The following is a 144179-nucleotide window of genomic DNA, read 5'->3' as shown; positions in this document are numbered from 1 at the left end:
GAACCCCGGGACCACCCATACACAAAAAAAAAAAATGTATGCACGCATGACTGTAAGTCGCTTTGGATAAAAGCGTCTGCTAAATGGCATATTATTATTATTATTATAGATCTATTGGGATGTGGGCCTAATCACTCAACACTTGAGATACAAGGTTTTTCAATGTGTTTCAATGTACACCATGGTGTTTCAATGTACTCTCTTATGAAGCATATTATTGACAAAAAATATATAGATTAACCATATGCAATTTTAGTTTCTGAGTATCTTAAAAGGCCCGGTGTACTCAAAAACGTGATTTTCCTGTGTTTTATACACTGAACAAAAATATAAACACAACATGCAACAATTTCAAAGATTTTACTGAGTTACAGTTCATATACAGTGAGGGAAAAAAGTATTTGATCCTCTGCTGATTTTGTACGTTTGCCCACTGACAAAGAAATGATCAGTCTATAATTTTAATGGTAGGTTTATTTGAACAGTGAGAGACAGAATAACAACAAAAAAATCCAGAAAAACGCATGTCAAAAATGTTATAAATTGATTTGCATTTTAATGAGGGAAATAAGTATTTGACCCCTCTGCAAAACATGACTTAGTACTTGGTGACAAAACCCTTGTTGGCAATCACAGAGGTCAGACGTTTCTTGTAGTTGGCCACCAGGTTTGCACACATCTCAGGAGGGATTTTGGCCCACTCCTCTTTGCAGATCTTCTCCAAGTCATTAAGGTTTCGAGGCTGACGTTTGGCAACTCAAACCTTCAGCTCCCTCCACAGATTTTCTATGGGATTAAGGTCTGGAGACTGGCTAGGCCACTCCAGGACCTTAATGTGCTTCTTCTTGAGCCACTCCTTTGTTGCCTTGGCCGTGTGTTTTGGGTCATTGTCATGCTGGAAAACCCATCCACAACCCATTTTCAATGCACTGGCTGAGGGAAGGAGGTTCTCACCCTTTGATGCGGTGAAGTTGTCCTGTCCCCTTAGCAGAAAAACACCCCCAAAGCATAATGTTTCCACCTCCATGTTTGACGGTGGGGATGGTGTTCTTGGGGTCATAGGCAGTATTCCTCCTCCTCCAAACACGGCGAGTTGAGTTGATGCCAAAGAGCTTGATTTTGGTCTCATCTGACCACAACACTTTCACCCAGTTCTCCTCTGAATCATTCAGATGTTCATTGGCAATCTTCAGACGGGCATGTATATGTGCTTTCTTGAGCAGGGGGACCTTGCGGGTGCTGCAGGATTACAGTCCTACACGGCGTAGTGTGTTACTAATTGTTTTCTTGGTGACTATGGTCCCAGCTGCCTTGAGATCATTGACAAGATCCTCCTGTGTAGTTCTGGGCTGATTCCTCACCGTTCTCATGATCATTGCAACTCCACGAGGTGAGATCTTGCATGGAGCCACAGGCAGAGGGAGATTGACAGTTCTTTTATGTTTCTTCCATTTGCGAATAATCGCACCAACTGTTGTCACCTTCTCACCAAGCTGACTGGCGATGGTCTTGTAGCCCATTCCAGCCTTGTGTAGGTCTACAATCTTGTCCCTGACATCCTTGGAGAGCTCTTTGGTCTTGGCCATGGTGGAAAGTTTGGAATCTGATTGATTGCTTCTGTGGACAGGTGTCTTTTATACAGGTAACAAGCTGAGATTAGGAGCACTCCCTTTAAGAGTGTGCTCCTAATCTCAGCTCGTTACCTGTATAAAAGACACCTGGGAGCCAGAAATCTTTCTGATTGAGAGGGGGTCAAATACCTATTTCCCTCATTAAAATGCAAATCAATGTATAACATTTTTGACATGCGTTTTTCTAGATTATTTTGTTGTTATTCTGTCTCTCACTGTTCAAATAAACCTACCATTAAAATTATAGACTGATCATTTCTTTGTCAGTGGGCAAACGTACAAAATCAGCAGGGGATCAAATACTTTTTTCCCTCACTGTAAGGAAATCAGTCAATTGAAATAAATTAGGCCGTAATCTATAGATTTCACATGACTGGGAATACCGATATGCATCTGTTGTTCACAGATACCTTTTTAAAAAACCAGTCAGTATCTGGTGTGACCACCATTTGCCTCATGCAGCGCGACACATCTCCTTTGCATAGAGTTGATCTGGCTCTTCAATGGCTGTTGCTGGATATTGGCAGGAACTGGAACACGCTATCGTACAGTCGATCCAAAGCATCCCAAACATGCTCAACGGGTAACATGTCTGGTGAGTGTGCAGGCCACGGAAGAACTGGGACATTTATTCATGCTGAAACATGAGGTGATGGCGGCAGATGAATGGCACGATAATGGGCCCCAGGATCTTGTCATGGTATCTCTGTGCATTCAAATTTCCATCAATAAAATTAAATTGTGTTCGTTGTCCGTAGCTTATTCCTGCACATACTATAACCCCACCGCCACCATGGGGCACTCTGTTCACAACGTTGACATCAGCAACACCGCTCGCCCACACAACGCCATCTGCCCGGTACAGCTGAAACCGTAATTCATCCATGAAGAGCACACTTCTCCAGCGTGCCAGTGGCCATCGAAGGTGAGCATTTTCACACTGAAGTCAGTTACGACGCCAAACTGCAGTCAGGTCAAGACCCTGGTGAGGATGACGAGCACGCAGATGAGCTTGCCTGGGCTGTTTTCTGACAGTTTGTGCCTGAAATTCTTCGGTTGTGCAAACACACAGTTTCATCAGCTGTCCGGGTGACTGGTCTCAGACGATTCCACTGGTGAAGAAGCTGTATGTGGAGGTCCTGGGCTGGCGTGGTTACATGTGGTCTGCGGTTGTGAGGCACGTACTGCTAAATTCTCTAAAATGACGTTGGAGGCGGCTTATGGTAGAGAAATGAACATGGTGGATATTCCTGCAGTCAGCATGCCAATTGCACACTCCCTCAAAACGTGAGACAACTGTGGCATTGAGACAACTGTGGCATTGTGTTGTGTGACAAAACTGCACATTTTAGAGTGGCCTTTTACAATCCCCAGCACAAGGTGCACCTGTGTAATTATCATGCTGTTTAATCAACTTCTTGATTTGCCACACCTCTCAGTTGGATGGATGGATTATCTTGGCAAAGGAGAAATGCTCACTAACAGTGATGAAAACAAATTTGTCCACAACATTTGAGAGAAATAAGCTTTTTGTGCGGATCTGGGATTCTGGGATCTTTTATTTCAGCTCATGAAACATGGGACCACTTTACATGTTGCATTTATATTTTTGTTCAGTGTATGTACAAAACATCTGAAGTAAAATTTTGTTTTTAAGGATTATAAGTCTAGTGGTTTAACATAACTGTTTACTATGGGCTTTTTACTGAGTGATTTCTTGAAAATGTCTGTTCTAGAGCTTCTATAAATACATTTTTCCGATGGTTTTTCAAAAGTGTCACACTTGAATGGACTTGTGGTGTACAATATCAGTTGTATTGTTTAATTTTTTTATATATATATATACAGTATATATTTTATTTTCATTATTATATTTTTTATAATTGTCTTTCTTTTATTTATTTGTTCTTTTCTTTTGTTTAATTTTTTTAGGGGGTAGATCAGCTTTAATATTGCAGATAGATTGTAACTTCCATCAATGTAATTGTTTGCATCACTTCCATTTCCCCATATGTTATTTTTCTACGCAAATACATATAGAAATATATACAGTGCCTTGCAAAAGTATTCATCCCCCTTAGCGTTTTTCCTATTTTGTTGCATTACAACCTGTAATTTAAATTGATTTTTATTTGGATTTCATGTTATCGACAAAATAGTTAAAACTGGTGAAGTGAAATGAAAAAAATAACTTATTTCAAATAATTCAAAAAATTATATAACGGAAAAGTGGTGCGTGCATATTAGGGGTGTAACGATTCGTTTTAACAATGATTCGATTTGTATCACGATTCGTGGTTGTCGATACGATTCAAGGACGATATTGGTTCATTTAGAACGATACGATCCGAAACGATTCAGTGACTTGAAATCGATTCAGTAACCTTTTAGCCAAAAATTCAACCAGTGTGACTGAAATAAATACCTGGATACTGGACAGTGCAGGTGAAGTTTCCTAGATTCCTGTTTCTTGTAAGGACCGCAATGGTGGCTTGATAATTTCTCGCTCGTCGGCTTCTCCTCTGTCGTCCGCCATGCTATGTTTTGTTGTCTTGGCGCCTTTGCGCTGCTGTTGGCGCGATGACGTCACGGATAGGCAGACTGAATCGAGTAATGTTTAAAGCCTTTATCATTAAAAGTGCTAAGAAAAAACATCCATATAAAGTCTGACGTGCTTAAATCCAATGGGTTATTTCCTAGTATCGATACAATCGATTTATTACATTTTAAAACTATGTTAGATCGATATATGTTGTCCAAAAGGACAACTCGCCGAGCACAGATCGATGTAGTTGGATCATAGGAATATAAATCGATACATCGATGTAGTAGATGGATCGTTACACCCCTAGTGCATATGTATTCACCCCCTTTGCTATGATGCCCCTAAATAAGATCTGGTGCAACCAATTACCTTCAGAAGTCACATAATTAGTTAAATAAAGTCCACCTGTGTGCAATCTAAGTGTCACATGATCTCAGTATATATACACCTGTTCTGAAAGGCCCCAGAGTCTGCAACACCACTAAGCAAGGGGCACCACCAAGCAAGCGGCACCATGAATACCAAGGAGCTCTCCAAACAGGTCAGGGACAAAGTTGTGGAGAAGTACAGATCAGGGTTGGGTTATAAAAAAATATCCGAAACTTTGAACATCCCACGGAGCACCATTAAATCCATTATAAAAAATGGAAAGAATATGGCACCACAACAAACCTGCCAAGAGAGGGCCGCCAACCAAAACTCACGGACCAGGCAAGGAGGACATTAATCAGAGGCAACAAAGAGACCAAAGATAACCCTGAAGGAGCTGCAAAGCTCCACAGCGGAGATTGGTGTATCTGTCCATAGGACCACTTTAAGCCATACACTCCACAGAGCTGGGCTTTACGGAAGAGTGGCCAGAAAAAAGCCATTGCTTAAAGAAAAAAAGAAGCCGTTTTTGGTGTTCGCCAAAAGCCATGTGGGAGACTCCCCAAACATATGGAAGAAGGTACTCTGGTCAGATGAGACTAAAATTGAGCTTTTTGGCCATCAAAGAAAACACTATGTCTGGCGCAAACCCAACACCTCATCACCCCGAGAACACATTTTACATTTACATTTTAGTCATTTAGCAGACGCTCTTATCCAGAGCGACTTACAGTTAGTGAGTGCATACATTATTATTATTTATTTATTTATACCCCCCGTGGGAAAGGACCCCACAACCCTGGCGTTGCAAACGCCATGCTCTACCAACTGAGCTACATCCCTGCCGGCCATTCCCTCCCCTACCCTGGACGACGCTGGGCCAATTGTGCGCCGCCCCATGGGTCTCCCGGTCGCGGCCGGCTATGACAGAGCCTGGATTCGAACCAGGATCTCTAGTGGCACAGCTAGCACTGTGATGCAGTGCCTTAGACCACTGCGCCACTCGGGAGGCCACTATCCCCACAGTGAAGCATGGTGGTGGCAGCAACATGCTGTGGGAATGTTTTTCATCGGCAGGGACTGGGAAACTGGTCAGAATTGAAGGAATGATGGATGACGCTAAATACAGGGAAATTCTTGAGGGAAACCTGTTTCAGTCTTCCAGAGATTTGAGACTGGGACGGAGGTTCACCTTCCAGCAGGACAATGACCCTAAGCATACTGCTAAAGCAACACTTGAGTGGTTTAAGGGGAAACATTTAAATGTCTTGGAATGGCCTAGTCAAAGCCCAGACCTCAATCCAATTGAGAATCTGTGGTATGACTTAAAGATTGCTGTACACCAGGGGAACCCATCCAACTTGAAGGAGCTGGAGCAGTTTTGCCTTGAAGAATGGGCAAAAATCCCAGCGGCTAGATGTGCCAAGCTTATAGAGACATAGCCCTAGAGACTTGCAGCTGTAATTGCTGCAAAAGGTGGCTCTACAAAGTATTGACTTTGGGGAAGGGGGGTGAATAATTATGCACGCTCAAGTTTTCTGTTTTTTTGTATTATTTCTTGTTTGTTTCACAATAAAAAATATGTTTAATCTTCAAAGTGGTAGGCATGTTGTGTAAATCAAATGATACAAACCCCCCCCAAAAATAATTTTAATTCCAGGTTGTAAGGCAACAAAATAGGAAAAATGCCAAGGGGGGTGAATACTTTCGCAAGCCACTATACATACAGTGGGGAAAAAAAGTATTTAGTCAGCCACCAATTGTGCAAGTTCTCCCAAAAAAAAAAGATGAGAGAGGCCTGTAATTTTCATCATAGGTACATGTCAACTATGACAGACAAATTGAGATTTTTTTTCTCCAGAAAATCAATTTGTAGGATTTTTAAGGAATTTATTTGCAAATTATGGTGGAAAATAAGTATTTGGTCACCTACAAACAAGCAAGATTTCTGGCTCTCACAGACCTGTAACTTCTTCTTTAAGAGGCTCCTCTGTCCTCCACTCGTTACCTGTATTAATGGCACCTGGTTGAACTTGTTATCAGTATAAAAGACACCTGTCCACAACCTCAAACAGTCACACTCCAAACTCCACTATGGCCAAAACCAAAGAGCTGTCAAAGGACACCAGAAACAAAATTGTAGACCTGCACCAGGCTGGGAAGACTGAATCTGCAATAGGTAAGCAGCTTGGTTTGAAGAAATCAACTGTGGGAGCAATTATTAGGAAATGGAAGACATACAAGACCACTGATAATCTCCCTCGATCTGGGGCTCCACGCAAGATCTCACCCCGTGGGGTCAAAATGATCACAAGAACGGTGAGCAAAAATCCCAGAACCACATGGGGGGACCTAGTGAATGACCTGCAGAGAGCTGGGACCAAAGTAACAAAGCCTACCATCAGTAACACACTACGCCGCCAGGGACTCAAATCCTGCAGTGCCAGACGTGTCCCCCTGCTTAAGCCAGTACATGTCCAGGCCCGTCTGAAGTTTGCTAGAGTGCATTTGGATGATCCAGAAGAGGATTGGGGAGAATGTCATATGGTCAGATGAAACCAAAATAGAACTTTTTGGTAAAAACTCAACTCGTCGTGTTTGGAGGACAAAGAATGCTGAGTTGCATCCAAAGAACACCATACCTACTGTGAAGCATGGGGGTGGAAACATCATGCTTTGGGGCTGTTTTTCTGCAAAGGGACCAGGACGACTGATCCGTGTAAAGGAAAGAATGAATGGGGCCATGTATCGTGAGATTTTGAGTGAAAACCTCCTTCCATCAGCAAGGGCATTGAAGATGAAACGTGGCTGGGTCTTTCAGCATGACAATGATCCCAAACACACCGCCCGGGCAACAAAGGAGTGGCTTCGTAAGAAGCATTTCAAGGTCCTGGAGTGGCCTAGCCAGTCTCCAGATCTCAACCCCATAGAAAATCTTTGGAGGGAGTTGAAAGTCTGTGTTGCCCAGCGACAGCCCCAAAACATCACTGCTCTACAAGAGATCTGCATGGAGGAATGGGCCAAAATACCAGCAACAGTGTGTGAAAACCTTGTGAAGACTTACAGAAAACGTTTGACCTGTGTCATTGCCAACAAAGGGTATATAACAAAGTATTGAGAAACTTTTGTTATTGACCAAATACTTATTTTCCACCATAATTTGCAAATAAATTCATTAAAAATCCTACAATGTGATTTTCTGAATTTTTTTCTTCTCATTTTGTCTGTCATAGTTGACGTGTACCTATGATGAAAATCACAGGCCTCTCATCTTTTTAAGTGGGAGAACTTGCACAATTGGTGGCTGACTAAATACTTTTTTTCCCACTGTATATATACATACACATACATACATATACACATACAAAATATACATATATACACATATCCTTTTTTAAAATAGATTTTCCTTTATTACTTTCCAACCCCACCACCCCTCCCCTAATTGGAGTAAACTAGCTACTACAAACTATGTACGATTTATGGACACAGTCAATTTTACAATAATTCTATTTTGTTTGATTTTACTCCTGAACTTCCGCTACCCTCAACCTCTCCGATAATTTTCATGACGTCCATCCGGTTTGCCTCTACATGCCATATCCCCCAAACTGTGCTCTTTTTCACAAAAGTTCTCAACCTATTTACTTATTATGGACACAGTATGTATTACATTAGTTACTTTGTTGTTATTAGTTGTTATCAGTCCCAACCTTCAGCTCCATTCAACCCCTCCCATCTACAGTGGGGAAAAAAAGTATTTAGTCAGCCACCAATTGTGCAAGTTCTCCCACTTAAAAAGATGAGAGAGGCCTGTAATTTTCATCATAGGTACACGTCAACTATGACAGACAAATTGAGAAAAAAAATCCAGAAAATCACATTGTAGGATTTTTTATGAATTTATTTGCAAATGATGGTGGAAAATAAGTATTTGGTCACCTACAAACAAGCAAGATTTCTGGCTCTCACAGACCTGTAACTTCTTCTTTAAGAGGCTCCTCTGTCCTCCACTCGTTACCTGTATTAATGGCACCTGTTTGAACTTGTTATCAGTATAAAAGACACCTGTCCACAACCTCAAACAGTCACACTCCAAACTCCACTATGACCAAGACCAAAGAGCTGTCAAAGGACACCAGAAACAAAATTGTAGACCTGCACCAGGCTGGGAAGACTGAATCTGCAATAGGTAAGCAGCTTGGTTTGAAGAAATCAACGGTGGGAGCAATTATTAGGAAATGGAAGACATACAAGACCACTGATAATCTCCCTCGATCTGGGGCTCCACGCAAGTTCTCACCCCGTGGGGTCAAAATGATCACAAGAATGGTGAGCAAAAATCCCAGAACCACACGGGGGGACCTAGTGAATGACCTGCAGAGAGCTGGGACCAAAGTAACAAAGCCTACCATCAGTAACACACTACGCCGCCAGGGACTCAAATCCTGCAGTGCAAGACGTGTCCCCCTGCTTAAGCCAGTACATGTCCAGGCCCGTCTGAAGTTTGCTAGAGTGCATTTGGATGATCCAGAAGAGGATTGGGAGAATGTCATATGGTCAGATGAAACCAAAATAGAACTTTTAGGTAAAAACTCAACTCGTCGTGTTTGGAGGACAAAGAATGCTGAGTTGCACCATACCTACTGTGAAGCATGGGGGTGGAAACATCATGCTTTGGGGCTGTTTTTCTGCAAAGGGACCAGGACGACTGATCCGTGTAAAGGAAAGAATGAATGGGGCCATGTATCGTGAGATTTGGAGTGAAAACCTCCTTCCATCAGCAAGGGCATTGAAGATGAAACGTGGCTGGGACTTTCAGCATGACAATGATCCCAAACACACCGCCCGGGCAACGAAGGAGTGGCTTCGTAAGAAGCATTTCAAGGTCCTGGAGTGGCCTAGCCAGTCTCCAGATCTCAACCCCATAGAAAATCTTTGGAGGGAGTTGAAAGTCCGTGTTGCCCAGCGACAGCCCCAAAACATCACTGCTCTAGAGGAGATCTGCATGGAGGAATGAGCCAAAATACCAGCAACAGTGTGTGAAAACCTTGTGAAGACTTACAGAAAACGTTTGACCTGTGTCATTGCCAACAAAGGGTATATAAAAAAGTATTGAGAAACTTTTGTTATTGACCAAATACTTATTTTCCACCATAATTTGCAAATAGATTCATTAAAAATCCTACTATGTGATTTTCTGGAATTTTATTTCTCATTTTGTCTGTCATAGTTGACGTGTACCTATGATGAAAATTACAGGCCTCTCTCATCTTTTTAAGTGGGAGAACTTGCACAATTGGTGGCTGACTAAATACTTTTTTTCCCCACTGTATCTCTTAACACCATCCATATTGGATTTCTACTTGCCATATATTTCTCAACTGTACTGTGATGTTTCACAAACGTTCTGAACCCTTCTATTCTCATTATTTCTACAGATTGTAAATTGAAAATAAACATTTTTGCTAAAAGTATTATTATAATATTGATCGATTGACTAGGACTTTTCAGATCACCCAGTAGTGCTATCTGCAGGGTTAGCTCCAGGTAAATATTGCAATCCTTCAGCCATTCCTGGACCTGTGACCAAAAACAAGCTACAAATGGACAGTACCAAAACAAATGATCCAATGATTCTGTCTCTTTGCAGCAAAATCTGCAGAGCTGGGAAGATTGTATCCCCCATACAAATAACATTCTACTGGTTGCAAGAATTTTGTATAATAATTTAAATTGAACAATTCTACGTTTTGAATCCGGCGTCATTTTGCGTATCAGTTCATAAACCATTTGCCATGGAATCGGTATGTCAAAATCTCATCCCAACTATTTTGCAATCTAAATGGGACAGCTGTCAATCCTTTGGTCATTAAATGAAACTGGTATACTTTTTTATTTATCACAATTTTCATTAACCAATTATGGTCTTTAATGCAGGGCCAACAGACAAGTTCCTTACTTTTTCCCCCTTCCACTTTCCTCTTCCATTTTTGCGGTAATGCTGCAATTATTTATGTTGTAATTTTGGGTAGAGCAGACATTTACCTATGTTTCTGTTATGTGCAACATAACTCCACCAGTTCTACCTATGATATCATTTACGAAGAGTGTACCTTTAATAAACATTCTTTCAAAAAACAATGTTTTTTATTATCAATTAGTATATTTGAGTTTAACCACAATATTTGTTGCATTATTTGTTCTGTCGTTTCTGGAGGAATCAATTTAAATTGCAACCAACTTTCTATGGCTTGTTTTAGAAATAGTGATATTTGGGAGATGATTTCCTTTTCAAATAACTGAAAGTGAGAGGTTGTAATCTGAATAACGGGAAAAAGGCCATTCTTGAACATGGGGTGAGACAATCTTACTAATTTGCTAGAGAACCAGTTTGGATTTAAGTATAACTTTTGTATGACTGAAGCTTTTAGTGATAGGTCTAATGCTTTAATATTTAATCATTTCTGTCCTCCGAATTCATATTCATTATATAAATAGGCCCGTTTAATTTTGTCTGGCTTGCCATTCCAAATAAAATTGGATATTTTTTTCTCATATAATTTAAAACACTGTTCGCTAGGCATATTGGGATATGTATTCCGAGTATATCCACATCACCATTTCAGTTGTATATTAATGTTACAGATCTATTAATCTCTCGTTGACAAACTTTGTCTTTCCAACATTTTAATCAATTTCAGTGGTGATTGGATTTAGTGTCCAAATAATTACCCAGAAAACACTTTACACTTTACTGTAAATCGATCATATTCTATACCTTTTCACTTGACATCCTCAACAAGACACACAGATACCCATTCAAGTAATATCATTGAGACAGGTCAAATAACCTCCTGGACCAAGTCTAACAAAACCTACACAGGTCAAAGGCCATAACCATTAGGTTTTACAAGTCAATGATTGAGGCATTACCGTTGCAACACTTTAGTTTTAATTGGACAGCCCATCATGCTGAGTGTTTTATGGCCGGAGATTGGTGAAATTTTACAGCCTTAGATTGGTTGAACTTGTCTGCTCATTAGCTAAGATCCAATGACCCATGTGTTTGCCTCAGTAAGCCGCTCGTAGAACAGAGGGGTACTTACCCTCAGATGTGTGTCTCTTTGTGCAGGTGTTGGTCCATTTGTGTGGACTGGATGTTAATTGTGTAAGCTCTTGTTCTTCAGTTAAGAGTGAATTTGAATTTGAAATTATCTCGGGAACAAGCAAATACAGTACCAGTCAAAAGTTTGGACACACCTACTCATTAAAGTGTTTTTCTTTATTTCTTTAATACTGAAGACATCAAAACTATGAAATAACACATATGGAATCATGTAGTAACCAGAAACGTGTTCAACAAATCAAATTATATTTTATATTTGAGATTCTTCAAAGTAGCCACAATTTGCCTTGATGACAGCTCTGCACACTCTTGGCATTCTCTCAACCAGTTTCATGAGGTAGTCAACTGGAATGCATTTCAATTAACAGGTGTGCCTTGTTAAAAGTTAATTTGTGGAATTTCTTTCCTTCTTAATGTGTTTGTGCCAATCAGTTGTTTTGTGACAAGGTAGGGGTGGTATACAGAAGATAGCCCTATTTGGTAAAAGAACCAAGTCCATATTATGGCAAGAACAGCTCAAATAAGCAAAGAGAAACAACAGTCCATCATTACTTTAAGACATGAAGGTCAGTCAATACGGAACATTTCAAGAACTTTTAAGGTTTCTTCAAGTGCAGTCGCAAAAACCATCAAGCTCTAGGATGAAACTGGCTCTCATGAGGACCGCCACAGGAATGGAAGAGCCAGAGTTACCTCTGCTGCAGAGGATAAGTTCATTAGAGTTAACTGCACATCAGAAATTGCAGCCCAAATAAATGCTTCACAGGGTTCAAGTAACTGTCACGAGTTACAAAGCCAGAACCCAGAAGCAGACCAGGACAAGGTAAGTTGAAACGAAGGTGAGTGTTTATTTACAAAGTCAAGTGTGATGCTGAATAATCCAGGGAACAGAGCGGGCGGCGTGGATTAGTTGTTGGGGGTGCAGTGGTTGATCCAATCATGGCTCGGCAGCCGCCGACCACCAGGCAGAGGTTGGATGAAGGTTCCGGACGAGTGATGTTCATGGCTAACGATCCGGCAGGGACTGGATGTTAGGCCAGAGCCTAAGAAGGGTGATGATCAGGACCAGGTGTGCAGATTGCTGATGGGATGCAGGTGCGGACATCAAGAGAGCTCCCCGGAGCGTTCCAGAACCCTCGGGAAACTGGAGATCACGAGCAGAAAAACTAGTCCACAGACAGGACCCGACTCAGACTGCCGGGATCGTTACAGTACCCCCCCTCCGACGAACGCCACCGGGCGGACTCCCCGGAGCGCCAGGATGGAGGCGGTAGAAGTCACGGATGAGGTCAGCATCTAGGATCTGTCGCCGCGGAATCCAACTCCTCTCTTCAGGACCATACCCCTCCCAGTCCACGAGATACTGGAAACCCCGGCCCCGCCGTCTGGAATCCATGATGCGTCGCACCGTGTAGGCAGGACCACCTCCGATCATCCGAGGAGGAGGAGGAGGAGGCGGAGGAGGCAACAGAGGACTGAGGAAAACAGGCTTGAGGCAGGAGACATGAAAGGTGGGATGGACTCTGAGCGTCCTCGGGAGTTTGAGTCGAACTGCCACCGGATTGATCACCTTCTCCACCACAAACGGACCAATGAACTTCGGTAACAACTTCCTAGACTCAGTCCGTAAAGGAAGATCCCGTGTGGCCAACCAGACCCTATCTCCGATGGTATAGGTGGGAGCGGGGATCCGGCGACGATTCGCCTGGAGCTGATACCGGTCCGAAACTCTAAGGAGTGCCTTTCTGGCCCGATGCCAGGTCCGGTGGCAACGACGAATATGGGCCTGAACAGAAGGCACTGAGAGCTCCTTCTCCTGAGAAGGGAACAAGGGAGGTTGGTAGCCATACAGGCACTGGAAGGGAGACATCCCAGTGGCAGATGTAGGGAGAGTATTGTGGGCATACTCAACCCAAGGCAACTGAGAGACCCAGGAGGTGGGGTTGGAAGAGGCCAGGCAGCGTAGCGTGGATTCCATCTTCTGGTTGGCTCTCTCCGCCTGACCATTAGATTGGGGGTGAAAACCAGATGTGAGACTGACTGTAGCTCCAATGGCCAAACAGAAGGACTTCCAGACAGCAGAGGTAAACTGAGGGCCACGGTCGGAAACGATATCACTGGGCAAACCGTGGACCCTGAAAACCTCCCTAACCAGGATCTCGGACGTCTCCGAGGCAGAGGGAAGCTTGGCAATTGGCACAAAGTGGGCGAACTTGCTGAATCTGTCCACGATAGTCAGAACGACCGTGTTCCCCTCAGAAGCCGGGCAACCCAGTGACAAAGTCCAGGGCCAGATGCGACCATGGTCGCCGGGGAATAGGAAGGGGGTGAAGTAGTCCAGAGCTGGGCCGATTGGTACTCTTATTCTGCGCACACACTGGACAGGCAGCAACATAACCCCCGAGTATCCTCGGCCATGGCAGGCCACCAAAAACGTCTGCGAAGAAGCGCCATCGTCCGAGCCACGCCAGGGTGACAAGCCATCTTGCTGGCGTGGGACCATTTGAGGACCGCAGGATGAACCGACTCAGGCACAAACAACCGACCGGGTGGACCGTTACGGGACCGGGCTGCGTCCGAAGGGCCGCCATCACCTCCTCCTCAATCTTCCACCTAACAGCTCCCACGACGCAGTTCCGGGGGAGAATTGTCTCGGTCTTGGACCCACTCTCCTCCGTCTTGGAGAACATCCGAGACAAGGCGTCCCGCTTGCCGTTCTTAGATCCAGGTCGGAACGTCAGGGAAAAAATTGAATCGTCCGAAAAACAACGACCACCTGGCCTGACGGGAGTTGAGACGTCTAGCCGATTGCACGTAAGCAAGATTATTGTGGTCAGTCCAGACAATAAACGGTTGCTCCGCCCCCTCCAACCAGTGGCGCCACTCCTCCAAGGCAAGTTTCACCGCGAGAAGCTCCCGGTTACCCACATCGTAATTCCTCTCCGCAGGCGAAAGGCGACGAGAGTAGTAGGCGCAGGGATGGAGTTTACTGTCCGTGGAGCATCGCTGCGACAGGATGGCGCCAACTCCCACATCAGACGCGTCCACTTCAACGACGAACTGACGGGCCGTGTCCGGTTGAGAGAGAATCGGTGCGTTGGTGAATCGCCTCTTCAAATCCAGAAACGCTCGATCCGCCTCCGGATTCCACCTGAAGCTCCTGATACTGGAAGTCAAGGCAGTTAACGGAGCGGCCACACGGCTGTAATCCCGGATGAATCTGCGGTAGAAATTCGCAAACCCCAAAAATCTCTGGAGCTGCAATCTCGTACCGGGCTGGGCCCATTCCAGAACCGCTCTAACCTTCTCCTGGTCCATCCTAATCTCTCCCCTGGAGATGATGTACCCGAGAAAGGATGTCGTGTGGGCGTGAAACTCGCACTTCTCGGCCTTCACGAACAGGCGATTCTCCAACAATCGCTGCAGAACCTGCCGGACATGCTGGACGTGGTCGGAAGGTTCCTTCGAGAAGATCAGAATGTCATCCAGATAAACAAACACAAAGAGACCGATCATATCTCTCAGGACGTCGTTCACCATACTCTGGAATACCGCTGGAGCATTGGTCAGTCCAAACGGCATCACCTGATACTCAAGTGACCCATCGGGCGTATTGAAACCCGTCAACCACTCGTCTCCCTCTCTGATCCGGACCATGTGATACGCATTGCGTAGGTCTAGCTTGGTGAACACCGTAGCACCCTGTAAGGAGTCGAAGGCAGAACTCATCAAGGGCAGGGGATACTTGTTCTTGACCGTGATGTCATTCAACCCCCGATAATCAATACACGGTCGAAGAGAGCCATCCTTCTTACCCACAAAGAAGAATCCTGCCCCCCAGGGGTGAGGACGAGGGACGAACGAGACCAGCAGCTAGGGACTCCTTGATGTAGGTCTCCAAAGCCTCACGTTCAGGGCGGGAGATACTGTATAACCTTCCCTTGGGGTAGACAGCTCCAGGGAACAGGTTGATGGCACAATCATATGGTCGGTGGGGAGGGAGTGACAGAGCCTTCTGCTTACTGAACACTTCCCCCAAATCGTGATATGTCTCGGGAACCAGGGACAAATCTGGGGGTTTAGCCTCAATCACCTGACTGGGAACCGAATGGGGACAGGCAGTCTTGAGACAGTTAGCATGACAATCAAGGCTCCAACTCGTTACCTTGCCCGTCACCCAATCGAACGTGGGATTGTGTTCCTTCAGCCAGGGGTATCCAAGGACCAGAGGAACATGGGAAGACGGCAGAATGAAGAATGAAATCATCTCCGAATGATTCCCCGACAACAGCATCTTAACCGGTTCAGTCCTCATCGTGATACGTGCCAGCCTACTGCCGTTCAGAGTGGTCGCTTCAATGGCTTCCGGCAATTGCTCCTTGGAAAGCCCCAGCTGTTCCACCAACTCGGCATCAAGAAAGCTTCCATCGGCACCTGAATCGATAAAAGCGTTAATCGCTAAGCTCTGATTCCTGTTCACAAGGGTAGCCGGGAAACGGGGTCTGACAGAGGTATTGAGAGGTCGAAACTGGCTCGCTAAAAGTCCTCCCAACTTTAGCGAGCCGCGCAGTTTGACGACCGCCGGGAACAGGTGGCGAGGTAATGTCCCGAACCACCACAGTAGAGGCAACAGTTAGTCCCTACGTCTGAGTTGGCGTTCCTCCTTGGTTAACCCGTGCCGCCCTACTTGCATTGGTTCCGAATCGGGAGACAGGACCTCTCCACTAATCCTGTGTGGTGGACGATGATCGACGTATTCTGGTCCAATCCCGACCCGACTGGAACCTGAGAAGCTGATCGATTGGACGGACCCCATTGCTTCTCCCTCCTTCGCTCTCGGACTCGATTATCCACCCGAATAGACAAGGCTACCAAGCTGTCCAGGTCACTAGGCTCCGGATAGGAGATCAACTCATCCTTGAGCTGCTCCGACAGACCCTGGTAAAAGGCCGCTTGTAGAGACTCCTCATTCCACCCACTCTCCACAGCCAACGTCTTGAACTCGATCACGAAGTCGGCCACGCTGCGAGTTCCTTGGTGAAGCGAAATCAGGCGCCTAGCTGCGTCCCTCCCTCGGACGGAATGATCGAAAAGCTTCCTCAGCTCGGCCGTGAACCCCGGGTATGAAGCCATGCAGGGGTCTTGTCGTTCCCAAACGGCTGAAGCCCACTCCAGCGCTCGACCACGCAGCAACTCAATCACAAAGGCTATCCTAGCCTTGTCTGTGGCATAAGAGTAGGGCTGTAGATCGAACACTAACCCACACTGCATAAGGAAAGAACGGCATCTTCCCAGCTCCCCCTCATATTTATCCGGCGTCGGAACCTTGGGCTCACGGAAGGACACCGCTCCAGACGCGGCAGGCGAGATGGGTGAAACCGGTAGTGGATCCTCCACCGAAACTCGCGCTGGTTCTGGACCTCCGTCAGACCGGTAGAAAGGTTCCGAACTGCCAACGCGATCTCCTGTAGCTCCGTGCTATGATGGCCCAACATCTTCTCCTGATGGGTAATGGCATGGCGAACAGAGTCCAGGTCCGCTGGGTTCATTACTGGCCGGATCGTTCTGTCACGAGTTACAAAGCCAGAACCCAGAAGCAGACCAGGACAAGGTAAGTTGAAACGAAGGTGAGTGTTTATTTACAAAGTCAAGTGTGATGCTGAATAATCCAGGGAACAGAGCGGGCGGCGTGGATTAGTTGTTGGGGGTGCAGTGGTTGATCCAATCATGGCTCGGCAGCCGCCGACCACCAGGCAGAGGTTGGATGAAGGTTCCGGACGAGTGATGTTCATGGCTAACGATCCGGCAGGGACTGGATGTTAGGCCAGAGCCTAAGAAGGGTGATGATCAGGCCCAGGTGTGCAGATTGCTGATGGGATGCAGGTGCGGACATCAAGAGAGCTCCCCGGAGCGTTCCAGAACCCTCGGGAAACTGGAGATCACGAGCAGAAAAACTAGTCCACAGACAGGACCCGACTCAGACTGCCGGGATCGTTACAGTAACAGACAAATCTCAACATCAAATGTTCAGAGGAGACTGCGTGAATCAGGCCTTCATGGTCGAATTGCTGCAAAGAAACCACTACTAAAGGACACCAATAAGAAGAAGAGACTTGCTTGGGCCAAGAAACACAAGCAATGGACATTAGACCGGTGGAAATCTGTCCTTCGGTCTGATGAGTCCAAATGTGAGATTTTTGGTTCCAACCGCCGTGTCTTTGTGAGACGCAGAGTAGGTGAACGGATGATCTCCGCATGTGTGGTTCCCACCATGAAGCATGGAGGAGGAGGTGTGATGGTTTGCTGGTGACACTGTCTGTGATTTATTTAGAATTCAAGGCACACTTAACCAGCCTGGCTACCACAGCATTCTGCAGCGATACACCATCCTATCTGGTTTGTGCTTAGTGGGACTATCATTTGTTTTTCAACAGGACAATGACCCAACACACCTCCAGGCTGTTTAAGGGCTATTTGACCAATAAGGAGAGTGATGGAGTGCTGTATCAGATGACCTGGCCTCCAGAATCACCTGACCTCAACCCAATTGAGATGGTTTGGGATGAGATGGACCGCAGAGTGAAGGAAAAGCAGCCAACAAGTGCTCAGCATATGTGGGAACTCCTTCAAGACTGTTGGAAAAGCATTCCAGGTGAAGCTGGTTGAGAGAATGCCAAGAGTGTGCAAAGCTGTCGTCAAGGCAAAGGGTCGCTACTTTGAAGAATCTCAAATATAAAATGTATTTTGATTTGTTTATCACTTTTTTGGTTACTACAGGATTCCATTTGTGTTATTTCATAGTTGTGATGTCTTCACTATTATTCTACAATGTAGAAAATAGTAAAAATAAAGAAAAACCCTTGAATAAGTAGGTGTGTCCAAACTTTTGACTGGTACTGTATATAGGCATATTTACTACATGTTTTGTTTTCAGAGGAGAGTAAAATACAGAAAACATACTGTAGCAACAGTATAAGGTAGAATACCTTTTATGTTTCCCAATTCATTCTCTTTGCTAATAAGCAGTGGACCCTATACAGCATATTCCTCAACTTCACTTGTGAGGGGAGAAATATGAATTGTAAGCGGAGAAATATGACAACACCAGTAAAAGTGATACTAGCCATTGTTATACACATTGTTATACACAAGTTATATATTGTTGTACGGGGCGGCAGGTAGCCTAGTGGTTTAGAACGTTGGGTTCGAATCCCTGAGCTGGCAAGGTGGAAAAATCTGCTGTTCTGCCCTTGAGCATGGCAGTTAACCCCCAACAACAACTGTTGTTGGGCACAGATGTTGGGCACAACTGTTGTTGGGCACAGATGATGTGGACGTCAATTAAGGCAGAACTCACCTCTCTGATTCATTTCAGTTGAATGCATTCAGTTGTGGAACTGACTAGGTATCCCCTTTCCTACCTTGGAGCATAACAAGGTGACATAATTTGAAAGGGAAAAATCACTGTATCATTGATGGAGGGTGGAATTCCTAGTTTTGATTTACATATGGTGGAGTTGTCAACTAACATGAAATCAACAACAAATGTCACCATGTCATTGGATTTATGTTAAAAGTTGGGTGGGAAAAAAATATTAAATGTCCTTACGTTGATGACTTTTGAAAATCCAATCAGTTTTCCACGTTGATTCAATGTCATCACATTGATATTTTTGGTTGAAATTATGTGGAAACAACGTTGATTCAACAAGTTTTTGAAATAACACATGATTGGTTCCCTCTCGTCTGATACTGACAAAAGTGACAGCAAGAATAATCATCGACATGGGGGCAAGTAAACCAGAAATACCGGCACATACACATCTAAAAAATTAGATTTTTCCATTTGGCCCATTTTATTTTCTTTGCGGCAGGGATTCATGTACTTGTTTTTCTTGCAAAAGTTAACTTCACTTTAAAGGGCAGATTACGTCAGTGACTGGAGCAGCTGCACAGAAAATGTAATTAGTAAGAGATGAACACCACCCTGAGAAGCGCTGTGTATTTCCGAGAAGCTTTTTGGAAACAAATGTATCACAGCTCAAAACCCTTTCCATTATGACCTCATGCAGCCTATTGACTATGGTTTTGAAGACCTAAAGTGCACCTTATGTGGCACATTCAATTCTCCAATAGGAGGTTGAGGAGACAGAACAAGGAAGTAGTGAAATAAATGGAAATACTTAAAGGTCCAATGCAGCCGTTCTTATCTCAATATCAAATCATTTCTGGGTAACAATGAAGTACCTTACTGTGATTGTTTTCAACTAAAATGGTCAAAAAGAGCTTCTTAGCAAATAGCAATTTTTCAAGCAAGAATTTTGCTACAACTGTCTGGGAGTGGGGGAGGGAAAACAGAAAACTAGCTGTTGTTGGCAAGAGGTTTGGAACTCAATTTCTTATGGATCTATTAACTCATTTAACTACAGTATTTGAACACAGCTCAGCCTAGATCAGTTTCCAGCCACCATAGTGATGTCATATTCCGGCGTTTCACATCTCCCAGAGGGGATAGAGGCATGTTAACGTTCAATACAGCATTCGTTTGGCCCAGATGTGCTCCATGACATAACATGTTGTGCCAAATTAAATCACACAATCAATTGAATGTGTTCCCAAGCGGCTTTCCTGCCAAATAACATGCAATGTGGCTAGGACAAACCTCAAAGAGTGACTTAGGGGGTGGTGCATTGGTTTGGGTGGTGCTTCCTATACTGCTAATTCAATTAGCGATGCGGCTCTGGATAACTGAAATCATTCCTAACTTTTTTTCAAGGGGAGGAAAGAAAATGCATGTTCTACTAAACGCACCAATCCACCACTAGGTTGATTTCGTAAGGGACTGTCTCTCTCTGTTTTGAATGAAGGCTTGCACACTTCTAGAACTAGATTTAAAGATCTAAAAATGAATGTCAGTAAACTATGTCAAATTACAGGAAGGAAGGAAAGAACAAAGGAAGGAAATAAAGGAAGGAAGGAAGTGAAGGAAGGAAGGAAGGAAGGAAGGAAGGAAGGAAGGAAGGAAGGAAGGAAGGAAGGAAGGAAGGAAGGAAGGAAGGAAGGAAGGAAGGAAGGAAGGAAGGAAGGAAGGAAGGAAGGAAGGAAGGAAGGAAGGAAGGAAGTACAAGGCCATTGAGTGATGTCTGGGATTTAGGGATCTGTGTCTTTTTTGAAAAATGGGATGAACTAGAGAGGAATGTGGTCTGTGGGGATTTGGGGCTATACCTGCCTGCCACAGTGGAAACCGATGGAATTATGTTGAAATAAGGCCTTCACTGAGTGGCTTAGTTTCATTCTGTGTAGGCTGTATACTAGTGGCACCAAAATGCTAAAAAGTATTTTACATTTAGCAGTTGCTCTTATCCAGAGCAATTAGGGTTACGTGCCTGACTCAAGGGCACATCAACAGATTTTTCACCCTGTCGTCTCAGGGGAAACTAACCAGAAACCTTTCACTTACTAGCCCAACCACTAGGCTACAGTTAGATTTACATTTTAATCATTTAGCAGACGCTCTTATCCAGAGCGACTTACAGTTAGTGAGTGCATACATTATTTTTATTTTTTTTCATACCCCCCGTGGGAATCGAACCCACAACCCTGGCGTTGCAAACACCATGCTCTACCAACTGAGCTACATCCCTGCCGGCCATTCCCTCCCCTACCCTAGACGACGCTGGGCCAATTGTGCGCCACCCCATGGGTCTCCCGGTCACGGCCGGCTACGACAGAGCCTGTATTCGAACTAGGATCTCTAGTGGCACAGCTAGCACGACGATGCCTTAGACCACTGCACCACTCGGGAGGCCAATGGCACAAATACATCAGCACCGAACCATCCAGATTTCACAAGAGCACTCTTGACATAGTATTCTCAATATGTTAAGAATTTGTTGTACTTAAGATCCCAGATTGCAACTTTAAATACAGTGACAGACATTCATGATGTTAATAGAATGTGAATGACATCCACAAAGTATAATATGGCTAATGATACTGAGAGAGAGAGAGAGAGAGAGAGAGAGAGAGAGACAGAGAGAGAGAGGAGAGAGAAACAGAGAGAGAGAAAGAGACAGAGGGAGAGAAAGAGAGAGAGAGAAAGACAGAGCGAGACAGAGAGAGAAGAGAGAGAGACAGAGAGAGAGAGAGACGAGAGAGTAGAGAAAAGAGAGAGAGAGAAAGAGAGAGAGAAGCGAGAGAGACAGAGGGAGAGAGAAGAGAGAGAAGAGAGAGAGGAGAGAGAGGAGAGAAGAGAGAGAGCAGAGAAGAGAGAGAGAGACAGAGAGAGAGAGAAGAGAGAGAGAAGCGAGAGAGAAGCGAGAGAGACAGAGAGAGAGAAAGAGAGAGAGAGAGACGAGAGAGTAGAGAAAAGAGAGAGAGAAAGAGAGAGAAAGAGAGAGAAGCGAGAGAGACAGAGAGAGAGGAGAGAAGAGAGAGAAGAGAGAGAAGAGAGAGAGGAGAGAAGAGAGAGAGAGAGAGAGAGAGAAAGAGAGAGAGAGAAGAGAGAGAGAAGCGAGAGAGACAGAGAGAGAGAAAGAGAGAGTGAGTCAATATGTTAAGAATTTGTTGTGCTTAAGATCCCAGATTGCAACTTTAAATATAGTGACAGGCATTCATGATGTAAAGAGAATGTGAATGAAATCCACAAAGTATAATACGACTAATGATACTGAGAGAGAGACAGAGAGAGAGAGACAGAGAGAGAGAAAGAGAGAGAAGAGAGAGAAACAAAGAGAGAGAAAGATAGAGCGAGAGAGAGAAAGAGACAGAGTTAGACAGAGAGAGAAGAGAAAGAGAGAGAGAGAGAAGAGAAGAGAGAGAGACAGAGAGAGAGAAAGAGAGAGTGAGAGAGCACGCGTGCCTGTGTGTGTGTGTGTGAAAAGTATAATTACATTTACATTTACGTCATTTAGCAGACGCTCTTATCCAGAGCGACTTACAAATTGGTGCATTCACCTTATAGCCAGTGGAATAACCACTTTACAATATGTTTAATTTATTTATTTATTTTTTGGGGGGTGGGGTAAGGGGGGGTAGAAGGATTACGTTATCCTATCCCAGGTATTCCTTAAAGAGGTGGGGTTTCAAGTGTCTCCGGAATGTGGTGAGTGACTCCGCTGTCCTGGCGTCGTGAGGGAGCTTGTTCCACCATAGGGGTGCCAGAGCAGCGAACAGTTTTGACTGGGCTGAGCGGGAACTGTGCTTCCGCAGAGGTAGGGGGGCCAGCAGGCCAGAGGTGGATGAACGCAATGCCCTCGTTTGGGTGTAGGGACTGATCAGAGCCTGAAGGTACGGAGGTGTCGTTCTCCTCACAGCTCCGTAGGCAAGCACCATGGTCTTGTAGCAGATGCGAGCTTCAACTGGAAGCCAGTGGAGTGTGCGGAGGATCGGGGTGACGTGAGAGAACTTGGGAAGGTTGAACAGACGGGCTGCGGCATTCTGGATGAGTTGTAGGGGTTTAATGGCACAGGCAGGGAGCCCAGCCAACAGCGAGTTGCAGTAATCCAGACAGGAGATGACAAGTGCCTGGATTAGGACCTGTGCCGCTTCCTGTGTAAGGCAGGGTCATACTCTCCGAATGTTGTAGAGCATGAACCTACAGGATCGGGTCACCGCCTTGATGTTAGCGGAGAACGACAGGGTGTTGTCCAGGGTCACGCCAAGGCTCTTTGTACTCTGGGAGGAGGACAAAACGGAGTTGTCAACCGTGATGGCGAGATCATGGAACGGGCCGTCCTTCCCCTGGAGGAAGAGCAGCTCTGTCTTGCCGAGGTTCAGCTTGAGGTGGTAATCCGTCATCCACACTGATATGTCTGTCAGACATGCAGAGATGCGATTCGCCACCTGGTTATCAGAAGGGGGAAAGGAGAAGATTAGTTGTGTGTCGTCTGCGTAGCAATGATATGAGAGGCCATGTGAGGATATGACAGAGCCAAGTCACTTGGTGTATAGCGAGAATAGGAGAGGGCCTAGAACTGAGCCCTGGGGGACACCAGTGGTGAGAGCATGTGGTGCGGAGACAGATTCTCGCCACGCCACTTGGTAGGAGCGACCTGTCAGATAGGACGCAATCCAAGAGTGAGCCGCGCCGGAGATGCCCAACTCGGAGAGGGTGGAGAGGAGGATCTGATGGTTCACAGTATCAAAGGCAGCAGACAGGTCTAGAAGGACAAGAGCAGAGGAGAGAGAGTTAGCTTTAGCAGTGCGGAGAGCCTCCGTGACACAGAGAAGAGCAGTCTCAGTTGAATGACCAGTCTTGAAACCTGACTGGTTTGGATCAAGAAGGTCATTCTGAGAGAGATAGCAAGAGAGTTGGCTAAAGACGGCACGCTCAAGAGTTTTGGAGAGAAAAGAAAGAAGGGATACTGGTCTGTAGTTGTTGACATCGGAGGGATCGAGTGTAGGTTTTTTGAGAAGGGGTGCAACTCTCGCTCTCTTGAAGACGGAAGGGACATAGCCAGCGGTCAAGGATGAGTTGATGAGCGAGGTGAGGTAAGGGAGAAGGGCTCCGGAAATGGTCTGGAGAAGAGAGGAGGGGATAGGGTCAAGCGGGCAGGTTGTTGGGCGGCCGGCAATCACAAGTCGCAAGATTTCATCTGGAGAGAGAGGGGAGAAAGAAGTCAAAGCATAGGGTAGGGCAGTGTGAGCAGGACCAGCAGTGTCATTTGACTTAACAAACGAGGATCGGATGTCGTCAACATTCTTTTCAAAATGGTTGACCAAGTCATCCACAGAGAGGGAGGAGGGGGGGAGGATTCAGCAGGGAGGAGAAGGTGGCAAAGAGCTTCCTAGGGTACCTCTGCAACAGTAGTACCTCAAATCATCCCAAAACAACTGAACACCACACATTGAGGTATTGCTCCATGTCCTTCCAGTGCACTTTAGGAGGCTTTTTTTTTTTACCCCTTTCATTGATTTGTTGTATGTCTCCTCTCCCTCGAGGAAGCTGACTACAGACCTTTGGTCAACAAGATAACTAATTAAATGCAATTACAGAGCGGTTGGAGCAGCCTAGGCTGGGTGCTCTGTCCTAGCACATTATAGGAACTTAAGCCACTAGCTAACATGCTCCACTGCCTTCAATCCCTACAGGCAAATAGCTAAGGTTAATGTCTAAACAGTCCACCAATGCACTAAACTGAGGACAGTTCTGTGCGACGAGGTCATTTGCACCAATGGTCATTCATTAGCAATAAAGCCCCATGTGCATGTGGAGTATTTCAATCAACCCTCCATAGGGACTGACTGGCCTAGCTTGTTATCACTGAATGACGTGTTTAGTAGGCTAAGTCAAATAGTGGCTTTTATTTCTATACATTTGCTGAGTACAATAAACATGTTTTTTGATAGAAAGTCACAGTTAGCTCTGTTTGATATAGCTTCAATTAAACCAAACAAATAAAATGTATGTTTACAAAACTGCAGAATACACATAGGCCTACTTTATCCTGAAAACGGAATGATCTACCTGACTGTGATGGGGAGTCAACCTCTATCTCTATCATGCTGCTCGTGCAAATTGCTATCAGGCCTTATTGAGGCCTGGGTTAGGCTAGTGCTCTGACTTACAGTATGTTGCTCTTCGTCCTGTTTATTATTTTGTAAATATTGTAAGTATTTGGTGCCAGTTTATTTGCACTTTGCAAAATAAAAGCCCTCACCTTGGGCAGAAAAACAGTACTATCCTTGTGTGCCTCCTCACTGCTACAATACATTCACTGTGACAGCCTACCTCACAGACCAACACACACACAAATGGTTTATATGCTAGGCCCACTGCGTTATAAGGCAATGCTGTTTTGAATTGATCCCATTCTAATTAAAGGGCTATAATAGCCTAGGCTTCTTCTCGGTCTGTCCTCTCGATGCCCTTTAAAGAAAATGTCATATCACAGTGTAAAAAGAAAAGTTTCCCAGCAGTCAGGAAATACAATTTGCACATTGGAGATAGGGAAATGATCCCAGGATATTAGTCAGTCCAGTTTCACACTGGGCCTGGTCTTTCAATTAACAGCTATTTCCTTTCTCCAGATTAGAAAACCACATGGTGTACAAAATCGATATAACTCATTATCTTGGAAGATATGAACCTGTATGAATCTGCTCTGGACATCACATAACGTTAATGGTATTTATTAATTCATATTTTTCTCCTTGAATATGGTCAATTTTATGTTTATTCTTCTTACGTGTTTATTTTATTTTAATTTACCTTTATGTAACTAGGCTAGTTAAATGTACGTGTAACATGTATGCATGGATACAGTGCAATGACACTTTCCCTAGGCTACTTGAGGTGAAAAATTCATTTTTAGGAGGCATATAGGAGTTCAGATACAGTACATATGCATGTACGGCTCTGGATGCATTGTAATACTGCAGCACTGTGAGGCACATAGCATCCTCTTACTCATAATGCAATCCAGATATGCACCAATAGATTTGCATAGTTCAATTAGACATGTTGCAGAACACAATCTGATCATAAATAATGAGTGTAAATGCGTGGGCTGCAATTTTGGGAATAAATAGGCACGAGGTTCAGGCACGACATTCGAAGGCATCATTGCATAAACATCATTTATTTGCATTCTTCAACGTTAGAAGAGCTATAATGTCACCTCTTAGTACGTTTCAAGCTGCAAAATAACCATCATTGTGTGTGCTAAAAGGGGTCAGGATCAGGCCTCCCACTAGTGACTGCTAAACAAATGGGGTTAAAGCATGAATAAATGGCTGCACACAAGTACTCTTACAGCGCAGGCACAGAAGAGTGTATGTTCCTAATGGAGCACCAGCACTCAATCACAGAGATTATGTTGCAGATTTCAGCTGATTTCCCTGATAAGTGTGTTTCACATTGTCATGGCACTGATATAATCATGCTACACATTGTCTGCCACCAGCCGTTTCTATGATTCATGGTCTGTAGACTGGCCTGCGTTTAGTAAATGGTTAAACAAAAACATACATAGAAGAAAATGTTCATGGTTTGATTAAACCTGCACTGTGTAACTATGTTTGTACCGCTGTTTTTGGAGACCCCTCTGGCAAGAATGTAGTCTTTTTTCTAGATTTGAACACGATATCCCAGAAACCCCAGCTTTCATTGGTAGTTGCCGCTAGGATGATGTAGCATCAACATCCGATCTGATACTTTGTGGCTGCAGTATCTAGTGGAAACCCAGTGTAGACAGTTTTTACTTTGTGGCTGTGGTAACTAGTGACAACCCAACAGAGTCGGGAAATTTGAGACTGTCGATGACGATGCGATAACAGTTATGTACAAGATTGAAGATAACCCGATTCCATTTGAGCAACAACATCTTCCGAACAGGTACTAAAAAATGTTATAATATTTACGTTGTCAGCCAGAAAGGTAGCTAACGTTAGTAATTTCAAGGTAGCTGGTTGATAATAGCTACCTTGAATTTTCCTGACTGGTACAAGATAGCAATATGACGATAGCTTTAGTACATTAGTTATCACACTTGCGTACAAAAAGCAGTGTCAAATAATGACTTTTGACTATCATAGCTCTGCATTCATGGAAAATAACCTTGGCTTTGGCGAGTCCTTTGCCCTTCTCTGACCCCAATACTAGCTAGCTAATAACGTTACTGGGATGGCCCCTTGATTCTCAAGAGCTATGGCTATGAAGATGTTGTGCATGGATTGTAGAAGTGTTATACTCGACTCTTCTGTATGAAAATCCTTCTTGGTTATACACAAAAGACCATGGCACAGGCAGGGCTGCAGAAAGAATTGGACAGGAAGACCTTGAAAGGGCTGCCCGACTGCAAGAAGAGAGACTGGCCAAGATGAAGGTTAGTAAAAATCGTTCACCTGTGGTACTGTTTATCCATTTCACAACATTATAATCATATCACACAATATTTGGCTTCATTCTGTAATTTCATGTTGCTTTTCTTCTTATCATTAGAGGCTAAATTGCAAGAGCTGTCCTTTGAAGAAAGGGGAGAGGTGCTGGAGCTGGCCTCTTCCCTCTACCTGGAGTGATTCTTTACATCACGGAGTACCGGAAAGCTATCCCATGGTCTCCGGACAACCTCGCTGGTGCACCTGTACAACTGATGCAACTTATACTCTGTAAGTTACCTCGTTGACCCTCCGGAGGACCTTGAACGGCCCCACAAACCAGGGACTCAGCTTCTTACAGGGCAGGCGGCGCGGGAGGTTCCTGGTGGAGAGCCAGACGCAATCAACAGGATGGAACACAGTAGCCTCACTGCAGTGGCGATCCGCCTGCTCTTTCTGTGGCGGACGGCACGCTGGAGTCTCACGTGGGCATCATTCCATACCTCTTCTGCGTGCCTGAACCACTCGTCCACCGCAGGAGCTTCGGTCTGGCTCGGAGTCCACGGAGCCAGGGCCGGCTGATAACCCAGAACACACTGGAAGGGAGTCAGCCCGGTGGAAGAGTGTCGCAATTAATTCTGGGCGTATTCAGTCCAAGGAAGGAATCGGGCCCACTCACCCTGCCGGTCCTGGCAGTGACTCCTCAGGAACCTCCCCAGCTCCTGGTTCATCCTCTCTACCTGCCCGTTAGATTGAGGCCGGTAGCTAAAAGTGAGGCTTACCATGACCACCAGCTTCTCCATGAAAGCCTTCCATACACGTGATGTGAATTGGGGGCCACGATCAGAGACGATATTCTCCGGAAGGCCATAGTGCCAGAAGACCTGCTGGAACAGTGCCTCAGAGACCTGGAGAGTGGTAGGGAGGCCAGATAGAGGGATGAAATGGAAGGATCTTGAGAATCTGTCCACAACCACCAAAATGGTGGTGAAACAATCAGAGGAGGGGAGATCAGTGACGAAATCAATGGACAGATGAGACCAGGGATGCTGAGGCACGGCGAAGGGGAAGGAGTTTACTTGCTGGAGCGTGCCGGGGAGATTTAGATTGAGGACATACTGAACATGAGTTAACATAGTGTGCAACGTCCTGCGCCAAAGTGGGCCATCAGTATTTCTCAGAAAGGGATTGAGTGTTGCGGGTGATACCTGGGTGTCCAGCGGCGAGGGATGTGTGTGCCCAGGTCAGCAACCGATCTCTGACCCCCATGGGGATGTAGATTCACTCCGGAGGGCAGGTGGCAGGAGCGGGTTCCCTCTCCAGAGCCTGGCGGATGTCCACATCTACGTCCCAAAACACGGGGCCAACAATGCGGGAGGACCGGTTGATGGGCTGGCGGACACTCACAGGACCCTCCACCGACATGGAACCACAGGGTGCGGGAAAGCAGGTCCTCCGACATCCTGGTCCCCAGGTGGTAATCCTCCTCTCTGACCAGGAGATGGTGGGATTATGGAGTTGGAGCCACGGGAGGCCAGGGATGACTTTGTGCACGGGTGCAGAGGTGATGAGAAAGGGAAGGCTTTCCTGGTGCTTGTGTCCCATGGTGAGGGAGGGTGGAGCTGTGACATGCGTAATAGTGCCAGATCCCAATAGTCACATATCCAACGCATGGACCGGAAATGGAGGGGAGAGCAGGTATGAGGTGATGTGCAGGGAGGAGGCAAGGGACTGGTCAATAAAATTCCCTGCGGCACCGGAATCCACTAGAGCTGTAGAAACAATAGATGAGGGACAGCCATCTAGCGAAATCGATACTAAAAAAGGTTTGGCGAAAAGTGATGATGATGGATTACTCAAGCCTAACCCAGGAGACGGATGATCACAGGGCCGTCCCTCTGCTCTAGTGGATTCCGGGTTGGGATGTATCGGACACAGTTGAAGCTGGTGCCCCTCCTGGCCACAATAGGGACAGAGACCCAACTGTCTCCGACGCCGTCACTCAGCCGCAGGGAGGCGTGTGGACCCTACCTCCGTGGGTTCAGGCTCTGACTCAGAACGGTCAATGAAAGAGGGAGAGAGGCGATGGGGGTGTCGACGCTCCCGAGAAGGTTATCCAGACGGATGGCCATCGCGTTCAAGGTTAGATTATATTCTCGGCACGCGAACTCCGTCTGGACCTCTTCGCGCAATCCTATTCTGAATAGGGTGCAGAGTGCCGGCTCATTCCATCCGCTGGATGCTGCCACTGTCCAAAAGGTGAGCACGTACTCCGCTGTGGTCTGGCCATCCTGCCGTGGTTGGAGTAGACGCTCACCCCCCTCTCTGCCCTCTGGTGGATGGTCGAAGACCCTGCTGAACATAGCCATGAACCCCTCATAGGAACCCAGCTCCTCCTCTCCTCTCTCCCAGACGGCCGTAGCCCACTCCAACGCCCGTCCGTTCAGCAGGGAAATAACTGTGCCAACCTTGGACCTCTCAGTGGTGGGGGCTCCCATCTAATTAGTGAAATAGAGGGAGCACTGGAGGAGGAAGCCACAGCATTTGGATGGAGACCCGTCATATTTGTCCGGGAGGGACAAACGGGCATCGCTGACCTGGGCGGACTGTTGGATGGGCTGGGGTGCTGGCTGGGGTGCTGTGGTAGAGAATCCTCTGCTTGTTGGAGGTGATGACCATTCGGGGAATGTCGAGACGTTGAAAAACGCAGAGGACCTCATCCATAGCCGTCCCCAGTTGTGCCTGCTGGTCATGGTGTTGGAGAAGTAGGTGTCCCTGTTCGCTGACCATCTGGGAGATGTCCTGATTAACTGCTGCTTCCATTTGTAGAGGCAGTATTCTGTAACGTCGAAGCAGGTGCAGTTAGTGAGTTTAATAATAATTAATGTAGAACGATACAAACCAAGAGAACCGTCTGACAAGGAAACATAACCAATACTGCCTGAAGAGTGATGCTAGGGAGTGCTAGATAAAGGGTGAGTAATCAGGGTAGTGATGGAGTCCAGGTGTGCCTCATGATGGGGCACAGGTGTGCGTAATGAGGGTTGCCAGGTGTGCGTAATGATGGTTGCCAGGTGTGCGTAATGAGGGTTGCCAGGTGTGCGTAATGAGGGTTGCCAGGTGTGCGTAATGATGGGCTGCCAGGACCGGTGGGTAGTAGACCGGCGACGTCGAGCACCAGAGAGGGGGACGTGACAGTTACAGAGACTACCTTGTATTCTTGTTTATCTCTCTAATAAAACTATTTGGCCTGATCTGTCTAATCGGACTGACTGTTTTGTACTGTATTTACACCAGGGTAGTCCATCCGTCTTTCTGGATATCTACCCACCTGTAGGGCTGCTAATTTGAAGTGTAAACCGTCAAGAGCATAGATATCCAGGAAAAGATAACAGTTTAGTAAATCATTCTAAAACCATTCCAAAAGTACAATAATGATGACTATATTCTAGATTAAAAATGCACAAGTATTGTTTCTCACACAAGTTTATTGTTGCCCACACAAACTTCCCTTATTTATATGATTTATACAGAATGTTTGGTTGTAGGCTCACCTCTTTCAACAACAATTCGGAGTACTCTGTAGGTTTTCACACTTCCCGCGAACCACCAAGTCTGACAAGAGGGAAGGATCCGGTCCTTACTGCACCCTGTGTTGCATGGCATTGTCTCCTCGAAGTTGTAGCAGCTCGGCAATTAATGGTGGTTGCACTTCAGGTAGGCTTGGGTCATCTAGTCTCAGGATCATTCTCCTTGGTAGCCCCAATTGAGAGCCCAGTCTTCTCAACAATGCTCTCTGAAGTTCTGGGATGTCGGTGTAGTCCTTTGCAGTTTTCATTGCATAGACACTTCACCTTCGAGACTTGTTATTGTAGAGGCTCCTTTAGCTGAAAGATAGAATAATATTTGGTGAGTATTTTGTCTATAGAATTAACTATCACACCTGATTAAACTCATTGCATTCTAAACTGAAGACCACCATTAGTTGATTATTGGAGTCATGTATTAGCTGGGGCTGGGGCAATATTGTGTCGCCAATCAAGCCCCTGAGGACTGGAGTTGACCATCCCTGACCTAGATCAGGGATAAAACTAGCTGACTAAAGACGGGGCATTCAGATCAAGAACACGATATGTGCAGTTGGGAAGGTTTCCACGATAACGGTGCCGCTTTAAAATTCCATGATGAAACTTTTAAACAAAGTTGCCACTTGTTATAGCAAACGTGTGTCATGAAATACATTAACCAGAAACAGGGTACAGTTTTTGACTGGTCAAAAACGTCAGCAAGCCAGGCTAGCTATGTACAGCAGAATAGCAAGCTAGCTCTCTGCTTGGATAGCCAGCTAGCTGCTAAACTGAATACAGAATGTTAGCACACTGTTCTTTGAATGGCTAAATGGATCCGTCTCGTTGCAAGACTTTGGCTAAAGTTGACATGTTGAATCTTGAAAACTCCAGCCAACAACATGAGACGTTTTAAAACTAGACTGTTTAGATCAAACAAACCGTTGTGTTGTGTCTCATCTTATGTATGTGAACTGGCCTTTGTGGCTATTCCGTGCCAGTACACTTGTGTAAACTGAAGTAGCTAGCTAGCCAATATCAATGTGGTTTTCAGACCACATACATCAGAAATGTAACACAAGGTCAAGTAATGTTATACACCAAATTTAGGAAGTTACGACTAACCAGTGAAGCAACATTTTATGTTCAAATTAAACAAACCAATGTCGCAGTCTGCTAACAAGCCACTAGCTAATGTTAGCTAGCTAGCTAATACGACAAATTGGACACGTGGCTTGAAAACAATCAAAACAAGTAATCCAAAATATTACTTGAATACATATTTACAACTAAAAAGCAACATTTAACTTTATATCTAGCAAGATCCAGGTCCAAGATCAGGTCCAAGATGGCGTAGTAGTGCAGTTCTGTTTTTGTCGTGTGTCTGTAAATAGCCTGTAAATACCCTGTTTTTTTGTATTTTTCGTACATATTTCCCTATCAGACTTTTCATCCTTCTACAAAATATACTTTCCTGCAACCCGCCTCACTCAATGTGGAACGGATTCTATTATTGACTTACCTTTATCTAGAATCTCCAGTTGAAACTAGCTAGCCAGCTAACTAGCTACTTGCTATTAGCCACAGCTAGCGGTATTTCACCCAGAACATTTTATTTAATTTTTTTTTTTCTGCGGGATTAATTTAATCACTGGACATTAATCACCGGATATTCGGCCAGTCTGCACAGCGCGTTATCGACCCAGAACATATCAATTTTTCCGCCGGAATCACTGAATCACTGGACCTTTAACTCCGGATTCATCGCTAACAGCTAGCTGCAACAAAATGGACGCTGTGGTCTGGCTAATCATCCTGAGCTAGGCCCATCTCCCGGCTATCTACCTCTCTGTCAGCCGGACGGGACCACCTAGTGTTGACACGGAGCCCCGCCGATCCTACACGACTGGTCTGCCGTCGAAATCGTCTGATGTGGTTACGACGTTAACCACGAAGATTCCATCTGCTAGCCCCGGCCCGCTAGCACACGCTAGCCGTGGCCTCTTACTCGCTAGTGCTTTAGCAGCCTCCGAACTATCCTATTGCTGTTCACCGGACCTTATGATAACTCAGCTATACAGCTGATGTCTGCTGGACTGTTCCTTTTTACGGTACTACATCCTGTTTATGTTTAGCCTCAGCCCAAACATGGTTAGCTTATTGTTGTTTCGGTTATTTCTAATTGTACTATTTCACTGTAGACCCCCAGCCCAGCTAAACCTGCCTTAGATAGCTCCTTTGTCCCACCCCCCCATACACGCGGAGACCGACTCAATTGATGCCTCCAGCGATGCTATCTCTTTCATTGTTACCCAACGCTTAGGTTTACCTCCACTTTACTCATATCCTTCCATATCCTTGTCTGTACATAATGCCCTGAATCTTTTCTATAACACCCGGAAATCTGCCCCTTTATTCTATGTACCCAACGCACTAGAAGACCAGTTCTTAAAGCCTTTAGCCGTATCCTTATTCTAGTCCTCCTCTGTTCCTCTGGTGATGTAGAGGCTAACCCAGGCCCTGCAGCCCTCAGTATCACTCCTACTCCCCAGGCGCTATCATTTGCTGACTTCTGTAATCGCAAAAGTCTTGGTTTCTTGCACATAAATATCAGAAGTCTACTTCCTAAGTTTGAGTTATTCACTGCGTTAGCACACTCCGCCAACCCTGATGTTCTAGCAGTGTCTGAATCCTGGCTCAGGAAGGCCACCAAAAATTCTGAAATTTCCATCCCCAACTATAACATTTTCCGTGTAGATAGAACTGCCAAAGGGGGTGGAGTTGCAATCTACTGTAGAGATAGCCTGCAGAGCTCTATCATACTATCCAGGTCTGTGCCCAAACAGTTTGAGCTTCTACTTCTAAAAATCCACCTTTCCAGAAATAAGTCTCTCACTGTTGCCGCTTGCTACAGACCCCCTCAGCCCCCAGCTGTGCCCTGGACACCATATGTGAATTGATTGCCCCCATTTATCCTCAGAGTTCGTACTGCTTGGTGACCTAAATTGGGATATGCTTAATACCCCAGCCATCCTACAATCCAAACTAGATGCCCTCAACCTCACGCAAATTATCAACGAACCTACCAGGTACAACCCTAAATCCGTAAACATGGGTACCCTCATAGATATCATCCTGACTAACATACCCTCTAAATACACCTCAGCTGTCTTCAACCAGGATCTCAGCGATCACTGCCTTATTGCCTGCGTCCGTAATCGGGTCCGCGGTCAAACGACCACCCCTCATCACTGTCAAAACGCTCCCTAAAACACTTTAGCGAGCAGGCCTTCCCTAATTGACCTGGCCCAGGTATCCTGGATGGATATAGATCTCATTCCGTCAGTAGAGGATGCCTGGTTGTTCCTTAAAAGTAATTTCCTCTCAATCTTAAATAAACATGCCCCATTCAAAAATACAGAACTAAGAACCGATATAGCCCCTGGTTCTCCTCAGACTTGACTGCCCTTGACCAGCACAAAAACATCCTGTGGCGTACAGCATTAGCATCAAATAGCCCCCGCGATATGCAGCTTTTCAGGGAAGTTAGGAACCAATATACACAAGCAGTCAGGAAAGCAAAGGCTAACTTTTTCAAACAGAAATTTGCATCCTGTAGCACTAACTCCAAAAAAGTTTTGGGACACTGTAAAGTCCATGGAGAATAAGAGCACTTCCTCCCAGCTGCCCACTGCACTGAGGCTAGGAAACACTATCACCACCGATAAATCTACAATAATCGAGAATTTCAACAAGCATTTTGCTACAGCTGGCCATGCTTTCCATCTGGCTACCACTACCCCGGCCACCAACTCTGCACCCTCCGCTGCAACTTGCCCATGCCCCCCGCTTCTCCTTCACACAAATTCAGACAGCTGATGTTTTGAAAGCGCTGCAAAATCTGGACCCCTACAAATCAGCTGGGCTAGACAATCTGGACCCTTTCTTTCTAAAACTAGCCGCTAAATTGTCGCAACCCCTATTACTAGTCTGTTCAACCTCTCTTTCATAACGCCTGAGATCCCCAGAGATTGGAAAGCTGCCGCGGTCATCCCCCCTCTTCAAAGGGGGTGACACTCTAGATCCAAACTGCTACAGACCTATATCCATCCTGCCCTGCCTTTCGAAAGTATTTGAAAGCCAAGTTAACAAACAGATCACCGACCATTTCGAATACCACCGTACCTTCTCCGCTATGCAATCCGGTTTCCGAGCTGGTCATGGGTGCACTTCAGCCACGCTCAAGGTCCTAAACGATATTATAACCGCGATTGATAATAGACAGTACTGTGCAGCCGTCTTCATCGACCTGGCCAAGGCTTTCGACTCTGTCAACCACCGCATTCTTATTGGCAGACTAAATAGCCTTGGTTTTTTTTTCTGTTGTATTTTTGACTTTGTTTTGTTTTACCCCATATGTAACTCTGTGTTGTTGTTTTTATCGCAGTGCTTTGCTTTATCTTGGCCAGGTCGCAGTTGTAAATGAGAACTTGTTCTCAACTGGCTTACCTGGTTAAATAAAGGTTAAATAAAAAAAAAGGATTTTATTTTTATTTTTTATGATAAGATACATACCCATACCAAAATCATAAGTACAGTCGTGGTCAAAAGTTTTGAGAATGACACAAATATTACTTTTCACAAAGTCTGCTGCCTCAGTTTTAATGATGGCAGTTTGCATATACTCCAGAATGTTATGAAGAGTGATCAGATGAATTGCAATTTATTGCAAAGTCCCTCTTTGCCATGAAAATGAACTTAATCCCAAAAAAACATTTCCACTGCATTTCATTCCTGCCACAAAAGGACCCGCTGACATCATGTGACATCAGTGATTCTCTCATTAACACAGGTGAGAGTGTTGACGAGGACAAGGCTGGAGATCACTCTGTCATGCTGATTGAGTTAGAGTAATAGACTGGAAGCTTTAAAAGGAAGGTGGTGCTTGAAATCATTGTTCTTCCTCTGTTAACCATGCTTACCTGCAAGGAAACACGTGCCGTCATCATTGCTTTGCACAAAAAGGGCTTCACAGGCAAGGATAATGCTGCTAGTAAGATTGCACCTAAATCAACCATTTATTGGATCATCAAGAACTTCAAGGAGAGAGGTTCAATTGTTGTGAAGAAGGCTTCAGGGCGCCCAAGAAAGTCCAGCAAGCGCCAGGACCATCTCCTAAAGTTGATTCAGCTGCGGGATCGGGGCACCACCAGTGCAGAGCTTGCTCAGCAATTGCAGCAGGCAGGTGTGAGTGCATCTGCACGCACAGTGAGGCAAAGACTTTTGGAGGATGGCCTGGTGTCAAGAAGGGCAGCGAGGAAGCCACTTCAGGGACAAAACATCAGGGACAGATTGATATTCTGCAAAAGGTACAGGGATTGGACTGCTGAGGACTGGGGTAAAGACATTTTCTCTGATGAATCCCCTTTCTGATTGTTTGGGGCATCCGGAAAAAAGCTTGTCCGGAGAAGACAAGGTGAGCGCTACCATCAGTCCTGTGTCATGCCAACAGTAAAGCATCCTGAGACCATTCATGTGTGGGGTTGCTTCTCAGCCAAGGGAGTGGGCTCACTCACAATAATAATAATAATAATATGCCATTTAGCAGACGCTTTTATCCAAAGCGACTTACAGTCACAACTTCTCCCAACCATCCAAGAACAGTTTGGTGACGAACAATACCTTTTCCAGCATGATGGAGCACCTTGCCATAAGGCAAAAGTGATAACTAAGTGGCTCGGGGAACAAACATCGAAATGTTGGGTCCATGGCCAGGAAACTCCCCAGACCTTAATCCCATTGAGAACTTGTGGTCAATCCTCAAGAGGCAGGTGGACAAACAAAAACCCACAAATTCTGACAAACTCCAAGCATTGATTATCCAAGAATGGGCTGCCATCAGTCAGGATGTGGCACAGAAGTTAATTGACAGCATGCCAGGGCGGATTGCAGAGGTCTTGAAAAAGAAGGGTCAACACTGCAAATATTGACTCTTTGCATAAACTTAATGTAATTGTCAATAAAAGCCTTTGACACTTATGGAATGCTTGTAATTATACTTCAGTATACCATAGTAACATCTGACAAAAATATCTAAAAACACTGAAGCAGCAAACTTTGTGAAGACCAATACTTGACCAGACTGTAGAGTACATTTAACCAATGTAATCCACATCATATCAAGAATGTGTAGCAATTTGCGTTTGAATTATAAGAAGTAAGAATACTGTAGGCCTATTCTGGACAATCTATGGATGTGTTTCATTGTTGTTACATAAGAACTGCATAATTATTTACATTTACATTTACGTCATTTAGCAGACGCTCTTATCCAGAGCGACTTACAAATTGGTGCATTCACCTTATAGCCAGTAGTATTATGATGGCCAGAGCTAATTATAGGGTTCCAAAATTCCTGGAACTTTCAATAAATTACCTGGTTTTCCCGAAATCCTGGCTGGAGGGCTCCGGATTTAATGCTTAGTCACTCCTGACTCCAGAAATACTCCAACCAGGATTTCGGGAAAACCAGGGAATGTATTGAACTTTCCAGGAATTTTGCAACCTTGGGAGTAATATAGCCCACTGCTTTGTGTCTTTGAGGTAAAAGCAGTATCACCCCCTACTAATACACTCATGTAAAACACCTACCTTTTACATACCTGAAGTTTCCAAGGTTTCTACAGGTTTGATCTTAAGGTTAACATGCTCCTACTGTACTGATAATCATTACTCTCGTTTTGGTTACATTTTGGTTGCCTGATACTATAAATTCAGGGACATATGATTGCAGTGTATCCAGGTAAATATTATACGTTGTAATAAATAAATAAAAATCACAATCCCTGTTGAAACTGAGGGGACAATATTTGGGATACAATTCTACAATACACTGAAATTATGCAAATCCGGGGAATTTGGCCATAAATGCCCCCTCAAAATGTTTTTCACTGCAAAGTGTTTCACTGATATTAGACCTACAAATGCTTGTTGTTTCATTATGATATGTACATGTTTTGACACAGTGCCTTTCATTGAGTACGTTTACATGCACACTAATAATTCGATATTAATAAATTGATTATGGCAGTAGGCCGAGTATGGCATTAGTCATGTAAACACTTTACTCTTCTTATCTTAATCCGTGTAAACTCATAATCGAAGTAAGCATACGCTGATTAAAACACCTGGTTTTCTGAGCAATCTTTCGAATTATTAGGACATGTAAAGGACTTAATCAGAGTTAGAGTGGTCTATTTAATATTCGCACGAGCAGCGCGAGTTTCCCTCTTTTGCGCAAGTGAAATTAGTTCAGAGAAACTGAGAGTATGCATCATAGAAATAGTTTTCACATACAAACCACATTATGTCCGAACTCAGAACAAAATAGGCATCACAAAAATAACATGGTCGGTGTGGTACGTTTATTTTGATTGCCAATTTTCTGCTAAAGGTAGCCTGATTTGAGATGAAGTTGATGCAAACAGGATTATTAGGGAAATCATTCTTCTTGCAAAGCATGTGAACGTTTAAATCTACCTATTACTATTCACAATAATCTATTATTGTATGCATGTAATCGCACTAATTGTATTATTTCCTTAGGATAAATTAGACACTAATTATAAAACACATTATAGATACCATATATGCTATAGAATATGTTGTTAATTCAGTTTATAATAGCAATTTAATATGGTTTTATTTACAAGGGATTCCACTGTGGGCGTTGTATTCCAAACAAATAATGACATGTGTAGGCCTATAGGTAGCTTTTATTTTCTTGTGTGAGATTAACGTAAATGTATGCAAATGTATGTTGAGAAGTGGGTGTCGCTGTGCATGCTGGTCCTAGAGCAACAGAATAACCGGGTTTCCACTGGTTACCACAGCCACAAAGTGATAATTGGCTATATCATAAAAATTAATGAAATGCTAAAATTACTTAAGGTTAGGGTTAGGCATAAGGTTAGCAGTGTGTTTAAAGTTAGGGTTGAGGTTAGGGTAAGATTTGAAAATCTGATTTTAAGAAGATAAATTGTAATAATGGGCGGGGTTTATGATTCTGTGGCTGTGGTAACTAGTGACGACCGAACAACAGTGTAGAGAGGGAAGACTATTCGAATGCTGCTTACTTTGCTAAGAAGCGAACAGTTCTTCTGCACGAGCTGAGAGTACAGTGTCTGTCGGCGTAGCAGGGTTCAAAGTTGCATTTGATCCGCAGTTTTGGATTTTTGCCAACTCGGATTGAGCTTGCTATGTGAAAGCGGGAGAGATACAATGTATCCAAGCCTGAACTCTCATTGCTCTGTGGTCCTCTGACGAGATAAAACCCCACTGTCTATGGAGGGACAAACCAAGAGCGCAACGCTCAGGTACCAAGTACCCCCATTTCGGTTATCTGGGAGATGGTAACAAATGAACGGCACTGGAGGGATCATGGTTGAGAGGACCAGCAAATTTTTGTTGATCGTCGTCGGATCCGTCTTCTTCATGCTGATTTTATATCAGTACGTGGCTCCTGGAGTGATGAACTTCGGGTCTCCACTGGGGTACCTCGCCGAGGACAACATGGATATTTTCCCTACTCCTGATCCCCATTATGTGAAAAAGTACTACTTCCCTGTCAGAGACTTGGAACGCACCGTTGATTTCGAGATCAAGGGTGAAGACGTGATAGTGTTTCTTCACATACAGAAAACTGGCGGAACCACTTTTGGCAGGCATCTGGTGCAAAATGTTAGACTAGAAGTCCCGTGTGATTGCAGACCAGGGCAGAAAAAGTGTACATGCTACCGTCCCAACAGAAAGGAGACCTGGCTGTTTTCGAGGTTCTCCACTGGCTGGAGTTGCGGGTTACATGCAGATTGGACCGAGCTCACAAACTGCGTTCCTGGAGTGCTCAACAAGAAGGAAAACAAATCGAAAAAACTGAGGTATGTGCGAAATGTTTTGACATTCCATTTGCCATCTCATCAGTGGTGCCATAGGCTATATTAGAATAAAGAGCCACACAACCACAGCCTATGGTGTTGCCCCAATGCCCCACTCTCAAACCAGCGGGCGGTGTAAACACGGGCAATCTGCTCCTAACTGTGAAGTGAAAGTGGAAAATTACTGCGTTATCAACAGCTCTTGTAAACACCGATGGGATTCCTGTTCTGATTTAATTGATTGCAATATCACACCAGAGTACATGTTCACATCTGTGTTCTCTGGAGTAGAAAGTACACTTTTGCCACCTTTTATCATGACATTATAGGCTACTTAAATGTGTCTATTTCTATGACTACATTATTTAGCACACTGAACAATACAATGACTCTCTATGATTTTATCACATTGCAGTAGCCTACCTCATGAATTCACTTTACTTTTATCCTTTGTTGTTCATGGAGTGCTGCAAAATAGCACTCACATACCATTCATTCACACAGTCTGGGTTTGGACCAGATAGGGCCCTCCCCATGCTTAATAAATGCCAGTATTCACCTCAAAGTGTTGTTGAGATGTGTCTACAGGCTGGGCTGCAGTGCAAACTTTGCAGGGTTTTCTTTGGAGGCTTTGTTACACTCTAGCAACTTCCAATGCTATTTTGACAACCTAGACAACAGAGATCCTCTGCGGAATTCTTCCCATTCATTTGGGTGGTGCAAGGGTTTCCATCTTTGAGACGGGGATCCTGGCACATGGTACCATAGTAAACCAGGATCTTCACACTTGACTAGTTCTATCAACAGCATCATCAGCTCTGCATTAAGTCACTTCAGTGTGATGACATCACAGAGATTGCAATCTTTGCCACCTCATACAGTGCCTTCGGAAAGTATTCAGACCCCTTGACATTTTCCTCATTTTGTTACGTTACTGCCTTATTCTAAAATGGATTAAAAATAATAAAAAATCCACAGCAATCTACACACAATACCCCAGAATGACAGTGAAAACAGGTTTTTAGACATTTTTGCAAATGTATTAAAAATAAAAAACAGAAATACCTTATTTACATAAGTATTAAGACCCTTTGCTATGAGACTCGAAATTGAGCTCAGGTGCATCCTGTTTCCACTGATCATCCTTGAGATGTTTATACAACTTGATTGGAGTCCACCTGTGGTAAATTAAATTGATTGGACGTGATTTGGAAAGGCACACACCTGTCTATATAAGGTCCCACAGTTGACAGTACATGTCAGAGCAAAAACCAAGCAATGAGGTTGAAGGAATTGTCCGTAGAGCTCCGAGACAGGATTGTGTCGAGGCACAGATCTGGAGAAGTGTACCAAAAAATGTCTGCAGCCTTGAAGGTCCCCAAGAACACAGTGGCCTCCATCATTCTTAAATGGAAGAAGTTTGGAACCACCAAGACTCTTCCTAGAGCTGGCCGCCCAGCCAAACTGAGCAATCGGGGGAGAAGGGCCTTGGTCAGGAAGTTGACCAAGAACCCGATTGTCACTCTGACAGAGCTCTAGAGTTCCTCTGTGGAGATGGGAGAATCTTCCAGAAGGACAACCATCTCTGCAGCATTTCACCAATCAGGCCTTATGGTAGAGTGGCCAGATGGAAGCCACTCCTCAGTAAAAGGCACATGACAGCCCACTTGGAGTTTGCCAAAAGGCACCTAAAGACTCTCAGACCATGAGAAACAAGATTCTCTGGTCTGATGAAACCAAGATTGAACTCTTTGGCCTGAATGCCAAGCATCACTTCTGGAGGAAACCTGGCACCCTCCCAACGGTGAAGCATGGTGGTGCCAGAATCATGCTGTGGGGATGTTTTTCAGCGGCAGGGACTGGGAGACTAGTCGTGATCGAGGCAAAGATGAGCGGAGCAAAGTACAGAGAGATCCTTGATGAAAACCTGCTCCAGAGCGCTCAAGACCTCAGACTGGGGCGAAGGTTCACCTTCCAACAGGACAACGACCCTAAGCACACAGCCAAGACAATGCAGGAGTGGCTTCGGGACAAGTCTCTGAATGTCCTTGAGTGGCCCAGCCAGAGCCCGGACTTGAACCTGATCGAACATCTCTGGAGAGACCTGAAAATAGCTGTGCAGCGATGCTCCCCATCCAACCTGACAGAGCTTGAGAGGAACCGCAGAGAAGAATGGGAGAAACTCCCCAAATACAGGTGTGCCAAGCTTGTAGCGTCATACCCAAGAAGACTTGATGCTTGCTGTACTGGCTGCCAAAGGTGCTTCAACAAAGTACTGAGTAAAGGGTCTGAATACTTATGTAAATGTCATATTTCATATAATTTAAAAAAAAATTAGCAACAAGTTCTAAAAACCTGTTTTTGCTTTGTCATTATGGGCTATTGTGTGTAGATTGATGAGAAGTCAAGGGGTCTGAATACTTTCCGAAGGCACTGTATATCATAATAAGACATTTTTTATTTATTTTATTTATTTCACCTTTATTTAACCAGGTAAGCCAGTTGAGAACATTGCATCACTCCATCTCACAGTCACAATCCCGCTTGGTACAAGCAGGGGGAAATTTCAACAATCAGCATGCTCCCTAGCTGTGGACCACACCATTATGGGTGTAGTTTCACCTATTACTATGCTTCTAGGTGCAGTGTGTCACTCACCCCTGGTCTAGGGACATCTTTGTTTTACTCATCCCCTATTTAGTTTTAATGGCCAGAGAGTCCCAGTGCTGGTTTCTTTTAGCCTAGTGAGAACCAAGTTCCACATTGGGGCTTAACAACCACTAATAAACCACCTGTCCGTTATGTTACTATCGAAATCATCATACCAAACTTTACATCTGCGCTGTTCTTCAAGTAAATGTGTTTTTGTTAACTTTAAGTGGAAATAAAAAATTGTCCTTGTGCATAGAGTTGTATGGTTTGTTTAAAGAATTCCTCCAGCGATTGTTGAACTTTTACTATTGAAAAGCGATATCCCAAGTATAAATACAGTACACACACTAAAGGGTAAAACAAAAATAGTTTTTAGCAAAATAGTGTTTTTTAGACACAACTGCAAACTTCTAGGAGTAGGGCATTCAAGGAGTTGGTCTAATGGTAATACGTGATGTCATCGGCCTTCCCCCTATAGAGAACAAAAGAGGAAAGCCCCCCCACTTGTGCCATGTCATGACTTATCTGGACCACCTATTGAGATGTGCCTTGTGTTAAGTAAATCAGGTGTTAAATGAGGTGAAAAGGAGGCTGGAGCCACTTTAACTTTGCAATCATTAGTTTTTGTTTGGCATACCTACATTTTAAAGTGAAAATTCGAAGTCTCAGCAACACTATGTTACCGTGAAATTGCCCTCATACGATATTATGGAAGTTGGGCCACTGTTTCAGGAGAGCAGTGGTTTGGAACAGAATTGTGTCTGGGGTAATCTTTCAGAAGGCATGCCGCATACATGTTGCATACCTGAGCATGATGCATACCTCAGTGTTTCCATGGCCAGTGTTAGTTGGCCTGATCCAAGGTCTCCTGACATGCTGTCAAATATGCATGGCTGCTGAACAATCATTCATTTGGTTAGTTTTATTTTGTAGTGGCAGACGGAGCCAACATCTGAGGTTGGTTTTATGAGGTTTATATGGGTTGACTGTTTTTTCTACGTACATTTCCATGTATATTGAGACATTCATATGTTAGAAATGCTTATTATGTGTGTATTTCAAACATTTTTGGAGCTCTATTTCCTGGGGGTGTTTTCATCTGTACCGTTGACCATTCATTGTGAGTGATTTGCCTCTTTCCCTTATTTGAGCTCTGGATACCACTGGCTGTTGTTGTTCTATTCTCTGATGTGCCTGTATCACGGAAGCATTTTAATAACGACTATATCCCTCCATTCCCAACCACCCTGAAAAACAAAGCCCTGGATTGGGAGCGCCCCAAAAGACACGGAAAGGGGCCTTTTAGAATGCGGCACAATGGCCGACCATCACGGATGGTCCACCACAGGCTATACTGATGGAAATTGGGCATTTCATGGATGATTATGTCCAATCACTGGCTGAGAAGGGGGTAGAAATACAAGCCCAAGTGGTCTAATGCTGCACACTGCTGGCTGAGCGCGTCAATTATGTCTTGAAGCGCGGGTCTAATCTGGCTCTGCTGCCAGCAAATCCTCCTAGTTATTACAGATGTGCATCACAACCTGCAGCTCTGACCGATAGATCCACGACAACAAGTAGCCCTCCCCCTCTGTTTTTAACAACATGGATTGTGTGAGTGAGTTGGCTTACCCTTTACCACATTTAAAAAACCTGATTACGGTCCCCTCCAGCAACTCATATTTTGTATTATAGTCTACACAGCATGACATGGCATCTGTCTGACAATGACTATGCTAGATGCACATTAAATTGCGGTTCGACATAGATACGATTATCTGTGTGATAATGTGAAGTAAACATGAACATGATGTTTAGGTACCTCAACCTCATGATTGCTGGGTTTGAGGGACTGGGCACAGCCAGGGCATGATGGCCATGTGTTTGAGTTTGCACATGCAATTCAGAACCTCTGGAAAAGTAATGCAAATACTTCAATCAAATAGCTGATAAGAGTGATGACATCAATGTAATTTAAATTATGTGTATTTTAAAGGAAAGAAATGTCCTAATGACTTCATACAGGGCATTCAAAACCTGTCTGTCTTTTTTATCACTATAATTGCCCTTTTTGCAGTTTTGAAAGTGGCTCCAGGAGTCTGTATATGTCTCTGATTAGTCTCCCTTGTTAGTTATATGTGGGTAATGTGGTCATATGATACTGGTGTAATTCAGTGCAGAGCTCAGACTTTTTTAATATCCGCCTTTAATGGATTTCATGGAGGGGGCAGTAACTCATTATGGCTATCATAAAGTCCACAGTAAAGGCTCATTATCTGCATTTCCCCTGTGGAACTTCTTAATGACATCGGCCTATACCAGGGTTCCCCAATAGGCGGCCCGCTGGTGATTTCACATGCTCCCCCCCCCCACGTTTCTTGAGCAAAAGCAAAACCCTTTTTTTTTTTGTTGGTCATAAGACTGTAAAATCACCAGGACATCACCTCAAAGCGATTTTAAATTAGGAAATCTGTTCCCAAGTATTCCCGCGCATAAATAGAGGCATATGTGATCGTAATGTAATCAAGGTTTGACATTTTTCCGGTTTTGTCAAATACTATAACGCTTTGGGATTCTAGCGGTCAATTTGCAGTGTACAAATCCACTCAAGGAAAAATCGGCTCACGGCTGAATGTAATTGGGGACTATATATTATCACACACACTCACGCATATATTACATACACACATATACTGTACACACACGTGACGGGGGGGAAGAAGGTGATGAATGAGTGCTTTGGAGTTAATCTCCCTTGATGAACAACAGTCTGTTGCATTAAGGCCTGGAAGGCTCGAAAAGAAAACATGAAAAAAGATGCCTGAGTGTGTTCTCACAGCAAAACCTCTCTGGGGAATAGGATTCTCAGGGTACTCATGAAATATCGAAAGTGCTTCCCTCAAAAGTATTGGTGTCTTTTTCCTGAAGTCAAGCTTCATCACTGTCGTGGCGATAAAAGCTGCAGTGAATGAGGTGTTGTGAGCCAACAAGTACCTCAAACTAACTGAGGCATGGACCATCACCCTATCTCGTCACATAAGTATGCTCATATCACCCATGTTCATCTCTTCCATATATCATGGGTCATTCCACCTCAAAAAGCACAAGAAATAGTATTTTGACACCCACCATCTCGGATTGTTCTGAAAATGTTTCTGTTAGAAACAGATAAGATTAGCATTCCTGCAACATTATTTTGTTGAAATATAATTGGATCTCTTGAGAAATTAAGCTAATTGATTGCACCCAAATTGGCCATTTTTAATTTATAGGTTTCATATAATATTCAATAAATATATAGTACCTAATATCCAATTTTGACTTTTTTCTAACAGTAGGCTGAAATGATGAATTCAAAGAAATGGTCAAAAGCCACCCAATTAGCTTAATTTCTCAGAGATTAAGTCATATTTCAACAAAATAATGTTGCAGGAATGCTAATCTTATGTCTCTAACTACAGAACAATCTGAGATGGTGGGTGTCATGGCTTGCTGAAATGACATGGAATGACCCTCATGTTTTCCTAACCTCCTTGCTGCCTCAAGCAGAAATAGGCCCATTTCTAATCAGTTTGCATGATTAATTATAGAGTCGCTCAAGAATGAAGGCAGATTTGCCCAGGTGTGTCAACACTTCTGCTTGCGTCGGTTTACTAGGGCATGTGAACTTTGGCAGACCGAGTTTCTTTCACATTGTCTCTCAGATTCTGGAATATGTTTTTTCTGGAATGTCTGTATTTGCGTGGGACTGGGTCAGGAGAGTTGATATATCAATTCTACAGTATATTTTCTAATATGTGAAGTATGTCCTTCAGAATGGATTCAAAAATATTTTCTCCCCTCGCAGCACGAAAGATTCATTCCTGGAAAACATTCCCGACCTAGAAACAAGTTTTTGTCTCTACTCTACCAGATTCACTTACAATGGTTGATTATATGAGCACTAATCTGTTAAGTATCCCTTGGCAACAGACTATTTGGATTCCCCGTGGGACTGACTGTCTGCCAAAAACAGAAAACATAATATTTTGAAAATAGGTACAATTACCCTGTAGCCTTTGGGTTTTAAAGGACCCTCCCTGAGGAAGTTGCCGCCAGTATTTCAACGTAATTTTCTGTCCTAGATAGAAAATGCACGTTTAGGTTCCACCTCCGAACAATGACGAAGGCTACTTATACAAATTGGGTGTGGGAATTTCCACTTGGAGTTGATAAACATCAACAAATAGGGCACTGATGGCTTTTAGTGTAGCTAGCTAGCATGCTAACCTTATCTCGCTATCTAGCGAGCTAATGTTATCTGTTTTTGCTGGGTTTTTTTTGTGTTAACTACACCATATTCAAAAGATTAGCCAGCCTGCTTCATGGCTGATTCTGGAGCTGGATTTGTCAAACGCATTGATTTATGGAAATCTTTGCCACCGATTGGAAACCACTAGCCTATCTTTGAAGTCTGATATGCGTTTTTCTACATTGTAATGGACACGGTGCAATCTTTGGTAGGTAGGCTGCTGGCAGTCTTCGACTGCGGTACAGCAAAGCCAAGTCAGTCCATGCTCATGGTTCTCACAGGGGAAGTGAAATGATAGGCTACAATGACTTAGTTTTCTTTCGCGGGTGCCTTTTCATTATCTGGTTTCTAGCTAACATTACACCAATCAAAGCAGTGGAGCATTTAGTGAAGCAAATCTGTAGTGGTCATAACCATTCATCGTGGGGCAACGGGGGGAGAAGGTTTGCAAAATGCTATCATATCATGCAATTATACAATTTTATAATTGACAAATTATCCAATGGATTATGATAACTTTAGAATAAAAAAAGTGGAGGTGCGGAAACACAAGTTTGCAACCCCTATTTTAATGTGCTACATGGCTCAGGAGGCCAAGTGGACACAAGGCTGTTTGGCTCATCTCAGTCGCAAAGAGGAAGAACTTTGCAACTGTTTCTGATTAATAAACAATGACATGCTGGTGGGTGGTAACATTCAAATAAAACCCAGCTCTGAAATGAAATGTAGGCTGAAAATAATTTGAATGTCATATAGCAAAAGACACCGCATTCACACGGATTTGCACAAATTGGGCAGTTCGGATTTGTCACTTCAAGCCCAAATATATCATACTTTGAATAAAACGATGACTTATTGACGTAAATTGTTGCGCAACATCATGGGTAAGATCTGGCCATCCTCTTTAAGTTGGAAAAAGTGGATTTCTACTGGTGTGGCCGTTTAAAAATTGTCAGTGGTCTAAGGCACTGCATCGCAGTGCTAGCTGTGCCACTAGAGATCCTGGTTCGAATCCAGGCTCTGTTGTAGCCGGCCGCGACCGGGAGACCCATGGGGCGCACAATTGGCCCAGCGTCGTCCAGGGTAGGGTAGGGAATGGCCGGCAGGGATGTAGCTCAGTTGGTAGAGCATGGCGTTTGCAACGCCAGGGTTGTGGGTTCGATTCCCATGGGGGGCCAGTATGAAAAAAATATATATATAATAATGTATGCACTCACTAACTGTAAGTCGCTCTGGATAAGAGCATCTGCTAAAATGTAAAAAAAAAAATGTCATTTAGACAGAATTCAACAATTCTTCCCCCTAGAAATTGAAGTCAAGATCTACAGTTTGTGGAGTTTACCTACTCAACCTGCACACTGAAGAGGATCAGTTTGCTGAAACATTTCTACATAACTTGACTGCCGCGTGCATTTACAAATTAGGCCTAATTATAATGAATCGAAAAATGTAAATTCCCTAAGAAAGTCTTGTATGAACAACAATTCGCTAATGAGCTGGTATTCCTGCAAAAGACAAACGTTGTCTACTAGTCCAGCAGCCCAGACTGCCAGACAACATTGGTGTTGAGTGTTACTAATGCCACAATAGCAGCTTGCCTTTCGCACAAGTGATGCCATTGTTCCACATTTGGCACTGTAGCTTTTCTTGGAACTGAATGTGGTCTATTTAATCTATTAAAGGACACTCTATATCCCCCAGATCTTATTATTAGTGAGTGTTTGTGGGGATGCCCATTTGGGAGGTTTGACATTTTATTGGATGTACCACACTTACCACCTCAGAATTGATTGCTGATGAAATAATAATAATAATAATAATAATAATAATCAAATTGACTAATCATCTTGTATTTATTATCATTAGGTGACAAATGTTTAATTGATGCGAATATAAAGAGACACCCTAGACATTTTGAATATAATATTCTGCCATCCTCTTAATAGAACAGGAATTCAGTAGCCTATTCTACATGGAGGACAGTGTGGTGAGGTACTAACTACTAAATATAGCCTATAGATGCTCGGTGGGATAACGCGCTTGGTGTATTCAAATATAGGCTAGGTTGAGCAATGGACTTGGGCTGATTTTTCAAAAGGTGTCAGGAGGGCACGGTGTATGAACAGATATAAATAACCTGTCAATGGGTGAATCTTCCTAGCCACACTACCCCTGTAATCCTGTTGAAAGGTGTTCCTTAACGGTAATAATAGCACTGGTGGCTTACGAATGTGATTTAGTGCATGGCTGTGGGACAGGGCCCGGCCGGCGTGTGGCAGGGTATGGGGGCCACGGCTAAGCTGCTAACTGGCTGTCTGTGGAGACAAATGAAAAGCCAAACCCTCTCTGGCTGGCTTTCCCTCTCAGTGTGCAGTGTTTCCCCTATATGCATTTAGCAGCGGCACAAATAATACTTTTCTGGATGGTAAAAGGTTTTCAGCAGTGGTGGAAAAAGTACCCAATTGTCATACTTGAGTAAAAATAAAGATACCTTAATAGAAAATGACTCAAGTAAAAGTGAAAGTCACCCAGTAAAATACTACTTGAGTAAAAGTCTAAGTATTTGGTTTTAAATATACTTAAGTATCAAAAGTAAAAGTATAAATCATTTAAAATTCCTTATATTATGCATTTACGGATAACCAGGGTCACACTCCAACACAGACATAATTTACAAAGGAAGCATTTGTGCTTAGTGAGTCCACCATATCAGAGGAAGTAAGGATGACCAGGGATGTTCTCTTGATAAGTACGTGAATGGGACCATTTTCCTGTCCTGCTAAGCATTCAAAATGTTATGCATAAGCTGGAACATTATGTTATTTAGGAATGAGAGGGAGAAAAGTAAAAGTTGCCAAAAATATAAATAGTAAAGTACAGATGCCTAAAAAACGACTTAAGGAGTACTTTTAAAGTAGTTTTACTTAAGTACTTTACACCACTGGTTTTCAGTGTAAACTTAAACGACTAAAACCAGATATAAAGCATGTAGAAAAGATAATGGAGCAATATATTTTTTAATAAGCTCATCTTTGAGAACTAACATTCACTGTCCGGGAGAATATAAAATTCAAAAAATTAAAAATTCCACAGCATAACAGCAAGGCATAAGCCATGTCAAAATGTGTAGAATTGCAGGAAACTAGCTTTTGGAATGTAAATAAAAAAAACGTATGTAAATAAGATATTTCTGTTTGTTATTTTTTTATACATTTGCCAACATTTCTAAAAACCTGTTTTCGCTTTGTAATTATGGGGTATTGGGTGTAGATTTGATGAGGAAAAACATTTATTTAATAAATTGTAGAATAAGGCTGTAACGTAACAAAATGTGGAAAAAGTGAAGGGGTCTGAATACTTTCCGAATGCTGGATTAAGCATACAAACTGTATTAAAACTGTAAAATGTCTCTGCCCCATGGCAAAATGTGTAGAATTGGAGAGACTGGTTTAGCCTGACCATATTTTAAGAGTCATTTCTTTACCCTGGGAACCTGACCCTGAGCTTTTTATCCTAACCCTGTAGTGCAACAATTTCCCCTCTCTTGCTCTTTTCTTTACCCACACTGTTCTGCTAACGAGAAAACAAAGTGCATATCTAGATGAGGATGGGTACAATAGCTGCTGTTTATTTAAATAATGGGCACAGTTTGCATGTGGTGGTCAGTCTGGGCTTTTGACTGTGGTAGGTTATATTGGAGAGGGCATTTAGCTGACTTGAATCAATTCCCTGAGCTATTTGTCAGGCTATCCATTGTTTCCCCTGTATTCATTTGGCAGGGGCGGGCTGCCGCTGAAAAATCGTTGCCGCCACTCCAACAAATATGATTTCAAATAATAATTTTTGCAATGGTAAAACGTTTTCAGTGTAAACTTAAACGTTGTTTTGGAGAATTTGGCACTACGTCCAACCGGCATCACAACCGCAGACCACGTGTAACCACGCCAGCCCAGGACCGCCACATCCGGCTTCTTCACCTGTGGGGATCGTCTGAGACCAGCCACCCTGACAGCTAATGCAACAGTGGGTTTGCACAACCAAAGAGTTTCTGTACATACTGTCAGAAACTGTCTTAGGGAAACTCCTCTGCGTGCTCGTGGTCCTCACCAGGGTCTTGACCTGACTGCAGTTTGGCGTCATAACCAACTTCAGTGGGCAAATGCTCACCTTCGATGGCCACTGGCACGCTGGAGAAGTGTTCTCTTCACGAATGGCGCCGTGTGGGCGAGCAGTTCTCTGATGTCAATGTTGTGAACAGAGTGCCCCATGGTGGAGGTGGGGTTATGGTATGGGCAAGCATAAGCTATGGAAAACAAACACCATTGCATTTTATCGATGGCAATTTGAATGCACAGAGATACCGTGATGAGATCCTGAGGACCATTGTCATGCCATTCATCCGCCGCCGTTACCTCATGTTTCAGCATGATAATGCACAGCCCCATGTCGCAAGGATCTGTACACAATTCCTGGAAGCTGAATGTCCCAGTTCTTCCATGGCCTGCATACTCACCAGACATGTCACCCATTGAGCATGTTTGGGATACTCTGGATCGATGCGTACGACAGCGTGTTCTAGTTCCTGCCACTATCCAGCAACTTTGCACAGCCATTGAAGAGTAGTGGGACAACATTCCACAGGCCACAATCAACAGCCTGATCAGGGCGGCAGGTAGCTTAGTGGTTAAGAGCATTGTGCCAGTAACCGAAAGGTCGCTGGTTCTAATCCCCGAGCCAACTAGGTGAAAAATCTGTCGATGTGCCCTTGAGCAAGGCACTTAACCCTAATTGCTCCTGTAAGTCGCTCTGAATAAGAGCGTCTGCTAAATGACTAAAATGTTAAATGTTAAAACTATGCAAAGGAGATGTGTCACGCTGCATGAGGCAAATGGTGGTCACACAAGATACTGACTGGTTTTCTGATCCACGCCCCTATTTAAAAAAAGAAAAAGTTATCTGTGACCAACAGATGCATATCTCTATTCCCAGTCGTGAAATCCATAGATAAGGGCCTAATGAATTTATTTCAATTGACTTATGTGAACTGTAACTCAGTAAAAGCCTTGAAATTGTTGCATGTTGTGTTTATTTTTTTGTTCAGTGTAGCTGTAAAACTGTTCATTTTCTCTCCCCAATAGCAAAATGTTTAGAATTGCAGGAAATTAGCTTTAAAACAGCAACATTTTGTCTCTGCGGCCAAGTGGAGGGCCTCTAAAGTGTTCGGTTGGATACCGTGCCGTTGGCCCCGCCCACTACCACTACTATTTTCCCCTAATCCTACCACCCCTCCTCTAATTAGAGTAAACTAATGGACAACAACACTTAGGCTTCTACTTCCAGCTTATGCATGCTATATAAACTTTATGGACACAGTGTATTTTACAATAGTTATCTTTTCTTTGTTTTTAATCCCGTCCTTCAGCTACCCTCAACCCCTCCCATCTATCTCTGAAAACCATCCCGTTTTGCCATATATTTTTCAACTGTGCTGTGATGTTTCACAAAAGTTCTGAACCTTTCTATTCTCATAGTTTCTACAGATTGTAAATTAAATATATATTTTTTGCTAAAAGTATTATATTATTGATCGACTGAGTAGGACTTTTCAAATCACCCAGCAGTACTATTTGCAGAGTTAGCTCCAGGCAAAAGTTGAAATCTTCAGCCATTCCAAAAACAAGCTACATATGGACAGTACCAAAACAAATTATCTAATGATTATGTCTCTTCGCAGCAAAATCTGCGCTAAATTTTCCACCCCTGCTGAAAAACATCCAGTGGGCTATCCGCGTTAGCCTCCATCCATGAGGGTCGGCCGCCCCAGCCACACATTCCAAGTAATTGGGAGTCTTATTCCCTCTCACTCCCACCCAATCCCCTTTGGCAACAGTGCGTGAATTGTTCAGTCAAGTATGGCCTGCCCGCTATAACACCATTAGCTTTGAGAAGAAACTGCTTAAAGTGGCTAAAAAGGGGGAGGATGGCTTAATTGAAGTAAATTATTGAAGAGGCCCACTTCGCCACTGTCAATAAGCAGCTGAAGGTCCACGCTATTTGAGGTCTGACTCCTCTGGATTTAAATTGGCTTCTCTTCTGATCCTTGTTTTGCTGTGTCTCTGAGCAGAGTGGAGAGAGGGGTCCGTGCCATGGCATCTTGACAATCTATTTCAAGCGTATATTTGATTTCTGTCGTTAGGTATCGGAGAGTGCGGGTCTCCTTGCTGAGCATCAGTTGCCAAACCTTCAGTTAGTTAGTGAGTCAGTCGGGCGAGAATACGGTCGTTGGCGCAACTGAAGGTTTGGCTTAAAAATGGAAGTGCAGATGGAAATGATATGTATAATGGGATTTCATATCAGATGGCGCCCTTTGTGCCCTATCTGTGTGCAGTCAATCTGTCTGCAATGGTTTTTCTCGTCTTATGATAACCTGCTAGTCGAATGCCAGTATTAGCCTACCTCACGATAACCTGCAAACTGGATGACAGTTGACAGTCTTTAGGTCACCTGGTCACACAAGTTGGGCCTACATTTCTTCCACCGTCGAGTCCATCTGACCTGACTTTTAGGCGAGCCCAAGGCACCAGGGCAAAGCCATGGCTTTCTGAACCAGCATAGTCCTTGTGTTAATCCTATCAGATCAGTGGGGTTTAAAGGGCGTTGGCACCAAAGAAGTCTCTGCAAATCCTTCAGCTGTGTTTGCCTGGGCAAGGATTGTACAGTGTACACTACTCTGTTGCTGTATACATGTAGGCCTATAATGTATACAAGACAAGTTAGTATTTTCTTATTTTTTAGGCAGTAAATCCAGTACATGCCTAAGGAGGAGGATGAGGATTTATTTTGATTATAGAGTTGGGGAATATTACAGCATAAGCGATCCTCTAATAATAGCATGAGAAGACACTGGGCTTAGATCCACCTGTTTGACTTGATCCTTTAAACAAATCATTTTATAATAATATAATAATAATATAATATGCCATTTAGCAGACGCTTTTATCCAAAGCGACTTACAGTCATGCGTGCATAAATTTTTGTGTATGGGTGGTCCCGGGGATCGAACCCACTACCTTGGCGTTACAAGCACCGTGCTCTACCAGCTACAGAGGACTTGCTATGATCTGTTTTTAGAAACATTTTACCGGTGTTAGCGTATCTCAAGTCAGGCTATAATGCCTTACGTCGCTCAGCTCACAGATTCAAGGCTTTCTTTAACATGGCTCATAATAAACTGTCACTAGGAGGACAAGGACAAGACATGTGCCTTATGCTAGAGTAATTATGGTTAACCCACAAGAAATCTGTAACAATCTAGAAAGAGCATGCCGATGCCTGAATGACCCAGCCATAGAAATTGATTATATTTTCAATGGACCCAGCTATCATTCATGAGTGCTACTGTAATGCACCGTTACCATGAAATGCCCCAGAAAATGCATCGAGATACCGACCTCGGTCGCTAAACACTGAAAACACCAGGGAGTAACCTCTGCACGACGACACACGTCACTAAACGGAAACATTCAATGAATCCCTGCCTTATCTGTGAGCTGAGTAGACAGAAGAAAAGCAAGCAGCATTGACTTTCCCCAGGCCATTGCACAAACAAGCGGCTTTTACCTCTCTTTTAGATCTATCAATTAAAGATATACCTGATTCAACTGGATCAATTTGAAGAAACAAGGCTTAAGAGCTCTTTGATGGCAAGGGTTATCATTTTCTGTCTGCCATTGACGGACTCAACCCAATTGAATCTCCTTGAGTAATTCTAGCCTCCTTATAGGCTCTATGTGCCTATGATTGACAGCTCATGGAAAATGTTGCCTCATATCTCCACCGTCAACGCTGCCATCATTTACAGTAGATATCATAAAGGATTGCCTATCTTATCAGAGCAACATGTCATCTAGCCTGTGGAAAATGTCATTCCCAATGGCTTTTTTTGCTAAATGAACTTGACCTTGGTGGGGTGTCTTTCTCAAAAGAAATTATTTGAACCAGGCCTTGATGAAGGAGAGGCGTTCTGTCTTCTATCACACGCCGGCTAACGTGTGTTGAAAATGGCACCCGGTAGTCATTTATAGCACAAAAACGTGGTAAATGGGACATCTTCTGTGTGCACTAAATTGATTCTCCCAACAAGGGACAAATTACAATGAGATGACTGATTAGCCGGAAAAGGTTATTTTTAATTAGGACTTGGTGGCCTTAAAGTATGAGTTTGAAGGACAGCGTTGGAGCGATCATCGCATGGGTTTGGTTGTGTTCATGAGCTAATGACAGTGAAATAATAACTGAATATGTACCTTTTTCTCTACTCTCTTCCCCATCTTTTTTTCTGTGACCCGAACTTGAATAAAGAGTCCTCAAATGGTTCAGTCTAATAATAGATAAGAGGCCTATCACATCAATCTGAGTTAATCTGTCTCCTCCAACTCCTCTGGAAGGGTAAGGTCCTCAGAGGCCACCGCTGTGTCAAGGAAACACTCTGTCGGGAATTGAGCACATGCCAGCAGGATGTGTAATAGTTTGCTTAATTTCAGTTTGTGACAAAACAAGTAAGTATAATGTAGAGAATCATTGTACCATCTAAACCGCTGTGAAATATATTTTCCATAACCAAAAATATTGTATTTTCAGCTGCTTGAAGCTGGTGTACAAAACCGAAAGTAAAACTTAAGAACGGGAAGCATAGAAATAGCGCACATAGAACAGATCTACAGCTTCTTAGACTTGCTTTCAATGAGAATGACATATCTATAAAACACATTTCTATATGAATTTGGTCGGGTCACCCAAAAAGTTACATATTGCAGCTTTAAGTATTCACACCTCTGAGTCAATACATGTTAGAATCACCTTTGGCAGCAATTACGACTGTGAGTCTTTCTGGGTAAGTCTCTAAGAGCTTTGCACACCTGGATTGTACAATATTTGCACATGATTCTTCAAATAATTATTCAAGCTCTGTCAAGTTGGTTGTTGATCATTGCTAAACAACCTTTTTCAAGTCTTGCCATAGATTTTCAAGCAGATTTAAGTCAAAACTGTAACTCGGCCACTCAGGAACATTCAATGTCTTCTTGGTAAGCAACTCCAGTGTAGATTTGGCCTTGTATTTTAGGTTATTGTCCTGCTGAAAAGTGAATTTGTCTCCTAGTGTCTGTTGGAAATCAGATTGAACCAGGTTTTCCTCTAGGATTTTGCCTGTGCTTAGCTCTATTCCGTTTCTTTTAATCCTAAAAAACTCCCTAGTCCTTGCCGATGACAAGCATACCCATAACATGATGCAGCCACCACCATGCTTGAAAATATGAAGAGTGGTACTCAGTAATGCGTTGTTGGATTTTCCCCAAACATAATGCTTTGTATTCAGGACATAAAGTTAATTTCTTTGCCACATTTTTTGCTTTTGTTTGACTTTAGTGCCTTATTGCAAACAGGATGCATGTTTTTGAATATTCTGTACAGGCTTCCTTCTTCTCACTTTGTCATTTAGGTTAGTATTGTGGAGTAACTACAATGTTGTTGATCCATCCTCAGTTTTCTCCTTTCACAGCCATTAAACACTGTAACTGTTTTAATTGGCCTCATGGTGAAATCCCTGTGTGGTTTCATTCCTTAGGTGCCCTTCTTGGCAAGGCATTGGAAAACCTCCCTGGTCTTTGTGGTTGAATCTGTGTTTGAAATTCACTGCTCGACTGTGGGACCTTAAAGATAATTGTATATTTTGAATGAGGTAGTCATTAAAAAAATCATGGTAAACACTATTATTGCGAGTGAGTGAGTCCATGCAACTTATTATGTGACTTGTTAAACACATTGTTACTCCTGAACTTATTTAGGCTTGCCATAAAAGGGGTTGGATACTTATTGACTCAAGACATTTCAGCTTTTCATTTTTTATTAATTTGTTTAAAATGTCTTAAAACATAATTCCACTTTGACATTATGGGGTATTGTGTGTAGGCCAGTGACACAAAATCTCAATGTAATCCATTTTAAATTCAGGCTGTAACAACAAAATGTGGAAAAAGTCAAGGGTTGTGAATACTTTCTGAAGGCACTGTACATGACCTATAGGGCTGAGATTTGCCAGGGATCATCACGATACTTAGGTGCCGATACGATATGCATTGCGATTCGATCATGTGATTTTGTTGCGATTTGATGTTCCAAACATATTGCTCACCATATGTCTGCTGCAGAGGGACTAGAGGGAGCCATGAGAAAACAAGTTTTGATCAGTCATGGAAATAAGTGCTAAAAACTAATTGGCTCCCTATTAAAATGAAGATGGAGAGAAGCTATGAAGGAAAAATACTGGAGTTTTGGTACAGCAAACTAGCGCAACAATAATATTGTTACATTGTCAAAACGATATGATACGATATATGGTCAAAAAATAATATCCCGATATGTAAGTGTATCGATTTTCCCCCCTCCCCCCCATCACTAATGACCTAAAGTATGGTCAAGTAAGTTAATGTTTCCGACATTTTTGGACTACTAAACAACTATTGATTTACTGTAGAACCACGGAGAGTTGCCGCAAGTCGCAAGAAAACAGGAGCCTCCGCTAACATCATTTCAACTTCAACATTTCAACATCCTTAAATCACCTATGCTTAGGCTAATCCAGTGACAACTTACACTACCGTTCAAAAGTTTGGGGTCACTTAGAAATGTCCTTGTTTTTGAAAGAAAGGCAATTATTTTGTCCATTTTAAAATAACATCAAATTGATCAGAAATACAGTGTAGACATTGTTAATGTTGTAAATGGCTATTGTAGCTGGAAACGGCTGATTTTTAATGGAATATCTACATAGGCGTACAGAGGCCCATTATCAGCAACCATCAGTCCTGTGTTCCAATGGCACGTCGTGTTTGCTAATCCAAGTTTATCATTTTAAAAGGCTAATTGATCATTAGAAACCCCTTTTGCAATTATGTTAGCACAGCTGAAAACTGTTGTGCTGATTAAAGAAGCAAGAAAACTGGCCTTCTTGAGACTAGTTGAGTATCTGGAGCATCAGCAATTGTGGGTTCGATTTACAGGCTAAAAATGGCCAGAAACAAAGAACTTTCTTCTGAAACTCGTCAGTCTATTCTTGTTCTGAGAAATGAAGGCTATTCCATGCGAGAAATTGCCAAGAAACTGAAGATCTCGTACAACGCTGTGTAATACCTGTAGCTCAGTTGGTAGAGCATGGCGCTTGCAACACCAGGGTTGTGGATTCCTTTCCCACGGGGGGCCAGTATGAAAATGTATGCACTCACTAACTGTAAGTCGCTCTGGATAAGAGCATCTGCTAAATGACCCCCCCAAAAAATAAATAAATAAATAAATAAATAAATAAATGTAAATGTATTCCCTTCACAGAACAGCGCAAACTGGCTCTAATCAGAATAGAAAGTGGGAGGCCCCGGTGCACAACTGAGCAAGAGGACAAATACATTAGAGTGTCTAGTTTTGAGAAACAGGTGCCTCACATGTCCTCAACTGGCAGCATCATTAAATAGTACCCGCAAAACACCAGTCTCAACGTCAACAGTGAAGAGGCAACTCCGGGATGCTGACCTTCTAGGCAGAGTTGCAAAGAAAAAGCCATATCTCAGACTGCCTACCTTAATATTTTATTTTTATTGGCCAGTCTGAGAAATTGCTTTTTCTTTGCAACTCTGCCTAGAAGGTCAGCATCCCGGAGTTGCCTCTTCACTGTTGACGTTGAGACTGGTGTTTTGCGGGTACTATTTAATGAAGCTGCCAGTTGAGGACCTGTGAGACGTCTGTTTCTCAAACTAGACACTAATGTATTTGCTCAGTTGTGCACTGGGGCCTCCCACTCCTCTTTCTATTCTGGTTAGAGCCAGTTTGCGCTGTTCTGTGAAGGGAGTAGTACACAGCGTTGTACGAGGTCTTCAGTTTCTTGTCAATTTTTCGCATGGAATAGCCTTAATTTCTCAGAACAATAATAGACTGACGATTTTCAGAAGAAAGTTCTTTGTTTCTGGCCATTTTGAGCCTGTAATCGAACCCACAATTGCTGATGCTCCAGATACTCAACTAGTCTCAAGAAGGCCAGTTTTCTTGCTTCTTTAATCAGCACAACAGTTTTCAGCTGTGCTAACATAATTGCAAAAGGGGTTTCTAATGATCAATTAGCCTTTTAAAATGATAAACTTGGATTAGCAAACACACCGTGCCATTGGAACACAGGACTGATGGTTGCTGATAATGGGCCTCTGTACGCCTACTTAGATATTCCATTAACAATCAGCCATTTCCAGCTATAATAGCCATTTACAACATTTAACAATGTCTACACTGTATTTTTGATACATTTGATGTTATTTTAACGGACAAAAAAATTGCTTTTCTTCTGAAAACAAGGACATTTTTAAGTGACCCCAAACTTTTGAACGGTAGCTTAGATACCAAAAACAATGTAGTCCAATCAACGTAAGCTAAATATAATGTGGCTGTCCATGGTACTGATTTCTCTGTGTGTATGTGTGTGTGCACGTTTTTTGTTGTCGTCCTAGAATAGGCTACCTGGCTAAAAGGCTTGCTAGCTAGCCTAACTTACTTTCATGGGCAACGATGAGCCAGCTTGTTAACTTTAGCCTACTACATCTAGCAACATATTGAACTTCCATCCTCTCAGGCTAGGGGCACAATGTATGAATTTATGGTTGAATCAGAATTGGCATTATAATCATTGGCTGGTACACCAAGACCAAGACCAAATCCCTATCTCCATCCATGGCTAATTTAGGAAAGGGAAGATTTTTAGCTAGCTAGCTAACCACTGGAGGACAACGACACAACGAGATGCAACAATTCAAGTTTTTTCTGTCATTGGCGTTTTGCTTGTGATTTGTTTGGTGTGAAGCCAAATTAAATCTGGCTTCCCTTGACACTTTTTGTTTTTGTTGGTGCGCCAGGACCGTTCACAGTTGGGCTCACTGAGCTTAGCTCAACGCTGATTGGCTATTCTTTTAATTACAAAAACTATCAAGGGAGGCCAAATGCTCTCTGGCTTCCCTTGCTATTGAATTCAATGCTACTGGCGGCAACAATGTCATACTGTTTTTGGTCAGACAGCATCAGATAGATGGGTTACACATACTGAGACAGAGGGGCGCTGTTTCGCTCAATCGGATGCTTTCTCCGGTGACATACATTCAACCACTTGTGAAATGAAGGACAATTATGAAACACAGAGAGAGACACTAAATACATTATTTGATACGTTTTTTCTTTCTTGGTCACATATTTGGGAAACCCTGGCTTCCCTTGGCATCCATGAATACATGCCACTGCCTATTGGCCTTATAACATTGGATGAATAGTATTTTGATCCATCTCACTGATATGATGGACTTCTCATCATATCCCCGCTGTAGTTCTAGTAATGTGATGGTCGTGCCATACTACACGATGTGAATGAGAAGGGGACAGGGAGAGGCAAGGAGAAAATGCTTGTAGTGATGTATTGCCACTGCAGTGTTAGACAACTCAAGATGATCTGCTGCAGAGGGAAAGGGAGAGCGAGAGAGGGAGGGAGAAGGAGAGGGAGAGGGAGCGGGAGGGAGAAGGAGAGAGGGAGGGACAAGAAGAGAGGGAGAGTGAAGCCAGGGACAGTTGCTGCAGTGTACATTTCGTTTGTCGTTTGTAATGGTACTCCATTCACACATTTGTTTCCAAATGTGGCCCCATCTTGACCGGATTCACCTCATTTGTGTGTGTTCCCTCCCCCCACTATGAGTCAGTGCAGTGGCTTCTGGTTTCCTAGGGTATAAACCTACAGGAGAGGCCTGGTTACCTATTCCCTCTTCTGACACGTCTCCTAATGCCTCCCATTCGGAGCTGAGCGAGATTACCCTTCAGTTCAGCGTGCTGCTGCTGCTACCGCTTCTTTTGCCGCCCACGACTTAGCCTACCACTCCTCACCGAGCACAGCCATCAACAGAACCCCTGTGGGTTGGAGGAGACCAATGGTGGGTTCTGTAAGAAGGTGCTCCCATTTAAAACCTGTGGCATGCAAATAAGTGGAGGAAATCTTGTGTATCCATTGGTTACATATTGAGATCCACTCCTCTCAGAGTGTGCATCATTCAATGGGACCACCCCGGGCTAGTAAAACAAATGATTTGGGTTCTGACAGCAAAGGTTCCCATTTAAATCATACATGTGGGGAAATGAAAGCCATCCATCATGTAACTTCTACAGAAAGAGTCAGCCATTTTGATTTGGCCAATTTGTATGAGTTTAACCAATTTGTCCTTAGAGGCATTGCTCATACTGTACGTATCACTGGGGTTATAGCATTTGACAAGCAACCTCGACTCGGAAGCAATTTCGGTTACATTCATGCCTTGTGCGATGGCTGACTTTGGATATAAGTCTGTCTCACCAAGCAACATACTCAATTCCAGCTTACTGTCAAGAGCGTTGATAGACAAGAGGCTATGGTAAAGGAGAAACCCAAATCCAGGAGAGAAATCTGAGGGAAGCGAGTATCTGACAAGTAGGCGAGAGATCTCCTACCGGGTACGCAGTGAAATGTGACACGAGTGGGAGATGGGACTAGAGAAAAGATTGATGTGCATTCCACACCAAAGATATTAATATCTATCTGGGCCACTATTTATATCAGTGTTATTGCGCTATAGAAGGGGGATCCAAGGGCACATGTGGGGATTGCCAGAGGGCGAGTTACACTCCACCGAGCATGATATACACTCACCAGTTTATTAGGTACACCCAGAACAGCCTGAATTATTCGGGGCATGGATTCTACAAGTCGGAAACGATCCACAGGCGTGTTCCATGCTGACGCGATGGCATCACACAGTTGCTGTAGATTGGACGGCGGTACACCACCGCCACCTTGACACCAGTCTTGATGGGTCTATGGACTCATGCTTCCTACGCCAAATTCAACAAGAACCGGGATTCATCAGACAAAGCAATGTTTTTCCACTCCTCAATTGTCCAATGTTGGTGAGCGTGTGCCCACTGGAGCCACTTCTTCTTGTTTTTAGCTGATAGGAGTGGAACCTGGTGTGGTCGTCTGCTGCCATAGCCCATCCGGGACAAGGATCGACGAGTTGTGCGTTCCGAGATGCCTTTCTTCGTACCACTGTTATACTACGCCGTTATTTGTCAGTTTGTGGCCCGCCTGTTAGCTTGCACAATTCTTGCCATGGCCCTTCGACCACTCTCATCAACGAGCTGTTTTCGCCCACAGGACTGCCGCTGGACTGGATGTTTTTTGTTTGACGCACCGTTCTTGGGAAACCCTAGACACTGTCATGTGTGAAAAACCCAGGAGGGTGGCCATTTCTGAGATACTGGATACGGCGCGCCTGGCACCGACGATCATACCACGCTCAGTCACTTAGGTCACTCGTTTTGCCCATTCTAACGTTCAATCGAACAGTAACTGAATGCCTTGATACCGGTCTGCCTGCTTTATATAGCAGGCCACGGCCACATGATTTACTGTCTGTAGGAGCGATCCATTTCCGTGAATGGGGTGGTGTACCTAATAGTCTGTCTTGTGAGTGTATGTTACTGGCGACCAAGGGTCAGAACCTCATGGCAGATAACTGCAGAAGAGGCACAGTAAAGGTTGCTCACTGCTATGTTATGTGATGTTGGAGTGTTTTGGAAAGGCATACACCTTGGTCAGGGTGGGAACTTGGCATGATACCCGCTAAGATTTACCACAATGCAGTGCTCTAGGTGGTGGCATTTTTTGTGTAGGCCCTGGAACGGAGAATGCATTCGCTCATCTGTGGACCCTATTTGTGACTCAGTCTGCATGAAGCCAGAAATTGTGCAGCATTTATCCTATTTCCCTCCCTCCGATATTATTTGCAGTTATTCTTGGACCCAGCCTCCACTCCCCACAGCTGTTCTATTGGACGACTCGCAAATGTGCCCATTAGGGCAGAAAAAAAATCCTAACATTAGGCTAGAAGAAATCATGGATCAAGAAAAGTAGGAAGACGAGGAGGTGAAATAAGAGGAAGTTGAGAGTGAAAGTGGGAGGGAGGGAGAGGAGGGAGGGAGGGAGGGAGGGATACCCAATGTACAGTCCTGTAGGCTCCACGTTGACCTCCAAAGCTGTTGCCGAAGAGTAATTGAGGACAAAAGCGAGCAATGGTTTATCTCCTCCACTTCATCAGGGTACACAAAGGCGTCGCTCCGGAAAATAACTTGCCGTCTTTCGTAGACGCCTATACCCCAGCTTCCCAAGGGGAGCTCATTCACTCTGTCTGCCGGGGCGGTAGTGTCGGCGTCAGTCTTCCAGTCTGTGTCCCCCATACCCCCACCCTGCTTCACTTTATAGCTCGCCGTAAATGAGCTGTCCATCAAAACCCAGATGTATTTTCCCCTACCCTAGAAATCCACGTCAACTATGGCATGAATCAAGTCACCTTTTTTATTCAAACCTGCAGAAATCTGACATAAGTTAACGCTTGTCTTTTATGTTTCTATAAAGGATAGTGTCTGATAGCAGGTTGACTACTCTCTCAATTCCATCTTGATAGTCACATACAATGTTTCCTAAAAAAAATCTGTTGAGTGCAAACTTGAAAGTTGTGAACATTTTGCGCAACTTCCAGTGCGTGTTTACTGTGAACACTGAGGCTGTACCCCCTTTTAAGTTAGAGTTTTAACAGTGGCCAAGTAGGCTACTGTGGCTATCTGATCATAATGTAGGCCTACCAGAGTGGCTTACCATAAAAAAACAATAGAGAAAATGCATCCTATAACATTTTAACAGGGAAATAGCTGTTATATCATTCAGCCTACTGTAGCAGCCAATGTGTGGTGTCCAATGTAGGCCTACATTCCATGCAGGGCTTGACATTACCTGTTTATCCACTTGTCTTTCAGATAAGGAGGTGACTGAAAATGCTGTTGTTTGATGCAAGAAACCACTTTACAAAATAAAATGTATTATTATTCTCATACTGTTATTACAGAGAATCAGACACATTATGCTACCCTCTGCCTATTGGCTACTTAACTTATTCAAGCCTGTCTCAAAATTCAACACTGCCACTTTAAGACAAAAAAAAAGCTGTTTTCCTGACTACACGTTTTGTGCTCTTGTAGGAAGCAATCACTCCCCTATTGCTGACTACAAATGATCTATAACTGGGCTAATAACTTACTAACGAGCAAAGGATATTTTAAAAATGTGCACACATGGCTACATGCAGCTCTTGCTTTGATCTCAAAACAAGCGCATCTACTCACGACCACTTATGCTGTAAACACAATCCAGTTCAAAGGTCTACTGCAGCTCTGATTGGTTATGCCGCACAGGTCTGTGTATAGTACAGGCTGAGTCGTGCCTGTCGATGCAATAGAATCCTACTCCGATGCCTTCTGCCTACAACAAAATCTCTTGCATAGTTTGTTTTGTTTCGGTATGTTGCATTGAAAGTGGCTAATATTGCGTTGATTTGATCACAATTGCCACAGTAAAGGGAAATGTTGGTAGTGTTAACAGGGAAAACTCAAGAACAGTGGTCACAAACCTTTTCTGAGTCAAGATTACTTTCTGAGTCAAAATGTAAGCCGAGATCTACCGCTCAGATTTCTTTTTTTACATGACTTAAACGTAAGCATATGCAACATTAACCAATTCAAAACAGTACTGTAGCAACGAGGTTTGTGCATATTAGCTTTGCTTGAATTGCCCTGCCAATGAATTGTTGTTTGGGAAATTTTTTAGGTAGGCTATATGATGACACCGGTAATAGATCCGTTGCTGTATTACTTGTGAAGCACAGCTGAGTGAGCATACATTTAAATAATGAGCTTTTTATTTTACTGGGCTGATGATGCCTGCATCTGATGGTCAGTCTCAGCGGAGGGAGAGAGCAGCAGACTGATGGTCCGCCTCTCAACATCCCTCTGCTCTCCCTTTCCTCCACTGCCTCTCAACATCCCTCCGCTCTCCCTTTCCTCCACTGCCTCTCAACATCCCTCCACTCTCCCTTTCCTCCACTGCCTCTCAACATCCCTCTGCTCTCCCTTTCCTCCACTGCCTCTCAACATCCCTCCGCTCTCCCTTTCCTCCACTGCCTCTCAACATCCCTCCACTCTCCCTTTCCTCCACTGCCTCTCAACATCCCTCCGCTCTCCCTTTCCTCCACTGACACTGACCAAAAAGGGACACCATCTTCCAGCTGATGGGGAAACTCGAGTCGCACCGCATTATTTCTGCCTCATGCACAAATTCATGTTGTTACTTCTATGTAAAGAGAAAGTGAAATATTCCTTGATATTAAAAAAGACTTAAGCCTCTAATAATAATAACAACGCAAGCCTATAGATACACTTTCCTACTCATTAATTACTGCTGCAGTGCTTGTTGTAGCGCTGAGTGGAAATAGGAAGAACGTGCATTTTATGGCTTATAAAAGTGTTGAATACAAAGTGTTGACAGTGCTGAGTAAGAACTTTAAACATGAACTCACTCATAAAAACAGCAGCTATTTGCTGTATTCATTGATAGTCTCTCTCTAGTCATGGTTTAATTTTTTTTTTAAATCTCACAGTATCAACTTTGTAGAAGCTTTCTTTTATGTCTGCGACGTTACTGCAGACACGGTAATCTGAGCCATCTGATTGGCCAGCGGTAGGCCTATAGTGCACTTGCTTTGCTCTCTGGGCCCGCCGGGAAGGCAGAGTTAGTACCTTCAGACACATGACATGGTTCAAAATGGCAACAGTTCACCTAGCCGGCGCGCAGGGCAGCTGAATCGGGTGCACCTACCGCAAACAGCCCGAGATGAATAAAAACAAATTAGAACACAAGGCATTATCGTAGTTTTTTTTACAGAAATGTTTAGATCGGTTGGTGACCACTGCTCTAGAAAGTTGAGTGAAATTCAATCTCATGCTTCTCTCTGTGGGCTGATATTTCTGCGGGGCAGTCTAGGGAAGCTGCGCGGCAGTCTCGGGGCTACTGCATGCGTGCAGCTTAGAGGGAACATTGGTCACATAGGACTACTGCTGTAGTAGTAGCAGTATTACTATTGAGTTTCATTGGAAATGGAACAGGCCGTGGCAATTGCTAATGTGTTAGCAAGGTAGCAAATAACATCAGGAGTTTCCAATTCAACAATCTTATGTCATGCTTAAGAACCTGAAAGATGACATGAGGGTTTCAGGTGACTTCATTTTAGTCCAGTTGGCGCTATCTGCGAAATATTGCAGCTCCATGTCCTGCAATATTCAGACATTTTGCTTTGAATGACTTTAAATACCAAACTGTGGCACCGGTCCAGCATCTCTCCAGAGTTGAAATGTGATTCAGTGCTTTTTTTTCTTTTTTATAAACCACCATAAGGTGGACTCCCCTCTCTCTCTCACTACCGTACTCGGAGGAGATTATATTTTTGGCATTAATGAGATAAAAGATGTAGTAGGGGCCGTATAAAAAGACATGAAACCGCAGCCAGAGAAGCTAATTTGATTTGGAGATTGCCCATACTCGATTTCCTTGCGTTTGGTTCCATTATTTTGCATCGCTTGTATCAGCTCTGGCCTGGAATATTTCACGAGCAACATTCCCAGAGAACATCAACAAACCGGATTGTTTAAGTTTTTTGGAGAAGACTTCACCATGCCCCAAAAAATGCATATGAAGATTAAGATATTAAAACTGTCTGATAGGGATTTGTCTGATTGATTGCCTCAGAGCAGCCCGACATTAAAATAGAAGATTAAAAGACTGATATGTATAAAATAAAAAAAGGATGTGATGGGACTTTTTTTCTCCCAAGCACTCGACTAGTGGCTTAAGTCCACTCCTCCACCTCCTCCTCCTCCTCTCACTGTGTTGTAATTATTAGCCCTATGGAGCCCTGGTGGAGGGAATTCTTTAAGCTGCCATCTTGGCGGCCTTCCAAAACAGATGTTTTCGAGAACATAGAACAGAGAGAGGCATAATCCTCACTACTGAGCTGCTACCAGAGCTGGTTCCTTAAGAGATTCAAAGAAAAAGTACTTGCAGAGGGTGTGTGAGGTGCGTTTCTCGTTCCGTGCCCTCCTTTGTAGGGTCTTTCGTGTCACAACAAGGTAACACCTTTGAATAGCCCCACAGAGGTCAATGTTTCAAGTTGGATTCAAAGCAACCCTGTTTAAGTCGAACTGAGTTGTGTTGGGCGAACTTGAGTGTGTGAGTGTTAGGGTGGGGAGAAAGCTGGCAGGGGTGGGGAAGGGTTGGGAGGGGGCACATTCATTTCCCCAAAAAGCTTAGAAGGGTCAGTGTGAGTTGCAGGGTGCCAGTCTCAGTTGGACGGCATGTGAACGGGCCCAGGCGTCTGACAACCGTGCTAATTGAATTGTGGGAAAATGCAAATGCCAAACTGTTGGGCCTTTGCATGCCGAGGGACGTATTGGGTTCGCTCTTAAACAGTGATGCACTGCCATGCCTTCCCATTGATTCATAAATTATTTTTCTCTCTCCGACTGACCACAGACAACAGCAGCTGCAAGCAAACTAGCTAGGCAGGTGGTGTTGCGGAGAAGTCGATTTCAGGCGTTTCACTCTCCACCGTAGCCATGTCTTGAATGCACAGCTATTGGGCTTGACAATTCAGTTATGGTCTTTGAATTCATTATACTCTGTTTACCTAAGGGCATTTTTATACTTGAATTAATGTGGCCAATGTTAGCCCTGTATTGGCTGGAATTGTAATGGAGTTGACCCCAACCCCACCTCTCTGTATTGCAATAGGAGCTTCAATTTGTAAAACTGGGAAACTGACAAATTTGTGACTGCTGTTAACCACTTCATTCTAGCCTTATACATTGCTTACCCGTATTCGCTTACATGCTTTTGTACGTAATGTAGGCCTGCTGCATAATGCTATTTATTGTGGCATGGTTCAGCAACATGTATTATCTGTGGAAGTGTGACAGCAATAAATAGTGGATGATATTTGCAGGTCACACAACATAACCCTGCGGTAATGGGAACCCTTGAGAACCGGAGAGGGAGAGCGATATATCTTCTTAGCTCTTAGGCCTTCCACCACCCCTACCCCATCCGGCTCTCCCTCTCTCTCTTCCTCTCTCGCTCTGTCACTCTCGCTGTCTCTTATTCTCTCTCCCTCTCCATCTCAGCAGGTTATGAATTCTACTTTGGAGGAGACAAGAACCCCGTCTCAACAGTGTTTCCGTTTTACAGCGGGGTTTGAGAGGACAGGCATGGGGTGGAAGCCTAGTCAGATTGGCATTGCTCTCACACAAACACTAAGTGAACAGAGATTTCAGCAGACCAAGTAAGAACAGTGCACAGGAAGTTCATAGGGAGGTATAGAACCCAGACAATACACCCACCCCCCCGTCTCTCTCTTGGAACCTTCCACTCTCAGTGCATGCGCAGTGCAGAGTCTGACGGAAACTGAATTGAATGCCCTGGGGGCGGGGGTGTGAAATGTGTCACTCATGGAAGGAAAAACCATGCCTTATTCCCCCAGTACTTGTCTGCCTTTGTAATTAACAGGGGGGCGGGGTAAAACGTTTGCAGGGCATGTTTTTCTTTAAGTGATGTATTTATTGTACCGCAGACCTGCACAGGGTGTAGATATGCACCAGACAAAGTAATGTGCCAGTAGTTGAATGCGGGCAGAGAAAAAAAAATGGAATATCTATTTCACTAACCCCGCTCTTATCTGCAGGATACATCTCTTCAGCAGTGTGAATTTCAGCACATCTTTTAAGCTTTTGTTCCCACCTCAAATGTTTATGTCAGAGGAAGACTGCCGTGCTGAACACCCGTTTTTCATCTCAAGGACAAAGGAGTTTTACAGTCTCAGGGCCAGAACCTGGCCATGGCAAGAGCCTGTCATTCCAGAATACAGCCACATGAGCTAAAATCCAGATTTGAGGTACAGTACACACGCACCTTCAGTCGGAAGTATACCTTCATGATTATAGATATCGTAGTTAAACTTTTTCCTCCTTGAGTCAGGATTTGCGCCATTGGTTTCAAGTTGTTGAAATGGCAGTTAAACCCTGCTAATGTAGTTCCCAAAATTGTTGGGGTTGGGGCCATAACCCACCCAAAGCTGTGCAAATGATCACGTCACCACAAAATAAACAAAGCAAAAGCCTCCAGGGAGCCATGTTCAAGTCCATACATACAGTAGAACCTGGGAAGAATTAGTCACGTTCCACCAGTTGTTCCTCCTGACATGCCATTTATACCCAAACTGCATACAGATTCCTAAGGGTCTCTCTCCATCCCCAACATACAGTATGTCTCTCCAATTAAGCATCCCCCCCCACCACCACACCATCCCCTGCTTACTCTATCACTCCCCCTCTCTCTCCATGTGGATTTGGTATGTTCCAGGCCATGCACTTCAAAGGGCCACCAGGCTCATCCCTCATTCAGCCAGAGACATGAAAAGGAGCGCAGGAAGGAAACAAGGACAGAATTAAGAGAGAAGGGGGAATCCCTCTCTTTGTGATTTACTGAGCCTCAAGTTATTCTGAGGTCACCGTATGGAACGTAGTAGTGGGTAGTGGAGACCCTGCTGTAGTGGGTAGTGGAGACCCTGCTGTAGTGGGTAGTGGAGACCCTGCTGTAGTGGGTAGTGGAGACCCTGCTGTAGTGGGTAGTGGAGACCCTGCTGTAGTGGGTAGTGGAGACCATGCTGCTTCTTTACCCATTGTGTCTCTCCTCCTACCACCACGCGTGTCAGCCGGCTTCACAAGCCCTTGCTTTCGTCCCGTTTTCATCTCTCTCTTTCTCTCTCAACCTCGGTTTTCCTTCGTCTACTTTGGTTGTCTGTCATGTTTTTCTTCTCTCCACATGTCGGTCCTTCGCATCCTCTCCCTTTGTGAACTTGAAGGCTCAGATCAAATATGCATGGCGCTCGTGTAGCATATCCTCTCTCAGTGCAAAAGCTTTTTTCTTTAAAGTCCCCCCCACAAAATGTCTCTTAGCAGTTTAACACTAGCTTGTGTATACAATACAATATTGACCAAATGCGCTTGTATTTGTTTGCGTGTGTCAGTGTATGAATGTCTGTGTGCTTGGGGTAAACGGACACACATTTACATTATAGACTGTTGTGGTCAGGGACCCCTGCCACCCCCATGGCCATTAAATACAGGAAACGACCACTGGTTCATTGTGGCAGTAATCACTCTCTGTGTACCACCTCCCCTTCCCAGATGGTCACGATATTAGAAAGCGCTAATTACATGTTTGGTAGTTGAGGGTATTTGCGGCACAGAGGGGACGGACGCTTCCGCTTTTCGAAAAGGTGGCAGCTGTACCTCATCATAATTTACTGGGGTCACGGTACCCAGGTAGCCTTTCAATGAAAGCTGTTAACCCTGCGCCAACGGGTGGTTAATGTAAGACCTTGGACACCACCACAAAAAGCCTAGAGTCTTCAACGTGCTGCCATGTGTCCATTAAAAACACAGCAGCTCGAGCCTTTTAAAATGAAGTCGGGGGTGAGAGGTCACTTTAAAGCTTTTAACATAGGCATCAAATTTATGGGACCTTTTTAACGAGCACCGGTTTCCTTGAATATGTTGAAATGGTTAAAACCGCCCATCTCTGTCTGAATACACCCGAGGTTAGCTTCTGAAATAGAAAAAGATATTCAGTCCTAATATGGACAACGTATTATGACCTAATATGGACAACGTATTATGACCTAATATGGACAATGTATTATGACCTAATATGGACAATGTATTATGACCTAATATGGACAACGTATTATGACCTAATATGGACAACATAGAAGGAGAAAGAGGACCTGCTATCTCTTGTTGGATTGTTGACTCTGGAGTTTCTCTTCCAAGCGTTTTCCTTGATACTATGAGACATTTTAATATCTCTCCTATGCACAGGTTGTGTAGTTTTCATCAAATGGATAGCTTGCCTGGAGTCTTATTAGAAGACAAATGCTCTTATTAGAAGACAAATGCCATGTTGATCACAGTATGGCTACTTACAAGCTCATGCATCAGTAGAGATTGAGCCTTACCCTCACTACTACCGTATTCATGTTTATGTATTTCCTAGTAATACTAACGGCTCATTCCGCTGTGCTATTTCCAACACAAAGCCTTGGGGGACAGTGTATTGATTGCTATTGGTCTGCTCTACTGTGTAAAGACACGTTTCGGGTATTGAAGGTTTAGACCACTGTATAGCCTCAACGGGGCTAGGGCTGCTGTGGGCAGCAATACATTATTTTATTATTTTTTAAAGTGCTTTTAAGCCTTTAACACGACAGAGGGCTATTAGAAATCAATCTTTCGTTTGTTGATTTATTCATTTTTTCTCTGGATGATGTCAGATTTTTTTTTTTTTTTTGCACTTAATGATATACTGTGCATTCTTGTTTGGTCAATGACGATTGTCCGTTGTCTACGATGTGAGACCACACTGTTTGAACAGGGAGTAGGGTCACTCTTTGGGGTAATCAGTAACTTCTATGAAGAGTGTTTAGGCCTGTGGTTGGTTAATGATAGCCTCCCATCTGAAATCAATTTTGGATTGTGTTGGAAGTCCCTTTTTAGTTTTAGTTTTTTTCTTGTAATAAAAAGCATGAGCTGGCGCACATCCAGAGAAAATAATTTAGTGTAGAGGTGCTGACTAACTGCGAATAAACTGTAAGCTATAAAAATAAATAAAGAGAGTTGCACACTCTATATATATATATATATATATATATATAAACTCCCAGTAATTTATTGGGTAAAACACCAACGTTTCGGCATCATTGTGCCTTCTTCAGGGCGACTCTCTCTTTATTTAGCTTAGCTTTTTTATTGTAAAAATTGTTCTGGCTCAATTGAATATTGTGTTTTCATCATCATACATTTTCAGAGAAGACAGAGCTTATGATTTAAATATATTTTTTAAGTGTAGTCAATGGGAACAATTGACAAAAAAAATTACTTTCAGCTGCACTTAACCTTTATCATTCCTAAAGTAACATGGAACTTGGAACAATTCAAGTAGAACATTTGGGAAAGAATGAGGCCCAGTGATTGATTTAATTCACTGATCTAATTTGGCCCTGTGTAAAAAGTAATGTAATTACAGCTTGGAGAAACTGCTTGGCTGGTCTGTGAGACACAACAGACCGACACTTGTTATTCTATGGCTCAGACTTCTGTCTTTTCCTGGAAGATCACACTTTAACATGCCAAAGCTTCTCCATGCTAAGTAGTCCAGGAGTACCTAAGCGTATACAGTGCATTCGGAAAGTATTCAGACCCCTTCCCTTTTTCCACACTTTGTTACGTTAACAGATACCTTATTTACATAAGTATTCAGACCCTTTGCTATGAGACTTGAAATTGAGCATCCTGTTTCCATTGATCATCCTTGAGATGTTTCTACAACTTGATTGGAGTCCACCTGTGGTAAATTAAATTAATTGGACATGATTTGGAAAGGCACACACCTGTTTATATAAGGTCCCACAGTTGACAGTGCATGTCAGAGCAAAAACCAAGCCATGAGGTTGAAGGAATTGTCTGTAGAGCTCTAAGACAGGATTGTGTCGAGGCACAGATCTGGGGAAGGGTACCAAAACATTTCTGCAGCATTGAAGGTCCCCAAGAACACAGTGGCCTCCATCATTCTTAAATGGAAGAAGTTTGGAACCACCAAGACTCTTCCTAGAGCTGGCCGCCCGGCCAAACTGAGCAATCGGGGGAGAAGGGCCTTGGTCAGGGAGGTGACCAAGAACCCGATGGTCACTCTGACAGTGCTTGAGAGTTCCTCTGTGGAGATGGGAGAACCTTTCAGAAGGATGACCATCTCTGCAGCACTCCAACAATCAGGCCTTTATGGTAGAGTGGCCTCTCCTCAGTAAAAGGCACATGCCAGCCACTTGGAGTTTGCCAAAAGGCACCTAAAGGACTCTCAAAATAACATTCTCTGGTCTGATGGAACCAAGATTAAACTCTTTGGCCTGAATGCCAAGCGTCACGTCTGGAGGAAACCTGGCACCATCCCTACGGTGAAGCATGGTGGTGGCAGCATCATGCTGTGGGGATGTGTTTCAGCGGCAGGGACTGGGAGACTAGTCAGGATCAAGGGAGAGATGAACGGAGCAAAGTACAGAGAGATCCTTGATGAAAACCTGCTCCAGAGCGCTCAGGACCTCAGACTGGGGTGAAGGTTTACCTTCCAACAAGACAATGACCCTAAGCACATAGCCAAGACAACGCAGGAGTGGCTTCGGGACAAGTCTCTGAATGTCATTGAGTGGCCCAGCCAGAGTCCGGACTTGAACCCGATCGAACATCTCTGGAGAGACCTGAAAATAGCTGTGCAGTGACGCTCCCCATCCAACCTGACAGAGCTTGAGAGGATCTACAGAGAAGAATGGGAGAAACTCCCTAAATACAGGTGTGCCAAGCTTGTAGCGTCATACCCAAGAAGACTCAAGGACCGAGCATGAAGTGGAGCAGGTTGAGAGCTTCAAGTTCCTTGGTGTCCACATCACCAACAAACTAACATGGTTCAAGCACACCAAGACAGTCGTGAAGAGGGCACGACAAAACCTATTCCCCCTAAGGAGACTGAAAAGATTTGGCATGGGTCCTCAGATCCTCAAAAGGTTCTACAGCTGCACCATCGAGAGCATCCTGACTGGTTGCATCACTGCCTGGTATGACAACTGCTCGGCCTCTGACCACAAGGCACTACAGAGGGTAGTGCGTACGGCCCAGTACATCACTGGGGCCAAGCTTCCTGCCATCCAGGACCTCTATACCAGGCGGTGTCAGAGGAAGGCCCTAAAAATGGTCATAGACTCCAGCCACCCTAGTCATAGACTGTTTTCTATGCTACCGCACGGCAAGCTGTAACCGGCGCGCCAAGTCTAGGTCCAAGCGGCTTCTAAACAGCTTCTACCCACAAGCCATAAGACTATTTGCATTGCCCCCCCCACACCCTCTTTTACGCTGCTGCTACTCTCTGTTTATTATCTATGCATAGTCAGTTTAATAACTCTAACTACATGTACATATTACCACAAATACCTCGACTAACCGGTGCCCCCGCACATTGACTCGGTACCGGTACCCCCTGTATATAGCCTCGCTATTGTTATTTTACTGCTGCTCTTTAATTATTAGTTACTTTTATTTCTTTTTTTTTAGGTATTCTTTCTTAAAACGGCATTGTTGTTTAAGGGCTTGTTAGTAAGCATTTCCTGTAAGGTCTACACCTGTTGTATTCGGCGCATGTGACAAATAACATTGCTTTTATTTTTTTATTTGACTCGAGGCTGTAATCGCTGCCAAAGGTGCTTCGACAAAGTACTGTGTAAAGGGTCTGAATACTTATGCAAATGAGTTTTTTTTTTAAAAAATGGTAATACATTTGCTAAAATTCCTAAAAACCTGTTTTTGCTTTGTCATTATGGGGTATTGTGTGTAGATTGATGAGGGGGAAAAAACTATTTAATTTATTTTAGAATGAGGCTGTAACGTAACAAAATTTTGAAAAAGTCAAGGGGTCTGAATACTTTCCAAATGCACTGTATGTCGGGTGTATGGTTGACTTCTAGGCATCCGACGTATAGCAGACATTATCACTCACTGTTTGTGATGTACACTTAACCAAGTCTTACACGCTTGCATGCAGAGGATATCTGCCTCGTTGCCACTGTCTAGTCAAAAGAGCTATCTTGCACTGTGACTATGTTACCACACTAAGCTAACAAGGGCACTTGTATGGCTTTATCTCATAGGGATGACAGCTGAACTCTTGCTCTGGTTTTACTTAAAGTTTCATAATCATACGCTTGGTGGTTGAGTTTCTGCCAAAAGGCAGAAAGTCTGCTCTGAAGTTTTTTTGGCCAGCATTTGTTTGAGGTTTGCGGCGCATGGGATAGTTATGGTTGAAGTTCAGTTTGCCATTTAGTTAGGCTGTTATTTGTCTTGGTTAAGCCTTGATTTGGGTTCTGTACCATCTGAACTCACTCATTGACTCATCAAGCCAGACCCTTTCTGTACCCCCTCAGCTCAACCCCCCCCCACCACCACCACCACCACTATCCAGAAGGTCACAGTCCATTAGCATGGACCTAAAAAAAAAACTGCACGTGGTTGCTGCCAGACAAAAGCAAGAGAAAGGTCAAAGGTCAGCAGGGGGACACGTTTCCGAGGGGCGCTCCTTTATTGGTGTGATTAAATTACCGCTCCGGAGGGGGAGGCATCTCGTGTCAAACGCCGCCGTTTATCAAGACCTTGGTGGTGAGGTAACGTCCAGCCGGGCAAGGCAGGGGGCCTAGCACGGTAAACTTGGGTCGCGACCCAGGATGCCTGGGATTTATCGGTCTTTTCCTTCCTCTGATGTTTATCGTGTATGACCACTCTCTTCGGGATCTTGATAAAACCAGTAGCCTTGTTGGGTCAGTTCATAGTACCATGTGTCCATGTTATCCCAAGCCCAATCCGGATGGGACAGTCTAACTGAAAGGCCTTGATGGTAATTATTTTGATATATGGTTGGTGTCTTGGCTCTTGGAGGGGGTGTCTTTGCATGAGCCTGACCCCCACTGGTCCCCATCACCCTGTTTTATACTCAGCCAAAGGGGGTTAGAAAGGGGTCAAGTGCCCATTCGTCATTCATGTCGCAAGACCTTGAGATCAAATTAACCATCCACTGGTCCTCTACCTCTTAATAGTGGAGGAATTGGGGGGGGTTTGGGGTACGAAAGGGAGTGATGATGCAACCAACCATGTAACCAAATAGAGTCCCGTCAGATAGCATTGTCAGCAGTGCCTAGCATCGTTAGGACAAGGTTTGACTTTGGGTGTATAAAAATGATGCATCCACTCCTGACAGTTAATTCCAACAGCAGCTGTGGTACTGACGGTGGTTTATATTACTATAATGATGATAGTGATGATTATGATTGTGGCTCATTTGTAAGATCAAATGACGGGGTGGAAATCCCACTCAGTGGGTATCTCTTCGTAAATCCACCCCCAGAGTTCAGGAGGGCTTCTATGGATTGCCAGTCCCTGGTGGTTCAGATTATCCCTCGGTGGAATCCCCTTTGCACAGTGTAAACACTACTAATCTGTCCCCCACAGCATATTGTGTGGCATTTAGGAGCCCTATAAAGCGATGATATACTGTACTGCACACAGACTGCTCCAATGGGGGTTCACTGGGCACACATGAAGGTAAAGATTGAGGCTAATATAGGCTACCTATCCTTCAACTCCTCCAACGTCCAGCATCATTTCCCCCCTCTCTTTCTACCTGGTCTGGAATTAGTCAACGGAATAAAATGGATTATGAATTAAATATTTTTTAAATGCAGTTCAAGCTGCCATTAGCACCAAAAAAAAGCTGCACTCAAATAAGCTATTTCACTGATCCTCTTCTCCCCTGCCCCCATCAGTGTCAGTTCCCCTCTGTCCAATTACAAGATGCAGTAGTACAGCTTGATTTGCAGCCTCTTTCAACACTAACTGAAAGACCGGTGTCCATCCAACATGACGTCATTCGTGAACACTGCCTGCCAGGAGGGTAGAAAATAATTGAAAGCGTGCATTTGGCTTTGGTGGGAAAATATGTGATCCATTCGTCTCTACAACAGCAGCTTTTCCTTCCCCATGTTGCTCTCCTTCTGGTCAGAACAGCATCACTTGCCGGCAGCTGACAAAGGGCAGCTGACAAAGGTCTCTCTCGCACTCGTGAGAACAGGAGAATACCACTCCGCTTGCCCTGTGTTACAGCGAGCCATGCATATTACGTAGACTCCTTTCTCTCAGAAGCCCTTAGAGTTGGACAGAGTAAATACAGATGAACATGGGAATGAGATGTATTGTACACATCCTAAGAATAGAATCGCTTAATATGGTCTGGCACCTCCTAAATCTTTAATGTGCCGTTGTTTCACTCTCTTAAATTAACTTTCATACGCGCATGTGCACACACACTCACACTGTCACGTATGATAAAGGTCTTGAAGTTCCTTTTTTAATGCATTCTGTAGTTAATCCGTTGGCGCAACCCTGGCTTCAAAATACATGTTTTGATGAAGCGTAAACAACTTTTGGTGACTGTGTTCATATTCTCTGACACTAACCTTTTTTATTTTCTGTCTTTCTTTCCTATTTGGTTTGCTCGCTGGCTGCTTGTTGACTTGTGGTGTAACACCTACTACCTCGGTTCAAGGTAAGAGAGAACAAGTCTTTTTTTCTAGTCCTTCCACATCACTGGCTCTTTATTGTCCCTCATTTCGTTAAACAGCAGTTCGGTGTGGCAGTGGATGTGTCGATTTGATTGAAGCACAGTGTTTGAAACATTTTCTCATGTGGATGCCAATAGGAATGCCCCACGGGAAACAGTGTCCCATTCCACTTCGGTGGCACTGCCTTTTGACCATATGGGCCCCAAATAAGGCGGACATGTGACAGCAAGCACCACCGAGGCCTTGAATGAACTGGTGCTCTTTGATGTGGAGAAGGGGACACTGGAAGAAGACAAATTACTTGTGTGGAGGGAAGGAGGCACGGTCAGAAAGATGCCAGGGCTGACAAGAGGAGAAGAAAGTGTAGACTGAGGAAGTGGTGAAGTGGACAGGGAATAAGCTCAGAGATGTAGAAGCAGGATGACAACGGCATTGCTCAATTTTGCTTTTCAATTTCAATTTGTTTTCGTGACAAAGATGAAAGCATATTGGCAAAGCCATGCTATTCTTCATATCTTCCAGACAGTGTCCTCCTCTTTCATACTTATCCTAGCATCTCTCTGAGGTTTTTGAGTTCCTTCTTGGCCAGGTCTTTCTAAATAGATATTCTATATTTCAGGATAACAACCTTTTTTTAAACCCTTGGTTAAATAAGCTAAATAAGAGTGAAACTATTTATCTAAGTTGTGCATCAAGGAATGGATCTGAAAACACTGCCAAATTGTCTTATCAGGGAAAACACTTAAAGGTTAATCACCCATCAAAGTGTGTCTTCTCTCATAAAAAGTTACCTCACTGTTAAATGTATCAAAGCGGTTGAAAGGGATGAAATGTCAAGAAGTGGATAGAAAAGTTATTCTTTGAATTTGAGACTCAAGTGTCTCTTTCATGTGTTTAATAGATCTTTGGTGTGCAGATAAGAAATACACTACATGACCAAAAGTATGTGGACACCTGCCCGTCGAAAAAGAAAAGGAAAGCCGCACACTCTAGGAGCTCAGGTGTTATAATTTAATAACCTAATAACCAACGTTTCGACAGACAAGCTGTCTTCATCAGGGTATAATGACAAACACTGCGGGTCACTAGTTTATATAGTGTCAAAGGACACATGCAGGTGTCTGTAATCATGGCCGGGTGTGGCCTAATAGCATTGGCCAATTCACAGATAAAAACAACATACAAAAAACATGGATAGCATATGATCATAGATACTTGGCTACATAGGCCCACTTTTTGGAAGCGAACCACTCGATTTCTTCCCTACGTTATATCGACATCGAACAGGTCACCCTCCCTAGGAGAGGGGGTGACCTCAACAACTTATTGTTAAAACGAGAGGCTGCCTGGATCTTTAATTTAAAGACCCTTGCTCCCTTCGGTCTCAACGTTGGCTTCAAATCAAAGACTTTCTTGTGATTTTGCTATTCATTGTAAATGTTGTGGGCCTATGTAGCCAAGTATCTATGATCATATGCTATCCATGTTTTTTGTATGTTGTTTTTATCTGTGAATTGGCCAATGCTATTAGGCCACACCCGGCCATGATTACAGACACCTGCAGTGTTTGTCATTATACCCTGATGAAGACAGCTTGTCTGTCGAAACGTTGGTTATTAGGATATTAAATTATTGCATCTGAGCTCCTAGAGTGTGCGGCTTTCCTTTTCTTTTCCAAGTGTTTTACGCCGTCAGCCAGCACCTCGCCTAAATAGGTGTGCGTTTCTTTCGCCTTTATCGACACCTGCTCGTCGAACATCTCATTTCAAAATGATGGGCATTAATATGGAGTTGGTCCCCCCTTTGTTGCTATAACACTCTTTAGTAAGGCCATTCTACTGCCATTGTTTGTCTATGGAGATTGCATGGCGGTGTGCTCGATTTTATACACCTGTCACCAACGGGTGTGGCTCAAATAGCCGAATCCACTAATTTGAAGGGGTGTCCACATACTTTTGGATATATAGTGTAGCTCTGCCTCTTGCCCCGTACCTCAGTGGTGTCGTTGTCCCTACTTAGAGTTGAAGTCGGAAGTTTACATTTAGGTTGGAGTCATTAAAACTCGTTTTTCAACCACTCCACAAATTTCTTGTTAACAAACTATAGTTTTGGCAAGTCGGTTAGGACTTCTATCTACTTTGTGCATGACACAAGTCATTTTTCCAACAATTGTTTACAGACAGAGTATTTCATTTATAATTCACTGTATCACAATTCCAGTGGGTCAGAAGTTTACACTAAGTTGACTGTGCCTTTAAACAGCTTGGAAAATTCCAGAAAAGGATGTCATGGTTTTAGAGGCTTCTGATAGGCTAATTGACATCATTTGAGTCAGTTGGAGGTGTACCTGTGGATGTATTTCAAGGCCTACCTTCAAACTCAGTGCCTCTTTGCTTGACATCATGGGAAAATCAAAAGAAATCAGCCAAGACCTCAGAAAAACTATTGTAGACCTCCACAAGTCTGGTTCATCCTTGGGAGCAATTTCCAAACGCCTGAAGGTACCACGTTCATCTGTACAAACAATAGTACGCAAGTATAAACACCATGGGACCACGCAGCCGTCATACCGCTCAGGAAGGAGACGTGTTCTGTCTCCTAGAGATAAACGTACTTTGGTGCGAAAAGTGCAAATCAATCCCAGAACAACAGCAAAGGACCTTGCGAAGATGCTGGAGGAAACAGGTACAAAAGTATCTATATTCACAGTAAAACAAGTCCTATATCGACATAACCTGAAAGACCACTCAGCAGGGAAGAAGGCACTGCTCCAAAACCGCCATAAAAAAGCCAGACTACGGTTTGCAACTGCACATGGGGACAAAGATCGTACTTTTTGGAGAAATGTCCTCTGGTCTGATGAAACAAAAATAGAACTGTTTGGCCATAATGACCATTGTTATGTTTGGAGGAAAAAGGGGGTAGCTTGCAAGCCGAAGAACACCATTCCAACCGTGAAGCACGGGGTGGCAGCATCATGCTGTGGGGGTGCTTTGCTGCAGGAGGGACTAGTGCACTTATGTGGATATATTGAAGCAACATCTCAAGACATCAGTCAGGAAGTTAAAGCTTGGTCGCAAATGGGTCTTCCAAATGGACAATGACCCCAAGCATACTTCCAAAGTTGTGGCAAAATGGCTTAAGGACAACAAAGTCAAGGTATTGGAGTGGCCATCACAAAGCCCGGACCTCAATCCTATAGAATATTTGTGGGCAGAACTGAAAAAGTGTGTGCGAGCAAAGAGGCCTACAAACCTGACTCAGTTACACCAGCTCTGTATGGAGGAATGGGCCAAAATTCACCAAACTTATTGTGGGAAGCTTGTGGAAGGCTACCCGAAACGTTTGACCCAAGTTAAACAATTTAAAGGCAATGCTACCAAATACTAATTGAGTGTATGTAAACTTCTGACCCACTGGGAATGTGATGAAAGAAATAAAAGCTTAAATAAATCATTCTCTCTACTATTATTCTGACATTTCACATTCTTAAAATAAAGTGGTGATCCTAACTGACCTAAGACAGGGAATTTTTACTAGGATTAAATGTCAGAAATTGTGAAAAACTGAGTTTAAATGTATTTGGCTAAGGTGTATGTAAACTTCCGACTTCAACTGTATTTTTTTTTTTTTACTGAGACAAACTTTCAACGACAGTTCAAACTTTTGCTGGACCCCAATTTTCAGATACTAAGGCGTCTCAGTTGAATCTCAGACGGATCGGTAGACTGAGCATGCAGTAGGCCTATTTTTGCCAGTGAGATATTCATGCCACTGACCCAATGGCTGTTCTAGCATTGGGGACATGTTATAATATATTATGGACAACAGTTGCTGCTCCCAGATATCATAAGGAATTGATGTCATGACCACTATGGTAACATTTTGTATGGTAAATTCACGTTTCTCAAATCTCTTAGGACTGCTGATGCTTTTAAGCTGTTTAACATGTCATAAGGAGTATGTATCTATTGGAAAACCACCCTTTTCCATATGTGAGTAAAATGAGATTAGGCCTATACTCTTGTCATGAGCCAAAGGGTAAACACTTTGAATGAACTGTTCAATATAGAGGAAATGTGAGGGGTTTATGTGTGAGTATTGTGTGTTTGTGTTGTCTCTCCTTTGTGTTTTTACGTCTGAGTTTTCCTTTAGCTCCAGCTTTGACTCAAGGGTTTTGTTTACTGAGACATGTTGAAAGGTTGTGCCCTTTCGGTGACCCCCGGAGGAAGTGTTTGCGACCCTCTGGCATTTGTGTTGTGACGCGTCACTGAGGCCAGAACCTAGCTGGCTCTGAGCGTTTGTGTTTCGCCTGTTACATTTGAGTGAGAATTCTCTCAGCAGTGACCTTCCCACAGATTCTTGAATGTGTTATGATTAGGTGGATGGGCCCTGGCAGTGGAAAGCAACACCAGCTATCGTCATACAAACAGAGTAATGGTTGTAAGTTTTGCAAGCCAATTTTTTGCATTGTCAGGTAGAGCTTGGCTATATGGACAAAAATCCATATTGCGATAAATTGCCTGAATTAATGCGATAACGATAAATAAAACGATACGTTTATTAATGTGCACCACAGTGTATTTATTTATTATCCTTTAAACTACTACTACTAGTTTGATGATTGTAGCCATTAATTGTCCCATTAACAATAACCTATATTAGCCAACTTATTTCATTTAGAACTTCACACTTCTCTAGTATAGGCTACTTATCGCAATTAATGATATCAGCGAAATTCCTGCGGTACGTGATCGGTATGGTCGTGTCGATAATTTTCGGTTTATCGTCCCAGCTCTATTGTCGAGTTTGACACATCACTAAGCTCACTGCTCAGCCCATGAACGGTGGGTGATCAGACCTGGGCGTTATAGATGCTTAACTTCTTTCAAAGGTGTATTAATTGCATGGAAAATCCATTGCCCGTCTCTCCTTTATTTAAATTGAGATAAAGGGAGACATTTTGCCACCGTTTAATGACCATCATGCATCACTTTAACGCCACAGGATGAGTCACAGTGTGTAGGAGTGCTGATGAGAGGTAAGAGAATCTACTGACCCTGTTTCCAACTTGTGACCCTGCCCTTTAAAACAGAGATGGGTCTAAAATAAAACAAAGTTAGCTTTTCTATTAATCTCAAGAACTTTCAATATAGGGTATGGTGGTGGGATAATGAAGATGGCATACAGTAACTTATTCTTAACACATGCTTAGTCAGTCGACACATCCCCAAACCTTAGAAGAGACCCCCCGCCCCACATCCCACCCACTCCTTTGTTCATCCCACCGTTCCCCGTGGTCCCCTCACTCCCTTGTGGGCATGTCTTGAGACATAACGTGGAGAGCAGAGCAAGAGCTGTCTGTGCATAATAAATGTCCCCAGCACCTCCAGAATGGATGAAATATTCAGCGGTTACAGGCGATGAAAAAATTATGAACCGAGTTGGAAGGAATCTCACTAATTTCAAACTAGTCAGCTGCTTCTTCCACTTTGTAGCCTAGATAAGAGAAAATGCCCTGTAACCGGGAATGGAGAAAGGAGGCCAGCAATATTTCTGTTGTTTACGACCAGTTTGAAAAGATTACTTCCTGACCCCCTTTTATCTCAATGGACTGGAGAACACCTGGATGGAACTGATTTGTAATTTATTTTTCATTCCATTTTGTTTGGTCTGTTGTCCTGAAATTGACTTCTTTGTTCCTGGTTCAAACCAGCTGTGATATTGTTGTGCTCTTGGGCGCTCCCCCAGCATAGCAGATAGACACCAGCTAGGATCACACTGTGATTTGTGTTCTACTATCAACTAAACCCACTCCGTAAACTCCCGTGTTATAGTCTGCCAAAATCAACAACATGAATAATGATAAAAGTACCCGCTCCATCATGCAGGACAATGCTCCGTCTCTACACTCTTATGAAAGCGAAACTTGTCTGAATCAGACTCTCTTATGTATGTGTGCGTGGGGGTTGGCAAGAAGGCTATGACGAGAGGGAATGTGAATACATTTCAAAGATATCATCATGCCTCTTAATCTAATAACCCTTCCTTGCAGGTGCAAGCGTTTTGCAGACCCTGAATGAGCTTTTTTTTTTTTACAAATATTTGGTGTTGTCAAATCAGATGTATGTATTTGTGGGCAGTTGCGTCTCTTGGAATTGGTCAGTCACCAAGATCCACCTGTATCCAACAGGGATACATTCCATGGTGCTTTGATTTCTCCATCAGTGCTTCACAGCAGAGTTATTATGAACCAATTATGTTAAAGCAAAAATGATTCTAGGTGCATATGGCCTTGATAGTAAACCTTGTCTATTAGTGTAGAGACCAAGTCAGGCAGAAGGCACTGAGGAATGAGATAGAGCCGTAGAGGCTGAGGCTACCGGGGAGGGTGGTTATGCTTGTAAAGGCCCTTATTAGCTAGTGGGATTTAGCTTCCGTCTCTTCGCGAGTTAAAGGAGAACAGGAGAAGGGGTCATAGGGGAGTGGCTATTACAACGCTCGGTTCAGGCCCTCTTCGTCTCAGAGGTTAATCTCGGCGGAGCGGTGCGCTCCTCTGCCCCGTATTTACAATAATGGAGATTAGCTCTTCGCTACGGTTCCACCGGGTCTCGGCTGAGATCTTTCTGCATGCACTCATTTGTTTATTCCATCGCACTTAGGGACTTCTCTGATACAAAAGGTGAAGCAGGAGCGCTTGAGGCGTCAGCTGTTTTTTTGGCTTCACTGAAGGAGAGTAGCTAGAAAAGGCTATGGCCTTGAACATGAAAACGTTACATGAATAGGTGAATATATTTCCACAGAACCAAAGGCTGACTAACAGATGGAGCCAATACAGGCCCGAGACAACGAGTAAACACTTGTTATTTTGCAGACAAAGGCGGACACAGGGAGCAATCAAAATGATGGCCATCATGGCTAAATTGAACAGGAACATTGATGAGCGAGACAGACAAGTACCAGGTTTAGGGAAATCAAAACAAATCATAGGTTAAAACGCGGGTGTCATGTCCAGGACAAAAGATAAATGGCGTGCTGGATGTTTCCTAATGATTATGGAGGTATAATTTCATTTCACATTCGCTCAACCTGCCCTTTTCAATCTCTCTCTCTGTCGTTCTTTTTTTAAATTGTCGGTCACGGAAGCCAGACATAACTCCCGATCTTAAAGAGCAACAGTAGGCTACTACTATCTACAAAATGTGATCTTTAAATTTAGTTTATTTGATTAACTGGTTTAGACCTAGAAATATATGGGCTTAATATATGCCGGGGAGAGAAGAAAACAGACCCGAAGACACTAGTGTTGTCACGATACCAGAACTTTGACTTCGATACCGGTACAAGGTCACGATACTTGATACCATCCCGATACTCGATACCAAAACGATACCACCACAAAAAAAAGAAGGCGTATTAGCTAAAGTCACAGAATGGCACTTGATCCAGACAGATAAACTCAGCTACTGCTCAGTTCAATCGTTGGGCATCTTTTGAGTTCAATGTCATTACATTTGAAAAATTTTATTTAAATTTTTTAGAGACAGCCATGTGTACATTAATGAATCAATTATACAAATACAATCAATTTGACTTAGTTTTTACCAATCTAAATACAAAACAACATAATGGTAATAATTTATTTAAAAGGTTAATCTATGTTGATAAACTGGGTAAATCAAGATGTAGCCTAGGTCTATTCACAATACAGGGTAATGCATATTATTCAATAGGAGTGTGTGCATGCAATGAGTTATTGAGCTTGTTTTAGCTGATTTCATGGCGCTACAGATGACAAACAATCCTTTCCATTTAGGACTTGTTTTATTGACAACTGCTAGGAGAACATATTATTTTATTGTACTGATCAACAGCATTTGCATAGAATAAGCAATCTCTTCTTTTATAAATGTGTGTTGTCTCTTTAAGAAAGTAATGATGTCATTTTCAAGGCAGAATGTGGCTGTGGAATCTGACTTTGTGGCTATGGAATCTAGTGGAAACCAGACAGGAGACGAAGAAGTGAATGAGTTTTTGGTGGCATGGGAGACAAAGTGAATTAATAAAGTTTTTGGTGACAATCAGCTTTGAAATCAGCATATTTTGCATTATGGTTTGCATATTATCACAAACAAAGTACTAGGGTAGTGAATTCAGCTGTAAGCTAGCAAGGAAAGTCAGCCTACAATTAAAGCTGGAAGCTACCTGTATCGTCTTGCATTGTAAGTGTTCTAGCCTGTATGGACATTTTACGAACAGTAAGAACAGTTTCAATGTTTCTACATACAGTGTTGCATTATTCAAGTGTGGTAACGTCTGTGCAGCATTAGTGGAGAGCTAACATGGGTCCTCATATCCTCAAAAAGGTCTACAGCTGCACCATAGAGAGTATCCTTACCTGTTGCATCACCGATTGGTATGGCAACTGCTCGGCATCAGTCCGCAAGGCGCTACAGAGGGTAGTGCATATGGCCCAGTACATCACTGGGGCAAAGCTTCCTGCCATCCAGGACCTCTATACCAGGCGGTGTTAGAGGAAGGCCTTAAAAATAGTCAAAGACTCCAGCCACCCAAGTCATAGACCGTTTTCTCTGCTACCGCACGGCAAGCGGCACCGGAGCGCCAAGTCACTGCCAAACAGTTAATCAAATGGCTACCCGGACTATTTGCATTGACCCCCTTTTTTACGCTGCTGCTACTCGCTGTTTATTATATATGCATAGTCACTTTACCCCTACCTACATATGCATACAGTATTACCTCAATTACCTTGACTAATCTGTACCCCCGCACATTGTCTTGGTACCGGTACCCCCTGTATAAAGCCTCGTTATTGTTATTTTATTGTTACTTTTTTCACTTTAGTGTATTTAATTGTGTATACATTTGTGTTAGCAAATATTTTATTACTTTAAAAAAAATAACTACATGGTTGGTTAAGGGCTTGTAAGTAAGCATTTCATGGTAAGGTCTACCTACACCTGCTGTATTCGGCGCATGTGACAAATACAATTTGATTTGATTTTAACTAGCAATGAGTGAGTAAGTGGAGCATGCACTTTGCTCTTTGCTAGTGGTGTAAAGTACTTAAGTAAAAATACTTTAAAGTACTACTTAAGTAGTTTTTTGGGGTATCTGTACTTTACTATTTACATTTTTGACTACTTTTACTTCACTACATTCCTATAGAAAATAATGTACTTTTTACTCCATACATTTTCCCTGACACCCAAAAGTATTTGTTACAATTTGAATGCTTAGCAGGACAGGAAAATTGTCAAATTCACGCACGTATCAAGAGAACATCCCTGGTCATCCCTACTGCGTCTGATCTGGCGGACACACTAAACACACGTTTCATTTGTAAATTATGTCTGAGTGTTGGAATCTGCCCCTGGCTATCCGTAAATAAAAAAACATCAAGAAAATGGTGCCGTCTGGTTTACTTAATATACAGTGGGGAAAAAAAGTATTTAGTCAGCCACCAATTGTGCAAGTTCTCCCACTTAAAAAGATGAGAGAGGCCTGTAATTTTCATAATAGGTACACGTCAACTATGACAGACAAATTGAGAAAAATAAATCCAGAAAATCACATTGTAGGATTTTTAATGAATTTATTTGCAAATTATGGTGGAAAATAAGTATTTGGTCACCTACAAACAAGCAAGATTTCTGGCTCTCACAGACCTGTAACTTCTTCCTTAAGAGGCTCCTCTGTCCTCCACTCGTTACCTGTATTAATGGCACCTGTTTGAACTTGTTATCAGTATAAAAGACACCTGTCCACAACCTCAAACAGTCACACTTCAAACTCCACTATGGCCAAGACCAAAGAGCTGTCAAAGGACACCAGAAACAAAATTGTAGACCTGCACCAGGCTGGGAAGACTGAATCTGCAATAGGTAAGCAGCTTGGTTTGAAGAAATCAACTGTGGGAGCAATTATTAGGAAATGGAAGACATACAAGACCACTGATAATCTCCCTCGATCTGGGGCTCCACGCAAGATCTCACCCCGTGGGGTCAAAATGATCACAAGAACGGTGAGCAAAAATCCCAGAACCACAGGGGGGACCTAGTGAATGACCTGCAGAGAGCTGGGACCAAAGTAACAAAGCCTACCATCAGTAACACACTACGCCGCCAGGGACTCAAAGCCTGCAGTGCCAGACGTGTCCCCCTGCTTAAGCCAGTACATGTCCAGGCCCGTCTGAAGTTTGCTAGAGTGCATTTGGATGATCCAGAAGAGGATTGGGAGAATGTCATTATGGTCAGATGAAACCAAAATATAACTTTTTGGTAAAAACTCAACTCAGTCGTGTTTGGAGGACAAAGAATGCTGAGTTGCATCCAAAGAACACCATACCTACTGTGAAGCATGGGGGTGGAAACATCATGCTTTGGGGCTGTTTTTCTGCAAAGGGACCAGGACAACTGATCCGTGTAAAGGAAAGAATGAATGGGGCCATGTATCGTGAGATTTTGAGTGAAAACCTCCTTCCATCAGCAAGGGCATTGAAGATGAAAAGTGGCTGGGTCTTTCAGCATGACAATGATCCCAAACACACCACCCGGGCAACAAAGGAGTGGCTTCGTAAGAAGCATTTCAAGGTCCTGGAGTGGCCTAGCCAGTCTCCAGATCTCAACCCCATAGAAAATCTTTGGAGGGGAGTTGAAAGTCCGTGTTGCTTAGCGACAGCCCCAAAACATCACTGCTCTAGAGGAGATCTGCATGGAGGAATGGGCCAAAATAACAGCAACAGTGTGTGAAAACCTTGTGAAGACTTACAGAAAACGTTTGACCTGTGTCATTGCCAACAAAGGGTATATAACAAAGTATTGAGAAACATTTGTTATTGACCAAATACTTATTTTCCACCATAATTTGCAAATAAATTCATTAAAAATCCTACAATGTGATATTCTGGATTTATTTTTCTCATTTGGTCTGTCATAGTTGACGTGTACCTATGATGAATATTACAGGCCTCTCTCATCTTTTTAAGTGGGAGAACTTGCACAATTGGTGGCTGACTAAATACTTTTTTCCCCCACTGTAAGGAATTTGACATGATTTAAACTTTTACTTTTACTTTCGATACTTAAGTATATTTAAAACCAAATACTTTTAGACTTTCACTCAAGTAGTATTTTACTGAGTGACTTTCAGTCATTTTCTATTAAGGTATCTTTAGTTTTACTCAAGTATGACAATTGGGTATTTTTTCCACCACTGCTCTTTGCACTATAAAGGGGCTGCGCTGATAGGCAGACTTTAACCTCTCAATCACGTGAGACTCATTTGACAGAAGTACCGAACGTAACAAAAATCCTAGTACCGAACGGTTTTATTTTATTTTTGTCAAAAGTACCGAAGTTTTGGTATGCCGCGCAACACTAGAAGACACTGCATCCATTGAGGACCGACATTGTGCAACCATGAGCTAAGATTAGAATGAAAGGCTGAACGACTGATATTGAACTTTAGGACTCATGACTCAATTTTCGCAGAATATTCTCAATTGTATGTTTTAGAATCAGAATGAAGAATAATCTTGTTAATACAGTATCAGAATGCATTTTAAATGTGCCTTTAGAGGCCATGCAATTCAATACTCATCTTTAAAACAAAAGCAATTTAGGTCAAAATAATTAATATTAACAAAAGAAATAGAGGGACTAACAGTACAGATAGTTGGCAATATAAACTGTACCATAGAGGCACAGAATACGTTAGAAGAAAAACAAAACGAAATGGAGGAACTTATTCAAGAAAGATCAACTGGATAGAATATGGGGGGAAATGTACCAAATTCATTTTTAATCTTCAACATAGAAATGCTACCAAAAATAATTTACTCAAACTTGTTACAAATGACAGTCACCCATGATTCACCAAACAATATTTTGAAAGAGGAAGCAAAGTACTTTAAGCATATGTTTTGTTTCAGTCTCCTCCATCTCCACTAACCAATGTTAATTGTAATATTTTTTTTCCTATTAATAATGTAAAGTTAACAGCTGTACAGAAAGACTCATGTGAAGCCAAATTACAGAGGAGGAAGTTCTTGATGCAATTAAAGCCTTTAAGTCCAGGAAAACTCCATGGCTGGATGGCATACCAGTTGAGGTATACCAAACCTTTGTTGATGTACTCAGAGGACCGTTATTAGCATGTTTTAACCACTCCTATAAAAATTGTAGATTATCAGATACTCAACAAGGTCTGATTTCATTATTACTGAAACAGGAACCAAGTGGTAAATATAAAGATCCAGTCCATTTTAAAAATGTGAGGCCCCTTACACTTCAGTGTTGTGATGCAAAAATTCTAGGAAAATGCATAGCGCATAGAATTAAAAGGGTGTTGTTGGATATTGAAAAATGGTTTACCCATAAAATGGTCTGACGGTGAAGTGGAAATTATCTGTATTCATATCCCGAAATAAATGATCTCACTACAATACATTTTAATAGAAAGTTAGCAAAAATAGATAAGATCTTCCTACCATGGAAAGGAAAATACCTGTATTTGTGGAAAAATCACCCTGATTTAGCACTTTATTCATATCCCAGTCTACCTATTTGCTTATGGCTTTGTTTTTTTGTTTGTTTTTGAAATTATATGAGCAAACATTTTTACATTTGATATAGAACGGCAAGCCAGACAAAATTAAATGGGTCTATTTATATCATGAATATGAATTCGGAGGCAGAAATTATTACATATTAAAGCATTAGACCACTCTCACTATAGGCTTCAGTCATACAAAAGCTATAATATCCGAACTGGTTCTCTAGCAGATTAGTAAGAATGGCCTTTTTGCCTTTATTCAGATTACAACCTCTCACTTTCGGTTATTTGAAAATGAAATAATCTTCAAAATATTGCTATTTTTAAAACAAGCCAAAGAACATTGGTTGCAATTTCAATTTAATCCACCAGAAAAGACAGAACAAATATTACAACAAATATTATGGTTAAACTCAAGTATACTAATTGATAAAAAAAACAATATTTTTGGAAAAAATGTTTAAAAACTGTGAGTGATGTCACACATGCAGCTAACAAAAATATATGGAAATGTCTGCTCTTCTCAAAATTACAACCAACTAATTGCAGCATTACCGCAAAAATTGAAGAGGCAAGTGGAAGGGGGAGAAAGTAAGGTAGTAACTTGTCTGTCGGCCATGCATGAAAGACCAAAATTGGTTAGAGAATAGAAAAAGATTGAGAACCTTTGAAACATCACAGCACAGTTAAAAAAAGATATGGCAAATAGATATCAAAACTGGATGGTGTTCAGAGATAGATGGGAAGGGTTGAGTGGAGCTGAAGGGTGGGACTAAAAATAACAAGATAACTAATGTAAAATATACTGTGTTCGTAAAATGTATATACAGTGGGGAGAACAAATATTTGATACACTGCCGATTTTGCAGGTTTTCCTACTTACAAAGCATGTAGAGGTCTGTAATTTTTATCATAGGTACACTTCAACTGTGAGAGACGGAATTCCGGCTCTCACAGACCTGTTAGTTTTTCTTTAAGAAGCCCTCCTGTTCTCCACTCATTACCTGTATTAACTGCACCTGTTTGAACTCGTTACCTGTATAAAAGACACCTGTCCACACACTCAATCAAACAGACTCCAACCTCTCCACAATGGCCAAGACCAGAGAGCTGTGTAAGGACATCAGGGATAAAATTGTAGACCTGCACAAGGCTGGGTTGGGCTACAAGACAATAGACAAGCAGCTTGGTGAGAAGGCAACAACTGTTGGCGCAATTATTAGAAAATGGAAGAAGTTCAAGATGACGGTCAATCACCCTCGGTCTGGGGCTCCATGCAAGATCTCACCTCGTTGTGCTTAGTGGGACGATCATTTGTTTTTCAACAGGACAATGACCCAACACACCTCTAGGATGTATAATGGCTATTTGACCAAGAAGGAGAGTGATGGAGTGCTGCATCAGATGACCAGGCCTCCACAATCACCCGACCTTATCCCAGTTGAGATGGTTGGGATGAGTTGGACTGCAGAGTGAAGGAAAAGCAGCCAACAAGTGCTCAGCATATGTGGGAACTCCTTCAAGACTGTTGGAAAAACCAAGTGTGCAAAGCTGTCATCAAGGCAAGGGTGGCTATTTGAAGAATCTCAAATATAACATATATTTCGATTTGTTTAACACTTTTTTGGTTACTACATGATTTATTTCATAGTTTTGATGTCTTCACTATTATTCTACAATGTAGAAAATAGTAAAAAATAAAGAGTAGGTGTGTCCAAACTTTTGATTGGTACTGTATATATTTACAAAAAAGATATATGGGGGATTGGAAATGATGCAGACAAGTATATTGATGGAAGCCACAATCTATCTGCACTATTAAAGCTGATCTATCCCCTAAAATAATAAAATAATAATCAATATGCATCAACTTGATAGGCCAGTTAGCATGCACTAAATTTGATCTGTGAGTTTGGTGAGTTGTGAGGTACAGTGTTGGGCGGTATCCAGATTTTCATACCGTTTCATACCAGGGTATACGGTATTACCGGAAGTGCACACAAGGGGCGCTATGTCTAAAACAAAATATATTCTATATATTTTTTTTTTGGGACACACAACTGGATATCATTTATTTGATATCTTAGATTTCTTATAGTTATACTTATAGTTATAAGCAGAGGCGTATAAAGCAGCCCCTGTGAAGCGGGTCCCCCCCCAATAGTATTGAAAATGATACTGCCGGTATTTGGTATAAATGGTATATCGCCCAAACTAATGACTCACAAAATTCACTGGCGCAATCTAAACTTAGACTCAGACTTGAATGCAGTTGTGTTCCTCCACAGATTTCAATTGTTTCTGAATTGTTCTGATACAGCACAGACCTTTTATAAGTTATCATTGCACAACACCTAGAGTTTATAGGTTTCTGATTAATCTCGCAACAGTGGAACGGTCTCGCGGGAGGCCAATATTGATTCTGGAGAGAGTTTACTACCCGGCTATCACATTGTGTGTCTGCTGAAACATTGTTTGCTCACACAGCCCAGTCTGTCTTAGTCTGAGCGGGCTGTTCAAAGCGAAGTCTCATAAGGGCCCTTGTTGTTTTCGCCAACGTTTCTTCCCCCCACTGTTTTGTTGCTATAAATAGAATTTGTGGAGATGAATGCCCTCAAGGTGTTCTTAGACGAAGCTCGGAAGAAGTTTTAGCCGCTTCATAAACACCCTGGTTCCTCCATGGCTGGTTGGTTGTTTTGCCTCAGTGGTGTGAATATTTCTGCCATAATAGGCCTGTGATGCCTGGTTGCCAGATGCTGATACAGTAGGGTTGTCTGTTTACATGGCAAAAGGCTCCAAGTGGCCACGGTTCAGATCTTGGGCCAGTACCAACGACTTGGCACTGTTGCATTGTTGGCACTGGCAGATTAGACGGAGGTGCGATGTGATGTTGGGTTCCTTTTGATTAGGGTGGGTGTGTATATACGGAGTGAAAGCCTTTCAATCTAGGGGGCCCCTGAGCACTAATCTGTCATTTAATTAGCTGAGCTATCCGTCACTCTAATTGGGGGGCGGTCACAGCCTGTCAGATTGGCCCTGGCGTACCCGCTTTTATCCCCCCCACGTTCAGGAACGGCAAGGGCTGTCTAACCCCGGGGAATGTGGCACCTCGTTCTGCAAACGAGACAACAGACTGCAGGCTTTCCTTTTGAAGCTCCATGCTGCTGCTGCCAGAGTATAACCAACCCTAACTCTCCTCCATCCCAACTCCCTGACCACGTTGTGCGAGTAAGCACTTGTCAACGAGGGTGTCTAGCAACTCGCCCGAGGCGTAAACTGTTCATAAATGTTTAAACCGCCTTGTGCCTACTGAAATATGTCCGAGCAGCCTCGGTTGCTTGACTCCGAGCCGCAGTATCACCCCCACACTCACCCCACCCTCAGACTCACCCACACCCCACACTCACCCCCACAATCACCCCAAAAATACACTGTGCTATTTGTATCGACATACAATTTCTATCGACAAATTGCCAGGCACAAACCCTCATGCAGCTATGCCCAATATGAATACGGCCTCTTTCCTTCTCAAAAGGAGCATTGCTAATCAATGTATGCTTCTTTGGATTGGATATCTCCCTCCATCTCTCTCCCTGTCCCTGTATGAACTGGAATGAAAATAATATAATGTACTCCTTTGGCATATTAATTATCGGCGTGCGGAATTAAACCGGAATTGTCCCTGTCCCTGAGGGATGAGCTGTGCATGGGGAATAAAGAGACTTTATCTTCTGAGGGTATTCACTCTGAAGCGTGACAGTCAGGCCAACTCTATTCTCACTTAATAACACACTGTAACCAACTACTGAATCATATCAGCACCTGTAATGAAATACATCCCCGCTGGGGATTGTCTCTTTCTTTTTTTGCTTGGGGATTCTACTTCGGAGATGTATAAGAGAGGGGGAGGAGGCGGCTTTGGATCATACTAATGTAATAGGGTTGTGACGGTAATGGAATTTGGGAAGAAGGTAATTTGGCCAGCCAAATGTCCGCGATCACTGTAATAACCGTTCGAATTAAGAAATTTTTTGTTTTTTAGATGAACATTTTCTCCTCTCTCCGCTCCTGACTACGTGCTGCCATATACAGTTGAAGTCGGAAGTTTACATACACTTAGGTTGGAGTCTTTAAAACTCGTTTTTCAACAACTCCACAAATGTCTTGTTAGCAAACTATAGTTTTGGCAAGTCGGTTAGGACATCTACTTTGTTCATGACACAAGTAATTTTTCCAACAATTGTTTACAGACAGATTATTTCACTTATAATTCACTGTATCACAATTCAAGTGGGTCAGAAGTTTACATACACTAAGTTGACTGTGCCTTTAAACAGCTTGGAAAATTCCAGAAAATGATGTCATGGCTTTAGAAGCTTCTGATAGGCTAATTGACATCATTTGAGTCAATTGGAGGTGTACCTGTTGATGTATTTCAAGGCCTACCTTCAAACTCAGTGCCTCTTTGCTTGACATCATGGGAAAATCAAAAGAAATCAGCCCAAAAAATTATAGACCTCCACAAGTCTGGTTCATCCTTGGGAGCAATTTCCAAATGCCTGAAGGTACCACGTTCATCTGTACAAACAATAGTACGCAAGGATAAACACCATGAGACCACGTAGCCGTCATACCGCTCAGGAAGGAGACGCATTCTGTCTCCTAGAGATGAACGTACTTTGGTGCGAAAAGTGCGAATCAATCCCAGAACAACAGCAAAGGACCTTGTAAAGATGCTGGAGGAAACAGGTACAAAAGTATCTATATCCACAGTAAAACAAGTCCTATATCGACATAACCTGAAAGGCTGCGACAGCCCCAAAACATCACTGCTCTAGAGGAGATCTGCATGGAGGAATGGGCCAAAATACCAGCAACAGTGTGTGAAAACCTTGTGAAGACTTACAGAAAACGTTTGACCTGTGTCATTGCCAACAAAGGGTATATAACAAAGTATTGAGAAACTTTTGTTATTGACCAAATACTTATTTTCCACCATAATTTGCAAATAAATTCATTAAAAATCCTACAATGTGATTTTCTGGATTTTTTTTCTCTCAATTTGTCTGTCATAGTTGACGTGTACCTATGATGAAAATTACAGGCCTCTCATCTTTTTAAGTGGCTGACTTCAGCTTGCACAATTGGTGGCTGACTAAATACTTTTTTTCCCCACTGTATGTAAACTTCTGACCCACTGGGAATGTGATGAAAGAAATAAAAGCTGAAAAGAAAAATTCTCTCTACTATTATTCTGATATTTCACATTCTTAAAATAAAGTGGTGATCCTAACTGATCTAAGACATGGCATTTTTACTAGGATTAAATGTCAGGAATTGTGAAAAACTGAGTTTAAATGTATTTGGCTATGGTGTATGTAAACTTCCGACTTCAACTGTAAATTGAATAAATTGAACAGGCATCCCCATTCAAGTCAATGATGGCATAATGGTTGGACTGGCAGCCATTGTGAGTGTCTAGGTTGAAGATGTGAAAGGTTAAAGCTGTTATATGTAACTTTATGGCGACCCGACCAAATTCACATAGAAATGTGAGTTATAGATCTGTCATTTTCATTGAAAGCAAGTCTAAATAGTGGTAGATCTGTTCTATGAGCGCAATTTCTATGCTTCCCGTTTGTAAGTTTCGTTTTTGCGACTTTTACTTTCGGTTTTGTACACCAGCTTCAAACAGCTGAAAATACAATATTTTTGGTTCTGGAGAATATATTTCACAGCGGTTTAGATGGTACAATGATTCTCTACACTATACTTGCTTGTTTTGTTACATAAACTGAAATTAGGCTAACTATTATAATTTTTGCAAACAGGAAATGGCGGCACGATTTCTGCATAGTGCCTCTTTAAGACAACAGCATTCTAATGTCCCATAACTCTTTCAAACAATGGGATCAGCTATGCTAGTTCGCAATAGCGCCGGTAGTTGGCAACGGCGCTGGTTCCAGATTTGTGACGATGTTGTCTTAACCTGTATATTTTCGACCTAAGCGAGTGTACCAATAGGAGCAAAGCAGGAAGTAAAATATGTGCTGTGATTTGTTGATTCAACTCAACTGACATTACAAAAAATACATTCCATTGCATGAGCCACTTCAGTTAAAATCATTTCAATTAGCATTCTACATTACCATGGAAATTATTGCATCACAATACCAGGCACCTATGAGTTTACTAGTCAAACCAGGGTTAGAGGTTCCAAGTCTGTTATTTGGTAGGCTAGTATTGGTAAATTAGTTTAATGTTCACATAGTAATTGAAATGTTCTGCTTTTGAAGGTTTTATTTTCAGTTGTTAGTTAGGCCTCCTTGAAATAACCTTGTTCTATATGGTGAGTGGTTTTGGAAGACTGGTAGGTGGGAGTAGTCTAAGCTGGATATATTCTGGCCATTATAAGTGTCGCCCAGTAGTTGAGGTGACAGACTGATAGGACGGGAGCAGGTTCAGCCCCAGTAGGTGCTCCACCCGGTGCTCCACCCTCATTCCCAGCTGTCATCCTCTGCGCCAGACAGGCACGGTGACGACACAGCGAACAGAGTGGAACTGGATATATTACTCCCCCGCTCTCTTTCCCCAGAATTATTTTCTCCGTAAGTGAAAGAAACCGACATGCACATTCCCCTGTGACCAAAACCTCTTTCCATATCGGCATTCTAAGAAAAGTGAGCTGGCTGTACCACAGTAGCACACAGCTGTTATTTTAATGCTGGGATGGGAAGCATACTCTCTTTTGTCTGGGAATGGTTGCTGTGTCTAGGTGTATCAAGGTGATCATTCCATATGGAAACAGTTCCAGATTCTCTTGGAAATGTGTTTTGAGCCTCCCCTCAGGGATTTTCTCCACCTGTATCCTCTGCTGCTATGTTGTGTCTGTGGGCAGGAGTAGGCTAGATGATGCAAGGCCCTGCATATTGTAACAGAGGCCTTGGACCTTACACAAGGCCTCAGCTCATCTCTATCCAACTGCACTGTCTTACGCATCCCCACACTCTCTTCTTCTGATGACAGAATCATTTATTATAATTATTTGGGTAAATTGACACTTCCGAATGTCCTTGAGGATCCGAAAGGATTTTAGTATGGAATTGATAATACATTTCCAAGTTTATGGCCCACTACTTTACACTAATGATCTGTTAGAGAAATGTTGAAGCTGTTTAGAGAGAGTAAACACACAAATCGCTCCATAATAATACCCAAAGGACGAGACTGACTGAGTGCCTTGAAGTAGTGTTTTTTAAAATCATTTATTTGAACCTCCTGAAACTATTTACTTTTTGGAACGCTTTCTGCAGTGGGGAAATAGCCTACTTAAAAGCACTTTAGGCTGTCAATTGATTTTTGTGTTGTTTTCAAAAGTTCTCTTATTTGCAAGTCCATTCCGTATTTAAAGGTACTAACACCTAACAATTTAGAGATTCATGCGATTTCCTTTGTTGGAGAATACATCTTAGAGCTGATTTTCTTACCATAGCATTATCCAAATAAAATCTGGTGCAGAGAGTTGGACATGAAGTCCTGTTATAGCCTATTGCTAAGGTTTTATACTTCCTTGAATAAGAACCAATCAGGAAACGGGTGATTGTGTCAGGGCCACAGTCTGAATGAGCCCAGAGGAAAACTCTCCACAGTCAGCCATCTTACATTCAACAGTATTTCCATTCTGCTTGGCCCATTCTTCCCCTAAAGAGGGGCAATGCAGAGGGCAGGGGATCTTTAACCTGCCACAACATTCCTTTATTCCGGTGTTTTCATGACTTATCCTATCGCGCCTCAAGTCTATGTTTACAGGGCTTTGCAGATTTACCATGAGAATAGGGCCACATCGGGGGATTTTTGCCAAGCACGCTCGACTGCATCTTCTTCAATATCACAACACTTTGATTTGCATGTTAATATGGCCCCCGCTGAAGTTGCCCCATGAGACTCAACAATAAGCAAAGAAAGGATAGACTATATTCTCCGTCTGTCTGTCTCTCTCTCTCTCTTCCCCCAGGAATAGGGATATTTCTTATATCTTTTTTCGGGGGGTGATCTTTTCTCATCCTCGATATGCTCATAAACCAAAACACAAGACAGTTGCAACATAATTGAGTCATTAAAGGCCAAAACGGTCATTTATAGGATTGCTATTGCAATTTGGGAGAGTACTCCCCTGCAAATGAATGCCGGCATCCATCTCGATTGAAACAGGGCTGTGTGGTTGAGTCATCCAATCTTTCAGGGATGCCTCCGTGAGACTAGGGGTGTTCATGCTCAGAAACCCTACCCACCCTTAATCTGCTCTGTGTACGTTCTAGTTTTTAGTTGTGTTGCGTTTTTTTTTTCGTTTTTTTTCCATTCCTATAGTGGCTTATCTCATGGATTCATCCCAGGAGTTTTCCAGGGCGATTTCTCAGATTCCTTCTCTCATTAGGGACACATCTTCTCCGAATGCCCATAAACCCGTCTGACGTTGCCTCAGTAAGGAGCCTCCATATCCTGGGGGCCTGGCTGCTTGTTGGGCCCCCGTGCTCCTGCTGTGTCTTTCTCCCCCAACCCTCTTTATTTATAGAAACCTCTCCACTCTCTACCCCCTGCCTCATCTTGACTGGCGTACAGTTTGCAGTAGCATCCTGCCACAAGACATTGGGGAAAAACATGTATTTTTGTGTGTCATGAGATAGGATTTAATCCTCACATGCACAAAAAGACGCTCTCTCACACCACACCACACACACACACACACACATTTGAATTAAACATAAACTGTGGAAGGTAATTGTGTCAAAGCTTCACAGGGAGGTAAAACTGAAAAATGAGAGACATTAGCATACTGAGCAGGGGAGATGGAGGGAAGGAGATATGGAGAGGAGGAGAGACGGAGAGAGAGTGAGGGGAGGATTTCTGGAGAATTTCAAAGAGCACGCCTCACCATCGTCTCATTAACTCTGTTTAGCTGAGGTGGCATGTCGAGTTTGGGTCGGAGAATCTTTGACGATTTCTCAGATCAAATCATGTTTCCTCCCAACCCCCCTCAGGATCTTTGATCAGCCTGCGTTTCCCTAGGCAGGGCGGTAGGTGAACACTGGGCAAATGACAAACGGATAAGCACGTAGATGACAAGTGAAGGACAATAGCTCGATTACAGTGGGAGCAGCAGCTGATGGCGTTGTCTCTGAGCTTTTTACACATCGCTCAAGTTCAAACACGCTTTCGGTTGCGTTTCGTTTTTGTCGTTGGTGGTGTTATTTGGTTGTTTCTGAGATGTTTGGAGATTAGGAGTTGTTCAACTTCTTTTGAATCCACTGGGTACACAAGATTAGAAACACAGCTGGAATCCCTCAGGAAAAAAATAGAAAGTGGAATGGGATTGGAAATTGAAGGACGATTTTTTTCAGATGTTGTAAGAGTCTTGTCGGTGCCTGAGGCGTACAGTGTACTTGGCAGTGGCATTTTGTTGTTCAGTCCTTCCATGATATGTTTATGCCCAGGCTTCTGTCTCTGGATCTGCCTCTGATGGTTTTGAAGGACCTAGAAGGTCTGGAAGAGTTGACTAAATCTCTGGGTTGTTGAGCGGGTCTTTAGAAGCCTCGTCGGAGCAGGCCGCTTCCGTACCGCACTCCTGCCAATCAAAAGACTGCCTTTTCCCATAATCCCCAGCACAAGGTCTTGAGAGTGACGGTCGTTTGGAGCTCTGACTGCACCATCTGTTTCATCATTAGCCTCATTAACTAGCACTTAATTACCCCATGGCTGATTGTCACTCCTCTGACAAACACACACACACTCACGTCACGACCGGCCTCTGGTTTGGTGCTGTGTTCAGGGTGTAATGGTAATCCACTCATCTTGATCTCTCTGAGGCGATGGCCTCTCCCTCCATAACTCACACAGGTCTGTGCCTCTTCTCTCCCACTGGGTTGTAAAAAGCATCTCTTAGCTTCCTCTCCTACACAACCACTGATTTGATTGGCCTTGACAGGAGACAGCAATACCCAGGCCTTTTCTCTCTAAATACCTATGTGTCTAGTTCACTCCCTCTCTTTTTTCAGTGGTAGTGAAAGAAAGATGAGGAAATGAATTTCTATAGCAAGGCTGCTTCATGATTTTAATCCATCAGTTCATGTAGCTTTTATGTTGATTTGTACCATTTAGTGATGTGGGAAAAAAATTGATACATATTGCAATATTATTTTTGGAAGGTATTATATTGATATATGACTCCAAGTATACAGTTGAAGTCGGAAGTTTACATACACTTAGGTTGGAGTCATTAAAACTTGTTTTTCAACCACTCCACAAATGTCTTGTTAACAAACTATAGTTTTGGCAAGTCGGTTAGGACATCTACTTTGTGCATGACACAAGTAATTTTTCCAACAATTGTTTACAGACAGATTATTTCACTTATAATTCACTGTATCACAATTCCAGTGGGTCAGAAGTTTACATACACTAAGTTGACTGTGCCTTTAAACAGCTTGGAAAATTCCAGAAAATGATGTCATGGCTTTAGAAGCTTCTGGTAGGCTAATTGACATCATTTGAGACAATTGGAGGTGTACCTGTGGATGTATTTCAAGGCCTACCTTTAAACTCAGTGCCTCTTTGCTTGACATCATGGGAAAATCAAAAGAAATCAGCCAAGACCTCAGAAAAACTATTGTAGACCTCCACAAGTCTGGTTCATCCTTGGGAGCTATTTCCAAACGCCTGAAGGTACCACATTCATCTGTACAAACAATAGTACGCAAGTATAAACACCATGGGACCACGCAGCCGTCATACCGCTCAGGAAGGAGACTCGTTCTGTCTCCTAGAGATGAACGTACTTTGGTGCGAAAAGTGCAACTCAATCCCAGAACAACAGCAAATGACCTTATGAAGATGCTGGAGGAAACAGGTACAAAAGTATCTATATCCACAGTAAAACAAGTCCTATATCGACATAACCTGAAAGGCCGCTCAGCAAGGAAGAAGCCACTGCTCCAAAACCGCCATAAAAAAGCCAGGCTACGGTTTGCAACTGCACATGGGGACAAAGATTGTACTTTTTGGAGAAATGTCCTCTGGTCTGATGAAACAAAAATAGAACTGTTTGGCCATAATGACCATCGTTATGTTTGGAGGAAAAAGGGGGAAGCTTGCAAGCCGAAGAACACCATCCCAACCGTGAAACACGAGGGTGGCAGCATCATGCTGTGGGGGTGCTTTGCTGCAGGAGGGACTGGTGCACTTCACAAAATTATGTGGATATATTGAAGCAACATCTCAAGACATCAGTCAGGAAGTTAAAGCTTGGTTGCAAATGGGTCTTCCAAATGGACAACGACCCCAAGCATACTTCCAAAGTTGTGGCAAAATGGCTTAAGGACAACAAAGTCAAGGTATTGGAGTGGCCATCACAAAGCCCTGACCTCAATCCTATAGAAAATCTGTGGGTAGAACTGAAAAAGTGTGTGCGAACCTGACTCAGTTAAACCAGCTCTGTCAGGAGGAATGGGCCAAAATTCACCCAACTTATTGTGGGAAACTTGTGGAAGGCTACCTGAAACGTTTGGCCCAAGTTAAAAAAATTTAAGGGCAATGCTACCAAATACTAATTGAGTGTATGTAAACTTCTGACCCACTGGGAATGTGATGAAAGAAATAAAAGCTGAAATAAATCATTCTCTCTACAATTATTCTGACATTTCACATTCTTAAAATAAAGTGGTGATCCTAACTGACCTAAGACAGGGAATTTTTACTAGGATTAGATGTCAGGAATTGTGAAAAACTGAGTTTAAATGTATTTGGCTAAGGTGTATTTAAACTTCCGACTTCAACTGTATAGATATTTTTGCTATTGTAGGTAGCGTTAGCTTGTGCTAGTTGGCTCTACCTGCCCCAAAACTCCAGTATTTTTCATCCTATAGCTTGTTCTCCATCTTATTTTTAAATAGTGAGCCAATATGTTTTCAGCACTTTTATTTCCCTGACTGATCAAAACTTGTTTTCTCATGCTCTCTCTTGCCTGTCTGCAGCAGACATATAGAGAGCAATATATTTGGAATGTCAAATCGCAGTATCAAATCACAGTACATACACACTGAACAAAAATATCAATTCAACAATTTAAAAGATTTTACTGAATTACAGTTCATATAAGGAAATCAGTCAATTGAAATTAATTCGTTATGCCCTAATCTATGGATTTCACATGACTGGGAATACAGATATGCATCTGTTGGTCACAGATACCTTAAATTAAAAAAAGATAAGTGTTGGATGAGAAAACCAGTCAGTATCTGGTGTGACCACCATTTGCCTCATGCAGCGTGACACATCTCCTTCACATAGAGTAGTTCAGGCTGTTGATTGTGGCCTGTGGAATGTTGTCCCACTCCTCTTCAATGGTTGTGCGAAGTTGCTGGATATTGGCGGGAACTGGAACACGCTGTCGTACACGTAAATCCAGAGCATCCAAAACATGCTCAATGGGTGACGTGTGGTGAGTATGCAGGCCATGGAAGACCTGGAACATTTTGAGCTTCCAGGAATTGTGTACAGATCCTTGCGACATGAGGTTGTGCATTATCATGCTGAAACATGAGGTGATGGGGCTGATGAATGGCACGACAATGGGCCTCAGAATCTCATCACGGTATCTCTGTGCATTCAAATTGCCATCGATAAAATGCAATTGTGTTCGTTGTCCGTAGCTTATGCCTGCCCATACTATAACCCCACCGCCACCATAGGACACTCTGTTCAAAATGTTGACATCAGCAAACTGCTCATCCACGCTATGCATATGGCTGTCTGCCATCTGCTCAGTACAGTTGAAACCGGGATTCATCAGTGAAGAGCACAGTTTTCCAGCGTGCCAGTGGCCATCGAAGGTGAGCATTTTCCCATTGAAGTTGGTTACAACGCCAAACTGCAGTCAGGTCAAGACCCTGGTGAGGACGACGAGCACACAGATGAGCTTCCCTGAGACGGTTTCTGACAGTTTGTGCAGAAATTCTTCAGTTGTGCGAACCCACAGTTTCATTAGTTGTCCGGGTGGCTGGTCTCAGACGATCCCCACAGGTGAAGAAGCCGGATGTGGATGTCCTGGGCTGGAGTGGTTACACGTGGTCTGCGGTTGTGAGGCTGGTTGTACGTACTGCCAAATTCTCTAAAACGACGTTGGAGGCGGCTTATGTCAGAGAAATGAACATTCCATTCTCTGGCAACAGTTCTGGTGGACATTTCTGCAGTCAGCATACCAATTGCACACTCCCTCAAAACTTGAGACATCTGTGGCATTGTGTTGTGTGACAAAACTGCACATTTTAGAGTGGCCTTTTATTGTCCCCAGCACAAGGTGCACCTGTGTAATGATCACGCTGTTTAATCAGCTTCTTGATATGCCACACCTGTCAGGTGGATGGATTATCTTGGCAAAGGAGAAATGCTCACTAACAGGGATGTAAACACATTTGTGCACAACATTTGAGATAAATATGATTTTTGAGAGTATGGAACATTTCTGGGATCTTTTATTTCAGCTCACAACATGGGACCAACACTTTACACGTTGCGTTTATATTTTTGTTCAGTATAGAATCGTAAGAATCGCAATACATATCGGCACCTAAGTATTGTGATAATATTGTATTGTGAAGTCCCTGGCAATTCCCAGTATAATTTGCACTGCAGCGAGTAACACAGTTTTAATCTCTTATAATTGTTTTTTTCTTTCTCTTTCTTTCTATGTGCTTTCTGCTGGCTATTGTCACACCTTCGCTGGCATTGTCCCTGGCCCTGGTTTACTGTAGGAAAGTCACTTGTTCATCTCCTGCCTCTCATAAAGCCAGCTACTGTGATGAAATATGGCACTTGTTTTGGTCCTGTCGTTGAAACAGTGGCCCCTACTGGCAGTAGAGGTTAGTGCTTTAATGCACTATCTGTAATTTCAACATCCTGGCCCTGCCACTTTATTCGGGAAGCTGAGGGATGGGGCTGGGGAAATGTAACAACCAATGGGTATATCATTCATAAGCTATATCCTTCATTGAAATGACCATTGAACAGCAGGACATCTAACAGATTGTTCCTTTAATTAAAATAGGAGAAAGAGTTTTTTCTTGCATGTGCATGCGTGCGTGCTGAGCAAGGGATTTGGCAGTTAACTGCATCCAAATCTAGACTCCTTTGGCAGTTGGCATTTGGCACTACTAAAAATATCAAAAATCCCATCTAAGGAATCGTGGAGTGATTTTTGTCAAAATGATTTCCACCTAACTTGTTTTCTAATTGAAAAAGCTTGATTTGAAACAGACCTGCATAGTCTATACCGAATCTCTTTAGTAATGGCAGAATATTGTTATCAACAAGGCTGCTAAAGTAATGGCAGAATATTGTTATCAACAAGGCTGCTAAAGTAATGGCAGAATATTGTTATCAACAAGGCATATAGCATCCTGTTCATGTGTCTAATGACACACAACAAAAGAGAACAAAACAGACCAACGCATTACTACCAGATGGCGTACCCCATCGTGACCGTGCGTAAATAAATAGCCAACAGCTAATTTTGCCAGCGCTAACTGGCATTTAGTGCATTAAGCGACATCAAATGCCTGATGATTTATTTTCAGACAACTTTCATTAGGTTTAATCTGCCACCTCTAAAAGGTGTTTAATTGACGGGCTGCTCTTGAAGAAAAGGAACCCGGGTAGCAATAATGCAGATTAATCTAATGGCGTAAATTGTTATTGCTATCATTTTAAGAGGACTTGTGTAAAAATAGTGTTTTGTATGGGTTTGTGTGCACAAGGCATTGTGCCCCAGGGTGTTGGTAGCTATAGGCTATTGGGAGTTGCTTATAATTATATTTTATTAGTATGCGTGCTCTTATAAATGTAAAGGAAATAATAATGTTTATGGAGTGATGTGTTTTTAGTGAGCCGTTATGATTAGAGTTATGTCAGCGGGCACCAGCAGTAGACCGTATACTGCTGTAAGACAATAATGTCTGCTTAGACAGGTCACTACTGTTGTTGACGAAATCTAGCACTAAAGTCACCTGATATAACCCTATTATAACCCTGTTATAAAGCATAGAACAGTTATGACAGTGCACAGTGATGTTATACCACTACTGTTACTAAGTCTGGCGTGTGTGTGAAAGTGACAGGTGATATATCATCCCTGTAACGGAGTATAGGCTTGGTATGTTTGCCCACCTCATGGAAAAGTGTACTGAAGTAAGTCAAAGCTGCCCAAGGACAAAATAATTACCTGTTAATCCACAGCCAGTGTGTGTGTAAATGAAGACAGAAAGGGTCTGTCACACTTGGGAGGTACCCACTCCAGGCTTTCCAATAGGGGGGATGTTTATAACTTACTGTTTTAAGAGGAGAGAAAAATAATGTCTTGCCACCTCGTTATATTTTCCTCGGCTTGACAATTGTTAGTAACGCTGTCTCTTGTTTTGATGGATAACAACAATGGGAATCTGGAATCTTCCGCGGAATGGAAAGGCATAATTTACTATACCTGCCTGCCGCAGCCATCTGCCGTTTCCAAGGTGACTGTATTATGAAAATTCAGTTCAGTTTAAGTGTTTATCTCCTCAATGATGTCTGAACTGTGTGTTGTGACAACCGTTCAACCACCTTTTCTGAGACCTGTGTAAAGTAGGTGTACCATTGGATGTGTCTTACATAACATTCCTATTGTCAGATGACATTGTCGTTGTCTTTGGCCACGGCAGTCCCTTTTGACAGAGTTGCCCCATACAATACTAGTCTAAAAGTCTTCCAAGTTCTGTTTGTGCTGTCTTGCCATGATCATTGCGTTGGCATGACAACGACCATAGGAGTTTGCTATATAGATCTCTGAGACAAGGCTAATGCAATACGTCAAGGAACTGTGAATTTCTCATTTGTCCCCTTGACATTCTCTTTGACACCTCTATTAATGCCATGCTTGCCTGTGTGTGTGTGCGTATGACCGCCATTCAGGAAGTGATAACTCACCACCTCTACACTCCTCCCCCGGCCCATATTCCAACACCTCTACAAGCACACCACGCAGCACGGCCACAGGATATATCACACCTGTACAGACCTGTGTTCAAGGGGTCAAAAGTCGTTTGAAAATGTGTTTGCGGTCATATTCAGTATAATTTCTTGTGAGGTGCTAGGCAGACGATATCCCTGTCGATATCTAAAATAAGGGTCGCGCACTGACTCCCTCATGCCCCCAACACATACCCTGTATGTAGGAACAACAAGACTGACAATGCCCCAGGCCAAGCAACTCTTTCCCATCGAGGGTATGTGTTGGCACATGTGAGAGTGCAGCTGGGGCCCTACGCTGTACTTAAACTTCACATGCTCTGAAATATGAGGGGAATGGAAATAGTGAATAAGCAGTATTGAATGAATGGAATGGGTTTTTCAGGACGTCAGCTATTGCCACAGATGAGCGAGCAGAGAGGCAGTGAGAGTTCCCTAAAACAAGGCAGCTGTTTGAAAGGGCTTGATGGGAAATCCTTCACGGTCTTGGGCAACACACACATGTACGTGCACACACACACACTTAAACGCACAGCATGTTCCCTGATATGAATCTATGAAAACAGCGATGAGAGCCACGATACAGACTGGGCAGTGCCACCAGAGGTCCCTGTGCTAGTTTACCTTATCACATGTGTGCAAATAGGTTTCTCTGGGATTAACTTATCTCTGGCTTCTGTCAAATAAATAGGCAGCTTTATACACACCGGCCACAAAGGTATGGGAGAGGGAATGATTGAGGAACCTAACGTAATGGTGTGTGTGTCTGTCCATACGTACGTCCGTACATCCGTCTGTGTGTGTGTGTGTGTGTGTGTGTGTGTATATCCACATTTTTGTGTAGTACAGTGTGTTTACGTGTCTTGTGTGTGTATCTAATGTGTTTACCCCCTGTATTTAGACATTAATAATAATATATTTGGCTTAATTATGTTTCTAATTACACGTTTGGCCCCATGCTGGCTCCCTCTGCGGGGAAGTGACAGCTGTTCATTTCCTTGCTCTAACTCAGACACTTGCGTTTCTCCGGAGTCGAAAGGGAACACATCTCCGGCAGCTCCATCTTTCTGAGAAAATGCCCCTGGCTTCTTCCCGGTCTGAAGGAGCGTTTGCGGGAACGTTTGGGAACATTAGGGAAAAGGCAGGCTTTAGTGTGTTATAGGGGGAAAATTGAAAACTGTTCCGCAGAGAAAAGACACACACACACACACACACACACCGAATCTAAGTGGTGGTGGTGTCTGCCTTATCAACGCAATTAATGTCAACATTAGTGCTTGGCTAGGCCCGTAATGGTCTCTCTCTCAATGCAGGCATTGCTATTATACTCAGCCACAAACTACCTCTCTTTGAAAGGGACAGTCTCTTATCGATCCAAAGCCTAAATCTGTCTATCCTCCTCCCTCTAACCCCCCCCAGCCCTGACGCCCAGTTGGAAATGGGCAGAACAGTGGATTTTAGGGAGGAGGGTGGGCTGACAAAATGTGAAGACCCAAGTTAATGTGCAGATTAATTGATAATCATCTGAAAGACAGAGTACAGCTAGTGGGAGAGACTACAGTGAGCTCAACAGCTGTGGTGCGTACAGCACTAGAACACCGTCATTCATACACCCACAATATGTGGGACGCCAATGTATGAGCCTAATGTTACTGAAGGATGTACCCACTGGATCATTTTATCTCTCAAGTCATTTCTTACTACCTACCCATTCTCCCTCACACTTATTTTCTTTTTACATTTTTAGTCATTTAGCAGACGCTCTTATCCAGAGCGACTTACAGGAGCAATTAGGGTTAAGTGCCTTGCTCAAGGGCACATCGACAGATTTTTCACCTAGTCGGCTTGGGGATTAGAAACAGCGACGTTTCGGTTACTGGCACTATGCTCTTAACCACTAAGCTACCTGCCGCCCTAGAGAAATAAGGATGATAATGTTGCCAATTCAGTCAGTAGTCACTAAACAATACACCATCACTGTCATTCTTGCTCCCCCATTCTCCTCTTCACGCTCTCCTTCCATCCATCTATCCCTCCATTGCTCTATCCCTCCTTACCTCCCTCCTTACCTCCCTCCCTCCCCTCTCCCTCTCTCTCTCTCTGAGATTTGAGCCGTATAGCATTAAAATGTAAAAATGCCTGCTCTTTTGGACTCCCCCGTCAATGAAGGCCACTGGCGATGTTTAAAGGATGTGAAGTATGAGGATGTCGGAGGGCAGTCATGTCACGTATCGTTAGGCCAGTGGAGTCTGTAAGGCCTTGTTGCTCATCTCACCACAGAAAAGCCTCTCCACCATAACATGCCCCAGGCCGCTCATTGATCAAACTCAAATGCCTTTTAACTGCTTTTTTCTTTACACACACCATGCCCCTCATGGTGTGTGTGCGTTTGCTGGTTGTGTGTGTCAGTGTGTGTGCGTGCGTGTGCACACGTGAAAGTAAGGAGTATTTTGGAGGCTAAATTGATTCAATACCCATCTATATCAATTGGCTCTGTATGCAAATCGCCTTATTTCTGGATGTGAGCACTCCGATGATTCTGTTAGCAGATTTCTCACCTTACCCAAGGAGCGAAACAATAAACAAACCTACCACATAATGAGCTCGGGAGAAAAAAAATATGTTTTTCCCAGCAAGACTCGGTGCTTCCAATTATCACTGTGTTGCTGTGACGGGCTCCCCGCGGGCTGGGATTTCAGCGCTCCTCCTGAGTGTTTGTTTACACATGTGTACAGTATGTGCCTTAGCATTTGTCTCTGAGGTGTCAAAGAGGCAGTGTGCATCTGATGCCCCTTGTCCTAACAGAGTTTATTCGCTCATAAGCACGTAACCCACCATACATTAATCTTATGTGTTAACTCGTCTATGCAGCAGGAGGGTGCTTTAACCTGACTCGTCCACTTGGGAGTCATTCCAAGCGTTGCACGGAGCTAGCTAGTCCCATAATACACATGGATATACAGGAACTGTAGTCGACTGTTAGAATAATCATTTTTCCTAATTTTGTTTGAGAATCTAATTTGGCTCAGAAGCTTATGAGATATTACTGTCATTCATCAAGAGTGCGCTGTTGTCAGCCAGACAGAGAGGGGGAGACAGGGAGAGGGAGACAGAATAGAAGACTGATAAAGAGGGACTCCGAGATGGAGAGAGTGAAATGGACAGAGGGAGGGAGAGAGGCTGTCTGAGAGAAACCTTAGGCAGTAAAATCTATGGCAGGCTCCCCGTTGTGCCTGTCGCTCACCCTCACGGCTGAGCTCTGCCAAAACCACCCAACCAACCCCATAGCTTAAAAGCCCCCAACAAAACGACAGCATTTTGACAGGTACATTTTTTCCCCCTTCCCCTTTTTTACTCCCACACTTCTCTTCATGTGCAGCCCACCCACTCTCTCCATATTGTTTAGGCTGACAAGACAGGAGCTAAGCGACCGAGCAAGCCAGGAAAAGGAGAGGGAGAAAAGAAATTGGCAGTTCTCCAAAGAAGGCAAGAATAAGGAAATAAGAGAGAGAGAGAGAGAGAGAGAGAGAGAGAGAGAGAGAGGAAAGGCATCTGCTTCTCGCTTCATCGATTCTCAAAAAAGAAGGAAAAAAGGAGCCACGTTCCTTTCAAACGGAAGTCGAGCAGCATGGCTGCTATCAACTGCCTGCTACCGCACATGGAGGTACATTTCCATGGCAACCCTGTTAGAAAGCCAATAGAAAGGGACCTTAGGGTGAAGGGGAATGCCAAATGCTGGGGCAAAGATAGTTGACTGTGACAGATGGTATAGGCCGGGGTACGGAGGAGGTTGTTACAGAGAAAGGAGGGTGGAAAGGCCTACATATGTAGGATCTTAATTTGATCACCCTGTTGCAGGAGAACTTTCAGGACATTTAAAACATGTAGTGTATTTGAGGTTTAAAAAGGCTTCTGAAGTTTGTAATTTCCACTTCACTTGGCTTGATTTTCCCTTACGAAAAATGTATCAAACCTGAATAAATCTCCATTAATTATAATTCACATAATAATTCACATTTTCTTTTGCTGCCGGATTATTTTCCTGCTGTAGCAAAGTGGCTCAAATTAAAGTCCTATGGCTATTATTGTGTTAGGTACATCTCACAACCTCTTCATGTAGAAATTCAGGAAATATCTCCGGTCATGTATGTCCCCAACCATGTTGTCCTCAACTGTATCGCTGTCTCTATGTATTGTGAATCAGCCCTACCCTGGATTTGAACCTGCAAACCACAGCAGTTCACACTCACGAAGATAATCACTGTGCTCTTCAGGCATTAGCTTCTTGTTTCTCACCCTTCTACAGATCTCAAGCAAAGTAACACAGCATCAATACTTAAACAACTATTATTTCTTACATTCATTCATTCACTTTCCCTCTTAAACACACACTTACTGTACACACAAGCACACACATTTTGGCTCTGAAAAGTTCCATACAGCCGGCTAGCCAGCGTGCCTCTAAAGCGTGTAATCTTCAAAAATTTACAAAGCCAAAATCCCTTTGCTTCTGCAAGAAACCTCTGAGATGATATGTGTGGAGAATACGACAATTGAGATCCAAGGCTTTCCCTCTTTCTGTTTTCCTCTCGTGTCTCTTCCTGCAAGCTTGTTTAGAACACGCACCTCTCCCTGCATGACAAGCAGGAACTCCGAAATGAAAAACCTTGAAGTTCAAAGGTCACCGTGGTGTCCCACCACCACTCTTATTATCTCCTGGATTTATGGAAGCATTTTATTTTCCTATCCTTTATTATTCCGCCAGACTCCACCTGGCAGGAGTTAGTCATAAATAACCATGAAGTTAACCATGAAGCTCTCTGTATATCACTCGGGGTCTGTCGAGTTTGAAGAATAACAAACGTCTTTATTAAGTAGCCATACCTCTGCAGTATATCAAGTCTGACTGTAATTCCAAGCCCCCTCCCTCTGTTCTGTTCTCCCCCCTGTCTTTCCTTTCTCTCATATGTACATTTCCTACTGCGTTCCTGTTCATTAGTTTGGAGATATTATTCAGTGGGGCTCTGGACATGATTCACCGCCATGACACCTGCTCACGTCGTCTCGACAAAATGGTTCAGTTTAGTGCATATTTATATCTCGGCTTGATTCAAGCTCGGCACTTTCCCTAGCTCCTACAGAGACCCTCCATCTGCTTTCCCCAGATAAAATGGCAATCTCACATAGACACCCACCTGTACCCAGTTGAAATGGCAATCTCACATGGACCCCCACCTGTACCCAGTTGAAATGGCAATCTCACATGGACCCCCACCTGTACCCAGATGAAATGGCAATCTCACATGGACCCCCACCTGTACCCAGATGAAATGGCAATCTCACATGGACCCCCACCTGTACCCAGATGAAATGGTAATCTCACATGGACCCCCACCTGTACCCAGTTGAAATGGCAATCTCATATGGACCCCCACCTGTACCCAGTTGAAATGGCAATCTCACATGGCCCCCACCTGTACCCAGTTGAAATGGCAATCTCACATGGACCCCCACCTGTACCCAGATGAAATGGCAATCTCACATGGACCCCCACCTGTACCCAGATGAAATGGCAATCTCACATGGACCCCCACCTGTACCCAGATGAAATGGCAATCTACAATAAGTGGCCAAAAAGGAGAGTTAAAACGGCAACTGTTGCCTGATATGTTGCCCTTAGCTTTCAGAAACTGCTAGAAAGGTTATATATGACCTATACTTTGCTGTGAACTCTAGATAATCACTGGTATTACTACAGATTGGTTTATTTTTTGTAAGTGCAAAGGTCAAAAGAAGAAAGGGAGGAAAGACTATACATTCCTTTAAACTAACTGTCCAGTGAAAATCTAAGTTTTAAACGTTCATATTCTGTTAACGCATACCCAAATAATGTTGACTCGTCCTATACTTGTATTTGTGGCCAAAGCATAAATTGGAGGGGAAAAAAACACTTCAAAACCCCACGTCAAACTTGTATCTCAAACAGACTGTTTCAGAAATGCTTGCTATTTCCTCATAGAACATGATGTCATCCTCCTAAGGAGAATGAGCTGGCCAATCAGCAGTCTACTTGCATGAATATTATCAATAACCGGTATACGCCCACACCATTCTGTTGTTGGGGTACACCTCCACACGATTCCAACACAGAAAAGCAGCTTTTTAACATACTTAATTAAAACATTTTGGAAGGAAAACTATTTCACTCATATTGTCATTAATTATAGGTCATATTTCATAGAAATCTGGAAACACTGGACAGTTACTTTAAGTAAGATATTAGGCAGTGTAATACAGTTTAATTATGGCTCTTCTCTCCCCTGGCCTTGTATATTGGCATTAGTGTAAATTAAGGTAGACCTAATGCTCATACCAAGGGCAATAGCCTTTATCTGTCCTTGTTTGTACTTTTATGCTCACCCTGAATGCTATAGCTAGCTAAGTGTTAGCCTTAATAGCTAATTGCTAATGCTAATAGCCAATCATTATGCGGTTGTGTCAAGATGGCGACTGCTGGGTTGGGTATTTGGTTACGTTCGGGGGGAAAAAAGGTACTCGGGACCTTCCATACTGCAGTCAGAGCTTTTGTATACCAGCCAATGTAAAAGGTATATCATACTGGATGATTTGGGGCTGGTTTCCCAGTATATTGGATAGACTAAGATAATCAATACAACCAAAGTCATCCACTGATTTTACGACAATTGTTGTTCGACACAATTTCGAGCTGGAAGACTGGGACCTGATTGTTTTCTGTCTCGTTATTTACGACCTACTCTCTCTCGCAGAACACCTGCCACTGTCGAGCATCGTTTGCCATTTAACGAGTGACGGGGAGCCGATCTTGAATTCCGCCAGTGTCCGGATTTACCATGCAGTTCTGTTCGGCACACCTGCCTGCACTAAATAACGGACAGAATCTTTTATTTCATCACACTGGGTCCTCTGGCATCACTATTTATCACCCGGCCTGATTTGAAGGGGGCATCTGCCAGTATCGGACATGGCCATGTTTACGAGACCCCAGTGTGACAGTGGAAGCCAATCCTTTTTTCCGCCCAGAGGTTATTTATCTACCACTGGTCCCAGTTTCGGAAACCCCGGCAGTATTAAACATGTCGGGAAAACTTTTTCTCTCCCCGGCGTGGACAGGTATTGAGATGTCTGACAGGTCTGGGGGATGCGGCGATGCGCCACACCTGCCCGGATTAAACATGGCGGCGTTTACAAGCCCCTAGAAGCGGATCTTATTTAGGGTAATCGCAACGCTATTAGCTGCAGGTCCATCTGCAGCACACTTGCTTCATCTCGGAGATGAGTGGGGAGATCTTGTTGTGTCGGGCCAGGGAATAAGAGCTCTTATTCCTAAACAATTTTTTTTTAAATACGATTTGAAATACATTTTCGGGATATAAAAACGATTTCAGTATAAACTTAAACGACTAAAACCAGATATAAAGCATGTATAAAAGATAATGGAGCAATATATTTTTTTATAATATAATCTATGAGAACTAACAATCACCAAAGCCAGTCAGGGTAATTGAAAATTCCAAAAACAATGAATTTAACATTATTGATTTTGTTATTAAGTTTGAGCAAAACACAGCATTAGCCATGGCAAAATGCATAGAATTCCAGGAAATTATCTTTAAAACTGCCACATTTTCTCCACACTCCATGGCAAAATGTGTAGAATTGCAGAAAATGTACTCTAAAATTGGAAGGAAAACAATCTTGGCTCTATGGAGAAATTCAGACAATTGCAGGAAATGTGGCTTAAAAATGCAAAAATCCCATCAATTAATTATGATATATATATTTTTGTATGGTCTCTAAAATTCAGCCGCGCCCATTGCCACACCCCCTTCCACGCCCACCAACTAAGCTCTTTTTTTCAACCAGAAAAAAACATGTTTACAGTTCCAAGAAAAGGCTGAACTTTGATAAATTATTCTGGCTCCCAAAAAAGAAAAGGTTCTGAGCTTCTTTGATAGTAGGGGAAACCTAATTGAAATTCTCCTCCCTGCCTTTCTTTATCTCTCGCTCTCTCGCCTCTCCCTCTTTTTTTTCACCCACTTTACTGCCTCGCTGCTGACACTGTGAAATTTCCACCTACTGCTGCCGCTGCTACCAACTCTGCACCCACACCGCTCTTTGAGCGGTTCAGTGGGAGAGCAGAGCACACCATCTGCTATCCATGTAACCGCGTGGGGGGATTACAGCTTGTCCTAAAACGCCACTGTGCCTTTATCCCCGTGTACTTTACTCATCAAAAGGAAACCCCCCCCCCCCTGCACAACCATCCAGTTGTTTCTATTTAATATAGAAATAGATGGTATGGTCCAGGGCGATTTCTGTTTTATATTTATCTCTATGAATGTATGTTTGTAACCTTAATTTCTTGATTGTGGTTATTACATTCAATCCCCTCCAGAGGACTTGTGGGTCTTAGAATAAATAACTTTATCTTGTATTAGTTCTCCGATCACAAGAACGCAGCCAAGTACAAATCACATCAACATCAAAAGCTATTTTCTTTCCCTGTGGACACGCACAGGTGTCTTCTGGGAATAATTAAGTGCTTCACAATAAAAGTCTTAAATGTGTATTTCAAATGTTTTGCACAAATTTGTTTACATCCCTGTTAGTGAGCATTTCTCCTTTCCATACCTTCGTACCGTGCCTGTGGCATCCCGGGATATACGGTATTACCTGTAGTGCAGGTAATACCGTATTACCTCCACTAGCTCCTTGCACTAGCCCCTTGTAGTGCAGGTAATACCGTATTACCTACACTACAAGGGGCTAATTATTACAAACAAAAACATAAAAAAGCCCAAAACTTAACTTTGCATAATGCTAACACAATGCTAACAAGTACTAAGGAATTCTCTTAGCGGATGCTAGGTAAATGCTAATGAGGGCACACAAACATTTACTACTAGGACAGACAACCCAGCTCATAAAGTTATGCAAGTCTCTCAAAATGCAGTTTGCTGCACGCACAAAACAAATATAAGGCAGCAGGGATCTTAATCCAGGAGGGGATTGTCTCTGCTGCTGTTACCAAGTAGCTTGATCTTGTAAACTTGAATTAGCAAAACCCAGCTGGAGAGAATCTATTTGGCACATCTTAGATAGTTAACTTAATAGTTATAAGATATATAACTGACAAACATTAGTAGTGAATTTCATATAAGTGTAACTTGATCACCTCATTTAAGTTGCGCTGCAGGAGTAACCGACTTCAGTGGGCAAATGATCACCTTCGATGGCCACTGGCATGCTGGAGAAGTGTTCCCTTCACGCATAAATCCCGGTTTCAACTGGACCGGGCAGATGGCAGACAGCGTGTATGGCGTTGTGTGGGCAAGCGGTTTTGCTGATGTCAACGTTGTGAACATAGTGCCCCATGGTGGCGGTGGGGTTATGTTATGGGCAGGTATAAGCTACAGACAATGAACACAATTGCATTTCATCGATGGCAATTTTTATGCACAGAGAAACTGTGACAAGATCCTGAGGCCCATTGTCCTGCCATTCATCCGTCACCATTACCTCATATTTCAGCATGATAATGCACGGCCCGATGTCGCAAGGATCTCTACACAATTTCTGGAAACTGAAAATATCCCAGTTCTTCCATGGCTTGCATACTCACCAGACATGTCACCCATTGATGTTTGGGATGCTCTGGATCAACATGTACGACAGCGCGTTCCAGTTCCCGCTAAATATCCAGCAACTTCGCACAGCCATTGAAGAGGAGTGGGACAACATTCCACAGGCCACAATTCACTCCCTGATCAACTATATGCAAGATCAAGAAGATGTCGCGCTGCATGAGGCAAATGGTGGTCACACCAGAAACTGACTGGTTTTCTGATCCACGCCCCTACTTTTTTTTTAAAGGTATCTGTGACCAACCGATGCATATCTGTATTCCCAGTCATGTGAAATCCATAGATTAGGGCTTAATGAATTTATGTCAATTGACTGATTTCCTTATACAGTATGAACTGTAACTCAGTAAAATCGTTGAAATTGTTGCATGTTGCGTTTTTAGATTTTTGTTCAGTGTAGTTTCAGAATAATTTATAATACAAAAACCTAGGCTACAGTCGTCCCCTGCTGCAGAAGAAACGTCCCACGTTTTTATAATTTGCTTAGGCTGTATAACATAGAATTAACCGTTTGCTCAACAAACTGAATTGCAAACAGTACATGAAAAAAACGAACATGTCACAACACTCATGCAAAACTAGCATGAATCGAGAAAGGCACTGAACATAACACTGTCCTACTTTTGTAATAAAGTCAATGACTCAGTATAGTTTCTAAATAAAAGTATAATACCAAAACCCAGACTGCATGTTCATTCTCTTGTCTGTTTAGAATCTATGATCAAGAGTGTCTATTTAAAGGAAGTACTCCCCCTTCATATCTACAGTATTATGGCTGTAGAGAAGAATCATCATTTCTGTTTTAGACACAACACAATGCCACAGATTATTTATATTTTGTATTTATCTTTATTAATGTAAATGTTCATTCTCTATTATCTATGATCAGGAGAGACTATATAAAGGAAATCCTCCCCTCCCTATCTATCATTGTACCCCTCGCCATCTCCTTATCTACAGTATTATATTATGGCTGTAGAGGAGGTTCATTTGAGCCTGATCTAAGATGACATGTTCCACTAGAACGCACAGTAGAAAGAACAGCAACCTGGAAGATGTTACTGTGTTAATGATATGTGGCCATCTTGGTGAAGTGCAACAGAAATGTACTAATGCGCTCCGTGATATCAGTATCACCAAACCCATGATTTAGTCTATGGGCCTATTGATGTTCTAATGGAGATTCTTTAGTGTCATATCGTATCGTATTTCTGTGGTGAGACGTTGCTGTCCAATTACCTCACATGGTAATATCATTGATAAGCACGGAATAAGAATAATTGCAATGTTCAAGATGAGTCAAGTTCTGTAGTTCACACTGATAATCCCAGAGAAGCACACAATGAGCTATCTTTTAAATATCTACTTAAAATACACGTCCGATACCATTGTCTTTAATTCCCATAGATGGCTTTATCTCTTTCTCAAAATGGACGTTGATGAAGTAATAGTAATTCAAATGGCCTCGGGATACAGACACTTAACTCCCTCTCACTTAACGCACTCCAAAAATCTAAAGCGCTTTCTTTGAGAGAAACTTCCGTTGAGAGTCAACAACGCTGTTGTGTTCATCAAGGCCTCTGAAAGGCTATGTAAATCCTCACTCTATATCCCCCACGTTCAAGTCAAGTACTTCTGGCCCCCGAAAAGCTGAAAGGAGATTGCGTTTTGAGTTGTTTGCTGTTGCGGCTGAATGCTTGGTTAGACGCCATGAAGCCAGTCTCTGCAGCCTCTCGCTGTAGCCTAAATACGACTGTGTTGCTTGCCTTGTTCCACTAGCAGTGTTATTGATGTGTTTTCCTTTGAAATCCTGTATTGCCAGGAATCTTCAAAGGATCTTTAATGGGTTTTAATGTGACTCTGGAATTGGATGCCTCACGGTTGCGGTGGTGGCAGGTTTAGGTGTAACTAACCCAGTGGCGCTCAACGAAGTGTCTCTTCCCCCAGTGTTGAATTATTCAGCGTCGCTCTATTTTCACAGTTTGAAAATGCCAGCGGGGTGTTCTTAGTGGAAGACGAATAGAGATAGAGAATTGTGTGTGGGTGTGCCTCACTGCCTGCGTATGTGCCTATGAGGTGGCCTTCTTCAACCAAGTAGTAAACTACTAAGTCACTGTCTGGCGACACTAGGCTACATACTCATTGTAATACCATAAAGGCCAAGCAAATACAAGGAAAGTGCATGTTTGGATGATTGGACGATGCTGTGTCCAGAACCAGTCCGAATCTAGCCTACCTCCCTTCTGTTTCAACCATCTCTCATCTCTCCATCTGTCTTTTTCTTTCTTTCTTTCTTTCTTTCTTTCTTTCTTTCTTTCTTTCTTTCTTTCTTTCTTTCTTTCTTTCTTTCTTTCTTTCTTTCTTTCTTTCTTTCTTTCTTTCTTTCTTTCTTTCTTTCTTTCTTTCTTTCTTTCTTTCTTTCTTTCTTTCTTTCTTTCTTTCTTTCTTTCTTTCTTTCTTTCTTTCTTTCTTTCTTTCTTTCTTTCTTTCTTTCTTTTCTTTCTTTCTTTCTTTCTTTCTTTCTTTCTTTTTCTTTCTTTCTTTCTTTCTTTCTTTCTTTCTTTCTTTCTTTCTTTCTTTCTTTCTTTCTTTCTTTCTTTCTTTCTTTCTTTCTTTCTTTCTTTCTTTCTTTCTTTCTTTCTTTCTTTTCTTTCTTTCTTTCTTTCTCTTCTCTTTCTTTCTTCTCTCTTTCTTTCTTTCTTTCTTTCTTTCTTTCTTTCTTTCTCTTCTTTCTTCTCTTTCTTTCTTTCTTTCTTTCTTTCTTTCTTTCTTTCTTTCTTTCTTTCTTTCTTTCTTTCTTTCTTTCTTTCTTTCTTTCTTTCTTTCTTTCTTTCTTTCTTTCTTTCTTTCTTTCTTTCTTTCTTTCTTTCTTTCTTTCTTTCTTTCTTTCTTTCTTTCTTTTGCCCCTGATAGCCCCTGGTTCACCCCAGACTTGACTGCCCTTGACCAGCACAAAAACATCCTGTGGCGTACTGCATTAGCATTGAACAGCCCCCGCGATATGCAACTTTTCAGGGATTTGGCTAGACAATCTGACAGTCCAGATTGGGCTAGACAATCTGGACCCTTTCTTTCTAAAATTAGCTGCCGAAATTGTCGCAACCCTTATTACTAGCCTGTTCAACCTCTCTTTCGTATCGTCTGAGATCCCCAGAGATTGGAAAGCTGCTGCGGTCATCCCCCTCTTCAAAGTGGGTGACACTCTAGATTCAAACTGTTACAGACCTATATCCATCCTGCCCTGCCTTTCGAAAGTATTTGAAAGCCAAGTTAACAAACAGATCACCGACCATTTCGAATCCCACCGTACCTTCTCCGCTATGCAATCTGGTTTCTTCCATGACTGGAACGAACTGCAAAAATCTCTGAAGCTGGAGACTCTTATCTCCCTCACTAACTTTAAGCATCAGTTGTCAGAGCAGCTTACCGATCACTGCACCTGTACACAGCCCATCTGTAATTAGCCCACCCAACTACCTCATCCCCATATTGTTATTTATTTTTCTCATTTGCACCCCAGTATCTCTATTTGCACATCTTCTGCACATCTATCACTCCAGTGTTAATACTAAATTGTAATTATTTTGCACTATGGCCTATTTATTGCCTTACCTCCATAACTTACTACATTTGCACACACTGTACATAGATTTTCTATTGTGTTTTTCTATTGTGTTTTTGACTGTACGTTTTGTTTATCCCATGTGTAACTCTGTGTTGTTTTTGTTGTTTTTATCGCACTGCTTTGCTTTATCTTGGCCAGGTCGCAGTTGTAAATGAGAACTTGTTCTCAACTGGCTTACCTGGTTAAATAAAGTTGAAATACTTTTTTTTTTTTTTACTGCCTGAATCCAACATGACCTTCCGCTGGCTCACTGCATTTGTGATGCGCATTGGGATGTTCTAGTGCACTCTTATGCTGTTTGGGTTGAGCTGTCTGCCCACTCCACCATCAGTCCTCCCTTCTGGCAGTGACTAGAGATAGAGACATGTCAGGAGGCCATTCACCAGCCAAGATGCCATCTGGAAAGTGCTGCTGTGCATTGCCCTTATATGTATCTATTTTGCTACCAGCCATGGCTGGCCAGTCCTTGTGACACCTGAAGAATGAGCTCTCATGCTGGGGTGACTCATACATTGGTCTGGGAAACTGTGCAGTAATCCCAACACCCCTATAAGGACATAATGCCATCTATGGCAAACAAGAGGCCCATTAGGATGGTCAAACTTATACAAAGATGCTGTATGTCATCATGAATGGTGGCTGGGGATTGGCTGGGAGATAGTGGTCTTTGTGCACCATGCTTGATCAGCTCCACCTCCTCTGCAACCCCTTTTACTTTCCATCAAATGGATCATTTTCAAATGTATATGTGTGTGGTGCTGTGTTACGTCCCTCATAATCAATGCTTCATAATCTATAACCTACACTCTAAGTAACCTCTAGGTAACCTGCGGTCACCCTCACAGGTTCTGTCACTCCTCATCTCCTGCTGGTCCTGCCCCAGACCGTAATCACAGCCAACTACCCACAGTAAATATTGGCCAAATAATCATCCTACCCGACTTCCAAAGGAATATCAAGAAAAACGTTCCAGTTAGTCAATGGGTCTCGTTGGCATCCAAGCTGCATCTGCTGAGTACCTGCACTCAACTGTTGTAGAAATGGAAACTGATCACCACACAGCCCTGAATACCTTGCCAGTCATACAGGAAGGATACTGCGCTTGTTGCTGCAGCTTGCCCAGAATGACCAGTTAGCTGTGCAAGCTGGTCAGGCCCCAGAACTACAACCACTACTGGTTACTTTGTCTCCTCACCCTGTTAGGACACACTCATGCCCTGTCACCTCAAAGACTTTGAATCAACCTTGCACACTTAGTTTCAGTGGGGAAAAGACGGAACATTTTAGAGCTGTACATATACGCTACTAGAGTGGCTGACTGTTGTATTGCAGGTTGCTTTCCTGTATCTTGGTTACACTACTATGTGCTTGTGTTGTGAAAAACTTGAACACACATTGAACATCTAGTTGGCTTCAGCTTTTCAAACACAACAGAGGCATGACAGTGTCACTCATAGTTCTAGTTATACCAACAGCTGTATGAAACCCTTTAAAAAACCGAATAACACAATACAAAATAAACCAGGGCAATTTATATGCAGGTGAAGGTGTCTGAGTGTAATTATTCCTGCCATATTGGATTCAGAATTAAATGTATTTACACCAAAAATGCCTCATCTACAAAATTCATATTTACACACCATTTGACCTCTATCAAATGGTATTATGGCAGCCATATTGGATTTTGGACGCCATATTGGATTTTAGGCAAAATCCAGGGTGGCCCCAAAGATAATCTGTGGTAGCGCCATGACTAAATTGCAAGAGTAGGGGCTAAAGATGCAACATCCTTCACGGAGCCTTGGACCCGAAATAATTACATTTCGATGTCTGAGCCCACTTGTTTTCCTTAGAGCTGATTACAATAGCACAACATCAAAAGATGTTTAACTGTATGGGTTTTTGTCAGGCAGGACCATACAGCACTGACTTGACTTGGAAAGCTACCAAAAAGTAAAGCTTAAATTCATCATAAATAATTAGTAGTTGTATCTCTGTGTTTACAGGTCTATATTTCCAAGATGCATTAAGATATCCTAATGCTGTTTGTTTGTGTATGTAGGGCAGACATAGGACTACTTGTATTCCACATTTTAGCAGTATTAGAGTTTGCAATATTGGGTTACGTTAGTTTATGTGGCCCACCCCCCTCCCGCCAGGCATTGTTCTGCACTTTTTGAGTTTAGGGGGTGTGGCCCAATATCTATAAATGTAACCACTTTTGCAGTAAAATATTTGTACACAACCATCCATTTCATAAATGCGAGACATTAGAGATGTGAAAAAACATGGTTGTGTTTTGTTCTACCTCGGGTAGGGGTATACATTTTTTTTTGGAGGCCTTGCCTCTAGCCTAAAAACAGTCACATGGCCATAGAAGGGACACATATCTTCCAAGCTAACGCTAACAGGATGCCTCTGAATCACGACTTTACCCCAGCCCTCTCCCCTAACCCCATTTTTACCCCCGATATCTTATACTTTTCAAACATTTCAAACAGACATCATTTGAGCCACGCGCCAAAGTGCTCGAGAAAGCAAAATGGTGACTTCTAGAGAGAGAATGAAGCAGCACTACTTCAGCAAAAGTGTCAGTCAACAGACCTAAATCCTGAGCCGTATGACCAGCCTCCTACACCTCAGTAATAAGGCTATAGCCTCGGCCAGTATTAGTATTGACTGGCCGCGCGTAAAGTGGGCAGGTAGGTAATTACCAGGTTATTGGCTGGTGCAGCCATCCTCTAATGCTGTCTGGGCATGCACACGGCCGCCCAGTTTAATCACCGTGGAAACAGGGGGAGTTGGGTGATTAAAGGGGGGGGGTCTATCAGTAGTCAGGACTCGGCCTCGCACCAATGGGCTCCAGGGGCCTGCAACACCATAATGACCTCATAGGAGAGAGGAATGGAACAAGGCCTCTCCCCCTGGCAGCAAGAGAGATGGGAAGATAAGCAGGAGATGGAGAAAGAGGGGTGACAGAGTGAGATTAGAAAAGAATGAGAGAAAGAGTGAGGGAAGATTGGTGGTAAGTGGACAAAGGGGAAAGAGAGGAGTGTGAATGATTTGGGGGAAAGGCGAAGAAAACGAAGAAGAAAGAGAGGGAAGTGAGATGGGTTAGAAGGAAAATACACCTAATTCTCCCTCTCCTCTGTATCACTGCAGTGCACCCCTCCCTCTCTCCCTCCCTCCCTGCATTGGGACTTTGGCTGAAGTACCTTTGGTTATGGTCCAGATATGGCCGGGGCGGTGGCGTGTGTGTGTGCCTGCGCGAATGACAGGTGAATGGGAGGATATATCATCGTAATGCCTCTGTGTAATGTGGTGTCACGCCGCGTGAGGAACAGGCACCATTGTAAAAGGGTGCCTACGCTAGCATTATTCAGAGGCTTGCACGGCACAGCAGCAGCGCCGGCCCGGGCACAAATTGAGATAGGAGTCCCCGGTCGCTCTCCTTCCTCCTCTTTGCCATTTCGATTTTTCTCATTTCACCTCGTGCTGTTTCATTTCCCTTTCCGTTCTCTCATTCTCTTGTCTCTTTTGTCATGGGGTTATATTTATCCTTCTCTTTCATCCTTTTTTTGAAGCTGTCCTCTATTTACTCTCTCTCTCTCTCTCTCTCTCTCTCTCTCTCTCTCTCTCTCTCTCTATCCTCTTTCTCTTCATCTTCCTCTTCGTATAGCTTCTTCCTCTTACTGTGCATATTTTAACGTCAACATTGCTTGTTCTACTTCCCTTAATCTCAGTTTGTCTTTCATCTTTTCAACCAAAGGCGGCCAACCTATATCAATCAATCAATCAATCAATTTTATTTTATATAGCCCTTCTTACATCAGCTAATATCTCGAAGTGCTGTACAGAAACCCAGCCTAAAACCCCAAACAGCTAGTAATGCAGGTGTAGAAGCACGGTGGCTAGGAAAAACTCCCTAGAAAGGCAAAACCTAGGAAGAAACCTAGAGAGGAACCAGGCTATGAGGGGTGGCCAGTCCTCTTCTGGCTGTGCCGGGTGGAGATTATAACAGAACCATGCCAAGATGTTCAAAAATGTTCATAAGTGACAAGCATGGTCAAATAATAATCAGGAATAAATCTCAGTTGGCTTTTCATAGCCGATCATTAGAGTTTAAAACAGCAGGTCTGGGACAGGTAGGGGTTCCATAACCGCAGGCAGAACAGTTTAAACTGGAATAGCAGCAAGGCCAGGCGGACTGGGGACAGCAAGGAGTCACCACGGCCGGTAGTCCCGACGTATGGTCCTAGGGCTCAGGTCTCTCAGTTGGCTTTTCATAGCCGATCATTTAGAGTTGAAAACAGCAGGTCTGGGACAGGTAGGGGTTTCGTAGCCGCAGGCAGAACAGTTGAAACTGGAATAGCAGCAAGGCCAGGCGGACTGGGGACAGCAAGGTGTCATCATGCCCGGTAGTCCTGACGTATGGTCCTAGGGCTCAGGTTCTCAGAGAGAAAGAGAGAACGAGAGAATTAGAGAGAGCATACTTAAATTCACACAGGACACTGGATAAGACAGGAGAAGTACTCCAGGTATAACCAACTAACCCCAGCCCCCCGACACATAAACTACTGCAGCATAAATACTGGAGGCTGAGACAGGAGCGGTCCGGAGACACTGTGGCCCCATCCGAAGAAACCCCCGGACAGGGCCAAACAGGAAGGATATAACCCCACCCACTCCGCCAAAGCACAGCCCCCGCACCACTAGAGGGATATCCCCAACCACCAACTTACAATCCTGAGACAAGGCCGAGTATAGCCCACAGAGGTCTCCACCACAGCACAAACCAAGGGGGGCGCCAACCCAGACAGGAAGATCACGTCAGTAACTCAACCCACTCAAGTGACGCACCCCTCCCAGGGACGGCATGAAAGAGCACCAGCAAGCCAGTGACTCAGCCCCTGCAACAGGGTTAGAGGCAGAGAACCCCAGTGGAGAGGGGAACCGGCCCGGCAGAGACAGCAAGGGCTGTTCGTTGCTCCAGCCTTTCCGTTCACCTTCACACTCCTGGGCCAGACTACACTCAATCATATGACCTACTGAAGAGATAAGTCTTCAGTAAAGACTTAAAGGTTGAGACCGAGTCTGCGTCTCTCACATGGGTAGGCAGACTGTTCCATAAAAATGGAGATCTATAGGAGAAAGCCCTGCCTCCCGCTGTTTGCTTAGAAATTCTAGGGACAATTAGGAGGCCTGCGTCTTGTGACCGTAGCGTACGTATTGGTATGTACGGCAGGACCAACTCGGAAAGATAGGTAGGAGCAAGCCCATGTAACGCTTTATAGGTTAACAGTAAAACCTTGAAATCAGCCCTTGCCTTAACAGGAAGCCAGTGTAGGGAAGCTAGCACTGGAGTAATATGATCAAATTTCTTGGTTCTAGTCAGGATTCTAGCAGCCGTATTTAGCACTAACTGAAGTTTATTTAGTGCTTTATCCGGTAGCCGGAAAATAGAGCATTGCAGTAGTCTAATCTAGAAGTAACAAATGCATGGATTAATTTTTCTGCATCATTTTTGGACAGAAAATTTCTGATTTTTGCAATGTTACGTAGATGGAAAAAGCTGTCCTTGAAACAGTCTTGATATGTTCGTCAAAAGAGAGATCAGGGTCAAGAGTAACGCCTAGGTCCTTCACAGTTTTATTTGAGACGACTTTACAACCATCAAGATGAATTGTCAGATTTAACAGAAGATCTCTTTGTTTCTTGGGACCTAGAACAAGCATCTCTGTTTTGTCCGAGTTTAAAAGTAAAAAGTTTTCAGCCATCCACTTCCTTATGTCTGAAACACAGGCTTCTAGCGAGGGCAATTTTGGGGGCTTCACCATGCTTCATTGAAATGTACAGCTGTGTGTCATCCGCATAGCAGTGAAAGTTAACATTATGTTTTCGAATAACATCCCCAAGAGGTAAAATATATAGTGAAAACAATAGTGGTCCTAAAACGGAACCTTGAGGAACACCGAAATGTACAGTTGATTTGTCGGAGGACAGACCATTCACAGAGACAAACTGATATCTTTCCGACAGGTAGGATCTAAACCAGGCCAGAACTTGTCCGTGTAGACCAATTTGGGTTTCCAGTCTCTCCAAAAGAATGTGGTGATCGATGGTGTCAAAGGCAGCACTAAGGTCTAGTAGCACGAGGACAGATGCAGAGCCTCGGTCTGACGCCATTAAAAGGTCATTTACCACCTTCACAAGTGCAGTCTCAGTGCTATGATGGGGTCTAAAACCAGACTGAAGCATTTCGTATACATTGTTTGTCTTCAGAAAGGCAGTGAGTTGCTGCGCAACAGCTTTTTCTAAAATTTTTGAGAGGAATGGAAGATTCGATATAGGCCGATAGTTTTTTATATTTTCCGGGTCAAGGTTTGGCTTTTTCAAGAGAGGCTTTATCACTGCCACTTTTAGTGAGTTTGGTACACATCCGGTGGATAGAGAGCTGTTTATTATGTTCAACATAGGAGGGCCAAGCACAGGAAGCAGCTCCTTCAGCAGTTTAGTAGGAATAGGATCCAGTATGCAGCTTGAAGGTTTAGAGGCCATGATTATTTTCATCATTGTGTCAAGAGATATAGTACTAAAACACTTAAGTGTCTCTCCCGATCCCAGGCCCTCGCAGAGCTGTGCAGATCCAGGACAGCTAAGCCCTGGAGGAATACGCAGATTCAAAGAGGAGTCCTATAGTCTTCAGGTTGTTTATTAGAGAACTGTTTGATTTTAAAACTAGCACTTGAGAATCTATTGAGTCAGTGTTACCTCATTATCTGTGTTTGAGAAACACTACTATCTCACTCAATGTTGTGAACATAAGAAAACATGGCCTCACTTTTATCTATTAGAGTACACTGTAAAAACAGACGTTACACGCGGCTGAGTGGCGTTTCAAAATATTGTGATATGGATATCTCTTGCGATATGGATATTGGACGTGTGAATTCAAATAATTGTGCTGCCTTAATGCATGTGACTTGATTTACTTTGGCTGTATAGTAAATTAACATGTTCTCAATGATTCAAGGAATATTTTGTGCATACTGCCATCAAGTGGCATTGTTATGAATTTCATCCTAACTAATACTGTGCTGTATATGTGTCGGTTTTTAAATGTATGTAAATAGTAAAGTATTTTGTCTGTAATGTATTTTTCGTTATGTGTCAGAACCCCAGTAAGACTAGCTGTCGCCATTGGCGTTGGCTAATGGGGATCCTAATTAAATCCAAATCAGTGATGGCTGGTCTACAATCCAAATGTGGAAGACACATTTCAGTTGAATGCATTCAGTTGTACAACTGACTAGGTATCCCCTTTTCCCTTCTCCTTTCCCAAAGAACATGTGTATGTTATAACACTCTATCCATCTTGTGAGACGCTGTCATGTTTCTGAAATACCAGTCTTGTGGCAAATTGTCATCATTATTGCTATCCCATCAGAATAGCGCAGTCAGCATTTTGGGCTGATAGATACTACCAGTGTTGGGTCCATCCATCAACAGTGATGCAGAGTTGCTCCGCTGTGGGTGGGTGGGTGCGGGCGTGTGACTTCACCGCCTGCTGGGTGGTTGCTTGTGCGTGAATGTGAGTGTGAACTAGATGGTCTGTGCATCTGTGTGTATGCAAGAGAAAGATACATACACACTCAAATACAACAGCATGGTGTCTAGCAAAAACTCTTAGAGATCGAGAGAGCAGACACAAAGAAAATCTCTCTCTCTGTGTCTCTCTCGCTCTCTTTCTCTGTCTCTCTCTCTCTCTCTCTCTCTGTCTCTCTCTCTCTCTCTCTGTCTCTCTCTTTTTCTCTGTTTCTCTCTTTGTCTCTTTCTTTCTCTGTCTGTGTCTCTCTGTGTCTCTCTCTCTCTGTGTCTCTCTCTCTCTCTCTCTCTGTGTGTCTCTCTCTTGCTCTGTGTCTCTCTCTCGCTCTGTGTCTCTCTCTCTCTCTCTGTCTCTCTCTCTTTTTCTCTGTTTCTCTGTCTTTCTTTCTGTCTCTTTCTCTGTGTCTCTCTCTCTTTATGTGTGTCTCTCTCTCTGTCTCTTTCTCTCTCTCTGTGTCTCGCTCTCTCTCTCTCTCTCTCTCTCTCTCTGTCTCGCTCTCTCTCTCTCTCGCTCTCTGTCTCTGTGTCTCTCTCTGTGTCTCTCTCTTTTTCTCTTTGTCTCTCTCGCTCTCTCTCTCTCTGTGTCTCTCTGTGTGTCTCTCTCTCTGTGTGTCTCTCTCTCTGTGTGTCTCTCTCTCTGTGTGTCTCTCTCTCTCTGTCTCTCTCTCTCTGTGTCTCTCTGTCTCTCACTTTGTCTCTTTCTCTGTGTGTCTCTCTCTCTGTGTCTCTCTCTCTCTGTGTCTCTCTCTGTCTCTGTCTTTCTCTCTCTCCATCTATTTCTCTCTCTGTCTCTTTCTCTCTCCCTCTACCCACCAATTCCAGGCCCATCATATCTCATTCTACCAGGTGTGCTGGTGTAGTGAAGGCCCCCAGAGGGGGGATCCTGCCATGTCGTACTCTCTGATTCGCTCGCAATGTTGACAGAGCAGAGCGCAAATTTGTAATGAGATCAGAACTCCCACATGTAACCCACCTCCAGACTCCAGTTCTCCCCAATCCAGCTCAGCCATTCATCAAAGAATGCTCATTTTTTCCCTGTCTTGCATTAGTTCCTCCTCTTATCTTCTCTGGTCATACCAGGGGGCATGGCAGGGAGTTGAGGTGTGATACTCTATTCTACTTTAACTTCAGAGGCTTTTGTTTTGTGCATCTGTATGCTAAACTACTTTTTTAGAAGTTAACAGTTCTTGTGTTTCTCAACATGAGATCATGTTGTCTTTTCCACACCCAATTCACTCAAATTATATAATAATTCGCTAATGCGGTCAAGTCCCCTGGAATTTTCCTGAGAATCGTGAAAACCCCAAAGCCCTAGAATTCCAAACTCAAAGTATTGAACCACGACTACTACACACATACTAGACAGAGGTGGGCGTGACTGGACACGGAGTGAGAGACGATAAGAACAGTAGTTGTCAACCCCTGTGTACCACCTCAAAGACCTGAAGGGATGGAAAAAGCCACCTGCCAAAACGCCTCAGAGTGGAGGGAAAACAAAACAAGGGGCTCCTCTTCTCCCCCTCTGTTACCTGGCACAAAATGGCTGCCTTGTTGCGTCACTGTCTCTCTGAAAAGACAGCCAGGGGTGGAAACTAAGTAGCAGTTGGCATTACTGTGCCCAGTGTCTCTGTTTAAAGGTTGTGTTATGACCCGGCAAATTGAGATAAGAGTGTAGGGATCACTCTGAATCATTATCGGACCCTGTCGCCAGCTCTCTAACCCAAATTGTATTACCATGGTCTGCCTGTTTTGGAAAGGCAGTGACCCTCTGCTGTTTACAGTCAGATTGAATCTTAACGTTGTTATGACATAAGTACAAACCAGACAGTGGAGTTTAATGGGAAGAATACTGAACAGTTTGTTTGTCTGGCGTGTAAAGGAGAACAGGGTTGTGTAGGCGGGGGCTATGGATGGTGGGGTCAGTGTTGGTCAACAACAATCCACACACACACACACTGTCCCCCGGAGTTGGAATGTATTTACTGTTGTGTCTGTGAATGTCTGGCTCCCGCTGAAGTGCGGGAGAATACCACAGCAAGGTCAGGCATCTTGCCATTGCATGGCAGGTATTTCTGATTACACAGATACAGAGGAATGTTCCGCCCCTGTTTTCTCTCTCTCCCCATCTTTTTCTCCCCTGGAGATGATTGTTTCAAGATGTGCATCACTCATGGTCTCTGGTCTGGACCCTGTAGCCCCTGAGGTCTGGAATTTTAGCGATGATCTGGTTAAGCGCCAAAGATAATGTCCCCAATATATCAAAACCGAGGTCAATGTCAACATTCCCTGCAGTGATTTGTGATGACACGAAGTACCCCTGATTCTTCAGACTGCCTTTTTTTCCCAATTGAGTGTATTTATACGTTTCACAGGTGTGCTCTTCATAATTCACTTCGGTATTTGACAAAACTTCAAGTGGTCTGTAGAATGTGGATGGAGATCTTATGTGGTCACTGTTGATCCTTGAAGGCTTCCATAGTTCATCTCATGTTGAGAAGACTATAGGGAAACCAGATTTTATCATGCTAACTTAGTCAGTCATAACTCATTTGTTTTTGTGTAAATCACTGTATTGATATTGTTTTCAGTCGCTAAGTGTGTTTTCCTCTGTTGTGTTTTGCAGGAAGTTCTACTACATCACCCTGCTGAGGGACCCCGTGTCACGCTACCTGAGCGAGTGGCGCCACGTGCAGCGCGGTGCCACCTGGAAGACGTCCCTCCACATGTGCGATGGGCGCACGCCCACGCCCGAGGAGCTGCCGCCGTGCTACGAGGGTACGGACTGGTCCGGCTGCACCCTGCAGCAGTTCATGGACTGCCCCTACAACCTGGCCAACAACCGGCAGGTGCGCATGCTTGCCGACCTCAGCCTGGTGGGCTGCTACAACCTGTCCACGGTGCCCGATAAGCGGCGCTCGCAACTTCTCCTCGAGTCGGCCAAGAAGAACCTGCGCGACATGGCCTTCTTCGGTCTGACTGAGTATCAGCGCAAGACGCAGTTCCTGTTCGAGCGCACCTTCCGTCTGCGCTTCATCCGGCCCTTTGTGCAGTACAACAGCACGCGGGCGGCCGGCGTGGACCTGGACAACGACACGGTGGCGCGCATCGAGGAGCTCAACGACCTGGACATGCAGCTGTATGACTATGCTCGCGACCTCTTCCAGCAGCGCTACCAGTACACTCGGCAGCTGGAGAGACGTGCACACCGCTTGGCGCTTCGGGGTCGCGGTCTCGACCCCCGGGATTTTCTCAGAGATGAGGGCGGTATGGGGGGCGAAGGGACAGCCAGGCTGCCCACAGAGGACTACATGAACCACATCATCAACAGGTGGTAGCCTCTACCCCATCCCACCCCAACCACCCACCTAGACACCCACTTTCCTGACCTCCCCATTGTCTGGTATGGTGAGGTTGCATCAGAGTGAATGTTTAGGGAAGTTGAAATTTGACACTTGTGGTTTGGGAGGGAGACAGTTGCAGAGGATTGGGTGCTGCAGTGGCTTACCTATGGACTTTGCATGAGGCAAGCTGTGGGTTGCGGACCAGATTTCCCTTCCAGCTCGTGGATGACATAGACGTTTTGGTCTTCTTAGACTATGTGGAGAGGTCAGATCTTTGTGATTGCAAGCCTCATGATAAACCTGAGTCACCCTCTGGAGTTCTGGAAGCAGCAACTGTCTCTACACTCCTCAGATTTTCCTTTACAAAGTAAACAAACTTGTTTTACTTGCTGTTCTATGTCCATAAGAATAACCTATGTGCTTAATTAGTTGTTTAAGGAGTTTCAAAGCAGTGAGACGAGAAATGACCTGTACTTTGGTCCAAAAGTATTTCAATACTGTTTAAGTAAAGGACATTTCTGACAAGCTATCTTTTTATTTATTCAATTTCTTTCTGATAATTTGAAATAGATATTTTTCCAATGTGAGAGACTATTTGGCCCACCTTGATATACAGTATGACACTTGTAAGTGATATAAAGTCATGATTGTCATAACATACCCATCAATTTGCTGAAAGTTTACTAACGTCCTATCAAAGTTTAGAGCTATATCTTAATATAAATGACGGATAAACAGATTTTTTTTTACACTTGTATGTTTTTACCATTTTGTCTGAATGTCTATGAAGAGGCCAGTCTCTTTGGTTCCAATGTATTTTAATTCACCCGTTGGATTGTGATCTGTACACTAAAGGAGATGTACAGTACCTGAATGAGAAGGTAAATAATTGACATGAAGGTTTGTCATATGATTGTCCAGGAACATTTCTGATCACATTATCTACATAAAACAATGGATGCTCAACAGGAGACGGACCGAGGGTCTCATACTGAAGGGAGACGCTAAAAACAGGAAACACTGTCGTTCTTATTACTTGTACAAAATAATATTTGTGTGTGTGTGTGTGTGTGTGTGTGTGTGTGTGTGTGTGTGTGTGTGTGTGTGTGTGTGTGTGTGTGTGTGTGTGTGTGTGTGTGTGTGTGTGTGTGTGTGTGTGTGTGTGTGTGTGTGTGTGTGTGTGTGTGTGCGAGCGCACACTTTTGTTTCTGTGCGTTCATGCTCAATACATTTCCCCTCTCTGTTCGGGATCAAGTGTGTCATTTAAAACCAGAATACAACAATGAACAGGTGTAATGGATGGATTATTAGTCAAGGTTGCCATTCTCCCCAAGATTGTTTTATTTTTAATAATGCATATTTAAATGTCTAAAAGTGCAACAGGTAAAATATTAAAGGGTTGAAGAATGGACAGCCTCTTGTCAACCACAAGCTCTTTTTGTTAATAATCTATTTTTTTTCTAATAGGATGATCCCCTGGAGAACAGTGTGGTTAATTAAAATTCTAACAGAATGGGTCTGTACATGATATAACCATCATCATTAAATTCTGGTGTATATGGAACCTCCATATTTGTCCTATTTATAATTATGTTCACAAAGTCCCCAATACAACAGCAAAAACTGTGATCCCACAGGCATGGCCAGTACTAAAAACAGACCCAAATCTGAATGTTTGGGGAGTGTTAAAATGTTACGGCATTATTATTAAGGAAATGTGGACCAGTGTGTGCAGATCCTGCAAATGACTCATAGTCTTGTCATCAATAGCAGTTGTATTTGGTGCATGTGACAAATACAATTTGATTTGATTTGACCCTCTCCAGAGCAGTGGTCAAACGATGGGTTCCAGAAGACTTCTCTGATTAAAAGCATTTTCCTTATTTGAGAAAGATAGTTTTGGGTAGGATGTGTTACAAATCATTAGGGGTATGTGTGTGTGTGTGGACATGTTTAACTATAAGTCCCCACAAGAATAGTAAACAAACAACATTTTGACCAACTGGGGACATTTTGTTAGTCCCCACAATGAAAAGGGCTATTTCTAGGGGGTTTAGGGTTAAGGTTAGAATTAGGGGTTAAAGGTTAGGGTTAAGATTAGGGTAAAGGTTTAGGGTTAGGGAAAATAGGATTTTGAATGGAAATCAATTGTGTGTCCCCACAAGGTTAGTTAAACAACACTGTGTGTGTGTGTGTGTGTGTGAGAGAGATAAAGAGGAAGAGGAAGAGTGCGAGCGAGCAAGATAATTGAGTGATGTAGGACATTTTTAAACAAAGTCTCCGGTCTGGTTTTACCCATATTGTATTATCGCTGTGAGTATTTCTGTTCTTCATGCAGATTGGATCTTCTATTCAACAATAAAAAAAGAGATTCCTTTGTATTTCACTCTCTGCTCCTATTCCTCTTTCTTGTCATGCATTGTTTGTTGTTCCTGTTTGCCATGCATTGGTTGTTTTCTCGATTGCTTTCTTGTTTTTCAGTTTTTCTCATTTGTACTTAGAATGGACCGGGCAGCTTCCTGAAAACTGCGCTGAGATCAACCTCTCTTGGAGCGAGGCACAGCATGTTGCCAAGGATGAAAGACATGGGAGCACATTGTGGTCATGTCCCATAGGGGATGAAGAGGGTAGATTAGGTAAGTATTGGTTGTTTCAGTTCACACATAAATGACCTCATCAATGACTGGCAATGATAAGGATGAGGCTGCTAATTCATAATAATAATATCGTGGTAGCATCTCTATGAAATTTTTTCAAAAGCTACATAGCCTATTTCATTTGATAGACATATAAGTAATTCCCTTTATGAATGATGTCCACCCAAATTGTGGCCAGATGGAATTTTTTAAATTATTCAAACATCTTCCAAGCAAGAGGCATAGCAGACAATCACTCTGGCCTTTCACCATTTTGTCAGGCAGGCTCATTGACAAGGTAAGTTAACGCTTAAGCTTAAATTAATAATCAGTAGATGAAGGAGTTGTTTTCGATTGAGAACAGGGCTTTACAGTGTCATCTGCAAGAAGCCAGGAAACGTTTTGAGAATGTGTACAGTTGTGTTGGAAACAGAGAGGGTATTTGGATAATGACATTCTCTCCCTGTCCCTGCAGAGCCAGGCAAACAAATGGCAACAGCTGGCCAGGTTTAACCCGGGGTGAAATCTGCTCGAGTTGAGCTCCACATGAAGCACAGCTGAGGGCATACCAAGGTCACATTCAATCACCCACTATATATAATTATTCTCTACAGAAAGACATTGCATTAACAATGTATAAAAGCACTGCCACAAAACACACAACAGCACCACATTAGCCATTCTCTTGGTATACTGGTAGCGTGTTCTCTGTTGTGTTTATGTTTTGTTTGTTTTCTGTAGCTCAATTGGTAGAGCATGGCGCTTGTAATGCCAGGGTAGTGGGTTCGATCCCCGGGACCACCCATACGTAAAAATGTATGCACACATGACTGTAAGTCGCTTTGGATAAAAGTGTCTGCTAAATGGCATATTATATTATTAACTTATCAGAACATACAGTACAGCAAACCACTTGATTGGAAATTGGGTAATTTATAGGTGAAGTTAGTCATAAACATTTCGTATTTTCTAGTGTAAACATGATTTTGGTAAACAATGTAAACCTACATTTGTTGTTGTCATATGTAGTGCTTGTGAATGCTTTGCGGAGAGAACATCAAGTTAAAGATGGAATCCTCAGTACGGGGAAACAGCGCCACTGGCCGCCCCACCACCATTATTGTTTTTGTTGCAGAGCTGAGGAGCGTCGCACTGCTCTCGCAGCAAAACAAAAAATAAGAAATACATACACTATTGTGCTCTTCTATTGTGCGTGCAATGATGTCCGTGGGGAAATAACAGTGTTTATTGTTTGCAGTAACATCTGAGTTGTAATATTGCAAACTGACATGGCTTGTTTCACCATTAAAGATGCCAGCGTTAAGGGCTCCATTGTTTTGTTTTCTTCAAATTGACTGTTAAAACATTACTTGAAATTGTTTCCCTCATACTCACTTACCTCACAATTTCAGTTCCATCTTTACATTTTTCTTTCAAATGTGTGTGTCCCTCTCTCTCACTAAGTGTTCAAAATTGTACAACGATCAGTTTCCGAGTTATCATCCAGGATCCTGTTTCTGTTACCAAACCACCTAGCCTGCAGTGGAATGTATTTCCACTAGATATATCATTTATTACTTTCAGGGCTTCAAGCATAACATAGGAGACATGTTTACAACCGAAACATACTTATTTTAGAGCCATATAGTAGCATGAACATGTGTCCACAAACACAACAAGGTGCCATTGTCACTATAGCTGACCTAAACCCCAGACATCATTCATTAACTGAATAACACGTTTTTCTACTGATATAGATGTTGCTGTTATGTTGTTTAATGTTTGAATCAAAATGAATAAGTCAGGTCAACTGGTGGCTGTGTCTGGAGAGAACTCCAAAGAAAGATAGCATCAAAAACATTGCATTGAAAGATCAGTCGATTTGGCAGAGAAAGAGAGAGGCTGAGGAAATAGCAGGAAGATAAGCTGTGTAGTATTGTGCATTTTTCGGTTTGCTCCAGAAATGCCATTTCCTTGTGCTTCTCATCACTTTTAAATTGTGTTAGTTGCACAAGACCATACATTCCAGCTGCTTAACCCAATTACAGTGGCACCAAATGGGGACAGAATTTAATTAGCAGAGGTATTAGTGTATGTGAGGTAAAACATGCTTACTTTGTATAAAGCTCTATATGCCACAAGATCAAAAGACTGCCTAAAAACTAAGGCTTTTGTTATGGTCTCAATGATTCAGACTATTTGTCTCTTTGGTCTTCCATAATGAGTGATCCATGGAATGATCTCATTCAAACCGTTACATTAATTGAATCAAACACAACAGCATTCCAACTCTGAGTGGTATTTATATCATTGAGCAAAGTATTTATTGACATAACAAAATCGTTTTTGTGAGGTGACAGGGTGACGGCACCAAAACTTTTCGCTGAGCCTTGAGTGGATGTTGAATGAATATTGAACTGTAATGGCCTCCAACAACTGTCTGACAAAGATTAGGCTCCGTCTCCATCTGCTGGCTATACGCTGCCAACAAGTATAATGTATAATTACTTGTAATAAGCATGTATAAGCAGTATAAACATTTATAACAGTATTAAGCTTAATATTATATTGAATATCTATGCTGTAATTTTTCAAGTCTTACAACATATACAATTGCATTATATAACCACATATGTACAATGTTACAAAAGTGTCCGTCAGCTGTTCATGCTTCTTAATTTGAAAATATCCCAGGTCTAGCCAATGAGCATGGCAAGCTCATCACCATCATCTTCCTCCTGCATGCTTTCCCTCAAGGCATTCTCAAGTCGGATCCAGAACACCTCCTGGTCACGCTCGTCTGTGGGCCACAACAAGTATGTTTTCCGACGCACCATCTTTCGTAACCGAGTGTAAAGGGAGAGACAGTAGTCTGGGATCTCTTCGAGAAACACCATCAGAAGAACATCGCTCCCATCACACAGAAGTCTCAGACTGGCCAACTGGAACTCCAGGGCGCACCACTCACTGCGGAGAAAGTCACGGGTCACCACGCAGAGTGTGCGTCTGGCATTGTAAATGGCTGTTTCAATGTTCTCTAGGATAGCCGTGCCCGGACGGAAGTCGCGGTGGTGCAAGCACAGTCGGAATGGAGCTGATCCCAACGTAGTCCCTTCTAGACGGGCTACCAGCTCCCTCATCACCCACGGCTCATCTCTGGAGCTGTAGGAGATGAAGGCATCGTACTGGTAGCGACCTTTCCCCGCTGCCTTACGCCCTCGAAGGCGAGTCCTTAGGAGGAGGAGCATGTAACGGATGGAAAATTTCTGATTGTGCCAAATTAGGCACACGGTCACAGTCACCAAGTCCAGAAGGAAGGTGGTCAAGAAAAGGCTGAGGGAGAACTGGTCATAAGAGCATGCTTTGTCATCGAATTCCCGCATGTAGTGAGCTGTCCCCACATTGTCACAGTGGAGGTCATAGATATGGGCTACGTGCACATTAGGATCATTTAAAGCCCAGCTTTTGAACCAGGCATTTGGGCAGGTACAGGACAGTGGGTTGTCGCTGATATCAAGGAATCGCAACATAGGGAGGTTATCGAACAAAGATTTCTCCAAAACATGTAAATGGTTGGACTGAACTAGCAAGACCTTCAGGGAATTCCCGGGGGGCAGTAAGTTGTCAGGGAGAGTATCCAGGTCTGTTTTGTAAAAGGTCAGCTTTTCCAGTGATTTAAGTGGATAGAGGACAGCACTCAGATTGGTGTTACTCAAAGTGATGCCGCCCAAAAAAAGCTTTCTTAAGTTGACAAGGGGGACAAAGGTATTTTGATGGAAATTGCTCAAAATTGTGCTTCCTATGGATAAACTTCTTAAGTGTGCTTGCCCTTTAAAGAAGCCCGGTCCAAAATGTCCAACTCCGTCTCCACCAGGGCCTTGGTAGCGTAACTCTACGTACTCTAGTGCGGTCATGTTAATGAATGGAGCGTCGTCCTTATCAAAATGAAGGCAGTTGTTATACAACACCAGCTGTTTCAGTTTCACAAGACCTTGTAGGATGGCAGGAGTCAATCTTTTGATATGGTTCCCAGATAGGTCCAGGTAATCAAGATTTTCCAGGTCTCGGAAGGATCCTTCCTCAATGTATTTGATAATATTGAGGCTGAGGTCCAGCTTCACAAGTCTGCTGAGTTTGCTGAAAGGTTGATTGGTGATGTATCTAATGACATTGTATCGCATGTAAAGCTCTTCAAGGTTCTGTAGGTCACTGAAAGTATTTGGAATAAATTCAATGATTTCATTTCCGATAACGGACAAGCATCTAAGGTTCCTTAGAGGGAGGAACCAGCGAGGGTTGAGTTCTCGAATCTTGCTTCTATCCAGACTTAGGAACGTCAAATTTCTGAGGCCAGTAAACGTATCCATTTGAATGTTCAGCTTGTTATCATTAAGTTGTAAAGTTTCAAGACCCCCAAGGCTTCGGAAGGTGGTGTGAGAGATGTCCTTTAACCCACAGTCAACGAGATAAAGTCTTTTCGTTTTTCTCCCATCCTGCACCAGCTGGGTTTCTCCCAAATCCCCCAGATTCGCTTTTTCCAAGACTACCATATTTGGTGTGGAGCATTCTAACAGGACAGAGACATTTGGAGGTAATTTGGATCTTCCAAGATTGATCTCTAAGCTTGAAAGGCTGTCCATCACTTCCAGGAGGCCGCAAATAGTGAAATTAGATCTTTCAAGAGAAAAAGAGAATGCCACCATTGAAAGAGATTGCTTCGTCTCCATTGGAATTCCAGCAAAGAATTCTGTTTCTATCCCCATAAGGAGCAGGCGCTTCAATCTGTGGTTGTGAGCAAAAATGCCTGACTTTGGATGTAATCCAGAGTTGTTCGAAAGGTTAATGTAGGTAAGAGCAGGAAAGCCACTGACATTCAAATGGTCAATGTTGTTGCCCAAAAGACTAAGCCAGGACAAAGAGGTGTTGTTGTACACACCACTCTGTAGACTTTGTAGTTTATTCATAGAAATGTCAGCCGATTCAATATTAGGAAGGAAATTAAAAATTTCAGGGAAAATTTTGTGAATTATGTTTTTTGACAAATCGAGGACCCTTAACTGTGTCAGGTCGCGGAATACAACAACCTTGATCACTGAGATGTTGTTTCTGGAGATGTTTAGAATGGACAGCATGTGTAGTCCTTTGAATTCACCTCCTCTTAGAGATGAGAGTTTGTTCTGGTCCAGGGTTAATACACTCAAATTATAGAACTTGAGGAATGTCTCAGGCAGAATGGTTTGGATTTTGTTCTTGGACAGATTAATCTTGGTGGCATTTTCGGGGATGTTCTGTATGACATCCGACACATTCACAATGTTTTGACTACTACACCAGATAGTGGTGGGGTCATTATAGTTTGCCTGACACCCCTTAAATCCATAGCCACAGCTGAACCTGATGTTGATGAGAAGCATGAATAAAAGACAGGATCTTGACATCTTCTCTTCATAGCCAACTTCACCTGAAGTAAAACAGGGTTTTAAAACAGGAAATACAGAAAAGTAACACAAGCTAGAACACACCACACAATAACCACGTTTCCATCAACAGTTTTTATGCCAGTAAAAAAAAATCACCACAACTGTGATGGAAACAGGTAGTTTCGGTAAAATATTATAAATGCTGACAGATAATTTGTTCGTTCGACATGGTGGGATCTTTTTATGTCGGTAAAATTAATTATGCGATAAATGGTGGTGGAAACGCCTTTATTCGCAAATATTGATATAATAACCATCATATCAAAAGTAAAATGGGAGAACAAAGTAAAATTGGAGTCACGCGATGATATTGTGTGTGGTTCTCCCACTACGACTCGGGAAAACCTACAGTTTATTAGGCTAGAGATTAAATAAATTATGATCTTCACAGGGTGGTGAAAGTGCACAGTGATCTTGATGCTCCTTTCCAATAAATATCAAGGGTCTTATTCTGGTGACATGATGATCGATGCTTGACTGCCGTTTGACAAATAAAAAGATAGTCTCATGTAGAATCCCCACTGTATCTGCGAGCTGTTGGCTAGAGCGCACGTGCCAAGACTACAGTGGGCACATTTGCTATTTAGCGCAACAGTTTTTGTGACTAAACTATCGATGGAAACACATTGAACATACATTTTGTGTGCACTACGTAATGGCGCACTGACTTTTATCCACAACAAGTCCATTTGGTGGAAACACACCACTGGTGGGAAAATTGGCATATTTTCTTTATGTGGATTTTAGAATATTCGCATAAAAATCTGCCGCCAATTGGATAAAAATCTGTCGCCAATTGGATGGAAACCTAACTAATGGTACACATATTTGAATACCATCTCAAAAATGGTGTATCAAGTTCATTACTTTGACATACCACTATACACATTTGCATCGGAAAATAAGATCAAATTGGAGATTGAACAAGACCGAGCCAGATCATTCTAATTCTATGGTGATAACATTGTCATAAGTGGTAACTTCATTGTAGCATCCAGACAGATGATCAAAAGGCTATTTGTTTGTATAACCCTGTGTGCAATTATATCAGAACATGCTCTCATCAAATATATTTTCCTGAATGAACATCTTGCACCTATTTTATTAATAAAAGAAAATACCAACATACCAGTTAATCTTCAGATGTGTACTCTGCTGTGTTTAATCTAATATGCACTTCTACAAGAACGGTCCCTTGGGCTCTACATGCAGATCTTAATATACTGTGCTGTGTGTGTGTGTGCGTGTGTGTGTGTGCGTGTGTGTGTGTGTTTGCGTGAGTGTGCGTGCGTGTGTGTGTTTGCGTGTGTGTGTGTGTGTGTGTGTGTGTGTGTACAATATATGTGGGTTGGATCTAAGATGGTGTATAGATGGTGGTCTCGTACAGTTCTCTCTTTTTTTATACATTGGGTAGGCTCTATTTCTTTGAAATGGTATCAGTCTTCATCAGGACATATACATATTACATATCACTGGAGAAAATAGTCCAATGTCCTCAAAAAATGTCCATGAATATTGTCTGTTGTAAACTGGGTGGTTCGAGCCCTGAACGCTGATTGGCTGACAGCCTTGGTATTTTCAGACCTTATACCACGAGTACAACAAAACATTTATTTTAGCTGCTCTAATTACGTTGGGAACCAGTTTATAATAGCAATAAGGCACCTCTGGGGTTTGTGACCAATATACCACGGCTAAGGGCTGTGTCCAGGCACTCCGCGTTGCATTGTGCTTAATAACAGCCCTTAGCCGTGGTATATTGGCCATATACCACACCCCCCCGGGCCTTATTGCTTAATAATAAACCTTGCTGAAATGTACCCCCTGCATACAATGCTGCCTCCAATCACCCCATAGTGCATAATAATACATTGAGACATTGGCGGCAGGTAGCCTAGCGGTTAAGCGCGTTGGGCCAGTAACCGAAAAGTCACTGGTTCAAACCCCCTAGCAGACTAGGTGAAAAATATGTCGATGTTCCTTTGAGCCAGGCACTTAACCATAATTGCACCTGGAATTTGCTCTGGATAAGAGCGTCTGCGAAATGACTTTGTTTAAGCTGTAGCTACTACCTGGAAATAGTCTACCCCCGGGGTAGTTATATGATACAGATGTCATTACTGAAATTACCTAGACAATGATTAGTCAATCATGGTAAATACACAAACACACTGTAATTTAACATACTTCTCATAATATAATGTAGAGGTGATATCCACCACTTGAAATAATACCTTATTGCATTATCTATGTTTCTCTTACAAAGGGCATGCCCCAATACATATACTATGCCTCACCACACCTGAGAAATAAATAACTTACCTGATTAATCAATAACATGATTTGATCCATTTTACAGTTCAACACACACACACACTCACACACACAGAGAGACAGAGACCGACATAATTCAAGTATCATTAGCGTTGCCAGACTTTAATGACCTCTAGTGTATTTATATGAGGGCAGGCATTTGTTTGACTTACTCGTCTGCTGGTTTTCACCAGATTAGTTATCCTGGCTAGGGCTAACGTGTTTAGGGTTGCCATGACAACAGTCAAACTTTGTCAGAGCAATTCACCCATTGAGTGCCTTTCAACGTCAGCTTGCTGAGCTGATTTTAGGCTCTTTTATCACACATCCTGGCAGGAGAGTAGGAAGAGACAGATCAGAAAGGTTTGGTATTCATAAAATTATTTGATTATTTATCCTGTGTTCTTTGTCATTTGTGTGGATGCGCGTAATGCATTTTATGGAAACACTTGAACTACAGTATCTATAGACAGTGCAGCGCATAGTTTGATTTCATATGATCATTATACCTTGCATGGAGCATTAGGCAATTGCACAAAATAAGTTATTATAATACACAATGTTAATATTTTGAACAAGTTGTCTTTTGTTGGAGGAGTTTTCATACTTTTATTGTGTTCAACAGCAAGGCATTATTTTCAATGGACCAATGGGTTTATTTGTTAAGACTGTTGTTCAATACTGCAATAAAGTTACGCCTAGATCATGTACAGGTGTAAGATCAAGATAATTTTGGCAAACTGGATCCAATTAAGATCCTACACTTGTAGGACTCAAAGTTGGAGGCTTACATGGTGATATGATTTTAACCATGTCGTCTAATAGTCTAAAACCAAAAGTGACTATTAACTAACTCCTCTGCGCTTTAAGATGTGTGACAGTGAGAGTCTCCAGCCAGATGAAGTAGTGGACCCTGAGGTGGTTGAGGGGTCCAGCATCCCCCCAGCGGAGAAGGTGGATCCAGGGGAGGAAGTGTCCAACCCTCCCCCAGAGGAAAGCCTTGACGCTGGGGAGACGATGCAGGACAGCTCTGAGGAAGCAAAGAGGGAACCAGAGAACAAGACGGAGGGAGAGCTAAGCCAGACAACTGCACCTGACCATTCAAATGAGTTAAAACCTCCACTTGTTAGTATACGAAAAGGTACAGTGCAAGTATATGGGTAGACCTATAGACATACAGGAAGTTCAAACACAGACCATGCCATACAGTACATATAGACGTGAAGCTCTGATTTTATTGGCCACGAAAATAGAAAGTCATGTTTTGCCATATCAACAGACGTGGGTGTGAGTGGACACAGGCGAATAGGAGGTCACAACCCTAAAAGCACCAATCACACGGCATCGGCAGCTCTTCCTTCCTCAACCGCCAGTACAACTGTGAGTATTTACGAGGTCAAGACAGCTGAAAGGGTACAAAGGGTGTTAACCCCTCACAGTCATTTTTCAGTATTTTTATTTTTAATGAGTTGAACTTTTGATGGGCACAACTGATCAGTTAACATTTTTTCATATGTTTTCACCTGTCTCTGTGTGTCCACGGCCTTATTCATATCTCACAATATGGGTGAAGTTTGTTTATGGGGAAAACATAAAGCTTCTTTAATCCAGTTCTCCCTAAACTAATGTCACAGTAACGGCTGCGAGGTTGTGTTTTCTTTCACTCCCATTCTGTCTGGATCTGATCAGGTTTCAGGGAAACGGACGATGGTACTCTCCAACGAGGCCAGGAAAGAGATGGCCAAACAGGCCAGGGCTGCCAAGGATGAGCGTCGGGCCATGCTAGACGCCCGCCACAAGTACCTCATAGCCAAGCTTGTGGACAGTGTGAGCCTGGGGGAGACTGAGGTGGAGGAGGCCTTTATATCGGATGACAAGGTAGGGGAGGGGGGGGTTTGGGGGTTGGTCAGACATTTACAATGCATCCAAACTCCCATAATACCAACTGTCATAAATTCTGCCCTAGTTCAATTTGATAGAGGAATTCTTTGCGCCTAATGGATCAAAGAGGTTGATATTCTTCTATCAAGACATAAAAGCGGTAAACTGACTTACACACACTTTCTCTTCATTGTCATAATAAAAAAATGGAGTGAAGAACATTAGTCCTATAATATTCAATAATTTTACTTTCCCCATCTCCCTTTTTTCAGCCTTCATCAAACCACCCAACCTGGGTAGACACAGTCAGTTCTACCCCCGGGCAGAAAAAGCTCTTTGTCACCACTGGAACTTCAGAGGTAACGTTTTGATGCAGAACTGATTTAAGTCTGTGTTGGTTCTACTTCTACTTGAAATCCTTGTCCGGAACTTCTTCCATTTAATAATTATCTCTGACAAACGTTTCTAGCCCTAAAAGAGGACTTGAATGCCATCATGGCTTTCCAAAACACAGGACGTAATTGTCACGATCTTTCTTTAAAGTATATAGTACTGCACTCAACACCTTGCAAGCATAGTAATGGGGAAGAACACTCTTCGTGAAATATACCAGAGCTACCCTTCTCCAAACAAGCGTATCAGAATGACCTCATAATTACTAGTTTGGTAATGTTTGTATTACGTTGGTATTGGAGACAGAGCCTCTGCCACTTCTTAAGTGTTGATTTCCATGGTATCAGTAACAAACAAGACGCTTTCTTTGTTTCTTTCATTCAGTCTCATTACCCGACCTTGGCTCTTATGTTTCAGGCCTTACTTGAAAAGTGTTTGTTTTTCTTGAGAACAACAGACAAGGCCATAACGACCGCCAACGTTTCTCAGGTCAGTAAGCCTAGCGTTTCTGGCCACCACTTTAGTGGCACTATTTACAGATAGCTTCATTGTTGTGCTGTTGCTCCTGTACTGCTTGTGTCTTCCAGGAAGTGAATTTCGGAATGCTAGACTGCACTAATGGGAACATTTTGTACAGTTTGGAGAAACTGTTCTCACAAATTATGCTGCCTGCACTCAAGTCTCAAGAGGTAATTCCCTATCGAGTGTAATTCCCTATCGACATGCATGCTAAGTTGTTCAAAGTAAACAGAATAATCAAACACAACAATTCGTTTTGCTTGATTTGATACTCAACTCTCCTATATCTCCTCTACTTCAACCCCAATAAATGTTTTGTTCAATCCTCACCAGAATTGGGGCTCCATGAAGGATGGACTTCAGAATGCTCAGATTCAGGACTTCCTGAGTTCAGTGGACAAGTTCATTTGCAACCTCTCCTCTGCCAGACTGAATATGGAGGGAAAGTTCCAACTCCACAGAATGGACACTGGACAGAGCCTAAGCAGCCTGCTAGGCCCAGCAGACTACACAGCTGCAGGTATAGAAGTTACCTAAGTTATGGTATAGAAGTTGAAGTTTTTGTTTGTGATTAGCGACTGTCAAGTCTGGTGTATGCTGTGGTAAATGTATTCATTCTTACTTATTTGCCTGTCACCGTTATGATCAGCAATTATTTCCCCTTAGGGATTAATACAGTTGATTTAATTAAATTGAATTGATAGTCCTGCGCAAAGAAAAATCTCGTAGGGTAGAATAGACGATGTATAGTACAGCACATGCACAGGAGGCTGCTGAGGGGAGGACGGCTCATAATAATGGCTGGAACGGTGCAAATGGAATGGCATCAAACACATGGAAACCATGTGTTTGATGTATTTGATACCATTTCCCTGATTCCACTCC

The 144179-nt window shown here is 43.1% G+C and overlaps 2 protein-coding genes across 4 annotated transcripts; one reads left to right on the top strand and one right to left on the bottom strand.

Moving 5' to 3' along the window:
* Positions 1-39155: 39155 nt before the first annotated feature.
* Positions 39156-133497, top strand: LOC121569200 (heparan-sulfate 6-O-sulfotransferase 1-B). Of its 3 annotated transcripts, XR_006001340.1 has the most exons (4): positions 39156-39995; positions 129355-130439; positions 132574-132708; positions 133184-133497. XR_006001340.1 is itself a non-coding variant. In XM_041879958.1 (2 exons), exons 1-2 carry the CDS (start codon positions 39478-39480, stop codon positions 130064-130066), a joined length of 1230 nt encoding a protein of 409 aa, XP_041735892.1. In that variant the 5' UTR covers positions 39156-39477; the 3' UTR covers positions 130067-131194. The 3 variants fall into 3 exon arrangements, 1 of the variants encoding a protein (XP_041735892.1); XR_006001339.1 differs by having other exon boundaries at positions 132574-133497; XM_041879958.1 differs by lacking the exons at positions 132574-132708; positions 133184-133497 and having other exon boundaries at positions 129355-131194.
* A 1582-nt stretch (positions 133498-135079) lies between these two features.
* LOC121570456 (toll-like receptor 13) lies at positions 135080-138146 on the bottom strand. The gene is made up of 2 exons (XM_041881917.1): positions 136610-138146; positions 135080-136384 (listed from the first exon to the last, which is right to left on the bottom strand). The coding sequence occupies exons 1-2, from the start codon at positions 138144-138146 to the stop codon at positions 135405-135407; spliced, it is 2517 nt and encodes an 838-aa protein (XP_041737851.1). The 3' UTR covers positions 135080-135404.
* Positions 138147-144179: the final 6033 nt, after the last annotated feature.

The sequence above is a fragment of the Coregonus clupeaformis genome, chromosome 7 (assembly GCF_020615455.1).
Source record: "Coregonus clupeaformis isolate EN_2021a chromosome 7, ASM2061545v1, whole genome shotgun sequence".
Classification (NCBI taxonomy): Eukaryota; Metazoa; Chordata; class Actinopteri; order Salmoniformes; family Salmonidae; genus Coregonus; species Coregonus clupeaformis.
The sequence above is the reverse complement of the archived record's forward strand: the minus strand, read 5'-3'. Positions and strand labels throughout refer to the sequence as shown.

Bases quoted from the DNA above. Each gene is read 5' to 3' on its own strand.
- LOC121569200 (XM_041879958.1), top strand. From the start codon at position 39,478: ATGAACGGCACTGGAGGGATCATGGTTGAGAGGACCAGCAAATTTTTG. The intron at 39,996-129,354 runs GTATGTGCGAAA...TGTGTTTTGCAG, and splicing joins AACAAATCGAAAAAACTGAG to GAAGTTCTACTACATCACCC.
- LOC121570456 (XM_041881917.1), bottom strand. From the start codon at position 138,146: ATGTCAAGATCCTGTCTTTTATTCATGCTTCTCATCAACATCAGGTTC. The intron at 136,385-136,609 runs AGTACGTAGAGT...TCTATCCACTTA, and splicing joins CATTAACATGACCGCACTAG to AATCACTGGAAAAGCTGACC.